Raw genomic sequence first — 144,179 nt, forward strand, 5'->3', positions numbered from 1 at the left:
AATGCCCGCACCACCTACGCCGCGGGTCGACCCGGCATTGCACTAGCTTCGGGATCGGCCCACGTCTGGGGACTGCTTAATGCCTGCACCACCTACGCCACAGGTCGGCCCGGAATTGCACTATCTTCTGGATGAGTGCACGTATAGGCTGAGCTTAACGCCTGCTTCGCCTCCACCGGCGGTCGACCCGGCATTGCACTAGCTTCGGGATCGGCCCACGTCTGTGGACTGCTTAAAGCCCGCACCATCTACGCCGCGGGTCGACCCGGCATTGCACTAGCTTCGGGATCGGCCCACGTCTGGGGACTGCTTAATGCCTGCACCACCTACGCCACAGGTCGGCCCGGAATTGCACTATCTTCTGGATGAGTGCACGTATAGGCTGAGCTTAACGCCTGCTTCGCCTCCACCGGCGGTCGACCCGGCATTGCACTAGCTTCGGGATCGGCCCACGTCTGGGGACTGCTTAATGCCTGCACCACCTACGCCACAGGTCGGCCCGGAATTGCACTATCTTCTGGATGAGTGCACGTATAGGCTGAGCTTAACGCCTGCTTCGCCTCCACCGGCGGTCGACCCGGCATTGCACTAGCTTCGGGATCGGCCCACGTCTGGGGACTGCTTAATGCCTGCACCACCTACGCCACAGGTCGGCCCGGAATTGCACTATCTTCTGGATGAGTGCACGTATAGGCTGAGCTTAACGCCTGCTTCGCCTCCACCGGCGGTCGACCCGGCATTGCACTATCTTCGGGATCGGCCCACGTCTGGGGACTGCTTAATGCCTGCACCACCTACGCCACAGGTCGGCCCGGAATTGCACTATCTTCTGGATGAGTGCACGTATAGGCTGAGCTTAACGCCTGCTTCGCCTCCACCGGCGGTCGACCCGGCATTGCACTAGCTTCGGGATCGGCCCACGTCTGTGGACTGCTTAATGCCCGCACCACCTACGCCGCGGGTCGACCCGGCATTGCACTAGCTTCGGGATCGGCCCACGTCTGGGGACTGCTTAATGCCTGCACCACCTACGCCACAGGTCGGCCCGGAATTGCACTATCTTCTGGATGAGTGCACGTATAGGCTGAGCTTAACGCCTGCTTCGCCTCCACCGGCGGTCGACCCGGCATTGCACAATCTTCGGGATCGGACCACGTCTGGGGACTGCTTAATGCCTGCACCACCTACGCCACAGGTCGGCCCGGAATTGCACTATCTTCTGGATGAGTGCACGTATAGGCTGAGCTTAACGCCTGCTTCGCCTCCACCGGCGGTCGACCCGGCATTGCACAATCTTCGGGATCGGCCCACGTCTGGGGACTGCTTAATGCCTGCACCACCTAGGCCGCGGGTCGGCCCGGTATTGCACAATCTTCGGGATAGGCCAACGTCTGGGGACTGCTTAATGCCTGCACCACCTATACCGAGGGTCGGCCCGGGATCGCACTATCTTCCGGATGAGCCCACGTATAGGCAGTGCCTAACGCCTGCTTCGCCTCCACCGGGGGTCGACCCGGCATTGCACCATCTTCGGGTTCGGCCCGCTTCTGAGGCCGAACCCGAAGATGGTGCAATAGCCCAACTCCAACGCGGCCTATTCAAATACATGTAAAGACGCAAAAACGTTTTTCTGAGATAACCCCTGGACCAATTTTAATTAAATTTGTTGCATTTGAGAGAGAAAGTTAAATTATAGTGACGGTTGGAAGCGGAATTTCGATTTAGGGCTTGAATTTTGGTAAAAAGATTTTCAAATATTCAGAAGTTTGAAAAAAACAGAAGCACGAAGTTTACAAACTAATAGTTGTGCATCAAGAACAGATATCGCACTTCATTAAATGGCATCCATTTTCATATCTCATTTTACATCTTACGTGAGTTTACGTTGTTTACGAGGGTTTTGGAAAAGTTGTAAATACATATTAATAAATTTTTTGAGATTCATGTGCAAGATGTCAAATTTGTCCGCTTTAAATCTGCTATTAGGTAAAATTCACAGTTTTGCGATATCGTGTTTTCTTTCCGAGTTACGGAGTTGTAAACTTGATAGTTTCGTTTTCTGAAAATTTGCAATTTTTGCCAGTTGTTAAGTAAGAATTGACGACTTAAGTCGAAAATTCGAAACCAACAGTCACTAGAGTTTAAGTTTTTCTCTTAAATACAACAAACCCCGTCAAATTTGGTGCAGTGGTTGCAGAGAAAAACGAATTCTCCTTTTACATGTATTTAGATAGGAGCACCCGAGCTAAAGCTTCCTCTTAAATGACCTCACTCAACAAATTTACAAATGTTACTCAACGAATTGCTTTACTAAATTGCAGGGCTACGTTACACAAATATCGACTGGAAGGTACCGTACCTTGCTCTTCGAAAGTGTAGCCTGTTGTGAAAACATTTTTAAGACGGCTACAAAAGGTCTCGCAAAATTTCTTACAGCCGTTTTCAAAACATCTATAAGACGTTTTGCATGACATCTCAGTCGTTTCTAAAACGGCTACAAAACGCCTCATGGTCGTTTTTAAAACGTCTACAAGATGTCTTGCAAAACGTCTTGTCTCTTATTTGGCGGTTTATTAGACGGTCATCACGACGGCTACAAGAAGTTTTGAGACACAGGACAAAGTTTTGGTAAAACGTCTTTAAGTAGTCTCAATATCTTGGGAAAACATCTTGAAGATATCTTGTAAACGTTTGTAATGATTTTCAAGACGTCTTGTAGACGGCTGACCAGTGTGTGTTCACTAGGGTTGAGGATTGGGCGAGTTGCCAATAACGAGTTGCCTTGCCAATAAACCAGTTGGATGTCGGCGCTCCGTTCCTCTATCTGACCGGCTCGGCTTGTTTCATCCTTTCTACGTTGCGCTGTACGTTTTATTTTGACAATGTGTGTTCAGTGGGTCTGCAGGTACGTCGGACAGACTTTCTCGCGCCTGCGCCGCTGGGTCAGTCATCGTCACCGGCAGTCTTTCAGCCACTTGCGTTCAACCACGGTTGCTAAGGCACTCTGCCTTAGTCCGGGCCGCCTATATATTCAATATAGGCGGCCCGGGCTCCACTACGATCGCCACTGCTCCCACAGAAACATCTGTGATATTATTTACAAGGTACATCGCCGTAAGGCGCGAGAAAGCTATGATCCGCCACGACCGACTTAGCACGAGTGCCGCAGGTGTGAGACAGTCTGTCCAACACAGCGGTCGCCAAATAGGGCATCAGTGGCGGCTGCTTCACCTATTTTACCGCGCCAGCGTCCGAGCGTAAACTCGGCCCCACTCCGCACTGCCGACACGCCTAGAGACAAACGCCTACAACGCGCGCTAAGAAACCTCCTTCATACACTCTAAGAACAGTTCACACCCTTTGGCTTGCCCCTTCTGCCACACAAAAATAATCGTCATCTGCCTTGATGCGTTTCCTTTCTTTATCGCTGCAAGCCCGGAACTTTCCAGTGACGAACGGCACGTGCGTTATCAGAAGAGGCCCTCCAAAGGGTGTAAACTGTTCTATGCTGATAACGCGCGTGCCGTTCGTTACTGGAAAGTTCCGGGCTCGCAGCGATAAAGAAAGGAAACGCATCAAGGCAGATGACGATTATTTTTGTGTGGCAGAAGGGGAAAGCTAAAGGGTGTAAACTGTTCTTAGTGTAGTGCGTAGGCAGAGTCATATATTCAAGGAGCAAAAGCCCCCAGATTTTCTCTCTCACGCCCGCTCTAAGTCGCGCCTGCGCACAAACGGCTGGCGATATCTCAAATGAACGGCTCGTCGGTGGCTAGAAGGGGGAAGTGAGAGCAACGGCGGAGCGTTGCAAGCAATAGACAGTTTTAGTTTAGCGTACGCAACTATAGCGTACGCTATACGCTATAAAATAGCGTACGCTAAGCAGCGCACGTTTTCTACAATTTTAGTTGGCCGACGATATCTTCGGATCTCTGAGGCCATATTCCGTCGTTGCGGCTATTTCGCCCCTGTAGCGATAGGTGGCGCTAACATCTCAAACGTTTCTTTCGTTAGGCTTCGGCTCGTTGGAAACGAGAAGCGATCTCGAAAACACCCCGAAGTTATCCATAATACTCTGTCGTCGAAGCGGCCTGAGACTAAGCGAAAGCCGTTTACACAGTCATTTGCTACAAACGAAGTGCATTTTACAAAAGCAACGCCAAATTCAATTCGAAGCGGGCAGCCGGGATCGCCGCCATGTTTCCCGCAAACCCCGCAAAAACGCGCTAACTCGTTTGCGTTGCGTACGCCCGCTATACCCGCTATTTCGTTTAGCGTTCAGCGCATGCGCAGTGACGACCCGCTATTTTTTAGCGTACGCTATACTAAAACTGTCTACTGACTGAAGCCCCTTAAACTTCGTAAAGTAGCGACACTCTCCTCCTCCGCCTTCACTCCTCCTCGTTTCTCCTCTCTTTCACGCTCCCTCCTCGACCGTGGCGCCGCCTACACCGCTCGAGCGTAGCAACGGCGCCAACATGCGCTCCTCGCCACTCGCCACTCCGTAGACGCTTCTCGAGCAAAAATGGCGCTGTAGCAAGGCGCGAGGGCCCACGTGATGCTATTAGGCCAATAGCGACGCGGCCTCGGCCAGAGCGCGCGAGGCGGCATTCTTCAAAGCGTGGCGCTACTTAACGCGTTTAAGGAGCTTTAATCCACACGACCTCTGCCTGTACAGTAGGTCGTGCTTTAATCACAACTGCGGCGGCGCTGCAGTCGCCAGCAAGATCGCGCCCCGGGAGCGGAGGCACGGCGGCGGGTGTCGAAGCGGGCACTTTTCTTCGCAATTAGCGGTCGCATATTTGACATAACTAGCGGTAAGCCAATGCGTATAGTACCTTGTTATTCTTTAAAACTTCTTTCAGGGCGAGTCGGTGCATACTTGACTTAAAAATTGTAACAGCGCAAACACACGCATCCACAAAGTAATTCGTATATTGTGTCTCGTCATTGTTACTTTGTGGATGCATGTGTTTGCGCTGTTACAATTCTTAAGTCGCTTACCTTGTTAGTAGAGTAGACAGCGACTATTTTAGCTATCCTCTGACGAGTGGTGAAGAAGCTTTAGAGCGGGTGCCCTTATCTAAATACACACAAGAATTTTTTTCTCGGCAACCGCTGCACCAAACTTGACGAGGTTTGTTGCATTTAAGAGAAAAACTTAATATCTAACGACTGTTGGTCTCGAATTTTTTATTTTGGCCGTCAACCTTTTCTTTCCTAAAAATTGCCAAAAATTACAAATATTCGGAAAACGAAACTATGAAGTTCGCAACTTCGTAACTCGGCAATGAAAAATGCTATCACAATTCTGTGAATTGCATCTCATTGTTCATCTAAAGCGGACAAAATTGATTTGTTACACATGAATCTCAAGAAATTTTAGTAATGTGTGAACACAGTTTTTGCAGAAGCCTATTACACAATGTAACAAATTCACATAATGTATAAATTGACATCGAATTTGTCTGCTTTGAATGATCTAATGGATGCCATTTACAAAACCGCGATATGTGTTCTTGATTGAGAGCTATTAATTTGCAAACTTCGTGCTTCTATTTTTTCGTACTTTCGTATTATTGATATCTTATTCAACAAAATTCAGGCCCTAAATCTAAATTCAGCTTCCAAGAGTCACTAAAACATAACTTTCTCTCTCAAATGCAACAAATTTCACTAAAATCAGTCCAGGGGTTATCTCAAAAAAGCGTTCTTGCATTTTGTGTGTATTTGAACGATGCCCAGATGTTGTCGTCGACGTGCCTGGACAATGGCTCTGGCTTTTGGCTCAAGGTCACTTGGAGGTAGCCGACAACTGGATCTAAAAGCATTTCACGCTAAAGAAAAATCGCTTTCACAGCAGCATTTCAAATAATTTGACACATTTATTGTTGCAATATTAAAGTATAACAATTCAAGATACAAAAATAACTTGACAGCCAAAACCTGAAGCATTCCTCACAACTGCTCTCAAGGTAGGCGTTCCCCCTCTCAGAAAAAAAATCAGTTAAAAAAGCCCCAAAGTTCTTGTTCAAAGGCGTCCACATCAGAAGTGCGGCATTGCTAGACGCATGAGCCACGTTAATTCGTTCCGTTGTATACGACAAGAGACCGCAGCTTTCTTTTTTTTTTGTACAAGAACGAACATTGTCACACAGTTGTGCAACATGTTTTTTCCCCCCAACTGGCGACGATCCCCCACACTTGGGGGCGACGTCACCGCACGAAGAGGGGGCGATTGCAGCAATGCAAACAAAGGGAGACGTAGTCAGTCGCTTGTCTACTGGATCTCCCTTGTCCGCGACAGAGCACCAAAAGAAAAAAACGGGACTTCACCGTTTCCTTCAAAAAACGACCTTGCAGGAACATGTCTCGCCCAAAGAAACATGCACCATCCTCTCTGACACCACACGTACACAGTCTTGCATGCACACACAATCACACACTGGGATTCGCCTTTTTTCTTCCCCCTTTTTTTTTCGACGCCACCTCTCTGAGAGGCGAGGAATAAAGGCGGTGTTAAACTCCTTGCAAGAAACCCTTCTTTCTCTATGTGCTGTCGTGAAGTACATAAACGCGCATGTCACAGTCCCCAAATGCATCGAACGATGCAACAAATGGTTCAACAGAGAGAAAAAAAATTACAATTACACGCACACACATACACGCAAAAAAAAATTTAGATAACATCGTTAAGAGGTCACTTCACACCTCCTCGCATGACTGTGTCGGCGTGTTAAACCAAGTGGACCATGGCAAAACCGACTGGCACAACCAGAAACAAAATGCGGCAACGGAGAAGGATTGCGTCATTTCACTAGTGCCCCCTTCATAATAATAATAATATAATGTAAGCACGCCAAGATGAGGCAGGACAACAGATAATGTCCACGTTCAAGTCTAGATGGTGACGCTAAATATTAGAGCTATTAGAAAAAGAAAATGCCACAGTTTTCGTACATTATTAGCATGAGAGAAAAATGAAGCACGTCACAAATGGCCAGACGGACAATGAAGCGTGGCAGCCCAGTGTTGCTGTGCTGCGATTGTCTAATTCACAGCAGGCCAGATTTGGCAGGGAATGTTGCTCCTGTAGTTTTTCCCAGGCCCCGGAGACAATTTCACAGTGCTAGACACACAAAAGAGAGGACCCCAAAGAAATCGCGAGGCCACGTCAGTGCGACAACGCTGGCAAGATCTACCTATCAAGCATCGTCAAAAACAGAGCAATTAAAAAAAAAAAGGCACGATTTCATCCACTGCCTCGGCATTGTGCATAGTGTGAAGAAGAATCGTGGGGTCACGAAGGGCGATAGCACTGGGCCATGTGGTGTTTCTTCAGAAACAGTTTGGCAAGGGGCGGCTAACCAGCGGGCTATATTGCGATCGCTTTTGTCCACGCTAGGGCTGTCCGTCTTCCGTCAACGATTCCTCGGGCAGGGAAATTGGGCTGTCGTCGCCAGCAGCGCCTGGCACGGATCCCCGCTTGAACATTCGGCTTGTTGATCCACCGGTCGTAGCACCAGTCCGCCTGCACGAAGATGCAAAGTCTGTCGTTCCACTTTGGAAAAAGAGGTACAGAGGCGTACAATGAGACAGGCATTGCAAACGTCACGCTTTGCACGTCGAGCACTTGCGATCCGTTTTTGAAATTTAGGTTCAAGGACTCTCTGCCAATTGTGATCGCCCATTCATTGGTGGAATACCTTGCATCATGGACACTTTCACAGCAGCTGTATAAACACCGCTGCACCTTGACTTATCCGCAGTCAAATCTTGATGTAAGAAATCACATGGGACCGCTGAAAATCGTTTGTTATTCTGACTGGCTGTTATAGTGAAAGCCCCAAAATGAACCATTCTGGCCATCAGCCCATCAGTTCCACAAGTTGTCACCGTTTGAGCTATCCACGAAAACGTCACTGTTGGTTCTCGGCCTGCGGTCTTGCCGTTTTCCAGTTTTCGCTGCCACGTGACATCTGCTTTCTGTGCTTTGTCTACTAGCCTACTGTCTGGCTGCTGTGAAGGATCCACGGAAATCTAATAATCCACACATTTCAGAATATTAGTTCATAGCACTGAGGTTTGTTAACACGAAACGAAAACTGAACGATGATCGTTATCTGAAAAGTTCAGTATTCTGAAGTTTGTAGTACTGAAATATTTTTACCTTGATACCATAAGAAGTCAGCACGAGATTTCAGAAAAGTGTGTTAATCTGAGAAGTTTGTTAAAGTAGTGTTTGTTGAAACGTCGTTTTACTGTATATCTTCAATGTAATACAAAAAAAAATTGGTACAGACGCCAACCGATTTTTCGGATCTCGCAGGCACCGAAGAAAAACTCGTTCAGCCAGAAAAACAAAATATATTATGTTTAGAGTGGCTTAAAAAAACCTCTAATAACCCCCTGCCTGAAGCTATACTTGGAGGCGATCAGGTTTGCTTGGATTTGTGCATGAGTGACGTTGTCTCCATTTACATTCTGACAAGAGCATCACTGTCCTGGCGATCTGCCATGGAGATCGAAGAAGCAAGTAACGCTTCTTCACACCACTTGGCTCTCGCAAAGGCACACGAGGCGGTGCCGACCACACTAATTCGAAGCTGCACAAACGCAAACAAAGACGCGACGTCATCTTTGAGAACACCCCTGCTTTGTGGACACACCACGTGCAAATAGCAACCCAAATTTCAAAATAAATAAATGAATAAAAATTGATTCAGCATTAAGTGGTTATGACGATAGTGCTGACCAATAAGAGAGATCAACAAGAAAAGTGCCGTCTCCTAGAGCATTTTGTCGGCCAAGAAAGAGTGGGCATGGCTGCGAGACGGGAGGATGTGTGCGCTCTCACTATAAAAACAGTTGCATTGCACCCATTTGGGTTGTGTCTTGCCGCACAACAATAATCGTCACCTGCCTCGCCCGCATTTCACATTTTTTAACGCTGGGAGCCCAGCACTCCCAAGTCATGAACGGCATGCACATTATCAGCATGACAGAGCATTCTTGACAGGAAAATAGGGAGCACAGCGTTTTCAAGAAAGGAAATGCAAGCAAGACAGATGACTACTATTGTTGTGTGGCAAACATACACCCCAAAGGGTACAACTGTATTTAGAGTTGCTCTACTGAAAGCAGGCGCATCCTGATCTTGGAGGCTGTAGAGCAGTCCATTGGAAGTCAAACCTGACCAAGAATCGGGTAGTGCGGCTCGGAACGAACAATTCAATCCGAGAAATCGAGCTCTGGGGCCTAAATTTGTCCGAAAAATCTATAGCGAGAATGCATTAGCTCTATGGGAACCCTGACGGCACATTTATGAAATCCAGAAAATCCACTGAGTCCGAATTTTCGGAGTCCGAAAAATTTGTTGGCGACTGTAGGTCTAACATAAGAAAGCAACCATTGAAACACCCAACGCACTAAGGTTAATCTACGACGAGGCCAGGCGACCCATGCGAACATTACCAGCGTAGGGAGCTTTCCTGCATTCTGAATTTAGTAACAATTGTGCAGGGAGTGTGGCCATCGCAAGTTGACGTAAGCGTGGCAGACATGAGCCTACAAGCACAGTCGTGGTTGATCAAATCACCTCAACTTGCTGCGGGCGGCATTCAGGTCGCTCTGGAGCTTCTCGTTGGCCTCCAGCACTTCCTCCAGCTCTCGCTGGAGCTTGCGTCGCTGCGCCTTCTCCCGCGAGCATTCCTCCTCGACTTCGTCGAGCTGCCGCTTGAGGTTCTTCATCCTGTTGTTCGTCTTCTCTCCCTGAAGGAAAATGTAGAGAGAAGGCTAATATAAATTGCACCGCTCAGAATTCCTTGGCCGCACTACAATTAAGTTTGCACCGGTTGAACCGACACTGAACAACAGATGAACACAGACCACTAGAGACCCAACGCTCTTCCACTAAACTGGCATACTGAGTGCTATGCCGACAGACTGACAATACTGGCCAGCAGGTTTGCACAACGACCGACTGGGTTCAAATGTTCCATGGCAATGCAGGGGCTACGCGAACAGCATTACGCAGGGCCCTGCATTAACTTTTGACCACCTGGATTTCTTTAGGTGAATGTAAAAGCATGGCATACGCAGGTTTTGGGTGCTGGCTGCCATGCGAGCCGAGCATAGAGTTTCAGTCACTGAGCATTGCACTGCGGAATCGCGAGTGCTAATGAAAACAGCCAAAACTATGTTGCCTGCATCTTGAGCAGAAGCTTTTAAAAGCTTGGGGCCAAATTTGAGAATAGCCCCTTCCGAATACATGCAGCAAGCAGAAGTGCTCTGCTTGGGGCAACTTCTGAACTGATTTGATTGAAATGTGTCGAACTCAAGTGTGGGGACTAAATTGCACCGTCTCCCGAGAACGGACTTGAATTGTTGGCAGTGCTGGCATATGATGACCAAATGAGCGATAAAAAGAGCCTGCGCACCTGTTCCTTGAACTGGTCGGCATGCCTCCGCTCGTCTTCAACCTGCATCATGGACTCCTTGAGGCGCTTCTCCAACTTCCGGATTGTCCGCATGGCTGCCTGCTTCTCTCTGAAAACAGCAGCGACGTTAGCGCACTTCCAGTCCGAGCAGAGTTCCACTACAAGAGAAATGTAGTGGTTAATCAGTCTGGACTGGTAACATTCCTGGCCAAAAAAAAAACTACTGGCACTTCATTCACGAAAATGAAATTAGCAAGTAAGCGAGAGAAAAAAGTACAATCTTCACTGGAGATAAACTTCAAGCTTCACTTTTTGAATTTCGTGTTTATACTCTGGCAATGAGGATGTCAGCAGGGCTACGCAGTGTTTTTCATTCCTGGAAATCTAAAAGAATTGCCATTTCGTTTCCTTGCTTTTCTTTTTAATCAAATGTCAATATGAGATGACAGTAGATATTAAAAGCAGATGCTTCGAATATCTGCTGTCACTAGGAAGCTGCTGCGAAAATTTTGCAGAGGCATTGCTGCCTGTCTTGCCTCATCTTATGCAGAATTGAGCAATGTTGGGCTAGTTTGTTCAGCTTGAAAAAAAATATGTACGAACAGCGAGAAACTCCATTATTTTTGTGCCTTTGCTGGTAAATCGAGCTTCTGCCATTGGCTGAGCCATTTGCAATCCTAGAAGCGTAATAAACCTATGTAGCCCAACAACATCTGTAGCAAAGGCTACAAATGTCAAAACAACTGCAAAAGAGCCAGTATAATTTTAAGACACCACTTTTGATTTCAGATGTTATAATGGCTTCTGCACCACCTGCAATGGAAACCACCACATATCCGCTTCAGTACAATGTTGTCTTGGCTCGTGAAAGCTAGTACTGTAGTTCCAATGAATAGCCTTATGTTAAAAGATGCACTGTATAGTACTTTTAATACAACTACATAAGAAACATCAAATGGGCCTACTAACTTATCCATCGATGTCACCACCAATTCCAAGTTACACTTTGCTTTCCCACGTAGCATCGGACTGCCAGAGAGGCATACAGCAAAGTTCACTCAATTCGAGGGACACTGAATTCGCCTGTGTGACAGGAGTAGTATACCCAAGACATCCAAGGTGAGTGTTGGGAAAAGAGCGAGAAAGTTGTTAACTATGGCGAGTTTTTTTAGTAAAGTTACTCAAGGGACTTTGGCCAAGTTCAATGTCACACCCCGTTTTATCCAAAGAGGGATATACGTGCCTCCATTTGTCGCCACTTCTAAAGGCATACCGAAGAGCTTACTAATGAGCCATCTGAAATTAAAGCCATTTTTTCTAGGCAACACACAGTCCTGAGATCTGATACCGTTTTCGATAACAGGGGTGGCTGTCCCGTTTCACATCCTGACCGTCTACTCGCCGATAAAGGAGGTAATTTCAAGCTACAGTTTAAAAAATAACAAGAATTCTAGAAGCAAGTCATTATTATCATCATCACTTAGCGACTTCCAAATAAAGATGAGAGCGTCTTGGGCCACAGCCTGGAGACTTCGTCCGAAACAGAAAGGTTACCGATCCTACCTCAAGTGTTCCACAACGGAATGGGAGTCACCATGGCTTGGCACTCCCAGGCACACTTTCCTTCAAGTTACCAAGCCTATGGCTGTTCCCAATTTTTTTTTGCCATTCTAACAAGAGAGCCGGCACATCCAATTCAGCTTTGTTCAACGTATGTCAAATGTTTGGAGCATGGACAAAAAAGCCTGAAAAGGCTTGACTGCAGGATCCGCGGACCAGAGCACGGCAGACAGTGGTGTCAACTCCACGCACGTAGTACATGAGAAAAATCAACCGAGCGATGCGACAACTCACTGCTCGGCCTGGTCGAGCTGCTCCTCGACCTGGGAGAGGCGGCCCTCCAGCTGGCTGGTGGCCGTGCGAAGCTTCGACTTGCAGGCCGTCTCCACTTCCTGCAGCTTGGCGCGCAGCTCCTTGGTCTGCCTCTCCTGCACTAGCGCGTTGTTTTCCAGCCGCTGCGAGGTGGCACGCTCTGCCGCCAGCTCAGCCGCCAGCTGGTCCACCTGTCAACGAAATAAATAAGGGGGGGATCACTGCGTGCAGTACCTAAACCCAGTTCGTTGAAATGAGAGTTCTACGATGGGCTAGTTGTTTTACACTGAACACGGTGAACAGCGAAGACGGTGATACAGCACATCAGTCCCGTTTACATGCATATCTTGTCGTAGTGTTCCCACCACATAGAGCGCAGTGCAAGAAATTGTGCAGTAGAAAAACTTTTGCAATTTCGATTGCAACGTTGGTTGAAACTTGTGGTTTCTTAAATTTTTAGGCATTTAAGCCTCACAACTTCCACTAAAAGATAGGCAAAAGAAGAAAGTAATCTTTTGGGGATGTGTAGTGTACGGAACAAAAATGAAAACTAATGATCTCCAAAACTGGGGCGCTATGATGGTACCCATGTTGCATTTATTAGCCAGTGGCAGTCTAGTTTTCCAACAAAATCCCTGCACCATCTCGAAGAATGTGGGATCTCTGGCAAAAAAAAAAAGAAAAAAAAAGTGCATGTGTGCATGCGTGTATGTAATTAAAGGACGGCAGTTTTTGGATTGCTGCCATTTTAAATTTCCAAACACTGCACAATAGCAAGGTTTTATTCAAACTCATTCTGCAGTAGAGCAGCAGTGGACTTCATCCAAGGTTGCTACAACTGCAACACAAAATGCTGATGTACAATTAGGAAAAAAAGCTGTAGCTAGTCAGAGCGACGGTTTGCGCGAGCTGGTTATACATTGCGAAACAGGCTTTTGCACTGACAGACACTGTCATAGACCCCAAGTCCTGTACCTCCTTTCTACGTCCGTGTCTGTCAGTGCAAAATCCACTTTGCCGTAGCTAAAGCCACTCAAGATGCTCGTGCTGCAGACTTGGAAGGGATGACTCACCTGCGCCTGGGCCTTGCGAATCTTGTCGCTGAGGATTTCGCCATTGCTCTGTTCTTCCTCGAGCTCTTCCTCCATGGCGTGCATCTTGGCCTCCAGTTTCCTCTTGTCTTCCAGAAGCAGCGACCTGCATCGACGCAATATGGTCAGCCGAATAAACACAAACAGCGAGTCACGTGTGCAAGACTTGAGAACAATGAATCAAGTTTCTTACTGCTTCCTCTAAGAATGTCTGTCCTCCTTAAAAAAAAAAGAAAGACAGCACAAACTCCTGTCACTTGTTATGGCCACCCATTTAACACTTTGTTGGCAAAAGTTGAAGGATGCTTTAAAAGCTACCTCGGGAGATCCTCTCTACACGCCTAGGAATGAACAAAGTGCTCTGCCTGGCATTCCCTGAACCAACAGCGACTAGGTTTGTACATCGCAGACAAGCTGCCACAAGTGAGGAAGCTCTGATGAGAAAACGCCAGCTCATTTGCCCTCACCAAGTCATATTTTGGCGTAAGAAATCGTCGACCGAAGCTGGTCCACTGTAGTGACCGAGGAATCCGTAATGCCCCGAAATGCACCTTAATTTTACGCCTTCACTTGGCCGGTGACCTCAATAATTTCTAATGACACGTGATCAGACAAAACTTTCGTTATTATACATGGTACTGTAGGCTACACTGTATAAATGAGATTCTAATATTGACACAAAAGAAAAATGTAACGTAGATTGGAGACGGATTGTTACAAAATAGACATTTCTCTTTAATGGCGGGCCAGAAGAAGAGCGTGCAGCTTACGCACTTCGTCGTCTTTCATGGCACCGACCTTTGCGCATGCCGTCCTGAGGTGCGGGAGCCCCACATCTTTATGTCAATACTTAACCGCACCGCTCTTCCAAAGCGGCGATGCGCCGTGCATGAAGTTACTGAACAGACAGGGGGCCGGACGGAGTCTGCCACCCACCCTTTGGCAGCCGCGCCGGCGATCTCGTCCTGCAGCTCGTCCCGCTCCCCCTCGGCGGCACGCCGCGACCGCTCTGCTGCAGCCAGGTCCTCCTGGAGCTGAGCAAGCTCGGCCTCCAAAAGCTTGGCCCGCTTCTCGGCCTCCTTGGCCTGCGCCTGCAGCTCCTCGCGCGAACCTCGGGCCTCCTCGGCCTCCCGCTGCCAGTCCTTGGCTTGCACCTGCAATTTTGCAAAAGTGCCGTTGCGGTGTCGCTACTGACAGAGCTATGCAATGCGGCGTACAGTGCACAACTGTGACTACTGTGACTACTGTGACAACTGTGACTACTGTGACTACTGTGACAACTGTGACAACTGTGACAACTGTGACTACTGTGACTACTGTGACAACTGTGACAACTGTGACAACTGTGACTACTGACTACTGTGACTACTGACTACTGTGACAACTGTGAATATACTAGTACAGATTGTACTAGTTTATTGTATTTAGAAGGCCAAACACGGGAACAAAAAGCCGTGGGCATCATAACTGTCCTGCTTTTCAGTGGACACCAGAACTGGCCCACGGCCGTGGGGAAGACACAGGGTAAGAGAACAGATAGCGGAGGAAATGGCCACAGCAGCGAGTATCTCGCAGAGCATGGCTCAATGAGTCTTTCTCACCTGTAGCCTCTTCAGCTGACGCACAGCCTCTTCCTTGGCCTTGTTCACTGTGTCCAACTGCCGGTCAGCCTCCTGGACATCAGCCTCCAGCTTCTTGCGAAGTGTCAGAGCCGCCGATCGCTGCTTCCTCTCCTCGTCCAGCTCCGCCTCCAAATCTCGGACCTTGGAAACAAGGAAACGGGTTCGTCCAGCAACCGCACAACACCACATGTGTACCCTCAGTTGCAAAGGCTAAGCCTAATTTTCTCACCTTTCCTTTTATAACCTTTTTGCCTGGAAATGCAGGTCAAAAAGCAAACGCAACGCGAGTGACCGTTATGCCGCAGTCGCAACTGCAGCAAGTACCCCAAAGTTATGAAATGTCGAACTTGTACGGGAGCACATGGTCTAATCTGACTATATTTAGACCTGGACAAACGAGACAGAGGTTCACAGGAAGAAGGAGGCTTGAAGCTTCAACAGTAGTCCAACAACAGATGTTCCCAAGGTAACATTTCGGCATAGACAAGTTGCTGCATCGAATGGTTGGCTTCCAGAGACATACCTTGTCAAACTGCTGCTGATCACTTGACCTACACAAGAACTTCAGCACAAAGCTTACAGTGTTGAAGACCTGCCACAAACTGTTTGCCTACAGATGTTCAGCGTCCTAAGGTTAAGGTGCTTCATCAACCCTTCTCCCAACACCTCTTGCAATAGTCAACCACATACTATTCAACTGTGCCTACGGCACAGCTGAATAGCACGAGCACTGAACTAATAGTACTAGTGCTATTAGTACTCAATACTATTACTCAATACTAGCACTACAGTGCCAGCACATTAGTACTATTGGGACGCTTACTACTAATAGAATTCGGCAGGCTAAGCACAGGTAACCTGATTACACTCCTCAATTCATCTTGAAGAAACGAAAATCGCGGCTGGAAGTCGGAGCATGAGCGCTGCGGTCATCGGTCAACGACCAGCACTGCAGCAACGCCGTGCAACACCACTGACACTGCAGACAAATCCAGCGATCGGTGAGCAAGGGGCACGCACCTGTTTGGCCAGGGCGCGCCGCTTCTCTTCGGCCTGCTCGTCCCGGGCCTGGAGGTCCCTCTCGTGCTGGGCCTTGAGCGCCTGCAAGGTCACGTCCAGCCGCAGCTTGGCGTCCTCGGCCAGCTGCAGCTCGTCCTCCAGCTCCTCCAGCCGAGTCTTCTGTGCCGCTAGTTGGTTCTCCAGGGAGCGCTTGGCCTTCTCCAGATCGTGAACCTGCACGAAGGAGTTGCGTCACGCCGAGAGGTGCCGGGTCATTGAAATGCGTGATGGGTGCCACGGGCAATCAGCTATTGCTCGCTTAAAGATATCGTGCAGGGGTGCTTGAATAGCAAGATTTTCAATGCAGACATTAGAGAAAAGTTGCCTTCAAATATCTACAGATATCTATAGACTCCCACGTGCGTATGATAAGAGCAACGAGCCTGCAGCCTCAGGAAACTTGTCTCATGCCTTATCAGTCCACTACGCCAGAACAATAAAGTGTGTTTCCAAGTTGTTTCGACATACGAAAAGTCTCTTTATGCTTTCAGATAAAAGGAAGGGGCACCTCAAGACTAGCATTCAGAATTTTTCAAATTGCAACTTGCGGCAGATTGGACCAGTAAAACTGCGGTTATGTACAGGGAGAAAAAGTGCAGAAAATCTGCAGGCTCCTGTTTCAATGCATTCTTGCTACTCGCCCTTGTCCTTTCTGCGTGCTAAATTTAGCGGGATATGTCAGCAGGCAAATCCAGAAGCCGTCCAGGACCCACGTTTGTAAACTGCGAAAGGGTGTACACATCTACACCACCTGAAAACAGGCTCTCTCACGTGGTCCAAAATCTCGTCGCGGTTGGCATTTAGTTAAAACTGCGAGTCGCCTCCAGCGGCCACGGAGACTCGGTGAGATACCACAAAAGGAAGACGAGCGAAAGTGCCGGCAAGCTCACGTTTCTGTCGGCCGTGCCCTGCGAGTTGACGAGGTCGTCCAGCTCCAGCTGGAGCTGCTTGCGCGACCGCTCCAGTTCCTCCAGGTTGTCGTTGCGCTCCTCGAGCTCCCGCGTCAGGGCCAGGATTCGCGTCTCCTTCTCGCGCCACTCGCGCTCGGCCGTGTCCCGCTCGGCCGCCAGCCGCTCGGACACCGCCTTCTCCTCGGCCAGAAGCTGGTCGAACTTACGCTGCTTCTTCTCCAGCTCCGACACCTGCGGTCAAGAAACGAGCGGGGGCAACCTGCAGACCTTGCGGCACCAACGGCGCCAACGCTTGCAACTCGCGAACGGTTTCCCCATAAGAGAAATGAGCATGATCTTAAAGGGGTCCCGAACCACCCCTCAGCCTCGGTGAAATGACACAGTCCGCAGGTAGCATGTGTTGCTGCGAACATCTCAGCCAAGTTTTGCTGTCGTATGTAGTGCATAGAGCTGGAAAGTGAAACGCGAAGTTGCCTTTCTCTCAAACGCTCTCTTTTCATACAGAAGCCTGCTCCTTACTCTATTCTGGACGCTTTGTTTCATAATAGAGCGGATACCTATGCGCGGCTGCTAATGGTAGCTGCGGTCGGCTACGCAGCGTAGATAACGTGGCCACTGCGGAGTGCCGCCATGAGTCCACTGGCTAAGTGCACTGTGGTTCGTCGAGGACAACTTTTGGCTTACTTTTAGCGCGTCGTATGCACCAAAATTGGAAGTCGTGGCATATACGTTAACATCCAAAATGAAACTTGAACTGTGTGCCATGGCAACATTTAGAAAGTGGAGCGCTGTGGGCACGCCCCACTCCGCTGTAGCCTTCCCAATGCAAGGCATTGAAGAAGGAACGCGAGCACAGTGGAGGCCATGTTTGATTGCCAATAACTCCGCTTCTGCTGAACGTATTGAAGTACTTCTTGCTGCAAAGCATTTATAAAATAGCCTATTTTCACTTCAAATGCCTTTCTCCACTTCAATAAGTGGTTTAGGGCCCCTTTAAGAAAACAAGCATCTGGCTGGGCTATACTTCATAGAGTTACCTACTAAAATTACTAGAAGGAGCTCTTGGCACTGCGACTGTTCAGCTACCGTGGGAATGATGCCTAGCACGTGCTTTATAATCTGATCACGGTGCTCGTGGCTTCAGATGTTCTTGTGGCTTCACAGTAGAACCTCGTTCATATGTTATGGAAAAAATGCAAGAAATAACGTACCAACTGGGAAAACATATGACGCGAAGTCACTAAAAAATTTGGTAGACTGAACTGCAGTTAACATCTGCGTAATGCAAAGCACTGCACTAATCATTGCAGCACGGGACGCCAATGCGTGCCAGGCTGATGGGCACGCATTGATGGGCACGCAAGGAAAAGCTCGGCGCAGGGCCACTGACCTTGGCCCTCTGGTTCTCCAGTTCGACGGTGACGTCCTCGACCTCGGCCTGGAGCTTGCGCTTGGACTTGTCCAGCTTGTCGTTGAGCGCCTGCAGCTCCTGGATCTGGCGCTGCTGGGCCTCCAGGTCCTTCTGGAGCCGCTTGCGCGCGTCCTCGGCCTGGGCCGCCACCTCGCTCTCCTCGTCGGCCTTCTTCTTGAGGTCGGCCACCTGCTGGGTGAGCGAGGCAATCTGCTTCTCCAGGTTGCGCTTGGACTCCTCCTCCTCGTCCAGCTGCTCCTGCAGCGTGGTGCTCTCGCTCTCCAGCTGGCGCAGCCGCGAGCTCAGTGCCAGCTTCTGCTTCGTCTCTTCCTGGAGCAGCTCCTGCGTGCCGGAAAAAGAAAGACAACGAGCAGATTGGTGTATTGATAAGCTTTGACAGCCAGACACAAATGGATTGGTTGAATTATTGAATGAATGGGTTAGAAATACCAAAGAATTACAGCCAGACTTGGCTACAAGAAAGTGTCTTCGATTGCCTGTCGGGATCACCGACTGTAGCATATCGAAATTCCCTCCAGAATTAACACTCTTCCAACTCAATGAAATCTAGCTGAGACACGAGCCACTTAATCTACAAGAAAGCACAGAAACTAGTTCTTAACAACAGTGGTTAGGAAGTTAAATCGTTTCCTGGTTCCTGACGTCTCAAATGGCCAAAATGTAGCAAAACCACAAGCACTACGAATTATAAAACCATTATATACTATGCTCGGCTACTGTCTTGACAAGCATACTTTTATGTGGTGTTTGTGTTTGCTGGAATGCTGCTGCATTACTGCTTCACTACTCCGTTTGATCCGCTTTTATAACTTTTTCTTGCCTCTGTAGTGAGTGAGAAAGGCAGGACCGCCCAGTAAGAGAAAAATTTTTTAACAGTGCAGAAGGCTCAAATAAATGCCACAGCTACAATTGGAAGCAATAAAACGGAGCACGGCTGAGGAATTTGGCATCTCGACAAGCCCCCCGTTGACCTAACCGAAATCTGAAGCCAACGTCTCAAAGGCAGTAAGCATTGGGTACATTTGTGCAGCGAGAGAAAAGCACCTAGCCAACGCGCGACGACCTTGACAAGGCAGTTTGAATCTGTTCTTTTTTTAAACGAGGATGAAGATCCCGATCAGGGGAAGCACGATCAACAAAACGCACTCAACTAAACCAGCAGCTTGAGCTCGACGATGCCTTTAAGTGCCAAGTGGCTGAACCAGTTCAACGAGCACCATCAGATCGCCAGCTAAGTGCTGGGTGGGGAGTCCAGGCGGAAATATTTATGCGCAAGAGCGCTTCAAAGTTGTTTTATTTTGTTGCAACAAGAATGATGGCACAATCTGTCGCAGCTATGGCAGAAACACAATGTTCACTGTAGCTGTAACAGGTCGCGCCACCGTTCTGTCGCAGTGAAAAAAGAACATGTTTTGATCGGCACCTCAGCAGACCGCACCCACTTTGCATTTAAGGGGAAGAAATCTGGCAAGTAATGCTCGCAAACATGGTATTGAACCAAACTCGCCGCTAAATGTCACCTCTGTGCAAAAATTGAGCATGAACGATCCAATGGTTCAGCAGAAAGAATCTTGTATGGCTGGTGCTTTTATTTACACAACATCCGGTACAGGGCATGCCAGTACGAAATCAGCCACCTAATCAGTAGTGAAGCAACAATTACTGCACATTTGTGGCTTTGGAACCTCACTCACTAAGTATTTGACACAAAGCTCTCCTGCTGCAAAACCCAAACCATTGCTCTGTCTTCATTTTTGTGCAAAAAAAAACAAGGACAACCGATCGTTTTGATTCGGCAGATCCGTCGTTCCCTTTCATTTAGCCCCCCACGGAACAACGCACCTGTATTTCGGCATTCTGCATCTCAAAGGCCTGGGCGCTCTTGATCGCCTGCGTGGCGCGCGACTCGAGTTCCTCGAGGGCCCCGTTCGCCTGGTCAAGGTCGGACTGCAGGCGCTGGCAGCGCTCCGTGCTGTCGCTGCGCGCCCGCTCCAGGTCGGCAAGCTTCACCGACAGCTCCTGCAGCTGGAACTCCAGGCCCTTGCGACGCCGGTCCGACTCCTGGCGGGCGGCGCTGAGGGCCTTGATCTCGTTGGCCATGTCCACGTTCTCGGCCTCCAGGTTGGCCTTTTGCTTCTCGAGCGTCGCCTTGGCCTGCACGTTTTTTTGGGAGAGGGCAAGGTCGGTCAGAGCGACGGACGTGTGCAAATCGACAATGGATCCCACCTCACCACAAGTTTTACTACGGACGACTGCTGCAAAGGGTGACGGCAACTGAAGTCCATTTCATTTTATTATTATTATTATCATCATCATCATCATCATCATTACTATTATTATTATTATTACTACAGCGACAAATCGACGCTCTCTAGATCAGAAGACAGGGATGTAAGGATAAAAGAATTCTACGATAGAAGTAGGGCCGAGGATGCACTCACACCCTTTAATATCTTCCTATGCTAATTGCATTATGACATCATTACATTAATTACTTAGGTTACATCAACAAGCATTTTTATCACAATTCCATTAAGTATAATTAGATGCCTGAAGTGGTATGATGCCATTGCATCAATTAGGTTGACTTGAAATTCGCTGGATAAATCTAAGACCGCTCAAAACAACGGCGATGATGAGTGCAATCTTTACCGCAGGCCTGGCGCCAGCACGATGAAGTGAGATGACACGGTGACATGGTGGAATTAATAATTAATAATGGGGTTTTACGTGCCAAAACCACTTTGATTATGAGGCACGCCGTAGTGGAGGACTCCAGAAATTTTGACCACCTGGGTTTCTTTAACGTGCACCTAAATCTAGGTGACATGGTGGAAATAGTGCAGCTTCAACACACACAGACAGAAGAAAACACAAGGACGAGTGCTGTCAAAGTTACACAACACGCAAAAGAGCCCACTGTCCTAGAAATTAACTGTAGCGAGGCAGAAAGTTCAGTGATTTCATTCAGATTCCTGGTGTGAAAACTGAACCTAAGCCAACTCGTCCGGCTCCCTGCCCTGCTACGCAGAGAAGCCTCCCTGCTGCTCACCTTCTTGAGGTTGTCCAGGTTGTCGTTGAGCTCCTCGAGCGCCTGGGCGTGCTTCTGCCTGATCTCGCCCACCTGCAGCTCGTGGCTCTGGGCCTCCTCCTCGAGTGACCGCTTGAGGCCCACCACTTCCTGCTCGCGCTGCTTCTGCAGCTCCCGCTGGGCCGCCGTCGTGTCCAGGGAGTCCAGCAGCTCGTTCTTCAGTGCCTCCAGTTCCTGCACAACAAGACGAAGTGCTTTCCTCGATCGAAGCAAATAGCAAGCGAAACGCCACTTTCACGTGCACTGCGACTTGCCACAATTGAACTGACAAAAAGGAGGGGGGAGGCGTGCCATCGACTGCCGGCACCTCAGTACCTCAGTGCAGGCAGCAGACCTGGGGGGCTATTCTGCAAGCGTCCACTTCGTCTGCTGCATGGAGTTCTGACTGACTGGGCTGGGGTACGTGTCTGAAGGAGACAGGCACTCCCAGCAAATTAGCACTTCAGCAGCAGACGAAGTGGACGTGCCCATTAGGTGGATGCTCACAGAATAGACTCCCCGACTAAACACTGGAAACTCACGACACAGAAGAAGGCAAGGAGGAGAAAGGAAACAAAGGGCTTTGTTAATCGCGACCAGTGGCGTAGCCAGGGGGTGACAAATAAGGCACACTAGCTAAGATGATGCAAGCTTGCCAAGATGATGATGAAGCACAATGTCTATTGTACAGTGCCCAGCGACTGAAACGCGATACTTGAACTGCATGGTGGCCAGCCATTTATGCACCACCGGTGAACGCTGGGTGAACATTGACGGAGCCAAATGCAGTCACCAAGCAATCTATCAGAAAGGCACTCGCTTTTATTAGATACAAAAATGCATCAGATCAGTGTCCCCAGCACCTGCCGGTAGCAAAAAAGTTCCGACTGCCACGTGCCCAGAGTATCGAGTTTCAATCACTGAGCACTGTACGTTGCACTGTGTAGACTACAATATCCAGCAAGTGTTACCTTAACAACTTCAAGCTTCACTACAAGCTTTGCAGACTGACAAGGAGCTACAGAATTAAAAATAAAGCACAGCATTTGACATAGTACCTCGTTGAGGTCCCGCAAGCAGTGATGACCCGACTACAATATCCAGCAGGCGTGGTTTTCCCGACCACAAACTTCACGAGCTGGCCAAGGCGACAAAGCCCAGGGTCCGACGTACCTCGTTCAGGTCCCGCTTGAGCTTCTCGGACTTGGCACGGGCCACCTTCTCAGAGTCCAGGTCCTCCTGCAGCTCGGCGAGCTGGGCCTCGAGCTCGCGGAAGGCCTTCTGGGCCTGTCCCTTGGCGGCCGACTCCTCGTCGCAGCGCAGCAGGGCCTGCGCCAGCTCCTCGTCCCGCTTTAGCAACTGCTGCTGCAGCTCCTCCACCTGAGCCTTCTTCTCGCCCAGCTGTTCGCGCGTGTCGTTCAGCTCCGTCTCCAGCCGACGCTTGGCCCGCTCCAGCTCCTGACGCATCTGCGAGTGTTGTTTGCCAAAGGAGGAAAAAAAAAAGCAATGGCATGCAGTGAGAAACGTACTCCCTCTCCACCCCGAAGTTGGGTTTTCTTCAGTGAGAACCGCTGAAGTGGAGACTACGGGTCATAGAAGATAGAAAATCTAAGAATTGTGCTCGCACGGTGGAATGCAACAGTGAAACTTCAAAGCAGAATACCCCTTGCGAATAATTACCGTGAGCGCTATCTTGCACCACTGTGCACCTGGTTGTTAAAGGTGGCATGGACACCGGTAGCAGTGCCAGAGAAAAATTATGCTGTTCTCGCACAAAATGAAGAAGATGAAAACAACAGTGTTCGTATGAACCTTAAATTGACGAATTTCATTCCGTAAGCACAGTACAAGAATACCTACTTTCAAGATTCATGCACAAGTCCAGCCAAACAATTTAATTCATTTGCTACCCTTGGGTAAAGAGGAACTGACTAATTTGGCACTAAGTACCGAACAGCATGTTACGACACTTGTTACACAGTCCTGCTGAACGTCTACATCGACTGTCGCCCAGTTGTGTCATTGATTTCCCATGTCACTGAGCTTCTGTGACACTTGAGAAAACGCCGATAAGAATAGCACCTACACCCTATAGAGTCTATATATTTCAAGGCCTATATGCTTTGGCTGAATCTGTAACTACTGCTAGCAAAGTCCGACAGATGTTAACAGCCATGGCATACATGATACCTTAGATGGGGCCACATGCTGCAAAGCACGAAACAGGGTCATAATTTTATGTTTAAGAAAGTCCTTTTTCGCTAAGATTCTAGCAAACTATCAATATAAATATCAAGATCAAGTACCTGACTCTTGCCCTGCAAGCAGTCTTCTAGGCTTGAGACGGCAGCCCAACGATGAGCCTAACACCGAGTCAGTTCTCTGCTACTGCTCATTCTAGCAGTCCTATCAAGCTAGATCTACACAGACTAGAATTTGTACGTGCACCACGAGTGCCCAACTAGGCACACCGGTCATGACATTGCAGCTGTTCTAGGAACCATAAACAGACACCCAAGAAGCATTAATTCGGATTACCTGCCAAGTGTACTACTGTAAACCCCCAACACACATTATTGACTATGGGCACAACCACGCAATTGACAGGAAAGCCAGCAGTACTGAGCTAACTACTACTCAGTGTTCCGTTACCAGTGTCTATCGGTTTTCACAGCTACATATGCCAGGTATGGTGGCAGTGGGAGGGGTTGGGGGACATGCCAAATTAAGAAACTAGTAGGCTAGAAATTACAGTGCAATTATGCAGCCTTCCCCAAAAGTATTCAGGCCTGAGGCATGCGCCCAACCAGAAGCTCGCTCTAGCATTTTAGTCTGGCCATCGTTCTCTAGTTCCCAGTTTCGCAAAGCTTTTGGAGGCTAACAACTTCGGTCCTGTCTAGAGAGTTGGAACCCCTACCCTACTTTTTTCCCCAAAAGTTTTAAAGTAACAGGAATTTCACTAACCCTGGTCAGCACATTCCTTAAGCAAAATAAAGCAAAGATGGCATGCATGAGAAGAGGTAAGGGCACGTTATACTCCAGCGTTTTTGGCTCGCTGAATTATGCCGACCAAAGCTAGCTACGTCGCATCTGCAGCACCAAGCTCGACAAAAATTTTGCGCTTTAAACTAGAAGCGGCTGCAACTGCACTGACGGCGCTGTTGTCATGGCAACAGTCACACACCTGCAGCAAGCGACCCCCCTTATGCGCAAGCTCCCGCTGGGTCATTCTTTTCAGCTCTGTGCAAGGAATGCGGGGCATCGGGCCGACACGACCCGGCAAAAAAGTAGGAGAGGAGTGACACTGTCTGCATCGTGTCACTGGAGTACATAGAAGTAAATTTTTCGCCGTGAAATTGCAGAGTCTGAAGTGCGTGTGCGAGTGTCTTATTGCTCGAGTACAACTTGCCCTTTAGCGTTAGCTCACCACTTCTCGAGAAGAGCTCAAGAAAACAGTGCACCTCTGCACAATCTGAAGAGCACATCTACAACGTGCCCTCAAGCATGCCCTTGGACTGCCACTCCGGGCAAACATTTTTTTTCGCCGTCACGAAAAGCATGCACGTGTGTTTTTCTACACCGGATTAACAATGTCTAAGAGGCCTAAAGCAAAACCCAGAATGTGAAAGCATTTTTTTTTTCTTTGGTCCATCGTGCCTGTGTAGTACTTAGGTGAGCGTGCAAGTGCACCTTTCGAACCCCTCTCATTTGCATTACTGAGTGCACTGCTTTTCAACAATACTTCCATGCAAATTGACTGACAGAGTGCGGTGATCCATTCAAGGGCCATTCATAACATTTTTGGTTTTTCGTGTGTACTTCTAGGACGAAGGACAAGTTTCCTTGAAAACCAGTGCGAGTCCCCATGCAAGTAAATCCCGGCTAACTAAAGCTTCTCACCTTTGGAGCTTATCTTGTTCCCAAACAATAATCGCCATGTATCATGCGTGTACCATCCCTTTTTTTTTTTTTCAATGCCTTGCACCTGGTTCTTACAGGTCACGAACGCCACGCGCATTATCAGCATGACATGGCATTCTTGAAAGGAGATTAGTGAGTGCAGAGTTTTCGTGAAAGGAAACGCAAGGCTGACAGAAGACTATTGTTTGGGACCAAGATATGCTCCTAAGGATGTAAACTTCTTTTAGAGCGTGTTCCATAGAAGAGGAGAAAATGCTCAACACCAAACTGGCCTATAGAGACACGCACTTCTTTTACTCCCCTTTGATTCTGCCATCATCAAGCTTGTCGCATCAAGATGCATAAAGTGCCTTTTCTTTTTTTTTTAGGACTGAACTTTCCTTTATATGCACAAACCTACTTAATTTCCCTTAGATGCCCCTGTCACCATGCTCCCATGACATAACAATTATAGAAGCATCACTAACACTAAGCTACCTTTTACGTGCATAATGCCTCCTTTACTCCACTTTGAATCCCACCCTCGCCACGGCCAATGCTCCCTCCCGGTAAGCTCACCTGCTGCTCACGCCGTAGCCTCTCCTCGAGATCGGCGATGGCGGCCTCCTGCTTGGACTTGAGCTTGCCCAGGTGCTTGGCCTTCTCCTCTTCCTCGGCCAGGGCCTGCGCCAGCTCGGCCTGGCGCTCCTCCAGCGCCTTCTTCTCCTTGGCCGCCTTGCTGCTGCCGTCCTCCATCACCGCGTACGCCTCCTCCAGCTTCTTCAGCCGGCCCTCAAGGGTGTACTTCTCAATCTGGAGCTTTTGCCGCGCACCTTCCTCCTCTTCCAGCCTGGGATGAAGCGGGGAAACCTCGCATGTCACAGAGTGCCACCGTGCGCCGCAGCTTGCGCCAAAGTCCACCGATATGCTCCCCTGCCATTTTCTTAAGTGCCCACGACATCTGCGCAGCCTTCGTAAGCTCTGAACTTTCAGATTTCGCGCTATTTATTCATTTCACTTTCTCATTATCAACACTCTCGAGGCCCGTTGGCCATTACAGAGAGGAACGGGATGACAAGGTTGGTGCTGTCGGTGAAAGCAGCAAAGGAGGCGGGAGGCGGTTCCATTCTGTACGGGCAGCACAGATTGAAGGAGTTGACGTAAGCACTCAAGCGGCAAATCGGCACTCCAACCCCACAACGATGGTCAACGCGTGACAAAATAGACGGGCAAAGTACAAGCTGCTCCTCCCGAGGGTCATCAACCCCACATCGACGACATCAGCTAAGCATGTTCCAACTAGTGACAGTTCTTCGCTTGTTTGGGACACCAAAAAGCTTTGCCTATAATTTTTCAGTCCACTGCTCGCTGCGCCGTCCTTATCTTCCCAAAGTTTCTGCATTACCCTCAAACTGCCAACCCCATGAGTTAGTAGTGGCGTGAACATACTTATGTGCATTTCTATTCAGTGACACTGGCAAGTTCCTGTTTATGACTTGAGGCCTCCGCCCTGCAGCCAACATAAGATAGCCTCGCACGCAGCTGATGATGACTTCTCACATGGCGGCTCTACTAAGATGACTGTTCTGGAACTTCTGCCTCCCCGACGTGCCTCCCCGATTCATTCCCTCCTCACCCAACTTAACCTAACCGAAACATAGCGGGCCTGGCCAAGGTAGGGCCAACAGCAGGGCACTCAACTGTTCCTTACCTAACCAAACCTAACCCCAACAGCATCGGAAGCAGGATCAACGTGGGGCCAACGGCCGTGCACACTCAACTGTTCCTCCAAGTCCTGGATGGTGACCTGGAGCTTCTTCTTGTCCTGGAGGAGTTGCTGGCAGCGCTCTTCCTCTTCTTCCACGCGCCCTTCCAGGTCGTGCAGGACCTCCTCCAGCTCCTGCTTGCGCGTCGCCAGGCGCATCCGCATCTCTTCCGCCTCCGCGCACAGCTCCGTCTCCGCCTGGAGCTGCTCCTGGAGCGTCACCTTCTCATCCGTCGCCTGCATGTAAGGGTCCCAGAGACAGTGAGCTCGAGACAAAGGCACCAGCTGTCAACCTTGTGTTATTTGTGCCACGTTTCTGGTTGGCCACCTGGGCTAAAAGCTTCGTGCAAGAGCGTGACGATAGGGGCGCAGGTAAGCCTATACAAGGCCCATACAGTGAGACACGTAAAAAATAATAATAATGATAATAAAAATAATAATAATATAATGAGAGAGAACATTTCAAATAGACAAACCAAATCTAAACAATTTCAGCTAATGTTTTGCAGGTCCGCTGCTTTTGCGTACAAGTGCATACTGGAGCTAGTCTCGGTATTTGCCTTTTACCATACTGAAGTCCATGTTAAGTTCCCAATGAACAGTGTTCTTTGATGTAATGCTTCAGAAGTTCCTGCCTGTGCCTTTCAGGCACGGTGCGCACATTTGCACAACCCAAGGTAGCACACCAAAAGCAATAACACCGATGAAGATCATGATATTTAAAATGTGTCGCAGGCATCTTGAAACACTTCTGACTAGACCTGTGCTGCAAGTTTGAATAATACGCGTTAAGAGTTTTAGCAAAACAAGTTGGAAGGAAACCGGCTGGGTGCTTGCGCTTGGAATCGGTGTGCCACCATGTATATGGTTCACTTCTTTCACTGTTTCCCACTACGTTTCACATCCAGCATATACTTCCAAGGAGTTGGGTGGGTGGGCGCTTGCCAAGTATGCTAGACATGAAATGGTCAATGTTTTTATATCCGACGTTTCCGTAGAGTTCACATATTGTAAACTCGACAGAATTCGCCAAAGAGTTCAAAATTCTTAATCCGTTCCACAGCTGGACACTTTTTATGATTCTGAGGATGAAAAAAAAAAAGATGAGCTAAGTTTTCAATGGCAGAGTTAATTGATGCCTCAAGGGGTTACCCGTAAAAACTTTTCTGCAAGGATAAGAAACATGGCAGCGTTCTGATCAGTGGCGCGCACCCACCTGCTGCAAGCACCGCTCGGCATCCTTGAGCTCAGACTGCATCTTTTCCATGCGGTCGCGCATGGCCTTCAGCTCATCCTCCTTGGCATTCAGCTTCTCCTCCTGCTTCGTCACCTGCAGCAGGGGCTTCACCTGCGGGCACACACAGAGACGGCAGACGTGAATGATAGTCATCGTCATTATCATTTACTGACCCTTAAAGACCCCTTGTGGGGCATTGCATACAGCAAAGATGTCAATTAAACACCAATTCTCACAAACAGGTATATAAACAAAAATAACATGGAAGTAAAAAACAATCACGACAATCAGAGTCGATCGAATTGGTATACATGTTTCAAATAATCAAAAACAAATTCTCTGGTTTTACATGCTAGAGCAACAATTCCATTATGAAGCACGTTATGTTGGGGGTTTCCGGATTAATTTGGACCACGTGGAGTTTCTTGAACGTGCACCTAAATACAAGTACACAAACATTTTTCACATTTCACCCTCCCACCATAATGCGGCCAGCACAGCCGGGATCAAAACCGCAACACCGAGCTCGGCAGAGCAATGCCATAACCGTGGCGGGTTTCAAGCAAGCAAATGAAAAGAACATACAAAAGCTAAGCTAAACAAAGCGAGAACTGTACAATGAGTTATCACAAATCAGTTAATGATAACAGTGTGGAGAAAACAAGTTACCATAATGAACATATCGAAACATCCAAATGAGAAACTGTCAATGAAAGAGACAAGTGCAGCTCCAGAACATGGTTGCTGGCACAAAGTGCAAGTCCACCGAGAATATAAATTCATGCAAGCTTGTTTTGGAAAGACCTGAAGACTCCCACAGCTACCCTGTAGTTCAGCCATTTTCGAGCTAATTTCCGCCGCCTCCTTATCTCGGTTTAGCAGACTCATCTTTTGCCAGTGTAATAGAAGAAACGTACAAATGGATGCACGCACAAGCAGAGAAAGACAAAGGAAAAAGACCAGCTTGCCTTAGTGTAGAGTCGCCACCAAGCCCAGTTGCGAAGCTTGAGGTAAGAGGCACAATTCCTCTGGATGATGCGGATGGCGTTGAGCTGCTGCATCCTCTTCTGGTAGTTGCTGCGCGGGAGAACGGGACGAATGGAACCGCGTTGGAACACACCGCCTTAAAAGTTGAGCATGCCGAACATATTAAACACCACCATGGCTTCTAAATATAATGTCCACCACACATCGTTGGCATCATCCCATGTCATGCAGAATTCCTTTTGCCAATGAAAGATGCCTTTTGCCAGTTTTGGCTGCTTAGGTCACACTGCTCAGGTGACAGTCTTGACAATCAAATCAAGACTCTACAAATCTAGAACATCGAAACACGTCGTACCAACTACACCCTATCAAAAGACTACGTTTTTCTATCTGCGCACCAGCATGCTAGTACAGTCAACGGCACTCTTGTATAGTAACACGAAAGGTGCCTTACAAAGTCCTAAACTACAAGTACTGTTGCGAGGGCACACTGTGATGTGCGGCGGACACAGGGGTTGATGGGAAAATTGGGTTAGGTTAGACGGGGAGATGACGGTCGGCGGGATATGAGCGGTGTCGTGCGTATGTTGCTGAGGGTGTAGTTAGCTGCGCAGAAGCGCGATTGTTGAACGACGGGACTGCAAAGGCTGGACTTGGCAGCTCATTTTCCTCCACCAGGGAGCGACAAACGATGGCTTGAGGCAAATGAACCTAACACTGTAGTTGCACCAGCTAGGTGAGGCAGGTTTAAAAAAAAAAGAGAGAGAGAGAGAGAGAAAGCAAAGCTCACCGGCGTGCCAGGTTCCCTCGGCAGTATGCCTGGAACTGAATGATGAGGTCGGAGATCTTCATGTCCCTCTCCTCTTCCAGCTGGGCCAGCACCCCAGCCCGGAAGAATATCTTGCTCTGCCCAACTCGGTACAGGTTCGGGTCCAAGTCTAATGCTATGATCTGAAATGCAACAAAAAGCATTGGGGGGCACCCCACCGCGCTTTGTCACTTGACTGGCCACAAAGAGCTGAGCTATGCGCACAGCTTTCCATATCACTGCAGCGAGTTCCTCCATAAATGTCAGGGTTTCTCAGTGAGTCGCACTATGGTACACTGCATACGAAAGCACTGCGTTCACCCTGTTATTTTCAGCAAGCCTATCACACCTGTGCCATACAGACGAGGGTAATGTCATTAAGATCTAGGATCTCAAGTCTGCTAACGCTATTTACGTACATCTAAAGGTGCGACTACAAAAGCATCTTTATTTACATTAAAAGTTGGGATGACAGCAGTTGCAGTGAATAATGAAAGTGTGAGCCAATTGTACTATGATTCATGAAAGAAAAAAAGTAAGGACGAAAGCTCGAGAGGTGCAACTAAGCAAACATTATTATTAACATTTCATGCAGAATTATTTCAGATTGATTTAGGAATCTGTTAAACCATATGCATTCGTAACCGCTAACATTGGGAGTGAGAGCGCACATTTGTTGGCTGAAAGAGTAGCGAGATCACACTTTAAATTTTAATGCTATTAAATATGTCTGTACGGCACCGTGTCACTGAAACGAAATTTAAGGCATCAAGCAGTTATTGAAATTTGTTCGTGCCCATGTGGCGTAGGTATTAAATTCAGCAATTCTGCAATCATAAAAGCTGAATGCCCAATTAGAAAGAAGAAGTACCTTTTTAAACTATGTGGTACAGCAGAGGCCATATCTTCCAAGTTTGTTGGGCAAAAGTAAGTCAAACAAAGGCCTGTTTAAAGCAGACTTCATCAACCATACCAAGTGTTTAAGATAACGAAACACTGCATTAAAGACAAGAAACATAACGTCCTAATATTTGTGCTGTTTGGAATTCTACTAGCATCAAGCCATTGACAGAGAAGCAGGGCCAACTAGCCCAAAATGATTGACTGAATGGGAATAGGTCAGAGCAAGCAGATGAATGTGATGTTAAGGTCGTTGTCCTCAGCACCTGATGTCTTCCAACGTCTCCCTCCCACACAACATACCACAGCTAGCAATTTTCAAGTGCCTTGGAAAAATTTGGTTATTCTGAACTGGACAGCGTAGGAAGCCACCAACAGAAATTAAATTACGTATAAAAAATTACAAAAGATAGTTTTATCCTTCCAAACTACAGCTTGACCAGAGGTTGCACCGAGTTCAGGATGTCGTCAGAACTGTTGCAGCAACATGCTAAACTGACGCTGCTACACAGTGAAAGAGCTCACCATCTTTTCGCAAGCCAGCTTGCCATCCATGAAGCCCTTTGGAATAGTGTTTGGCGTAAGTAGCTCGTACCTGCGGCAAAAAAAAAAAAGCTACTCAAGCATTCCACCAATGAGCGTAGCTGCCACAAAAATCACAAACTGTAGTTATACATGAACTTGCACAGCCAAGCTACCGCTATACCCCCGACACTAAAAGGACTTGCAATTTTGTCCATGCAATCAACAGATCGTCTTGCACAGCAAATAGAAGCAAGTCTAAAACGCTGATGTTGCTGCTTTAAAGGGAGAAGCGATTCTGCTGACTCACAAGACTCGCAAGGCTTGCAAGGCTCGCAGCATCCTACGCAAGTGCGAAGTGACAAGAACTGCAGTTACTCACGAAGTGTCCATGCAGAAGCACTGGGCTTAAATTCACTCACTTAATGTTGGCAATTAACAGCGACAATGTTAACCCCAGAACAATGAAAGTGTTTTTGATACACTGAGTTTATTACCTGAAAAAGCTGATTAGGGTGCAGGAGAGAACGCAACAACCATAGCCGCGTTTCTGACACGCTGAAGTGAAGTTTCGTTTCACGACAGCTCAGCAGACTAATCACTAATTTACGTATCTTTTATTTCAAATAATATTCTATGGTTTTATGTACAAATGCGCTCCCCACAGTCAGAAACAAACGAAAATAAATTGTTTTAATTTTCTTAGACGTGGAATGGCGTTGAAGATTTGTGGAGTGAAGGAAAAAAACGCTAAAAGATAAGTATACATGGCACATCGCACCAGTACAGTATAGATGCACAAACACACACACGACACTAGTACAGAGCATCATTGGACACATGGTTCAGTAAGCTCAAAGCTTAAGTGGTAGAAACAGCAGTGGCATCATCACCTTTGCCGGAACTCTTGGAAAGGGATTCGATTCGGGAAGCCTTGTCGACAGATTCGTATGCCCTCAAGGACACCGTTGCACCGAAGCTGGTCGAGGACAAGAGGGGCGTCAATCTTGCCAGCCTGAAGAAGAAATGGCGTACAAGTCAGTGCCGTCGGCAAATGCTTATTCCTTTCGAAAAGCTGAAACAACTATCAACATTCGACCCATATTGCGCACAAATTCAAGCGCACATCACATGAAACCCACATCACCCATATCGCTGTTAGTCTGCAACACAATTTTGAACAGCAATGAGAATTGTGCTGCATTGAAGGGAGCACTTACTAAAATTGCAGATGCAGATGCATGGTGGCACATGGTGCATTATAACCACATTGGTGCAAGTATGTTTAGATGCAGTGCATAGCTGCATCTAAACATGCATAGCTGCTTCTTGTTGTAGCGATTTTGAACATCAGAAGCGTATGAGGTTCCACAGCTGTTATTTGGTGCAGAATACCCTTAGCCAAGTTTCAGTTATCAGTACTCACACAAGATCGACCATAAGAACTGTTGCAGTTTGGTGCCTGCTAGACTTACTAGCCCACTTCTTTAGCAAATGATTAACTATGCTAATTACCCCCAACCTGCAACTTTGCTAGTCTCCCCTTCGGCTCGGATTTCTCTGTGCCAAATCTTGTCTGTCTTAGCCTGCTCGTGAGAACGATTTAAATTGTGCAGTCTGGGCGGCGCACCCCACGCAATGCCACGGCTGTACAAACTTTTCCAGGCCATTACTGGTTTGTGCAGTGAAAAGTGACAAGTGCTAGAAAAAAAAAAGAAAGAAAAGAATTGCATGAGAGAGAGAGCTGCCCGTATTCACCGCTCACCTTCTTCTCGTGGTTGGGGATAATGCAGCGAACGAAGTTGGGGTTGGTGTTGCGCAGGGTCACCATGAGCCGCGCCAGCTGGTCCTTGTAGAGCTGGCTGACGGTGCGGAACATGCCCTTGCGGGTGCGGGCGCCGAACTGGGTGTCGCCCATGGTGGCGGTGCCCATGCCTACGATTTCCGCTGCTCTCACCGACCGACACGCACAACAACGACAGGGGACACACCGAGGCATGCGTGCATGGCGAAGGTGTTGGTGGTGGTGGCGACGAAGGTATTGGCATGCCAGGCAGCGAAACACGGGGAGGGCAAAAAGAAGTGCAGTTAGAGACTGTACTTTGTACGGGTGTCGCACGGTGCGGTTCCGGTCCCGATCGGGCTCGACCGCGATTGAATTTCTCGGTCGCAATTGGCCCCTTTGCACAAGCTACGGGAGGGAGCCAATCACGGTCAAGCACTTCATTCTGGATCGAACTCGATCCCGACCAAAAGTGGCCATGTGACACCGGTATTAGTCATGAATATAAGAAGCGAGACAATGCACTGCGGCAGCTGTTAGGCCCTAATTTTTTTTTTTCCCGTGATGCATCACACATGGTTTTGTGCAAGAAAATGGGTGCATATAGTTGAAAAACTGTGGGTGCAAAATTTTTTGTTAGACACAAAAAGCATCTTTTGCTTCTGCTTTTTTTTTCTTGTGCATACATGCAAGAAAGAACTAAAGGCTCCATGGGTGAATGCAAAACATTAGCCCCTTAACTGCCATGAAAAATTTTGAGAAATTGATGGAAAATTAGGATTCCTTTAGATTTTCGTATTTTCGGCCATATATAGCTAAAAAAAATTTGATTTAAGTAATGTCTATAGTATTTTCACAGCTCTTGTCAAAAAAGAAATAGCAAGAGACATGGTGTATTACCTATTTACTGGGTCAAAATTACGAGACTGTGCAACCTTTACTGCAGATATATGGGGGAAAAAAAGAAAGAAAGAAGGAAAGAAAGAAAGAGAAAGAAACCAGAAGTTGCAGAAACATATGTTGGCCACACAGCATACATGCAATCCAGTGGATGTGAACCTTAGAGGTGCAGGAGAGATTGTTTTGGTGAAGAGAAACCCAGTTCAGGGTTCTGGCCCTTTGGTGACTTATCTGTGATACTACTGCTTGACGATTCTTTAAGATCCAGATCATTGCAATGGTCGTCTAACAACCATAGTCACTGCTAAACAAAAATGAACAGCTTGTTTCACAACGGCATGTGCAGCCGGTGACATTGGTGTCACTTTTAAACCCAGTTTTCTTGGTTGCAACTGCAGATGGGTAGTTTTTGGCTGCCTAATAAAAAAAATACAACATGAATGCTTTAAAAAACTGTTAATGTGTTTTTTTTGTGTGTGACATTAAAGTTTTAATAATTGGAGATAGCTCGCTACATTTAACTCGTCATTGGCACCAGGGGACGCACAATGTCATGACGCATTGACCTGTCATTGGCAATTAAGAGCAAATTGACAAAAAAAAAAATCGTTACATAAAACTGGGAACTATAAAACAAACACTAGTTTTGTGTGTGCGCTCGGCGGTCCCCATACGTGCCTTCATTACAGTTCAACACTTAGAATTTAAAAGCAACGACCTATTAATACTGTAGGTGCGTCACTCTGCCTCTGAATAGAGGTTTGTTGAAGCCCTTTTTGGCATTCGCAGTTAAAATGGTTCAGCGGTTCTTCAGCAAGCACAGTTGTGCGGTAGCCCACAGAACAATAAAAGGGGGAGGGCGTGACTCCGCAAGGAAAGGTGCGTGTTAGGCTCTCACAAAGCTGATTTGCCAGAGTACTTTCCGAAACCGGTCCACAGCCAAAGTTCCTGAAAAGTTTGTTCCCATGAAGCTGTTCTGTGCAGACGGTATTAATTGACTTGCTTGCACAAAGGAGAGCAGTCCAACCCCTTACACTGAATATAGGGGAAACGTCAGGCCAAAGCTCCAGCCAGCACATATAGCATGATTCTGCATTTCACCGGATAAGTTTTAGGGAACACTACCCCTAAGCACAAACCAACAAAGGCTGAAAGCACAAAAGCCTCTGTGACTACTGCTGTAAATGAAGTCGATGCCACAATATGACAACTCGCTGGGCAACCTTACATATTCCAGTAAACACCAGCACTAACTTAGACGAGCTGCTGCGTCACTTTGTACTTCAAGGATTCAGTGCAAATTTACCATACTGCGTGCCCCACTTCTCTATGTCTAATCTTCCAAGTAAAACGACCACTAAACCAATTTTGGTTCGAGCAATGTGACGTGTCTGGCAACACGTACAATTTACATGCTTCATGGAAAGACTAGCATGAGCTCCCATTACAAACACACCAATGCCATTCTGTCCAGGACCCCTTCACGTCGACCGTCAGAAATTGCTATGCAAGAAGCGTTGGCAAAGGACGTGGCCAGGAAAGGTCCAGTGTAACTCATACACCACTCCTGTCCCCGTCTTTCTGGTGCACGATCCTACACGCAGCAGTTTACATCAGCCAGATGCGACGCTGCAGCACAATCTAGACAAATGGCATTCGTAAACAGTGCCTACCGTCCTTCCAGATCTGTACAATGAAAGGATCCTGCGCGCTCTGCAGCAAGGAGACAACGTTCTCGTTGAGTGGATCCATGTTCTTCATCAGCCACTGGTTTGCCAGGTAGTCCACCTGCAATGGCAATGCACCATCTCAGACGCGCTGCCCTTCGCAGTTCACGGACGACTGTGCCGCCACCCTTCAAACTGGGATTTCGCGGAGAAGCTATAACTGCAAGTCTGGGATATGTCCCGTAGTATGGGACAGTAGCAGCAGGCATCCTTTTCTGTTCTCGTTTCATGTCAAAGGAATTGTGCATAGTTCAAGTCCTAAAGGTTGTCAAAAAAGGAGTACACAAATCCTAGCATTCTGAAGGGTTGAACCACAGAGATGTCAGACTATGGTCCGAAATAGTACACAAAGTAGGAGATTGAAAAGAGTTGCGAAAGTGGTGGAGACGCAATGTTTGCAAATCCAAGAGAACACGACGAGCTGGTTCGGGAACTTCAAGGTGGCCGTCGCCACTAGTCTTTAGTTTTTGCGTCTCTTCCAGCGTACCGAGCCTCCTCTCTAGGTAAGAGCAGCTTTGCTTAGCACTGCAGAAGGTTAATCGACTTATACAGCTCAACATACTTTTTTCTTTGCATAGGTTTAACAAACATGCACTTACAAAAGATAACAAGAAGCGCAATTCCTCTCTTCCCGGGGCGGTATTCTCGAGTGATCACTTTCTGAAGTACGATCACTTTCGGGAAATTTCACGTGGCTTGGCAATGGACAAGTCAAAGTATGCGACTGACAGCATTTCTGGCCCTGCAAGAAGATAGGAAGCTTCGTACGGTGCCAGGAATGCTGCACGGCCATATACACCGATGCGTCCAGTGTCAATTCCCAAAAGTGAATTGGCACTGGACGTGTCCCCGAAAGCGATTTCATCCCCGAAAAGCAATCGCACTAGTAATGCCGCCCCTGGAGCGCAAAACAATCTGCCCACCTTGCCCGCGTAGTGGAGTATGCTAAAGTCGGCCGTGCCGCGGAAGTCCGACTTGATGAACTTGGGGTGCTGGTTGTGGGAGGTGACCAGCTTCTCGGTGAAGGTTTTGTCCGTCGCCTTGGGGAACATGCACTCCTCGTCCAGCAGGGCCAGGATGCCCATGGGCTTCTCGATCAGGTCGATGGTGGGCTGCAGGTCGAGCCCGAAGTCGATGAACTTCCACTCGATGCCCTCGCGCCGGTACTCCTCTTGCTCCAGCACAAACATGGTGTGGTTGAACAACTGCTGCAGCTTCTCGTTGGTGTAGTTGATGCAGAGCTGCTCGAACGAGTTGAGCTCAAAGATCTCGAAACCAGCAATGTCGAGGATGCCAATAAAGGAGGCGCCCTGGCGCTTGGTGCGGTCCAGTGATCGGTTGATGCGGTTGACCAGCCAGCGGAACATGCGCTCGTAGCACGCCTTGGCAATCGCCTCGACGGCAAACTCCACCTGCGGGAAACGAAATGGATGTAGGTTCAATTAAAGTGTGAAATGGAAGATCAGCCACGGCGCATGTACAAACCAGTTAGTTCACTGCTGAGTAGACTGCATGAGTTACACAGTCTACTCGGCTGTGGTGTTCATGGACTTAAATGAGAGACTGCACACACTGCTTTTTGATAGCAGGAATGCTCTATCACTGTAACTATATAGGCATAGTCAGCTACTAGTAAGCTGTACAAGCTCAAGACTAGCTTACAGCAGAGGAAGGTTCTCACGAATTCAACGCACAAATTTTCCTTCAGCATTGCTCCTGCGAAAAACTCGACTTTTTTCTCATTTGCTGGCTTGCATTTCACTTATCAATTTACGAAGATGGGTAGAATTTTTGTCGCCAAACTGTACTAGACATACCTGCTAACATCAAAATTCATAAACAAGTCGCGGTAATAACAAAGGCAAGGGGGGAAGAGGGTTGGGGGGGGGGGGGCTAGCATGTATTTTGTTTTTACAGTTTTTTCTAAGCACACATTTTTTTTATGGGATACGTAAGCACTTTATTTAGCCAGAAGCTAGAAACAGCAGAGAACGAAAAGCAATGCATCATATTTAGAGAACTGTGGCTTTTTTCGGCAATATCGCTGTTGCCAATTTTGCCACTTTCAGGAATGTCGGAAGAAACTTGCTCAAAGCACAAGCGCTCAATCTCAAAGTCCATGAGAACAGCACATGTATTACATGCATTATGCGCCACCACCTTATTCAACACCTTTTAAACTTTCCTCTTTTTTTTTGCAGACACAATGTATTTTTTGTAACACTTGAAGCATTCGTAAAATCTTAGAACAGGCCCTATTCATACACATTACGAAAAATTCGGGAGAGTTGTCAAGCAACTCGGGCAATGAGACGGCTGCATTGAAAGGCTCCAGATTCATTCCAAACAGCTGCAGGTTATCGATCTTCGTTACACAGTTATCATTTTCGCCCCAACAGTATGTGGCAGTTGCGGTCATGACTCGCACACGCAAAACCATGCGCTCGGCAGCACGAGGTCCGAGGTCGTAGCACTAAGCCACCGTGATTGCTTATAAGGTTCACAAAGAGCATTTGTGTCAGCAGGCGGGTTTTTTTTTTTTTTTTTCTGCCCGTGATACAAAGGTGGTAGTCCACGAACTGCCACCTGCCATGGCGACAAAATGGCTACGATGTACGAGCAGGTCGTTGACAGCAGCCGTTGACAGCAGCCGTTGACAGCAGCCGTTGACAGCAGCCGTTGACAACAGCCGTTGACAACAGCCGTTGACAACAGTTGCATTGCGACGAAGCCCAACAGCAAAGGCGATTGTTTACCAGGCTTTGGGTGTACTTTAAGTGAACCTCACATAACCAAAATTAATCCTGAGCCCTCCATGTCGAGTCCACGTGTTGCTCTAAGATGCCAAACCTTGCCAATCAACCTAGACTGCTCCAGGTGCAACTGCGCACCCTACACACTCACCTGCTCCTTGGTCTGTGCCTTAGTGACGTGGTCGCGGCCCACCTTGAGCCTGGGCCGCAGGAAGGCCTTGGTCATCTCGGTCACGTTGAGGCCCAGCAGGTGGCTCACTTTCTGCGCCACCGTGTTGTCCGGCAATGTCGCCTGGTCCGAGTTGCGCTCCTGCCGAAACTCCATGTTGCCGAAGAGAAGCACCGCCGACACCACCCGGAATATGCCTGCAGCAGCATGACAACACACAACAGTCCAGTAACAGCCACAAGAAACCCATCACCTTTCAACTGCAGGCAATTTTCTGCATCCACGGCTGCATAGAGAATCAGCATGAGAGATAGCATCGAACCAGGCAAGACGGAGAAAGTGTACTGGAAAATGCCAGAAGTACTAGTATATCCTGTAGCGGCACTCTCACTTGCACTCTTCCTTTTGGGAGTGTTCTTGCTGGTGTTAACCCGGCAAACATAAATGTGCACTCCATCTCCCCAATTCCATGCAGTATAACGGAAACTCGCAGGCCATATCAGTCAACCAGAAAAGAACAGAAGATTTCCTCCACAATATTGTAGACCGATTCTTTAACAGTACCGCACGAGCGTCGATTGGCTATCTGGTAAATGCCTTTCAACAGCATGAAATGACACAATCGGCAAAAGCAAGAGAGACCAGCAAGAGATGAACAAGTTCCCGCTTATCTGGTCGCTTTGCACCATTAGGAGGCGCTCACCGGCGGGTTAGTCGACGCTCATGCGGTGCTGTTAAAGAATTGGTTGACTATACACCACTGATGGCCCTCTGCACGACGTCGACTGCATGAATGCTTCATCATGGAAGGATTAGTGGAGCACAATGGTTGAACTCCTCCTCCTCCTTTCTCTTGAACACGCCGCTGGCTCTTGAGACTGATTAGCTGATGCAAGCCTTAGCCTTCAATGTGTTGGTACTCTGGGCTCAGGAACCCGGAGCAGCACTCCACTTCAAGGAAGCGCATCCCAGAATTAGCCGAACTAAGAATATCCTTCATTTGTTACTGGCCGAAATTTATGCAGATGAGGGGCCGTATAGGGTGCCATCTAACAAATGCAACATAAATACAACACACTGCACTGCAGAGAGTAGGTGAGACAGAGCATAGCTGACAAGTTTCTTGACAAGTCCAATATTGAAGTTTCACACTGACATCAGCTTGAGCACAAACTGGTAGACATGACAGGTCACAAATGCCCTTGGTTGGACTGTACACTCGCCAAGACCCAGTGAACATCCTTCGATGCATATACGAGCTCAATCATTGGGTGCTTGAGGCAATACTCAGCACTATGAGTGTGCAAGCGCAAGCCTCAGGAAACCCAGAAGGTGGCATAAAAACTGTGTCACAGAAACTTAGTACCTCCTCTCTGGTATAAGACAAGGCATGACAAGTACAACATAAAAAGATAATCGCTATAGAGACATGAATTTGCAGCACTCCTTAGGGGGGGGGGGGGGGGCTGTAGCGGCCATCTTTTGCGGAGGACTGCAAGACCTGGCAGAAAGAACGAAAGAATGGTCACACAGTCACAATAACGTTCGGCCTGTTCTTACTGAGTGCTTTACTGCATGCTATTCTTACTGCGTGCTGAGCCCAGTCATCAAATTGGAAGCCCAGCACAAGTTGTGTTGACAGCCGGTGACTGGGGTTGTTATTAAGTGTGCTTGCTATATATAAACAGGTGCGCAAAGGCAACTGGTTCTGGTCTATAGGAGAGTGCTCACTGAAGCCGAGAATCGGCAAACCCTGGGCCAATGAAGGGAGCAGGTCACTGCAACAATGATAATAGCACTCACAGTTGAGGTCCTCCTGGTTGAGTCCCATGATTGTCATGGCTTTGACTGTATTGCGGAATTCTTGAGCGTCGTCCACTCCGGGAACAGGCACGTGACCGTGGGTCAGGAACGTGTAGCTCTTGGCGTCCTCCAGCAGGTATTCCTCTGTACACAAGAGCCAGAAAAGGCAGAGCATGACAACAACGAAGCCTCCCTCACGTTGCCGCTCGTGTCACTTACTCATTTTTAAGGTTTGCACGAATGAAAAATTTCAGTACCGAGCACAGTCCAGCTGCATCTTCAAATTTCCCAGGCTTAGTCAACACACTGACAGTAATGACAACTGGAACCAGCGCAGCTTTCAGAGAAACTGCGATCGCACAGTGCCCACTAAGTTTACATGCAAGATAATGCTGGAACACGCTTGAAACTCATTAGCAGCAGGACTCACTAGTGCCCCGAGTCGACAGAAGCTTCTTCAAGCAGCTAAGTCTGTAACACACAGCTGTTGATGCACAGCTAGAGTAAAAAAAAAGCCTGACTATTTCTGCACCCTGGAATTTATAGATATGCAACGTGAGCTAGCATGTGCAGCCAACAAAGTGCTGCACCATTTCACTGGCCCCGGGTTAGAAATAAGCAGAAGTACAGCTTTCTTCGCTAAATCCACACCCCGAAAAGTTTTGGGCACTGACTACAACTTCTGTACAGCTTTGAAAGTCTTGTTCAGCGGACTGTACACAGGAGGAAGGTGCAGAAGATGTGGAACTCACTCTTTTGCTCGGGCGTCGCTCCGTGCAGAAGCTGATAGAACACATGGAAACACCGCTCGTCTCTTGCTTGCCGGATGGCACGCGACTTTTCCAGCAGGTCTGAGGGTTGCGAGTGTCAAGAACGAAACCGTGTGCCAAGCAAGCTGGCAGCCCATCACAACAACAATTCAAGATGAGGAACTACGAGCAACGTATTCAAATGGATGAGTAGAAGTAAGCATGACCTTGTATCTCGCACCACATGGTTTGCAAATGAACTTCAGCACGATGATCACTCGACAATTCCAGGCATGCCTATATTCAAGTTTGTTCAGACTTTGCAGGATGCTTCTGATAATTAACGTTTGACAACCTTCGGATCAGAACGTGAAAAGGAATCTTGTTACAGTAAAATGTGTTACTATGAGCATTGATATTACAGAAGGCTTGGGCACATATCCTAGAGAGACACAGGCCCAAACAAAATCTGTTCATAGCCTAGAAATTGAGTACAGCTCGCATTAAAATGGGAAACAAGGACACATCAATGCATCAGTTTTCTCTAGTTCAAGAAAAGGATACAGGTCTCAATGTTGGCACCAGCAATGAATCCAGATGCATCAAAGTTTATCCTAATAAACTTGCCCTGCAAAAGTAAAAGATGCCAGTGTTATAAAATAAAATTAGCAGACGTACAAACAAAGGATTGCAGTTACTTTGAGAAAAACTCGAACTCGTGAAAAAATCCTCACAATGCAGAACTAGAAAGGAACGAGAAGCAGAGCGGCGCATGGCCGTGTACCAGCACATCGACAAATAGCCTTGTCTTTATCAGAAAAGAATGAGAGAAAACAAATTGTGGGAAGAAAAGTGACATGTGAAGGCAAGTCACACGTGAAGGTAAGCTCACTAATGGTGATGCTTGCCTTTTTTGTTCACTTATAGCTTTTGTATATTTCAACAGTTACAGTCAAAGTCAACGGTTAAAGTCAATGGTCAGTACACCACATAAGCGACATTGTTTACAGCCTAAAAGAAACTTACGGCACATTCAACTAACAATTTTTTTAATGTACTCCCAAGCTTCAAAGGTAGCATAAGACAGCAGCTAAGCCTTACTACCAGCACAAGTGGGCTCAAATGGTTATAAAGTAAGATTCATGCTAATGACCCCCTCGCCCTCAAAAAGCAGCTTTAAAACAGTCTTTTGCACGACCTTAGTAACATCCCCACCGAAGTCGAATACATCACTAATCGAAACGTTTCACAACCTTCGCACTTCCAGGCACTTTCAGCACCTTCACCTAGTCATGCGGCACAAACTCTGGGCAAGTTCCAGGCATTTTCAGCACCTGTCACTTAGGCATATGATGCAAATTCGGGGCAAGTTTTCACTATCCTTAAAAAGTGCACATTTATTTAATCATCCTTATCAGAATAACAATGTCTACTGCAGGACTAAGGATCAACTCTTCCAGTGATCTCCAATTACCCCTGCCTTGCACCAGCCGATTCCATCCTATGCCTGCAAACTTCCTATTTTCATCACAACACCTACTTCTCTGCCATCCTTGGCTACACTTCCCTTCTCTTAGCACCCATTCTGTAAATAACAGACCGCCAGTTATCTGCACTATGCATAACATGGCCTGCTCGACTCAATTTTTTACCTCTAAACATAAACTAGGATATCAACTACCCCCATTTGCTCTTGCAATTTAGTGAATTGTGCTACACAATAGTACAATGGTATGGATGAGCATTGCACAAGGTATAAACATAGTAGATTATACAGTGCGCTATGTAGCAACTGTTAATGTACATGTCGGCTATTAGTAAGACATTGTCTCCATTTTTTTTTTCTCTTTTCTAGCTATCCCTATTTATAGAGCAATTTAACATGAAGTAATGTTTAGTTATGCTGCATTCGCGAGGCAGTGGATTGCATTGCCAAAAAAATTTGTTTAAACATTTTTTTTCTTAGCAGCAAGTTCGTACTGCCAAACGTGCCTGTCACCCTTCGAAGGCAACAGCTTCTTACAGAACTAATCTTGAACTTCAACTTCAGCTACTTGAGTCTCCTGCGAAAATCTGTTTTCAAATACAACCTGTGGCTATTTTGCACCTCCTTAAGTTTAAATAGCCTCACTATACTTAGCCACCAGTTACGAGTCCACAGACTGCCAGAGTACTATAGATTTCTGTGCTCACGTATCTATAAATATAAATGAAAACAACAACAAATCCCTGCTTGTTTTCTGGGATAGTCGTTTCATGCTTTTATCAAAGTTGAGGATGCAAATTATAAAGGAGAACAAACTGACAGTCAATTTCTGTCAGTCTTTTTCTCCTTTATCGCCCACATTCTCAACGTCAATAGAAGCAACAACAACAACAAAAATTAGGGAACAGGAAAGCACTCACGAATCTGGAAGAGTTGTCATTCTTGACTGTCTTGGCATTTCCGAAGGCCTCGAGGATTGGGTTTGCTTGAAGCAGCTGCTGCTCGAGTTCGCCCTGCAAGATTGCAGACGACGCAAAAACATCACCCTGATGACGGGAGCAGTGATCGTGCCTCTGGTATGACAAGCAGCACAACGGGAATGCATTTCGCAAGCTGGGACAGCGCAAGGACCCAACAATCGTCAGCACCTGCCCATTTACCAAATGCACCAGATACCACAGGCAGCAGGACAGGTAACACTTCACAAACACACTGAGCACCAAAGATGAAAGAATAAACGCAACAAACAGGCACTAAGATCCGAAGATTGACTACATATGCCCGAGAAGGGACTGCAGTCATTAAATATGTTAGTACCAATTGGCAGTACAGTATTAAGAAAAAGAATGCCAGACAGTGGACAGATTTGCTGAAGGAACAATAATCCTGTGCACAGTATTCTACCAAGCGATGTATATCATGCCTGAACTTAACAAAGCCTACAAGTGTCACCTTTGCACATGAACTCTATAAAAATACAAGATATGCAGTACGACATGTGAAATAACCTCAGAGGTCACCACAAGCTAACTTTGCAGAAAGAAATTTTATGAAATACAAATAAATTAACAAAAGCAAACACGTGGACAAAAGCTACACAAGCTTACCAATAGAGAAAATGGCCTCCGGGCGTAAAAAACACAGTGTACACACAAGCAGGAAATGTGATAAGTGGAAACGGAATTGGTAAGCGACTACAGCCAAACCATCAATTATGTAGACGTCCTGGTCACATCCCTTAAACATCTTGTCAACAAGACTGCAGCTCACCTAAGCTTGTCTGTGCAAGTCCTCGCTTAGAACGGAAATGCTTCCGTTGCAGCTGCACGCTCCATATAAACTGTTTATCCTGCCGCACAAACTGTTTACAAGGAGCAGGCAGCAGGCAACGGATGTGCTCTTAGACAGACCGTCAAGTGATCCGCCACTAACTACTTTATACAATCGCATATACCAGTGGAACGCAACAGCAACACCGGATGCGCACTATGTTAACAGTAGCCCAGTAGTAAACGAGTACGGAGGCACTGCATAAAGAGTGGCTGAGCCTGTTATGTCTGGAGCAGCTTGCAATATATCGTGTCAGATCATGTGGGCTCTAAAAGCCAAGCCATTCATTTCTGTTAATGCCAATTTAAGCCATCAAGAGCCCAAGGTGCTTAAGAACCTCAAACAAATAAAAAAAGAAGGTGCCACAGTATTTTATGTCAACTCTATTGCATAATTCATGCATTTTCCTTCTTGCAAGACATTACCAAACTTGTAGTGCAAAATAAAGAGAGGAAAGAAAAACAGACACAGGAGAAGACAAACATTAACTTTCAGTAGATATTTATTATAGAACACATTCTATTACCATCAACGGCTATTTTATGTCCACTGCAGGACCTCTCGCAGTGATCTTTCTTTGTGTCAGCTGACTATCCTATGCCTGGAAATTTCATCACAACCCCTAATTCTCCGCTGTCCTCGACTGCAATTCCCTTCCCTTGGCACCAATTCCGCAGCTCTAAAGACGAACGGTTATCTATTCTATGCATTACATGGCCTGCACAGCTCAATTTTTTCCTCACGACCTTAATAGAATAGTGGCTGCCACCACCATTTGCTCTCTAGTCCACAGCACGATCGTCTAGTCTTAACATTGCAATGCCATAACTATCAGATACAATATCATTTTTGTGCACTTTTGACATGTTTGTCACCTTCTGTTCGTTTTGTCTGTTGTGTTTCTTTTTGATACTGCATCAATGAATGAGCAGAACGTACAGTGCACTCAACTGTTAAAGGGAATACCCGGCCGGTGTAAAGCCAACAAACCTGAAACACATCTAGAGAGAAAAGAAAAACTGCTGACAGTATGCATATAAACAAGGGACTGATATCTTTGGATTAATGTATAGTGTGCATGACATCGTGCTATAATTCAACCATAATTGGTGGCCAAATACTATATGAGTGCACCCTTAAATGGTGGACTCAGTTTGAAGTTACATTTTCTGCATCTGTATTTTTTGTCGGGTGCTGAAATTTCATTAGTATAATGGAATACCAACCAGCTCCAAATTGCACTTTGCTGAGCTTGCAAGGGAATTTTAACTTAGTAATGTTTTCAAACTGGTTTCAGAAAGGGCTTGTCCTGGTTTATGCTCACACAGTCCACAAACAAAATAACATGCGCACCTGCTGCCTGAGAAAGATGTACAGGTAGCAGGAGCTCATTCAGTTCCACCTACTTTGCAGCAGTCGTATGATACTGCCACAGCGACAGTTTTTTTTTAATAGTACGTGGACATACAAGCACAGCACAGTGACAACAGACAACCATGCCAACTCTGTGACAGGCACCACACACACACATGTACACACACATATAGAAAGTATACAAGGACGTCAAGACGAACGTCGCACACCATGCCAGCCTTTTTTGTTTCTTCAAAAGGCCTTCAGACAGTGGAGCTTGAAACACAAGACAGCAAGCTGCAAGTATGTATACCCACCGCCAGACAGTCCTCGTGTTCGCAAGGCGACAAAGAGAAAAACAGCGACAATAAAAGCCTCCAAAACGGAAGCAACGCACAAAGCCAAGGCAGCTGCAAAAAACGCGGAGGCGCTGCAACGGCAGTACGAGAGCGAAACATCTTGCTCTAGTTCACCCGTTCAGCCTTCTCTGTCTATTTTACAGCGAAGCTGTACCGGGGAGTTCTACAACGGTTTTCGCGCACCACCATGGTTGCTACTGAGGAGGGCACAGATATGTTTGTACAGGGCAGAGCCGACACTGTAGAGCCGGCGGAGTGCGCAGAAACATGCGTAGGATATATCAGAGGGTACAGCATTACTACATACTCAATTTCATGCTTGGCAGGCAACGCCACACAAGCAGTTCGGTTATAGCAGTCTTACTCGGCACATTTTGCAGTGAAGCTGCGTTTGACTGCAACACTTTCTACTGAATAAATTTTTGTATATTACAACTGCAAAGTGTCCCTATCAGGTTACTCAAATCACGCATCACTTGTCCCCATTTGTTCAAATTTGGGTACCGTGTTTGGGTCACGAGCGCCGCAAACGGTCTGTTGTGGCAGCTGGTCGCAGAAACGTGTCGCACTCTGCTTGTTCGGTGTTGAATAGGTTCAGATCTACCACGCCTCCTTCCTCGTAATAAATTCCATGTCATATTTTGCAACGTGAGATATGAGAATACTACATCGAATTACATGACGCACTTCTTGTTTTGTTGTGAATGCGAATTGTGAAAGAAGTCTGTTCAGCCTTCGTAGAACCGCATTAAACATAGTAGAAGGTCGAATATAGCTTATAATAGCATGGTACAACAAAGAATTTGCATTGGATATAGTGAAGCATTTATGCAATCTTGGATAGATTACAGGTGGTGGTAAACAAGACCCCTAGGACTTTAGAAGACTGTGAGAACTCCCTCATACAGCTTTGCTGCATTTATGTGCGAGTTACTCAATTTGGCACATACACGGCAATGTGTTTCTTTTTTCTTTGCATTTCCCAGCACTATACAATTTCTACAGAGCACCTATGACAATGGGTAGCTCCTCTACCAAACTCACGGGCAATAAGCCAAACATTTACTGTGCTACCTTCACATCCTTCTTTTGAACAGGGTCTCGAGGCAACACTTCTGCCACGTGACGGCGATTTCTAGCATTTAAATAGGGAATGTGGAGAAGACAATGCATTAAAGAGAATGGCCAGGAAAAACTCTAAAAAGAGCCAATTTAATCTTAAGCTAGCAAAGTGATGTTTGCAACTAGCAGTTCACCTCTTGCTTAGTCACTGAAAATTGCCACCAGTCAACTCTTTGTGCAAGTCAATTCACTGCTTCAGTGAATTCATGGCTTCAGGGAATTCTGCAGAATACCAATAAGCTGAATGAGAAAGTCACACGCTTCCACGGAGGGTCTAACACTTTCCAATCGCAGTCATGGTGAACGTGACCAACAATGTAATGGAATAATAAAAAGAAAAAGAATGCCATTCTGCTATTGCTAGACAGACTGGCAGCACCATGTTCTAAAGGGCACAAGCAGAAGACGTGTGTGCAAAAATACAAAATGCGCCATCAACCGCGCAACTTACCATGTTGAACACTGGTGGTTGATAGTTCTGCGGAAGAGACGAGCAAGAGAGACGTGGTTAGCAAGGAAAGAGGAGAGGATTACAACAGGGGCGTTTTGGGCTGAGGGCATGCCATGTCAAGAAAGGTTAGATTCCCCAAACAGCACACCGATGCACATAAGCGCCAAAACCGAAGAAAGTGACTCTTCCAATGCAATGCACGAGCTTCCTTTCTCTATAACAATGAGCACAGGCAACTGTCTTTACATACGCAGACAATAACAAGAACAGCGTGCATAGATGCACTGCGTTCAACTTTCAAGCAAACGCCACTGCTACGGTTTTCTAGTCATACCGAGATTTAGTCCGAAACCTTGCCTCTCAATGAACCACAGCAACATGCGGCGGCCAATTGATTGTAGATGAAGGATTATGGATCTATTACAAATAGCAACAGTTTCATCAGTTTCATTTGATGCTCCCTAGACGCTCGAAGCAACAAGCTGCGATTCTGTGGCTTCTGTTGTGCTATCCTTGACTTTACCATTCAACAACTCTGTCAAGTTTAAACACTGTCAATAGATTAAAGAAGTATGTAAGCACAACACGGATGAAACTCTACTGCAGCTGCTGCATGTCTGCAGTTGCCACTTTCGTCAAGAAAACAAGTGCCACGCCTACATGGAACAAGAACCAACGTGGAAGTTGAGCATCATCGTTAACAAGCGCTTGCATGGTACATTCAAAGTGCAGTCAGTCTATTTTCCCTAGCACTTCATTTACTTCTTGTAGAGCATTATCATTAACAAGTGCTTGCTTGGCACATTCAAAGTCCAGCCAGTGTGCTTTTACTAACGCTTCATTTACTTCTTGCAGAATAGCTGTGCGCATTTTCAATTTGTCAGAGTACCTTTGAATACGATGAGCAGTTACAAAGGAATATGTAATCCAGTAATGAATTGTCCCAAGACTAGTCTCGCCTGGTGTTATGAGTTGCTTCTCTTACGAGTTGTGTGCTGCTACCTCGGCCATAGCTGTGAAATTTAAGTTACTCGGCTCTCAGCAACGGAGACATTGATAAGGTTTCCAGCAGGCAAGACATACGATGCCACAGTCTTACACAGACACCGAGTCATGCTGAAACAACCCAGAAAATTCCAGACGGGTACCAGTGCAATCAAGTTTGCCATCGTGGGTGACATGCATATGGAAACTACCTGTGACACACACATACAGGGCCATTGCATTATTTGGGGAAAACCCTCACTCTTACTGCCATTTCCTTCAATATTGGATACACAGATGAAAAATTTTACTGCTTAATATATACATGTGTTCATTTTTTCACACATCATGTAGCTTTGTTGCTTTCTTTTCTTTCTCATAGCCATGAATGTTATGACTCCTGAATTTCAGAGATGCTGTATCTCTTGTGACTGACACCACTGTTAACTATGGGGGTCTATTGCATATAAAAAATATCTTAAAATTAATCATTTTTTAAGTGTGAGAGAGAAATATTGCTTCCAAAAGTTTGCTGCAATGCACATTCAGTCAAACTTGGCCTAAAGCTTTCATTTTTGCATAACTGCATGTTCAAAAAATTGCCGTTTGTTCTAGCATACCAACTATTTTTCACACTGTTTTCAGTTTTGCCAGCCAAGTGCCCTCCAAACTACAAATGTGAAATAATTTTCAATGCCACAAGAACCCCGCAATTTAAAAGAAACGTAGGTGCCTACTTAAATTTAGCCCACCAAAACACGCAATAACCAGAGTAGTCTCACCAGCACATTCAAAAATCAAGAAAAAAGAAAAAGCCCCAAAAGCAGGTTTCCCCACTGGGCACAGTGGTTTCGTAAGAATAGGTGTGTGCAAGATACCCCCTGCATCTTGTCTAAATAAATGAGGAGACAAGAAAAAGCTTTGTGCACTCTGAGAATGACATAAATTTTGGATTGAGCAACACTACGCACTTACGTACTAAACATACACATACCATTAACTCAAGGAATGAACCATGAGCAAATGTGGTTCCATTGGAGTAGGGTCAGTCTTTTTTTTATTGCTTTTTTTATTGTCAAACAAAAATGGCAGTAGGCACCAGTGATTCCCAATGCATAATTGTTCACATATAAGCTGCAAATAATCAGTATGAGGTTACTGTTATTTGCACTTGTTGCAGTGACTTTTCTACTTTCTCCAGTGTAAGCATTAAGAGTGGAAGTATTGCACCAGTTAGCTTATATGTAGAGGTTGTTCTTGAACATCTTAGTTGCGAGTTCAATGGCTGTGGTCTCTTCTATGTCTCACGTGCAGGCGTCTAAAAGTACGCTAAAGGACAGAAATTCAGTTTAGACTGATAAATAATTCTCCATAACTATTTTAATTAATCTTGTGGTAAGAGCTTAGTTACTACAAGAAACTATAAAGGCCCAGCTTGCAGTTACTTTTGTTTATTTTGCACAGAAACCACAGCGCCGGCATCTCTGCGCAACGTCAGGGATTTCAAAGTATTTTCTCGTACTTCAGCCGTTGTAGCACAGTAAAAGTTATCATAACCTGATAAGTTTAGTCTTTGGCTGTCTTAGACTACAATGTAGTCCATCTTTACTGATTAAAAAATAAGATCAACTAGTGCTGAGCCGATGCCGTCAAAACTCATGACCTCATGACGAGCTGATGCAGGAACTTTAAGGTGTCACCACCCACATTTAGTTTAACTTTTTTTTTTTTGGCTTATCAAGCATCCTTTCGTGGCAAGTGTAGTTTTTTGGTATTGCAGTAGCTTAATGCACCGATGCAGCTCAAATTCATTTTATTTTTAGCGTCCCTTTAATGCTGCTTCTCATTTTTCCCTAAATGACATAATGCCACTGGAATAACTTGCTCATTTTTCCACGCCTTTTAATAGCAAACGCATCGCTCAGTGCCTCCTCTATGTACTCTGCAGACAAGGTTTTATTTTTTGTGTGTGTGCAAAAAGGAAAGAAAGAAAGACAAGTTCATTCAATGAGTGTTGCCGCTGTGGGGGAAATGCCACACAATGCTGGAGTGGCAGTTATCAGCCACTTGAGACAGATCACTCAAACGACAGTGGAGGTTGGCTCCAGTTTTATGACAGGTATGCTAAGTTCCTCGTTCTGAGTGTTGAGAGGCTATTGCACGTCTTGGTGGCAAGACAAATGACTTCCTCGCAAGAAACTTGTACACAGCTCCGGGCTTTGGCTCGTGGCCTGCCATCAAGCAAACTTTTAGAACAAAGTGAGCCGACAATTGGTGCTCCCGTACCCTGGTTCCTACATCAGCCTACAAAAGTTTGAAGCGGGTGCTTGGGCTTTTAAGTTGTAGGAAGCAAAAACAGGTTGGAAGGTGACTTAAATTAGCCAATCAGTGATGAGCTCTCAGCTCAGAGCAAGCAGCAGATTCCCATTTCCTCTTAATAATCAACACAACCAACTTAAGAGAGAATCAGTAATGCAAAAGTGACAAATTTCTGTTGCACAAGTTGGTCGTATGTATGTAATGTCAATGCTGGTAAAAGCAAGTTGAGCATAAACTCTACTAATGCTTTTGCTTCTCTATCGTATATTTTTTGCATAACTTCATCTCGATGACGCCTCTTGAGCCAAATTCTGAATTAAAGAATTTGCTGCCCAAACAATGGCATGTGCTACAAGTTTGTTCACTCATGTTCCGGGTGAGCTCAATGTAAGATCACATTATCGTGCGACAGAACGTTAAGATTACCATCTCAAGCAAACCAATGTTTTCTCCAACCATGATGCATAATGTAGGATGGACTGAATTGCAATAATTTCATGAGAGGGTTGAATAATTAATGATTTGTTGTACACTGAAGGGTTTGAGACCTCGCACCATGTTTTAATGGGTCTGAAGCCATTGCAACAGGAAATGCTCACATCCTCTTACAAATAAAGCTGGGCGACTGTAGTGCACCAGCATTGTTATGATCGGTCTGCTCTAACTTTTGAATACAATTCCTCCAGTGTCGGCCTTCTTTATTTCATATCAAATGCAAGAATGAAGATCACTGTGTCCTGCATAATGCCATCGCATATTAAGAAATGACGGGGGAGGGGGGAACGTCTCTGCTCCAAGGCACCGATTGACTTGACGTTTTTCATTTCTTTTTTCAAACCTAGAGTACCGGCGTGAACAGGAACCCGTGAAGAGGGCAGACATGCTACCCAAGCCAAGAACCGCAGGGAAAGGGAACTGGTGACGTTTCGCAACAACTCCGGGATGCACTACGCCATGCACCAGGCACCACCACAGTCGTGCACCGCAGCACACCATTCACCACGCACAACCACACCACCAGCCGCCACCAGCCGAGTCACGAGACTTACGTGAGGCACGGTGCCGGACTCCTTGAGAGCGTGTGAACACACATGGTCAACACTGTAGTCGAGGCACTCGCAACGTTACGATCTTGCGTACAAGTAAGACAAACACCCGGTACTACTTTTCACCAGCATTTGTAGCATGGAAGCACATTTAGACAGTATTGATACCTACCCAATCTGCTCGGCAGAAAAAGAGGAACCATGTATTTTGTACGACGCGAGACCTAAACTTAACACAGCAAACAATGTTTCCCAGTTGATAGTACACAGGGATTTCTATGCATTTCCTGAATTTTCTTTTTTATGGCATCTAGTAAGAACTATTACAGCACTAAGGATGAACAGAGCGAAAGCGGGGCATTTCAAATGCAGAACGAGTGAACAGCAGCTATTGCAAAATTGACAGTTTGAATTGGCTATATGACTAGTAAACCTCCATAGACGACAGTATCCGAGATAGTGACATCTTAACATTGTTATTCGGCTAGGTCTCACATGTCTCACGTTACAGTACATGTTGACTAGGCACCAGCCTGCGAATACCTGTCACATGTGCCCAATTACAAATTTTATGCTTTCTTGGGGGACAAATAGACAAGAGATAAAAAAAAAAAAGAAGAGCTGACAACTCATTCTCAGTCAAATTATTCAAAGGAGTACAGGAAACTGACAATATTGCCAGTAGAAGTTAGTCACAGGTACTCGCACAGTGCCTGTTGAAGACTGACACAAACTCCGTGCAATTAAGGTGTCGCACTTGGTGCCACACCCTTCCTTCAAGACAGTAATTTGTAGTAGTAGCCTTTACAAATTTTCAGCCAGACATCCAGAAAAAGTATAGGAAGGGCTTTCAAAAACATCTCTCCAACACTAGAGCCTTTTAGTACCAACAGAGTTGCATAACTGCCTCACCGAGTGGATGGCGGATGACGTCGATGACCGCGGCTTGGAAGACGCAACGTATGCCAGGTACTGGATGACTTTCTTCGTGTTCTCAGTCTTGCCAGCGCCGGACTCGCCCCTGAAGACAGAACAAGCACAGCTCAGCTCCAGTACTACTGAGCGCTATTATTACATCACAAATGTGTGCCGTCTGCTGTGATGGCAAAGCGAAAAAAGGCGCCTTTTTCTCTAGTTCAAATGGTCGCGGTAGATGGTGCCACTGCTGTATCAAGTATTCATGGTGGTGTTTTGCACCATGAATCACCTTTAAGAGGTCCTTCCCCCCGTCCCCCACTACACATTGCAGCTTCGCACAACAGGTGGGGTGTCTTGTAGACGCTGGCTACCCAAACAACTTGCTTACTGTGGAGGCTGAAAAGTTGCTAAAGGTCGTCAAATGAGGGGACAAGCCTGAAAAGTGTGGTATCTCTGTAAAGAGCCGGGTAGTCATTCTACCCTACGTACACAACATTTCATGCAGGCTAAAGAATACTGGTCAGAGCGCCATTGTGAATGTTTCAAATGTTCCCACACCTCTAGTCTTTTGCTTAACAGCTTGCTTTACAATTTTGCAAGGTTCACTTAATTTCCTCAGCAACTTATAAAAAAATTTTAGAAACTGTTTTGCTGTCAATGATGAGTAAGTTTTACACTTTCCATGTATGACAAGAGTGGAGCCTTAAACATACATGACCTTTTACAAGAGGTCATCACAAGCTCACAAACAAGCCTCAAGTTATGTGAAAAAGAGAAAAAAAAAAGATGTGCACACACACCATAGGTCGGCATAATAATTAGAACTCCCTCAGACTAGCTCACAAAATTAATTTTTTGCTTAAGTCTTACTCAGACTAAGACTCACTAAAATTATATCAAGCTGTACTCACTCAGATTCAGACTCACTGAAATTCTACTAAGCTGGGCTTACTCAGACCCATGGGTCACTGTGATTTGACTCATGAGTAAGTTTGCCGACTTATGACACACACCCACATGCACACACACACACATGCACACACACACACCCACAACCACAACACACATGCACCCAAATGCACATATGTGCAACACATGCACACATGCGCAATACACATGTACCCACACACAACACACATGCGTGCACACATACACCTAATGCACATGACTGCACCTGCACGCACGTGCACCCACAAGACATGCACCTACACATACATATGCACATGCACACACAAACGCACACACACACACAGCAATGTTAAGAAAAATGCATTCAGACTCACGTGCATAGGATGGACTGGTCCTCTCGATCTGCACAGAAAGAAATGTACATTGCAATTATCATAGCGCTTTGGTGACACATCACAACGCATTTCCAATTGGGACCACAACAATTAAATCATCTTCCGTATTTTTTATAATCTATGCAGAGAAAACATACAATGAAATCCAAGGGCTTTTTCAAGAAGGAAAAATTGATTTTCTCAAGCAGTTCACTTGCAAGAAGGCTTAATGACATCCCTAAATGAAGCACCATTGTACCGAACATCACATTTCTTACAACAGCAGCATACACATGCAAATTACTAGTTGGTAACTTATGGAAGAGAGACAGCACAAACAGAGGACATACCCTAAGGATGCAGGAAACAGTGGTAACTACTGCAAGATAGCACTGTGACCAGTGCCCCGTCTATGTGATTTCTTCGCCATGATCCCTCATATTCTTCATATATTAGAGCTAATTAATACCCTATTCATTGGGGACTGTTCCTTTCGGGACCATTGTCCTGCTTTGGAAACGAAGCACAAAAGCTTGCATAGTGAACACCCTTGCAGATAAGATTGAATGAACCATGGCAATTCACTGATCTTAATCAGAAGTTCTTTTGGCCAATGCAGTGGTTCACTGCACGTGGCATTCTGCAGCCGAGGGCATGGCCGCCGCTATCCACGATAGCTGCATTCCAATGAAGGCACAATGCAAAAATGCGTGCATATCAAGCTTTGGGTACAAGTTAACAATAAGTAAGTGGTCGAAAGAAATTCCCCCCCAGCCCCTCCACTGCGATGTACACAACAGCGCTTATGCTCTTTGGATTATTGAACCCCCTACATTAGAAGTTCTGCTTAGAAGAAAGCCACTGCAGCTGCTGCACCTTACTCATATGTGTTGCTTGAGAAAGTTACGGGTCTTAAACACGGTCTACCTCCTGCTCTTCACAAAAATGAATCGTTTAGTGCTGAGAAGAATAATGCATAATACACGTGTGGTGAACGATTGTTAATGTAGTTTGCAGCCATAATGCCAACATTCTATTCATGTGGTGTCATGAATAATGTATCTAAATGGTTCTGAGGTTTATGAGCTAAACTAAAATGAAATTGTAGGGTTTTACGTCGAAAACCACAATCTCATCGTGATGCAAGCCACAGTGGGATTGCAGCTGCAGCTGCACTCTTTAACATGCACTTAAATATAAGTATGCGGGTGTTTTTGCATTTCAACCCCATCGAAATGCAGCTGCCATTACCAGGATTGAAAGCACGATCTCGAGATCGGCAGCGCAATGCCATTTGTCACTGGGCTACCGATAGGAAAAACCACTTTTACGTAGCATGTATTGAGCAACAGAAAGCTGTATCGAGAATTTTCCATGTTGCCCTACTATTTTTTCACTGCCACTTTGCATCAAATTATAATATTTGAAAAGTTGATTAATTAATAAAGACTAATTATGTAGATAGGCGAAATGCAAAAAGAAATCTGAGTATCTCCATGTGATACCAAACAACAATACCTTGGTTCTGTCCAGCTTCATGGCATTTACATATTTTTGATGTTTGGCTAAAGTTACGTAGGACACCCAGTATAGATAAGTTGCTGAGTAGACACTGTCCAAATCTTACAGTGTCACGGGGAACTAGTGTGGAAACATCAAGCCTACCTTTCATTTTTTGCATCTTTCTTTTATAGCCTACCCAGACTCCACTCACGGTAGGGCTGGAACTTCGGGCTCTCAAAAGTGACAGTTTACAAATCCAGGTTAATATCTCTATTTTATTATCATCATCATAAGCAGCAGCAGCAGTAGCCTATTTTATATTCACTGGAGGACTAAGGACTTGCAGTGATCTCCATTTACCCCATCCTACACTCTAAAAAAATGTATTCCCTTTAGGGTGTACCTTGTCCCCAAACAATAATTGCCATCTGTCTAGCTTGCATTTCATTTCCAGAAAAAAACTGCTCGCCAATTTACTGTCATAAATGCCGTGCTATGCTGATAACTCGCATACCGTTTATGACCTAAAAGTATCAGGCACACTGCGTTAAAGAAAACAAAGGCACACAAGACAGCTGACAATTACTGTTCGGGAATGAGATAAGCCCTGAAGGGTGCAGACTTTTCTTAGAGTGTGTGCCTGCAAACTTCCTAACATCTTCCCATCCTCTGCCACCCTCAACTAAATGTGCCTTACCCATTGGTGCCCACTCTAGTAACCCACTAGTTTACCTGCTCTAAACATTACACAAAGTGGCAAGACCCATTCAGTCGTCTTTAACTTGACTCGAATATCCAAAACACCTGTTCATTCTCTAATCGACACCACCCTCTTCCAGTCTCTTCATGTTACACCCACGATTCTTCATTTCGTTTGTTGCACAGCCTTTTCAGTGCCACTCTAACATTTTGCACACAAACGCAAAAGCGAACGAGAGCCAGAAGGACATTGTAATGCTGTTTTACAGTTCGCTGCAGCAGTGCACACGCAAAGGGACGCTGAAGCAAGAGGAACAGCGGCGAGGACAATGAACGCTTGACACACAATGCACGGGTTACCCCGATGGTACGCATTCCACAAGTCACCGAAGCGTGCAGCAAGCACGTCCCGTTGACGTGACTGCTCAACCAAAACGGCAAATCGCCCAAATGAGTGCACAAAGCTAGCACGGGCACAAATGATGTGCAGTAGAGAATTGCGAACACGCCTTACAAAAAACATGACGAGGTGGATGCGCATCACAGCCAAAGCCTTCTCTCAATGAAACAGGCAATGGTCTTAGGCACTGGACTTATGCTACAAATTACATGCTGCAGCGTGTGTGTGAAACCGTCTATAACTGCGATGTGGCTACAATAAGTCGCAATTCCACTGGTCGGGATTTGGTCATTTGCTTAGAGCAGAACGCCATACGAATACAGTAAGTAGGCAATGGCCTCTTTGGGTACGTGTACATGAAAGACGCCAAAACATAAATCTGAAGGAAAGATGCTCCTGCCTCTCAAGACATTTTATTGCTAAGGACAGTCCACGTAGGAACCATATCAGATTTTAGGAGGTGTAATTCAATAACTATGATTATAGTCTGCCGACTATTTCTAAATCACACACTGGAAGTTTGCAGAAAAATGAAGAAAAAAAGGGGGGGGGGAGACGGGATTATACTTATGTCATCGTTAAAAAGTCAGCATGACAGTATGACAGTGGCTAAGACATATACCGTGCATGACAACTAAAGCCAAACGCATTTAAAGGTGCGAGAAATAAAGAACTTTCAAGAGGTGTGCTGAATGAAGTCTACTGCAAAAACCTCTACAAAAGCAGGTTGTCTGCAAGATACTTATAAGGTACAATGACATGCCTGCCAACCTCTTGATGTTAACTTTTGTGAAAATCATGAAGTGTGTGTGTGCGTGTGTGTGTCCGTCCTGATCACACACTGTGGGATATATAGGGTATAATTTTTAAGTTTCCTGGAATTTTTAAAAATTGCCTGTCACGGACAAGGTAGTTGTAGTCCTTAAGCTGGATTATTCAGATTGGCAGACATCACATTAACGAAAAAAATCTAAACATATTCAATTGATTAAAAATTCACTGATTAACTTTGTAATTAATTTCTTTACAGCACATAATGCAATTTAGGAATTGTAGCCGGCGAGTCTGCAAGGCTTATCTATTTGGAATATATTTTCATAATGACACGCCATTTTGGAGATACGCGCCATTAAACTCACCATAAATATATTGTTGTCCCAATTTTTAACAAAGCCATCTTTTATGCACTGAAGCCCAAAAGTAATTTGTATGACCATGTATTTCATCCCACACAATGAGAAATTATATGTCGAAACTGACGTGTTCCTGGGAATTCATTTCACGTGTACACGTCTTGAAAACTCACTGGCTACAATTTGTAAATTGCAATATGTGCCATAAAGTCATTAATCAGGAAATTAGTGATTCTGTGTTAATTGGATGAATATGTTCTTTGATTTTGTGTGCTAGTAACGTTTTCTTCTTCAAGCAATCCAGCTCAAGGACAGGAATTATGCTACCTGCCAGAGGCAGTTTTAAGACATTCTTGAAAACTTAATTATCAGCCATAACATATAATATATGCGCATAATATATGTGCTTTATTAACGATTGTTCACCTCTAGATGCAGCCCACAAGCAGTAGCCAACTAGGAACAGCTGACACTCACAAGTAACACCATGTTTTCAGATCACAGCAACTCTTTCAAGGACTGCACTGTAGTCAATTTACCGGTTTCAGGAACTTGCAACAATAAACCTGACCGAAGTCAAGTACCCCCTCAGTATCTCATGCTGCCACAAGAGGGTAACACAAGGTACCATCCCCATTTCTTTCTTGCATGCATTTTTTTTTCCATCTCGTACCACCTCATCTGTCAACTGCCTTAAAATTTTTTTGTAAATGGCATTCCGTTTATATGAAACTTCACTCAACATTCATTAAAATCATAGAACAAGGTGAAGTCTGGAAACTTTACTAAACATTCGGGAGAGTTGGCAGACATGCAATGACCAACACCCGGCTTTTCACATGTACTTCGCACGCACTGCACGTGCACTCAATGGCTGCACTTTTTTTCTTTTTCGTATTTAATGTACTTGCAGGAAAATGTATCTGCTTCGCACACACTGAGCGCAACGAGTCCACCCCACTCGCTCCCTGCCTCACTACGCGATCATTGTCACATCCTTCTGCAGTGAGCGACACGAGGACTGCGCCCTTTCCAACTTCCTTCCACCGCTGCTCGCACCTCAACGCAAGCCCAGTTTCCAGATTACATGCGGGCTGCGACAGAAAGTTTATCAAAATGCCTGCACAGCAGGAACAACAAAAAGAGACAAAAGCCCATCCGGGAAGTCAACTTCCTTCCTGTACTTCACGCAGACCTCCTGAACGGAAGGCTGTGTAAGGAAGGCTTTCCTGCAGGCCTCCTGCTGCAGGCACAAAAACGTCTTATATGCCTGCTGACGGAGGTTGGTCGTGACACTGCTCGTATTACCAGTGTTAATTAGCCCTGCAAGTGAATATGCTTGGTGCTCACTAGACTAGTAAGAATGCTACAAGGAAAACCATGGTTTGTTTTTGCAGGCTTCCATGGATACATAAAATGTATCCTAGTCAGACGAATACTCGAATTGTGTACAGCTTAGGAATTCTAGGTCATGCTGCACCGTGATGCAACTCTCGTCGAAAAGTCACCAGGTCCAAGTTATAGGACTTACTTGTACAGGTTGCTAAATTTGGGCTCTATTAAGAGCCATAAAATTTTCCCAAAGTGCTTCTATTTTTTCTTTTCTTTTAATGGCAGCAGTTTTAATAAAGCGCATAAAGATTAAATTGCATAGGCTGCAATTCCTCGCAGATGTGTATGCCACCCAAAACGCAGGATGTTACTTCAATGCAATCGCAACTTGCCACAACTTAACCAGTGATGTGCTTTGGAGAAGGCTCAAGAGGGATCATAATTCCACAGCACTTCATGCTCAATTATTAGAGAAAAATCTGGCACCAGTATTTATGTCCATTGTCTGCACAGCACATTACACTGCATGGGAGTGACAAGTAACCGTATGGATTTGTCTGAACTTCATCCCTTTCGGCTTCAAACAATGTTATGGTTACTTCTTTTAAACACTGTCATCTCAAATAGGTGATGTCTAAAACGTGGTGGCTATGACGCGTCTCTGGCTCTAACTTCTGGCACGTACAGTCCTCCAAAGCACAGCCTTAGAGATCTGCATCTGTTACTGCTAGAAAACGGTCATTATTTTCTGTGTCGCAGTGATTGGCCTCATTTACACTCCAAGTACTATCACTGCATTGTTTCGTATTGTTTTTTTGAACATTAGAAATTAGGACAATGCTTTAACGCATTTGAAGTAACTCATCCATGGCTTAATCATATAAGAAGCCAACAAACAAAGACACCAAGGTCAACACAGGGGAAATTACTTGTGCTTACTAATTGAAGTAAAGAAATTATAAATTAGTGGGATTGCAAGTGGATGAAGAAACAACTTGCTGCAGGTGGGGAATGATCCCACGTCTTTGCAATACGCGTGCGATGCTCTGCCAATTGAGCTACGATGGCACCATTTTTCTATCCAGTTTCTGAGGCATTTATGTGTTACTACTAGAACTAACCCTGGGAGTGTTAGCAAGCACCACCACTCGCAAACCTTGGCAGCGGATGTGGAATATCCTTTCTGCCGCAGGCGTCACGAGTACATGATCTTTTTGGGTGAAGGCAACTGGTCAATAAACCCACATTTGCTACCTGAAGGCACCAGTGTTTCTGGATTCGAGACTCTCATTATGTAATGAACAAGAAAAATGGTAAACCCCCTTTCTTCTCGTTCATCCAATTGGCTTGTGTCACTGCCCAAAACGCATCGATAACTTGTGACACGCATACTGAGAAAAGTCTAAACTTATTAATGCAATAAACATGTAACACTCCACTAATTCCGAAAAAAATATATATATTGTCCTACTACAGTGAACAACACAGCGAAACTGCAAAGCACAACAAAAGAATGTGTAATTAATTGAGCAAACAAAGCCATGCCCCATCGTAGTTAAATACATGTACAGTCAAACCTCATTATGCCCAAGTCTCATGCAACACAAAAATACCTTCATTACATCTGGTATCCGTTACAAGAATATATTCACTGCATGATGCTATCGGCAATAAGCATTTTGTACTGGCTTCGTTTTACCCGATAATTCATTATATCCCTGACTGTTTCATCAACACCCAACTGTACTATCTATGAGGCTGCCAGCACCAGATGCCGCCTGCAGTAATCGTAACACGACAATGTACGAACGGCAAAATACCACCCAACGCAAGACGTTCTAAGGAGAGAAGTCACACTCACCTTGCAACATGCTACGGTAGGAACCATCAGTGACGGCAAAAATGTGGGGAGGCACTTCATGGCGTTTCTTGCCCTTAAATAACTCTATTACTTTCTCGGTGTAAATAGGCAGCTTCTTGTATGGGTTGACGACTACGCAGAACAGGCCGGAGTAGGTCTGAAATAAAAAAATGAGGTAATTAAGTTTTTTTTAGATAATCAGCCAACTTAAGACAATAAAAATTTTAAAGACGGCGCGTATGATACTTGCAGGACCAGGCATCCCCAGCAAATGCAACTCACTTTGTTGAATGATTAAAAGAGTAATAAATAGCTGGTATTCTTTAAAAATAAACTATTCATTGCATGAGCTGAAACACGATTACCACTGGAAAAAAATAAAACCTTTTCATTTTTTGTTTTCACACCAAAACGTAAGAAGTAGTACATCAGCGCGACGTTGCAAGTTTCAATGTATCTGAATATTTTCAGATCATTTTGGTGCACGGAAGTTTATTGAAACTTGCTTGTCTGAGTCTGGTCTTTTATAGTGCAATGTAGTCCCTACTTCTTCACAGATCATAAAAATTTCACTAGACACAAGCAGGGGTCGTCAATATGCCCGTAATGGTGAGCTCGTGTGAGAAATTGTGGCATCGCCACCTGTTTCCTCTCCTGGTAAAAGCGGCTGTTTTGAGAGAGCAGGGGCAGGATCGGAGACTGTACTTCAAAACGCGCGTTCAGTTTGCATTCAGTTTAGCCTCACGCAATTGGCCTAGACCGCGCCAACGTCATCAGCTGCACCCGTCAGCGTGGTCTAGGCCAATCGCACGAGGAAAAACTGAACTTCCATTTAGAACAATAAGATTGCATCCCAGAAGCATAATTTACTGATACAGTTAAAGTTCCTTGTTAGTGCTCTTTTGACTGATTTGATATGCCAAAGGATGCCTTATGAAATATTTTACTCGTCAGCTAAGAACGCTCTAGTAGTGCATCAAAGGTCGTTAAAGGAGAGTCGTGCAAAGCAGAAATGTGTATAGGGCAAAGTTCAGTCAACCAGAGCCACAGAAATTTTCACCGCCAACACTCTTGGATAAATTTCCCAATATTGACGTACACCCGTGAGCAAAAGTATACGGACCAGGGATCGAGCGATGTAACGGATTTTCTCCTTTGTCTGTGAATGTCACTTGAAAGTAAAGATTGCAGTCGAAACTTGGCATTACCAATATTCTAGTGCAATCGTCAGTTTTCGTTTATGCGCGTTAATTACGAAGAAATGCTGTTTTTTTGGCGACCCTGTGGCCAAAATCGCACCATTAATGTGCCCCACAGGCCTTTGAGCAGCGAGAAATACTTTGTCCACATGTTAGTGTGGGGCACGATCCCTCCGAGGATGCGCTTGTCCACGTGATATCTAGTGTTGCACGTGGTGGCCTACTACGCGCACCGGCGGGCACTGCCGAGACAACGTAAGGGCCATTTCAGCTTCCCGCAAGACCTTCTGACGCTGGCCACTTGGGGCTACGACTGAAACGAGGCACTAATCTCAACAGCAAAAGACATACATCTGTTCCACGGCTCTCTAAGTAGCCGAGAGGCAAAGCACTGCCTAATCCATGGCAGCATTCGAACGCATATGGACGCACACGACATGCAGAGTTCAACCAGAATTCTTTTCACATTTTGGTTGCGCTGTTATATATGTATGCAAAACGTGGAAGCGCTTGCCTAGAGATGAACCCTGGCTACAGGGCATTCTATGGGGGAACGGGCAACACTGCCCAGGAGACATTCCTCCACTCACTAGGCTATGTGATGCCGCGTGGAAAGCTTGAACCCGGTCGGTGGGCAGGAACCGCCAGAGGCATGTACTGGGGTCGATTTATGCACAACAAACAACACCTCGTTGGCAGGTCGCCCTTCATTCTTCACCTCCCCGTGGCAATAAAGACAGCCGAGGAGTCGTCGGCAAAGAAGAACGGGTCCCGCGACGCGAGCCTCCCCCCAGCGCGCGCGGCCCAAGCCAGCGAAAACAACAAAGGGGGTCTCTCACACGGGAGGCAATAAAAACAGGCCACAAAGACGGGGAGGGGGGGGGTCCGCGACGATGCCCCCCCCCCAACCCCTTCAGTCAGTCAAAGGCATCGGCAGGTTAGCGCGCGCGTGCCGCGAACCGTTTTTCTTCCTCCTCGACGCACGTGACCACCCCCCTCTTTCCTCGACACCCCCTTCTCCCCCCCCCCGCGTTAATGTACGCTACCAATGACGTCACAGTGCCGAGTGTTATTCTCTCCGAGCGAAGACGTGCAAATGCACGACGGCGACGCAATGTGCGAACAGGCGAAGAAGAGGGCGAGAAAGGAAGAGATGGATAGAGAGAAAGAGAAAGCAAAACGCATATCTCGGAACCCCCAACCTTACGGGAGCGCTTTTCTCTTTCTTTCCTCTCTTCTTTTTTTCATTTTTCGTTGGGGTTGGTGGGGGAGCCCTTTCTACCTTGCAGTCACGTCAACACACCGACGGCCTCGCCTGCATTCTCTCGCCTCCAACCTGGTCCTCCTCCCCCTCTCTCTCCCTCCTTCCCCCTCTCTCCTCCGGGGCGCCGCTTCTCGGCCCTCTCCTCGCTGTTTCTGGTGCTCTTTCTCTCCCCCTACTTTCATTCCCCACCCCCTGTGCAGCGCGGTCGAGGTGTCCTCTGCTGAGAGACAGTTACTGCGCTGCACTTTACCCCAACCTTTCCTTCCCATCATCAAGAATCTCCTTCTCTCTCTCTCTCTCTCTCTCCTCCGCGGCCGTCAAGCGACGCGGGTGGCGAAGGTCCAGGCAGCGGTGAACGCCCACGAGAAGACGCACGTGGAAGTCCGACGGTCAAAGACGCAGCAGAAACGGGCAGCACCGGGCGGGAAAGCAGTCGCGAGAATTACCGCTGGCTGCGCATTGCCGAAGGCCGTGCATTAAATACGGCTGCCACTGGAAGGTTGGGGCGAGGGTGTGGAGAGAGGGTACTGCACTTGGCGGCGGTGCTTACAAAACCTGTCCGGAAAAGTTCCTACATTCGCTATTCCGCTTAAAGATGGGAGCAGTGTACTTTCGCGGCATGATGCTGACTGGCCGATCCAAAAATGAAGGTCAATTATATATAAATTTCGCGCCACAACACCAGCGGTGGTACGTTGGCGTGACGTCACTGAACACCAAGTAACTTTTCGCATTTGGGCCGTTGTGGCTCGCAAGAAGTTCAGTCTGCGGCTCCTTTAGAATAATATATGTAGTACATCATTACGGATAATTAATAAAGGGAAAATCAGACATGCACCAGTTCGTAGCAATTGCTACAAAGGAAACCCATACAGAACGGATAAGTGGAACCAGATCCTAGCAGGCAGCGTTCAAGCCCGTGACTTCCCGGCGGGCTGGTTACGGGAACTTCCAAGGCGTCGTCGCCAACCGTCTCGTTCCTTCAGTCTTTTCTGGCCCATTCACACCTGCTCTAGTAATTTACCAACACGGCTCGATTTCTTTCTCTCTATAGTAAGGGACGCCAAAGAGAAAAAATTTTTCAGCTCTACAGGTCACTCATTAATTCGACCTCGGTTAATTCGAGTTTTCGCTTAATTCCAACCCACTGTTCCCGGCAAAAAACAGGAACACGTATTGCTACGAAAGACAAAATCGTTTAGTTCGAACGCGAAAGCACGCTGCTTCGGTCGATTCGACCCCCGCGGGCATCCCCTCATGAACGCAGCGGTTACTAAGACTGGAATGGAAAAATCCAGAAGTACGGCTCTACTGTTTCCGTGTGGGCTTCAGGCTGTTTCTTTAGTTTACTTTTCGGAACATTGCTTTTCCTTTCAGTCCAACTGAGGCAGCGTTCAAACATGTCGGTGTTCGTCGCCGCATGCAAGTTGAGTAGCACTTCAAGAGCAAGAAGCACTAAGACATTGTGAATGACTTCGAGCAATAAAAAAAAAGAACACGAATCGATTCATTTCGCTTCCGTTTATTAAGTCGACCGTTCGGGTAAATCGACCAAATCGTGCGGTTCTCCAAGGGTCGAGGTAACGGGAGTCGATTAAATTAGTGAATTATGTCCCTAGCACAATGCCAGAAAAATGTCATTCTTACCGTGAAAAGAGGCTTATTCCGGAAAAAGAAAATGTTTCTTTCGTGGCCCGTGCTAGGAACTACGTCTATAGCATCCCCTTTATTTTGCCAAACAATATGGAGGTCACACAGGACGCTGCATAAATGACGTATTAAGAGAGAACAATAACAAATTCAAGAAAGATGCGCGCTATGGTTGTCTTGCTCTCCGCCGCAATTCGTATGACTACGAACCGCTTTCTACTCGGCATAGCTCTCTCTCTCTCTGTGTGTGTGTGTGTGTGCGCGTGTCATAGAGATACATTAGATTAGATAGATAAATTGGATAGATAAATTGAATAAATTAATAAGATAGATAAATTGAATAGATAAATTAATAAGATAGATAGATAGACAGACAGATGACGGGGCTTGGTTACGAGAGAAGGAAACCCCCGTGCGTGCTCCCCCCCTCCCCTTTTAACCTTCCTAAGAAAATGAGTTGCGCATGTGCGATGGTGACGAGTTTTCAGTGTACACCCGGATGGTTCAAAATGATCATTTTACTGGCAGTTAGCGCTCCGTCTGTAGTCTTCTTTCTTCTCTCTATCCTTCCGGGTTGGTTTTTTTTTTTTATGCGAAGCATATTACGAGAGCTCAACCCAGCTCCTCAGGCGCGGCGGTGTCGCCTTGAATACCACGTGACACCGTGACGTCACGACAGAGGAGAAGTGGCTTTGGCTCAACTCTTGCAAGATGGGCTGGGTGGGAATCGAACCAGGGTCTCCGGAGTGTGAGACGGAGACGCTACCACTGAGCCACGAGTACGATGCTTCAAAGCGGTACAAAAGCGCCTCTAGTGAATGCGGTGTTGCCTTAGAAACGAGCTGTTTCTAACGCTCAGGCGCACATTTCGTTGCCGCGCCGAACGCTGCGTTGCTCGACGCTCACCGCGTCCAATGCGGGGCGCGTTGTCGCTGCGCCGTAGCCCACTGTCTTACACCCCTTGGCGAGTAGACGGGAACGCTGTCGCGTTCCACTCTTGAAGGCGAAGCAGAGTAACGCATGAGTTGTTTCTTCGTCTAGCCGAACCAAATATAGCCGAGCAACAGCAGTTCACCAGGCTAAACAGTGGTTCAACAACTAAAATAAAGGCTAGTATGCTTCGCATCCTGGGCTTAACCTTACCTAAGCCACAGCCATTTTTTTTCCTGAGCTTCGATTTGTCGCGATGTCGAACCAACAAGCCCCAAATAGCCACAATTTCTGCAGACTGCAGCCTAACACACTACGTGTCGCTCGCGTCTCCGGACACCGACTGCGCATGCGCAGTCGATTCCGTGACAGCACGACAACAGCGGCGGCCGTTTATTTTTAAAAGTGCTCGAACTGTACACGCAGACACTTTCCGGAACCAAACAAAGATAAATGGTCGCCTCGAATGCCCATGTAATTTGCTATGGCAATAAAACGCAGGCTCAGAAGAAAAAAAAAGGGTGGGGGGAGTTGCCGACTGTATGCGTACCATTTCGAAATAATTTTGCCCTAAATTGGATGCAAACCAAATACCGTAAAACTACTGTTGTCGTTATAAGATCCAAAAAAAAAATCGGGCATTTTTACGATAAAAATCGTGAAAGTTGACAGTTGTGTAATCGGAACGACCGCGTTTTTCTCCAGAACAACAACACTATATGGCGCAATGCACGAAAGTGCGTAAAGATAGCTCTGTAGTTAGCGGAAAGAGGTATACAGTACATCTTCCCGCTGACCATGGTTAAGTTATAGGTGCGTTATGTTAGGTTAGGTTAAGCGCTTCGCGTTGCATTCGAGTCATAAACCCCGACCACCTCGACCAAATAACCATCGTAAATAGGGTGTCCCAGCTAACGTTAGCCAAGCTGTTAAACGATATATATATATATATATATATATATATATATATATATATATATATATATATATATATATATATATTTACGTGAAGCTGAAGCCGAATACTGTTTACAATTTATTTACAGGTAAACTCACGGAGGCCAAAATGGCGACGCTATATCAAACCGGCACACACGTCGTCTTCGTCCTCCTCAGTGCAGCCACACTGTGGCGGCTGTTCCGTAGCATTATATATATATATATATATATATATATATATATATATATATATATATATATATATATATATATATATATATATATATATATATAAACATGCTGCGAGATACGATTTTAAGACCTACCGTGTCAGGTCGTCAGAATTATGACGACCGGATGCCGCAGGTCTTAAGATCTCGCACCATCTCTTCTCATTTTTTTTTTCTCCGCTTAACAGCTCGGCAAACGTTGGCTGGGACACGCGAATAACAACGTACTACATAGCGCGGCGGTCTTGGGAGAAAGCAGACGACATAGCGTCACCGCTACTTCCGGAACCAGGGCGGAAGTCGGCGTCAACAGACGCTCTCAGCCAAGGCCCGCTCCTCTTCCTCTTGGAAGCGTAACCACAATAAACCGCGCCGCCAGAGAGGCCGGCCCGTGCTGACGGCATGCCGAGGCCGGTCACTCCGAGAGTGAGGCACGCACGGCCGAAGAGGGGGATGACGAAAAAACAAAGAGAAAGAAAGAATCGTCGAAGTGGGTCAAGACGCAGCGGCGCTGCAGGCGAGGCCGAAACGGACTCGAAAGGGACCCCCCCCCCCTCCACCCGCCGCGCGCATATGATGATGACCACCACGGGTGCGAGCATTAGCAGCGGGAGAAAGCGGCCGCCCTGCCGGCCTCCGCATATTTGCCGCCGTTGAAGAAAGACAGCGCGGAATCGAGAAAGACTGAGACAGAAACAAAACGAAACCGAAAACTGGGGGAAGCAGAGGCAAAAAACGAAAGATTAGCGTCGACGCTAAAGAAGACAAGGCCGACGTGCAACGACGGTTGAAATGATTCGACGACTGAATGTCGATTATATTTATCTATTCTGCCTCTCTTTCGCGACCAGGTGGGGGCTTGGGCGAGTTGGCGATTCAATATCGACACGTTTACACAACGCAAAAGACGAGGACTGAAGGAAGAACACGACACAGGCGCTACGTTGCTTTGTTCTTCCTTCAGTCCTCGTCTTTCGCGCTGTGCAAACATGTCGCTCTTTTTTTTCATGTTCGTCATTTATTGTTTCGTATCTTATTTCAATCGAATTTCGCGCGCAATTGCGTGAACCTTGTCTTCTTTAGCGTCGGCACTTGGTCGACCCACTCTCCTTTTTTTTTTCGTGAGGCGGTTACAAGATACCCCCAAATCCCAGATACGCCAAACCCGTGTCAAGTCAGCAAAGGCGGCCTTGTATTCTAAAGAGAACAAAACAAAATTTTCGCACATGCACGCCAATCCGAGCAGCTCGTACATCAAAGACGTCGAACCTGTATAAGTGAGTTCTCGCACACTTCGTAAGTGCTAGAGGTCTCGGCAAACGGTCCGCTATTTTTCCGGCGTCAATTCCTTCGCCATATCCGAGCTTTGCGCGATACATACAAAATGTTTGCCGACCTGGGCCCCTCGTATCTGCACCTCCAACGTGGAGCCGGGGAAACACGATGTGCGAAACAAGAAACAAGGATTACCGGCTAAGATAAACCGCGCTGTGAAGTTGTCCGATTAATTTCTATAGCAAACGTCATTTACAGCGCGTACATAGACAGGGACGAAAGGAACGACGAAGGCAAGCGCTGTCTTCGTCGTTCCTTTGCATGGTCCCTGTCTATGAACGCGCTGTGTGTGATGTTTGCAATGGTATACCAACTAGCCCGTACCCAAACCCTGCTTCAGTAAGTTCTATAACTCATAGGGGGGGGGGGGGAGGGGTCGAATATTCCAAACTTGTGAATAACGAAGCGAATAGTGTCCGATTCGATTCGGTCTTCGAATCGTAGGCAGACTAATCGTAAGTGCGAATATTTTTTGAATACTTCTCGGATACTTCGAAACGTCAACTGCATCCAATTAAGCATCAAAGTGGAGCAAAATTATGGTATTCACCCAGGCGGGCATAGATAGCACAGACATAAAACACGAAAACTTGCGTAGTGGAGCAGCCTACGTCGCTTAGGTAGCCACAATTTGCAGGCTATACAGCGATCATTCGCATTCTGAAGAGCCCTGTGTATGTGAAGAAAACCTAGTTGTTTTGCTTTTAATGCTACATTTGTGCTTTTGATGAGCAACACTTCATAATGTACCTATAATGACAGGAACTGGTTAACTTTAGGAATACCAGGGTGTGAAAATCGTTTTATGTTAATTGTGATAACGGCTGTTCACTATTCGAAAACTACTCGATTCGATTCGCTTTTGGCACTATTCGACGCGTATTCGATTCAGTCTCAAAAATCGCTATTCGCACACCCCCGATAACTCAATAATTGTTTGAAAGCAAATTTGGGACTCCGACGCAACCCTGTGTTGCAGGCTGCTCATTCGATACAAACAACGCCGCTGCCACGAGTAAAATCCCATTAACAGCTTCACAGTAAAAATTGAATGCCGTTGGTCATCCCGATAACGCGTAACGAGCAAGTCAACAGCTTGAAGACAAAGGGATATTAAAGAGCAACACCAAGCTTAAAGTATCGTAAAAGCTATACAAGACCCGGTTTGCATTTACTTGGCGAAGAAAGGTTAATGAACAAAGAAAAGCTAAGAGTACAAAGTTTTCCCCACCCCCTCCCCCGCTCCCCACCATCTCCTAGTTTTTTTCTCCTTAGTTTCGTGCCCTAATCGCGGCGGGTACGTTTTACTATCACGTCAGGAATTTCAAAGATTTCTTGGAATGGTTTCAGACCCCCCTTCCACCTCCCGGTACTTTTTTTTTTCCAGATAAGTTTTTCAATACTCGCCAGCTTTATACCCCGGTTACACGGGGCACTTTCAATCGCTATCAAAAAAATGCCCCGCCGTAGTGCAACTGGGCTACTAGGCCGATCATGATGATGATCATTAATTAATGAACGGTCGGCAAGTGGGAACGAAGAAAGCACGTCCCCCTAGCTACGCCCGGGGGGTGCAAACGCTCATGCCCAACAGCCTCCTCCCCCGCCACACTCCTTTTCCCCGCTCCGGACCGCATCCACCACTACCGTGCATCGAGGGAGGGAGGGAGGGGGAGCGCACAGCTACAGCCTTGATCTCAAACGCTCGTCGGTCGCGCTTCCATCCCGCCTCAATGCCGGCTCCTCGACACGCCGCATACACCACAGTGTCGCCGCCGAGAGGAAAGGGGGGGTGAGGAGAAGGGGAGGGGCGGGCTACGCGGGCCATGCAATGCGCGTGACTGCATGCAGTGTGAGTGTGCGCGCGAAGTATATGAAATCGCGTGTCGAAACGGCTGCTGGCGCGCCCCCCGCAAGGCGTCTCTCGGGGGTGGGGGGGGGGGGGGGGGCTCCTTTTTATTCTCGGTATGTTTTTTTTTGTTTATTATTGTTAGTATTCACTTCTGGGCGCTCGTGCCAGCTCTCGCACTTCGTCGTCGCATATCGTCACTTCACGCCTGTGCCGGCGGCATAACGGCACTCCTCTCTCTCTCTCTCTCTCTCTCTCTCTCTCTCTTGCGAAACGTCTTTTTCGCACACAGCCCCTCCTCGTCCCGCGTCACCCTTCTTACGTCGCGCACCGCACACTGAAAAGGAAGAGAGAGAGAGAGATGGACGTGTTAAACAAAAGGAAAGAGAGAGAACACAGAAATCAAAGGAAGCAGAGAACAATGCACACGTCGTCGTCGTCGCCGCTGTTCGGCAGCACCGGAGAATAAACACCAGGGCGGGGCCCCGCTGTGCCTATACGCTTATACGAGCCAATAAACCGCGCGTCTTTGAGGTCGACGGGACAGTTCTGCACGTGCTCGGGTGACGACGCGGGCCGCCATTCAAATCAATCGCAACGTGCGGCGCACGCCTCTTACGTTGCACACGTGTGTGTCACGTAACACAGCTTCGCCTCGTTTTTGCGATTTCTCGTTGTTACGAACTGCTCGAATGTGGAGACGCGTACCACGTATTATGCATTGTCATCTCGTACAGAAGAACATGCATAGTATACCGATATGCTCGCGTTGAAATGGAAGGAGCCGTATCGATGTTGATATAGGGCACCTGTCCGTTCCCTTTCTGCACATGTAATTAAGCACAGAAGAACGCACGGACGAAAGAACAAAGAGAGGCCCGCGCAATCAATACTCGCGTGGCAGACAGGCGGAGACCGCGATAAGTGCAATCGCAGGTGCCGCACGGCGAAGCGAGCGTACAGGCTCCCCCCCCCCCAGGTTGACCCCGTGACATTTACGCCGGCCGATATACGTATGCCAACGAAAGGATTACGCGAGCGCGTGCTCAGCTCCGATAAGGGGTCGCGCGGGCCCTTTGATCCGCGAGTTCTCCCCCACTCGGATTCGCGCAGTATTATTAAAGGCCCCGACCTCGAGGAAGAAGTGTTGAGAAGGATTTACGGCGTCGGCCGGCTTTCGTGCCTCGATAAGCCGCCTCAAGAGGGGTCAGTGCGGCGTTGTGCTCCGATGTTGTCGGGTTGACCAGGCAGCGTAGCAATAGGTGGCCGAAGAGCAGTCAGCGCTGTGATCTGACATGAGGGCAGACTCGGGCCGAAACCGAGCGAGGTGTCGCCCGCAACCCCACGGAGAGCGGCATCGATTGTTCTCGACGACGATGGAAATCTGTCGGAAACTTGTTCCTCGTGGTTCGGGCTTCGTGTATACATATAGCCAGGTGGTTGTTGCTTTATCGCGCAACCCCGACGTATACGACGTATCGCGGCGAAACCAAGTAACGCTTTCACCGAACTGATTCCTGAGGACTGTGTCACCTACCCGTACGGAAACCTAAAGCATAATCGCCGTTTAGTTTACTTTTGTGCTATAGGGCCGCGAATTTTTTTTATTTTTTTTTTTACCTTTGGTTTGAGAAACAACTTAATCCTCTACGCAAGCTATAGCTACCGAAGAGCAGGGAAAGCGGAATGAAAATTCTAAGATCCTTCGCCGGGCCCATCGTGACGGAAAAGGCTGGCTGGCTGGCTGGCTGGCTGGCTATCTATCTATCTATCTATCTATCTATCTATCTATCTATCTATCTATCTATCTATCTATCTATCTATCTATCTATCTATCTATCTATCTATCTATCTATCTATCTATCTATCTATCTATCTATCTATCTATCTATCTATCTATCTATCTATCTATCTATCTATCTATCTATCTATCTATCTATCTATCTATCTATCTATCTATCTATCTATCTATCTATCTATCTATCTATCTATCTATCTATCTATCTATCTATCTATCTATCTATCTATCTATCTATCTATCTATCTATCTATCTATCTATCTATCTATCTATCTATCTATCTATCTATCTATCTATCTATCTATCTATCTATCTATCTATCTATCTATCTATCTATCTATCTATCTATCTATCTATCTATCTATCTATCTATCTATCTATCTATCTATCTATCTATCTATCTATCTATCTATCTATCTATCTATCTATCTATCTATCTATCTATCTATCTATCTATCTATCTATCTATCTATCTATCTATCTATCTATCTATCTATCTATCTATCTATCTATCTATCTATCTATCTATCTATCTATCTATCTATCTATCTATCTATCTATCTATCTATCTATCTATCTATCTATCTATCTATCTATCTATCTATCTATCTATCTATCTATCTATCTATCTATCTATCTATCTATCTATCTATCTATCTGTTTACCTGCCTGTCTGTTTATCTGTCTGTCGACACACCTGACAGCCAAACACAGCCACAGAAGACGGGTTTCGTGTCACCAGACCGGGGATCGGTAACACTCAAGTGTCGCGCGCAAAGGAACACGAGAGCAGCTTCCGCGCTGTTACGACTTTGCACCGGTGCCGCCACTGTTACGGACTTTGTGGTCCCGTAGCGCTCGTCACCCGTTTCGTGACAGAGCGTTGGTAGCGAAGACTCCGAGCCTGGCGTCGATGAGAATAACAAAAGGGACTTTATACATTATATACAGGTTATCATACAGGACATGAACGGGGTCGGCACTGGGGCCGAGTGCTCACAACAAACGCGACTGTTCTCGCACGACGACGTCCGGCGAAAACGCGTGACACATCTCACCCCAGTCGGGAGCGACACTCTCTCCCGGTGGGTCGGCGGATCCTGTTTTTCAGGCAGCGCGTTGCTGCTTTTATAATCCCCGAGGAACCATTGTCACTCAAACGGCCCAATACAAAGTCAGCGCACGACGGTCGTCCGAGGGGTCCAACCAGCGACCGCGCTGGCCACCCGGTTCAAAGTTCGCGCGCGCGGAGACCTCCATGCAAAAGGAGGTGCGGCGCCGGGCTGTCTGGCACACGCCGACACGTCCGAACACGCTGCTCGCCGAGGCTTCTCCCGCAGGACACCGCTGCCTGACGGCTCAGCATCTTGCCTTGTGAAGGGAGAATTAGGGCGCTCGCAGGATAGATTCTGCATCTTGCAGATTCGGAATCCGGGCTTGTGGTAATGGCACAACAGCGCACGCGATCCGCTGGCTCCCCAATTTCATTTCAAAGTCCACGCGTACGGCAGGCAGCGTTGCATATACGCGCGCGTATGCGCTGCGCGAGACATCCACTTCGCCATTGTTCGGCGGACGGCCAAGTTGCATGTGTACGGTCGCGGCGACATCCGGGTACGCGCAGGAACGATGCGGAATCACTGCACATCGTCGTTGTATTGCCCTGACTAGAGAGCTTAGATTTATTTATCTTTATTTCTTTATTCATATTGCCCACAGCGCCTAAATGTCATTACAGTAGGGGCGGGGGAGGGGGGGGGGATGTACATGCATATATTCGTATTATAACGAACATGGAAGCAGGACAAGAAATGTTTGAGCATGGCATATAGGTAAAAGAGGGCAGTATTAGTCTTCAATGCAAAACAAGCGGGCGTGCAAATTCAAAGCGCCGCAGCGAAGCTGGCTTTCTTGAATGTGATTCTTTTCCTTCTGAAGGACACAAGCGCATACAGAACGCATGCGTGAAAACCATCGAACCAATCGTACGACTATCACACCTGCAAATACCTGCGAATTTGAAATTCGTAACGATATTCACGCGCACCCAAGAAGAAGAAAATGGGGAAAAGGGGGGGTGCACTTTTTTCGTTTGTAGTTTGCCCTGAGCCGATGCACACATCTTGTGGGATATATGCGCACTTTATTAACGACGATTTCCTTTAAACGCGGCATTACGAGCAGAAGCATACTTGGAATAGCACGAACTGTAAAAAAAAAAAGGAATCGCATTTCTTCACTTTCGGCAGTACCACCACCCGCCACCCAACAGACTTGCCAACATATTCCTTTTTTTTTTTTGACACACGAGCTGCAACACGGGCATAGAGCCGTCAATTCTTTCAATAATAAAAATGACAAGTGCCATCTTTCTTTTAAACAGTGTGGTACTCATAATCGGAACGGTCTTCAAGATTTTTTTCATATCGTAGGCGCTGTCATGATGTCATTCACACACACACAAACACACACACACACCGTATTCTCGTGTTGCAACTCATATTGAGCGCGATGGTTATGCAGAAAGCCTGCGACTCATCGTATACGTACCAGCCACGTATCCGACAAACTTTTTCAACAGGTTCAAGAAGGTTGACAACTAGCCGGAATACGTTGGAAACCCGTTTGGTGGCCCGTATAACGTACGTCTACACTCGTATAAAAACATTTTTGTTTTCCCTAGACAAAACAGTTCCCAAGAAAGATTATAGCAGAAGTACGTACGCTGCAGATGGAATTCCGTAAAATAACGCGAATTCCTCGTGTCAAGGCTGCCTATATCAAGGGCGCTGCAGATAGCAGAGTGCCAATTCCGAAAGCCGTCGATTGACTACACGGCTGCGAATTTCACAAGAATGACGCTATTTCTTCTTTTTTTTGGCTTTCTATTCTTTTACCGCTAGAAAACCAACGTATACGAGGTCACCCGACGCCGTTACTCAAGGCCGTACAGCTGCCTCTGCGCGCCGCGGTCTCTGACACACACAGCGCGCCTACACAAAATTATCGTACGTATTATTGGGGGGGGGAGGGGGGCACGTCAGAACAGGAAAGTAGACGTAGTTCCAAGCTGCGAGCGCATCTCTCTCTCTCACGCACACACACACACACACACACACACACACACACACACACACACACACACACAGCAAAAACGATCTCGTAAGGCCGAGCAAAAGAGAAACAGCGGCCGCAGTTCATTACCTACATTGCGGAGAGCGTAGCGAGTTCCCCACCTGTGAAGTACACGCAAATACATATACGTGTATACTATATCCGGCCTATAGCAAACAACAAAAAAAAGGAAAAGAAAAAATCCAACCGAAAGAACAGACGCCGTTTCTAAATGGAGAAAGCAGAGGGCTTCTCTCGCCGACTTCCGGCATGCTGACACGCACGCCGCACATTTGCATGTGACGCGCCAAGTGCACGTGCGAACACCATAGGTGTTCATTACTTGACACACACACACACGCGCGCACGCAGACAAGGCAAGGCGCACGCGCTCTCCAAATCCACAGGACCCGAAAGTATGTTGTTGGACAGCGTGCCCGAGCTTCCATTTGCGGCAGGGCGGGTGCCACGCAAGTTCCGAGAGATGATGATGATGATGAAAAAACTTTATCCCTTTTTAAAGGGAAGGGGGCAATGGAATAGAGGGTGGGGGGAGGAACTACGAGAAGTAGGCCTCCTGTATCCTCTCAGCCCACTCCAGGATGGCCTCCTGAAGATCGGGCCTGGAGCTGCGCAAGGCAGCCTCCCACAGCTCCTCACTAGATATTAATTGCTTGAGGAAAGGGGGGAAGGGGGTGCTTAGGGCACCCCCACATGCTGTGGTTTAAGTCTGCTTTGGGAGAGACACAGAATTTACAAGAGGGAGAAAGGTAAATGGCGGGATGAATGCGGTGGAGGAGGTAAGGAGACGGAAAGGTGCGAGTCTGCAGCTGTCGCCACAGAACTTCACACCTACGCGGGGATTTGCCCATGAGTGGCGAATGGATCGAGAATTTAGGCAAGTAACAGCCATACAGTTTATACAAAGGACGGGTGTACAAAAAAGCACACGCGGTATGTATAGGGAAAGACGGGAAAGCGTTTGTCGGATTACATGCCGTGTACGAGTCGCTCCAAACTGACGTACCCGAGACGCGGTGGAGAGTTTTAGAGTCTGACATGCGCACGCCCGACCGTTACCGCGCGAATCACACAGCGTGACAAAATGTCCATGCCATCGTGTAACCCGTACACACACACACACACACCTATACATGCAACCGCCTCCCACGAGTTTCCATCAAGCTTAGAACTAGGACAGACGCGCTCTCGAAGCAGCTGCACATTTATGACAGCGTCATACCGCGGATATCGCACGGTTTTGGCGCACGCGCGTTTACCACTTTAATAATAACAATGATAAAAAGAAAGTGGCACACATACGTGCGTCGTAGTCGGCCAGTCCTTCAGCTAGACGACGCGTCAGGGTAAGCGGATGCTTCGAAGCAGGATGTTAGAAGTTGAAACATGAAGAGAATCTAAAGTTTGGAACGATTCTTTTTTTTTTTTACTTCACGTGGGGTTTGGGCGTATCTGGGATCTGGCTATCTTGTAACCACTACCAGAAAAAAAATAAAAAGAAAAGGGCAACCAAGTATCGACGCTAAAGAAGACGAGGTCGACGTACAATAGCGCGTGAAATGCGACACGAATAAGGTACGAAATGAGTGGATAATGAACAGGAATAACTGAGAATACAGATATAATGAACATTTAATCACCGGATCGCTTGAACCAGTTTGTAAGTCGACCTCGTCTTTGACGCCGACACTTAAATGACCCTCTCCTTTTTTCTTTATTGCGATGACGACTTGTACGCGGTGATGTGTCTGGCGCCTTACCGTCGTACCCAGAGACGGTGTACGAGCACTTCCTGTAGCAGCGTGTGACGTCGTAGGTTGCAGACTCGAACAAGTAGAACTCGCTTCAGCGACTGTCGGCGTTCTGTATATCTAGTAACTTAAACATGTAGTCTTCGATAACGATGTACATGAATGCAACCTTTGGGTTTATTCGTCGAAAAAGCCACGATATATACAAGAACGCTTTTAACGTGTTATATCGGTGGACACAGTGTCGCGCGTCGTGAGGAAACTTATAGCGACTACAGGCCAGTTTCCGAAAGAATTGAATTTATTCGTGATTCAGACGCACAAACGGAAATTGACGAGTGCATTGAAAAGTTCGCAATGGCGAGTTTGGACTGAATACCTATTTCAAGCCAGATTCGGAGCAGAAAGAAAAAGTCGGCTTTATCGATCCCGGTGTCTGCTCCGTATACTTTTGCTCAGGTGAGTATGTACGTGCACGCATACACATATACATACATACCACGTATCCCAGGGAACTCGTCCCATAAAAATTTAGATTAGCAAGTACCACGTAGCTGGAAAGAACCAACGTAATGTTTACCGCGTCGCTCGGAGCAATTGAGTCAATACTGTTTTTGTTTAGCCTAACTAGGTACATTATTCGCGATCAATTAATGAACTTCTCAGATGTTATCTTCAGAGCAAAAGTGTAAATGACAAGATGTAAACCCATCCTGACAAAAAAAAATGCGATTCAGCTTTCTGTTCCGCAGTACGCGCTACATAACAGTTCTTTCCAAGTTGAATCGGGAATTTCATTTTCAGGATGGTCTGCAATTTTCTCAGTGGTGCACACACGCACGCACACCACGTAATGGTAAGGCGGCAACCTCAAACGAACAGCGCCGAGCGCGGCGTTGCCCCGCCCCTCCCCCCCCCCCCCCACCACCATCCTCGTCAAACGCTCTCCTCACTAGGGCAAGCTCGTCTGCGCTATTACTACACACGCCGATCGCTCATTCGAGATGAAGTGCGTACGCAGCGGAGCCGTACATACCAGCAGGTGCGACACAACCGCAGTGATATTATAACTACGCGCATTCCAGTTCACGCGTCGTCCGGCATTCCGCGGTTCTCCCTTTCCCTTTTTGTCCCCACGCGTCCTCACTCGATCCAGATCGTTCGGCGAAGCTTGGAACTCCCCTTGGGGGTTTGCGAAACGCTAAATACGCAGAGGTGAAACCCCTAACCAAAAGCGTTTCTACAAAATCCCGTCTCTTTTTGTGCGTGTGAGTGAATGAGTGAGTGGCTGAGTGACTGAGCGAGTTACTGACTGTCTGGCTGAGTGACTGACTGGCTGTGGCTGACTGACTGAGTGGGTGACTGACTGACTGACTGAATGGGTGACTGACTGACTGCTTGAGTGATTGACCGAGTGACTGGGTGGCTGAGTGACTGACTAAGCGAGTTACTGACTGATTAGCCGAGTGGCTGACTGGCTGTGGCTGACTGGCTGAGTGGCTGACTGAGTGGCTGTGGCTGACTGACTGCCTGAGTGAGCGAGTGACTAGGTGACTGATTGACTGACTGCCTGAGTGATTGACCGAGTGACTGGGTGGCTGAGTGACTGACTGAGCGAGTTACTGACTGATTGGCCGAGTGGCTGACTGGCTGTGGCTTACTGAGTGGCTGACTGCCTGAGTGAGTGACTGCCTGAGTGAGTGACTGCCTGAGTGAGTGACTGACTGAGTGAGCGAGTGACTAGGTGGCTGAGTGACTGGGTGGCTGAGTGACTGAGCGAGTGCTACTGATTGGCCGAGTGGCTGACTGAGTGGCTGTGGCTGACTGACTGACTGACTGACTGACTGCCTGAGTGAGTGATTGACTGAGCGAGTGACTAGGTGGCTGAGTGACTGGGTGGCTGAGTGACTGAGCGAGTGCTACTGATTGGCCGAGTGACTGACTGGCTGTGGCTGACTGGCTGAGTGAGTGGCTGTGGCTGACTGACTGACTACCTGAGTGAGTGACTGACTGAGTGAGCGAGTGACTAGGTGGCTGAGTGACTGAGCGAGTGCGTGACTAAGCGAGTGAGTGACTTAGTGGCTGAGTGGGTGACAGAGTGAGTGAGTGACTGACCGACTGAGAGAGCGAGTGAGCAACCGAGCGAGCGAGCGTGTCTAGTTCGCGACAGTGTACTATATACGTGACGTTTCCCCATCGCTCGCAGCGCGCGTTGTTACACGCGAGAGGACAGGACGGTCGCACATGCGCACAAAAAGCGCTCGTCACATCGTTGGCCCGCGCGGCGTCCTGCATGCCTGTCAACTCACGCGCGAAGTGCGTTCTCCGCTCGCCGAACGCGAACACGCCACATATGATGCGTAGCTCACTAAAGACCAACCATGTCGCTAAAAATAAAAGAAAGCAACTCCGACATCAAACAATCCCATATGAACATATGGGTACACCATATAACAACTGGTATGTTCTCATATATAATATGTAGCTTGCCAAGCCTTGTATCCAATTATCTCGCATGAACCACGTGGGCGTCCGTATTTCGTGTCTCCCACGTAACTTGTTCAAAAAAAAAATTAAGAAATATGCGAGTGCCACGTGGCTGGACAGATCAGAGGTAATGTTTGCCGTCGCTCGGAGCAGGTCACGCTATTTCTTGTATTTAGCCGAGTTACACTAGTTAAGTAATGAACTCCATTACATATTATATTCCGAGCGAAAAAGTGTCAATGGAAAAATCGTAGACATGCTGAAATATTTTCGATCCAGCTTTCTGTTGAACAATATGCGCTTTACATTAAAAACTTCGAAGCCTGAAAATACAGCCCGCGAGAGGTTGCGTATATAGCTGTTTTTTTTTTTGAGCAGGCAAAATTTATGACGTCAGGGCTAGCCGCTTCGGCTACCCGACGTTGACGTCACCACGCATCAGTCCTATCCGCGCTTTTTTTTTTTTCGGCTCCTTTGTCCTCCCGGTAAGTGCGGTGGTATTGCTGAAGGCGTAATTTACTAATTACAGCTCAGATTTTTTCTTTCTTAGCGTAACTTTAAAGAGACAGCGGTCTTTCTGGCGTGCATACGTTTATGGTGCAACGTCCGACCCGGCCATTCATCACCCACCACGTACAGCAAAGTCTACGCCCGCCTGATTCACGAACACATTGCTACTGACGCGCAGGTTTTTCCCTTACTTAGAAATCATCCTTCTCTCCCCACCAGTCGTCCCGGAGAGCGAGTGTAGCTCCACGTTTGCGCTCTTTCTCTCTCCAATTCCCTTCCCACCGCAGAGTAGCCGGTCAGTGATGTCTATACGCCGGCTAAAATCTCTTCCTTTCATTGAAGTTAGTTAATCCTAGTTTAATGGCGCAAAAGCGACTGAGGCCGAGCTGCGCCAGTAACAGGACAGTACAAGGTCCAATCAATGTTAAGGCAGCAATAGCTGCGTTACCTTAAAGTCGATGTAAATACGCAATATCTTTGTTTCTATCCTTATCTTCTGTAACCCCCCCCCCTTATGTAATACCCCGACAGGGGTCCTTAAGGAAAAATACGTGATGATGATGATGATGAATTTCATCTAAAAAAAAACCTGGACACGTTACTGAACGGCACTAGCGGCTCGTCGCCCAATATTGAGGCAGGGTGTAAAGGTATGCATACGCGAGTGATACAAATTGTCGAAATGTTTCCGCTTCTGCGTGTCTCAGTATGTGGACACGACGTAACGACGTGGTTTATAGTGCAAGCGATTCATTGCCTTTCTCGCTCGCAGGTTGGTGGGGGTTTTCTTTTCGAAATAGAAAATTTCTTTCATTAAGGGTCTATCTATCTATCTATCTATCTATCTATCTATCTATCTATCTATCTATCTATCTATCTATCTATCTATCTATCTATATATCTATCTATCTCTCTATCTATCTCTCTATCTATCTCTCTATCTATCTATCTATCTATCTATCTATCTCTCTATCCATCTATCCATCTATCTCTCTATCCATCTATCTATCCATCCATCTATCCATCTATCTATCCATCTATCTATCCATCTATCTCTATCTCTCTCTATCTATATCTCTCTATCTCTCTATCTATCTATCTATCTATCTATCTATCTATCTATCTATCTATCTATCTATCTATCGTGCCAATTGCAGAGCGCATGCGCGCGCACACATACACATCCTGGCGACGGCGACCGACGCCACGGTCTGGCGCCAGCCAGCGCTGCAGCGAGGCACCACGGAGACCGACCGACCGACTGACTCACCCGCTTGCGAGCCTCGAGCGAGTCCGACCCCAACGGCGCGGCGCCGGAGCGTCGGCTACGGCGGCAGCGCACGTGCATGCATGCATGCATACACGCATACACGCGGGAGGTGGGTTCCGTGCGCAGAGAACGCTCCCCCGCTGCGGAGAGGGACGAGTTCCGCGTGTGTGTGTGTGTCTATATGCATATATGTATGTATATAGACGCATAAACCCGTAGACTCGACTCGCGCACCACGTGACCACGTGAGCGTACGCCGATGGAGACCGGCGCTGGCGGCATGGGTAGCAGAGCTTGCTTTATATTTTTTTAATGCTTCAGGGTTAATAAGAGTGCCAAAGTGAAAAAAAAAAGTGAGGAGGCGATCACGGGGTAGAGGTACGGAGGAGATCAGAGAGCTTATAATAGCGTGTATGTATGTATGTATGTATGTATGTATGTATGTATGTATGTATGTATGTATGTATGTATGTATGTATGTATGTATGTATGTATGTATGTATGTATGTATGTATGTATGTATGTATGTATGAATGAATTTACGTGCCAAAACCACGTTCTGATTATGAGGTACGCCGTAGCGGAGGGACTCCGGCAATTCCGACCGCCTGGGGTTCTCTAACGTGCACCTAAATCTACGTATGTATGTATGTATGTATGTATGTATGTATGTATGTATGTATGTATGTATGTATGTATGTATGTATGTATGTATGTATGTATGTATGTATGTATGTATGTATGTATGTATGTATGCGTGCATGTGTGCATGTATCTTTCGACTGACGGTAGCCCACTCCGGACAACCGTCAGTTGCACGCTTCTGTTCCTCGAAGAGGCAGGACGTGCATGTCGAGTGCGCTCCCGAACGACACCTCGCAATGCTGTGAACGCGGTTTCAATCGTGGATCCGGTACCTCAAATGTACTTAAAGAAGGGAATTGCGCTAAAAAAGACACGGACGAGTAAGGACATGGACGGGCGCCCGTCCATGTCCTTACTCGTCCGTGTCTTTTTTAGCGCAATTCCCTTCTTTAAGTATGTACGACCGACTCGCCCAACAACGTGCTCTCCTACCTCAAATGTAGGTGCGACGTAATGCTAACGCATTTCTTTTTCTCACGTTTACCGCTAAATCGCCATTGATACGTTTTTTTTTTAATGTACCGTTTTCGCCAAAAGTATATAGGGGCTACGTCGCTCGCAATCGCCACACTATTAGGCTCTTAAAGGGACTTCATTTGGTACGTCGTAAGTTCCCAACGCCACCGGGAACGCAAAGAACTGTCGTCAGCGCCATCCAAGGAGCGTCTAGGGAACCGCACCCCCCGCAACCAAACAGCATACATACATAATAAAGGCGCGGAGCAGCTCACATATTTTTGCGAAAGATTGTATACCTTTCTTTTCCGTGGCCCTTTAGAGGGACACTCAAGCAAAGAATATCTTATTTTGTTTTAGCGCAAGCTGAACAAGTACAACAGAAAGGCACATGTGACACACACGCAGATGTGCCTTTCTCATGTCCTTGTTCAGCTAGCGCTACAACGAAATAAGATATGCCGTACCAACAAGCCCCTATAGCTATCCTATAAGGGAAGAATAACACGAATTGTGTTAGTAAACTACACTTCTACAATGTGAAAAAGAAGGAAATGCCGCTCTTAATACTGTGAGAGGGAGGGGTCCGCTAAGCCCGCAAAGGCGCTAAAAACGAAATACGGTTGGCGATGCGTCGCCTTCGAAGTTATCGCTCCCCTCTCACCGTGACGTCACTCACTGCGGCGTCTGGTCGGACATATACGTTAATCGTTCATCGCCAAATGTGGACCACATTGTATATTCTAGAGGAATCGAAGGGAGCTAAATAAGCGAGTTTCGAAAATTATACACTGTAAACGAAAATAAACCCAGCTGGGAGTTCTTAAGAGGTAATGTGCCCTAAAACCTCCCCTCGTCAAATATTTACTCCGATGTATGGGAGCAAAACAGCGCCATTCCCTCGTTTCACTCCGCTGGCTAGCTGCGGGAGTATTAAGGCGACATGACGCGATTTTACTCCGCTTAAAAATCTTGTTCTCCCGTGAAACTCCGACAGGGAGTTTTAAAAAACTCCCCTCCGCCGAAAAAGTTGGTCACGTGGCGCTTCCCATGAGGCTGTGCGCCTCGCCAGCGACCGGGCGCGTTCGGCGGAGCCGGCAGTGCTCATGGCTGACGGTTTGTTTACGTCTGTGAAGTGTCGTTCCGTGACAGCGTTTCGTCAATTTGTTTCCCGTATTTCCTTCCAGAAAGTGTTACGGCATGCCTGAAGCTCACTGTATCTCAGCTTCAAGTACATTAGCTGTGATCACTTTGCTGACAACGTTGATTGCAAGAGCAACGTTTTTCAGTGCGAAAAAAGGCTTAGGTATACCTCGAAGCTGCTCACTGGCTCGTGATGTTGGTTCAGGTTCTGACTGTGTTTTCGTGCTGCGCGACCCTGGCGTGTGTTCTACAGTGCGTGAAATGCGACTTCTATGTCCTTTTGGGTACATGCTGGCAACGTCCAGTGTAGTGTTTGAAAGGACCGCGTAGCAATGGCAACAGCAGCCACTGTTCGAGCGACGACATCCGTTCTAGTCGCGTATGAATGGCGTACCCCAAGTTCGTTGCGGTGCTGTGTTGCCAGTGAGAAAGACCGGAGTGCAAGCAACTGTTTTTATGTATCTGTGAACGGATATCCTCGCCCGAAGAAAAAACGGTAGGACATAAGTATGCGTACTGAAAATAAAGCTTCTTATTGAGCAATGTGAATCGAATTGTTATCGCGCATATAGGTTTTGGTCACGTCGTTGTTTCCGATATTGCATTAACATTACGCTCTATCCGAGACACTGATTTAGACATGCCTGCTGGCTCCGAGTTTAAGGATTCGCTCGACAGATCAGCGACGTAGCTCCTTTTCACAACCGAGAGAGATTGTTTGGACGCGGAGCAAGTAGTGCGGTGTATAAAGTGTATGACTGTGCATTTTTCGGTGTTGCGTCGGCTGCTGCGGGTCATGCTCACGCGTAATAATTTTTTGCTACGCTACCACTATATCGCAAAAATTTAATTTTGCTATGTAGCACACTCATTTACATTTTTCTTGCTTTCTGTAACTAACGCACTACTTTTTGGCCGCGAACGCCGGCAGTGTGCGAAGTCGCTTCAGCACTCACAGAATGACATGATTTTGAAAAATTACGTCATTAACTTTTTTTCTCTCACTATTCTGAATTAACAGTTTTGTGTTGATTAAGGTATTCGGTTAATTTGAGAGAGGCAGATCTCGTATGAACGAGCATGTGAGTCGTAATTCTGAAAACAGCACAGCTGCTCCCTAGGCGGTTTCGAGGCACACAATATCGTGGCTATATATACTGACACCGTTGCTTCTAGAGTATCGCGTGTACGTGGTATGTCTTCCAAATTTCTGCATTGGGCGTTTCTGGAATGTTTATGTATGTCATGATATATGTGCTTTCATTGACTTGTTTCGTCGAATTTGACGCGGTCTCCTGTGCATATTTCGAAATTTGACCAGCAGCCTCTGCATGTAAACATGTTCGCGCAAACTCACGCGATGGCTCTTTTTATACTCCCGTTGCACCTCGAAAAAACTCCGCCAATAGCAAAGCAAAAAATAAAGAAAAGACAGAAACTCCCATAATTCCACGCAAAAATTCCGCTCGTACGGAGTAAAAATTCTACTCCGATCATACGGAGCAAAAAAAACTCCGAACCGGGGGGTCGCTAGAGGACAAGCAGTATAGTCCCACCTCGGAGTTATTTCCGTTTACAGTGTATTTACTCCCTCGCCCGGCGCAGCTCAAATACGGGTGGCGAAGTGCTTCGACATCAGTTACGTCACGCTGACGTTGCCGGCGCAGCAGTTTTGGCGCGAAATTCAAGCGGCGGAACCTTTTTTCTGTCGTTTTTTTTTCTTTGACTAGAAATATTTTCTCCCTTTGCGGTATAGGCGGAAATTCGTTATGCGAGACGGCGGGGGCTCGCAACCGAACGCGGCCACTTCAATGGGAATCAGTTGCACGAGTGTACGGCGGTCATGGTGACGTAGGAGGACGAAATGGAAAAGTAATTGCAGGTGGCACCCGCGCAGGCATCGTGCGTTCAATCACGAAACATGAATCTAATCAGGCCTTTGCGGGGGCCTGAAAAAAAAATAGACAAAAAAGAGACAGAGATACAAGGCGGTTTGTAATTACACACCGCATAGTAAGGCGGTAGCAAAGCGTGCGACGCGAAATGAGACGAGCGGAGCCGACAACGCAGCGGAACCTCGGTATAGCGAAGACATTCGTTATAGCGAATCGCGGCGCAGTTCGGCTCCGGAAACTGCGTACACCGAGCGGTGAACTCAACGTGGGTGCCGGCGAAACAATTGGCCCTTGCTGAATGGGAAAAGCATCGCACTTCTACACTTTTATCTCGAACGCTATTCCACGTTACCACTTAAGTACTGTTAGACGATAGCTGAACGACGACTTGTGCGAGACAAAAAAACAATAAAAACCACTCTTCAATCAAACGTCACTGCCAAAAAGAAATAGACACGCGGATAGAGACACCGCCGATCCTGCAGCCGTTCCATCAAACCAGCTTCGACACACCAATGCCACGGAAGAACACGAAGGCAATAAAAAAGAAACGCAAGGCGATTCGAACCGTCGTCTGCCGTAGCCGGACGTCTCAATCACACCTCCCGGAAGACAGCTCATAAGTTACCAAAAAGATGATGCAGTTCGACAAGCATTTGCGGCCCACACACACACACACTCAGTGGTATTCGCGATAGCTGGGAAAGGCCGTAGACCTGCAGTGGACATAAATTCGGATGCTGGCATTCACAGACAGAGACAGGACAGGCAGAGATAGACGGACAGATGCAGAACAAACAGAGACAGACAAAAACACAGAGGCAACGCCGCAGGGAAGAGCTCGCGACAACAGCATGTACAGCCCCACAGGCAGATTCGAACGCGCCAGCGCGATATGCAAGTAGTACAGGCACATAGAATAAGAACGGCATCGGTGAGGAGGAGAGAGAGATGTCCGAGGAGGAGGGCACGAGCGAGGAGACAAGACAAGGAACGAGCGAAAGTCCTTCCAGCTGGCGCAATCCGTCATCCGCCCACATTTTTTACACGCGCAGCTCTTTCTCTCCACTCCTTCTCGGGGAGCTCCGAAAACAACAACCACGCAAGCAAGGCCCACGACTGAGGAAGGCGAAGCGAGAAAGAAAGCAATAAAATATCAGCAACAATCAATAATGAGGAAAAAAGAATAAAACGAAGGTGAAAACAAAACGCAGGAGTGCCGCTTCCGGGAATAGCTCTCTCTCTCATGCCACCCTCACCCAGTGTGCGTGTGAGGACACGCGCGTGCGTGGTTATGTACCCCCTTCGAAGACTGGGGGGGATCCAGATGTGGTCCTGTCGACGCTCTCGGCCTCCCCCTCTCCTTTCCCTAAGCTGTTTAAAAACGAGGCTCCCGTCATCGCCGCCTTGAAAGAGAGCCGTCCAAAAAGGCGAGAGAGAAGGACTGCCGTAAACAATGAGAACGGCCGACTGAACGCGCGAATCACGAACCGTGGCGCGCTGCGTCGGATTATCGGCTGAGGAGAAAGTATAAGTTGAATAGTAGGAGACTACGAAGTAGTAGTAGTAGTAGTAGTAGTAGTAGTAGTAGTAGTAGTAGTAGGAATTGCTGCAGTACCCCGGTAGAAGAGTTGGCAGTGCTTGTGAAGAGAAATGGGATACGAAAGGTGGGGAGGTGAACCGGTACGTAAACATCCAGGTTATCTCTTCCCCTGCACTGAGGAATAGATAAAAATGGACGACAAGGTAGTAGCAGCAGTATAGTAATAGTAGTAGTACAAGGAAGAAGAGACTGTGTAGTATGACAGTAGCAGTATTAGTAGCAGCAGCAGTAGTACAAGGAGGAAGAAACAATGTAGTGTATCAGTAGTTGTAGTAGCAGTCGGAGGACAGGGAGTCGTAGTAGTGGACGGGGGAGGAGAAGTAGTAGCAGTAGCGGCGGCCGTAGCAGTAGTTTTCAGACCCAAGAATACACTCCACGCAAAGTTTGCCGTTGAGACGCTTATATTGTTCATGTTCGCGACTAGAGCATAGACATTACACGCGATTCGTAACCCACCTCACTGGATACACAGTTGTATGCTAACGAACGTCATGAATGATACCTTAATTTATACTTCGAACGAAGGAAAGGGGACCGAAGGTGAAAAGCGACAGCGTTGTAGCTTGAGTGTGCCTGTGACCAAGTACATGAACTTGCAATCAAACACGAGGTTTCACAGATTCAATAAAAAAAAAAGAGGGGGGGGGGGGGGGGGCGAACACGCTTACAATAAAACAAAGCGACAAGGTTCAACAATCTGCACACTAACGCTTACAAAGTGCTTCTTGAACTAGGCAAGTATTAATGCTAGCAGACTGCCTTTAATTGAGCAGTATTCATTACAGCAGGCATAAGAAACTGTAAAGTATGCTCGCCATAATTGGCACGGTTACGAGGAACTGCCCATTCTTGAACAGTCCTTGTTAAAACAGGTTTTTCTTTGTGCTCAAGTCTATAGCAACAGGTTTGAGGTAACTGGACACTTCAGTTGGTGAAAGCCTAACGTGATATAGCAATCGGTATTCAAGCACGTTAAAAGCAGATAATCTGAATGCCTTTGAATTCATACTCGCATTTGTGCCAACGGTTCCTGCTGCTCAGCTGCCCTAATCTTTTTGTAAATCTTAGTCTTCATTGCTAATTCCCATCAAAGTGGCTTAAATTCGCTTTAATTGCACTTTCAGCGTTCATCTGCGATTAGACAGCGCTAAATCATTTATTCAACCGGTCAGTCGATCAATCAATCAGCCGACCGGACAACCAAACAGTCAGTCAGTCAGAAGTCGAGCAGCCAACCACTGAACCAGTCAGCCAATCGATCAGTCAGCCAACCAGTCGGTCAATGAACTAGTCAGCTAACCAGTCAGCTAACCAGTTCGATCAACCACCAGTCAGTCAATCGCCTAGTCTTTCTGCAATCTCAGTACGCCGGTCGATCAAAGGAAACACCAAACAAGTCGAACATGTGCGTCAAGTATGCCAATGCGGTCCAAGTCCACACACGCGCGCGCACGCATACGCACATCACAATTCGAGGAAAGCGGCAACAAACATGGCGTGTGGACGGCAATACACACGCCCAACAGATCGAGTCAACCGAGGACTCTCCTTCGAGGCAAGACAGAACGAAACGGGGGCGTCGAATCGGGAGGGGGGCGGGGGGTTGGGGGGGAGTTTTGCGAGGGAGAAAAACCACGACGAGACGGACTTAAAAAAACGCGTCGTCCCAGCAGCTCCAGCAGCTGGGAGCGCCGCTTTGACAGCAGCTGCTCGCCGTGTTCTGTCAAACAAGTCGCTCGCGGCGACCCACATTAGGGCCGGGGCGCTCGAAGCTACAGAGACAAGACAGTCGCTTCGCGCAGGTACACACTGGCTGCCACGGTGTGTGTTTTACGGAGGGAGGGTGTATACAGGGGGTGGGGGGGGGAGGAAACCCAACAAAAGAAAAGAAAGAAAACTGCCGCGTGAAACGCGCTGACGGCATCTGCGGTGAGTCACCCGAAACGACAACGACGACGACCATGCAAGGCGCGCCGTCGTGCATATCCACGCACAATGAATCCGTGACCGCGTCCACTGCTCATTCATCGACCCGGCGGTCACTTCGAGGCCTAAGTGGGACAAGCAAGTTTCACCGGCGTGGCCACATCGAATAGGGGACAACAGGTGACGTCGGTTACGCCGAGTTACCACTATACCAAGGAAAGCTCGGCGCCGTATGGAGTTTCTGACAAGAAGCTTGCCAGACGTTTCTGAAGTAGCGATCGTTCAGCTATCGTAGGAATTATCGATGCCTAAGCGGATTTGTCTAATCTTAGTGCTTGCTGCTCCCCCCCCCCCAAAAAAAAAGAATGTGCTTGTAAAGCTACAGCCGGGTGAGTTGAAATTGATGCATTCTAGCATGCATCGATGTATGGCACAGCCGCTCGATCGTCCTGTGTCCCCGAATTATTTGTTGCGTCGCCGTCGCTTTCCAAGCCGATTCGAAAAACTGCGAAGTTACTTCGACTCGTCCTTCGAGATCGCTGAGCACTGGTCCACCTTTATATATAAGCACAGCAGGGAAATCCATGACGCCATATCGCGCTGAAACTGACCAAGTTGTAAAGTCGCAAAGCCTTTTTTTGAGAAGCCTGAAGAACGAAGTTTAGGCAAATATTTGAACGTCGCCGTAAGGCTTCATTCTAGCCACCATCCCTGCACTCGGTGGAGCGGGTTAAGCCAGCGCGCGGCGACCGATCTCGGAGCCCATGCTCCGAAGAAAGCCACAAGTGTTCAACAGGAAAACTTATCAAGCTATCATACCCATGTTCAAACCCATGCGCCTCAAGAGTTATCGTCGTTTTAAATAAAAATACATGTATTCGCTGTTCCCTTTCACACTGATTACGACTAAACATGGTATTGAGAACGGAAACAGCGCTTTCTTCTTCCTAACGTGACTGTTTGGGCGTGTCGGTAAGACATGACTAAAAACTTTTAAGCGCACAACCAGACGCTGACGATTGCTTCTCCCGTCTTTCACCGTCCTCGTCCGCTTGTGGGCTTAAAAAAAAAGTTTCTTGCCATTTCCTTTCCCGTTGCTTGCGCGTGTTTCCGCGTCGCAAACTCTACACTCGGCGCGGTAGGACGCATAGCCTCCGAGATCGGGATCTCTGAGGCCACGTCGGACGTGTCACGGGGGAAGGGAAAAACCCGCTTGGCCAGAGTGCCCAGTCCTGTGCTGCGCGTAAGCGTTGAATGACACAGGAACCACGACAGGAAAGACCTACGGCGAGTGACTGGCCCTCTCCGATGACGGGGAAACATTATCGAACGAATGAGGCAATGACTAAACCCATCGCGGCGGCGTCCCAGTTTCGGTGACCCGCGACGCTTGCGAAGAGTCCGTCCGTCCCGTGCGCGGTCGAAACCGGTAACTACGCGAAACCAAGGTTGCTTAATAGCGGTTTTTCTTTTTAATAGTTAACGACCACCTCTATGACCTCACGCGCGATTAGCGGCCAAACCTGGGTGAGTCGTTGCCGTTTACTGTATACCGGAGAGCTCGACAGGAAAAGCGAACGGAACGACTGTTTAACCCTAATGGCGAACTTCTCATATCCCGGGCGTTTTAGCGCACACTCAAAATTTTTTATAAAAGTTACCTGCGGAAGATTGCACAATCCTAGTCCATGCGACTCTTTAATACTGTAATGGCGAGCTTATCATATTCCGGGCGTTTTAGCGCACACTCAAAATTTTTTATAACGGTTACCTGCCGAAGATGGCACAATTCTAGTTCATGAGCTGGTCTACTCGAAAGGACGGACACTGCTTGCACAAAAAATTGAAATGCATAACCGACTAATTAACAAAGAGTCACCAATTAAGTTTCTAACTAATTGCTTTTGGACCTTATTGCAATTTTCAAATGCTAACCGTGGAGTTCACAAGGCGGATCCACATGGAAATAATTCTCAGCATGACACCAGTTTCGAGATATCAATTCCCGAACTTTGCGGAGAAATGCAGTGGCGTTCGAGTTACTTAACAAAAAACGTCGTCTGACACCCAGAAGCACAAAAATGTAACTGGAACGCCAAAGCGTTTCTCAGCATTCGCGTTCTCCGCAATTTCTCCGCAGTTCGCGAAGAAAGAAAACCGTCCGAAGCCAGACGGTCGAAGATTAGGCAAATCAATGTACCGTGTCCAACAACAACGGCCATCTGGCAACGCTGACCGGTACGCGGTGTGTACCGATCATCTCCGGGCAGGCTAAACCACCCCATGCGCAGCTCCCGCGTACGCCGTAGTGCCAGAGGTCCCTCTACAGTAATTTCCTCGCCTCTTAAGCCGCGCCATGCATCGCGTAGAAAGAGAAGGGGGGGGGCCCACAAACGGACCCGACGGCGTTCAAAATCAGAAGGCCACACAGCTATAAAGAGGGGAGCCCCGTTATTTTGTCGGTGAAGGTCTCGTCGCGCAACCACTGCACAGCCGGGCCACGAAAGAGCAGCAGCAGCAGCAGCAGCAGCAGCAGCAGCAGCAGCTCGGCCGTCCGAACCGGCAGCCTTGACCCATCAGACGGACCGCGCGCATATAATACGCTACGGCTATACAGAGCGCGTGCGTTCACGCGAGCCTATTTGCTTGCTCGCTTATACGCGTGCACGCTCGCGAATTGGTAGCAGCGTATCGCCGACGCTTCTCGATGCGAGGGGAAGGGGGGCACGGCGTCGTCTGCTTCGCGTCAAAAAAAGTGAGAGAAGACCGCGTCGCGTCTCGATCAAGCCGGAAACGAGGCGGCACGAGCAGCAAGCACGCCAGACGCTGCGACGGCGGCAGTGACGGGTGCGACATACCGCACGCGTACGTGTGTACACAAAACGCGGGCGTGCAAGCACGGACACAAAAGAAGGTTGCGGCGAGACCGCAGTACCCGTTTTGTAACGAGCAGACGTCAGTTTGCGTGCGTGCTCGCCAATACAAAGTGGCTAACAGACGATGCGCATCGCTGTGCACAGTTGCGCGCTCGCGCGCAAGTACACAGAGGCGTGGCCTCCGAGATCCGAGGACACGCGCGCGGCGACAACCCGCGCGCACCGCCCGATCTCGGAGGTAATATGAACGAGCCATAGAGTTTCCCCTACAAGAGTTCCCTTCTAGAAGACTTCCTGCAAGAGTTCGCTTTTCGGGCAGGGTCCGCGTGGGTGCTGGACAGCGCCATTCGTCCTTCCGGCTTCAAATAGGGATTTGTGACACGAGTCGCAAAATTGATCAGTTTCGACGAAACGTTGCGTCATAAATGCGACAATTCGCAACGCCTTATGCGTGTGCGCAGAGACTAAATGACCTCGTGGGTTCAGAGACCATAAGATTTCTCGGAAATTTAGGCCAACAAAGGTCGCATATTAAGCCTAACAAAGCCACAAAAAGACAAACGCACCGCCACTCATTCCCGTATAGTAGCTGGACGATCGCAGCTCCAGAGTTTCCTCTAGCGAGGTTAAGTAATAAACTCAAATGTTTAATCCGACATAGCCCCTCATACATTACTGTATTATATATAGCTACTATATAGCCTACGACTTCGACAGCGCAACATAACCCAAAGAGTTCCTGCTAGGGCGACACCTGTCGTCTGTTCGCTACTATATGAGCGAGCAGACGATCACCTGTGTCCGGGTCTCGCGTTATATCGTCACAGCACGAGAATCGTAGCCACCCACCTAGCCCACGGCAGCCAGTTTGCTGCGCAAGCACACATATCTTTAGATCTTACTCCGCGAACGGCCACCGGGCAGGTGCAGTTAAGGCAAGACGAATGACCGCGGGCGCCTTGAGGCGGTGCTTATTTTAGCGTATGTATACCGCGTCTTCTGCAATGCCACTCGGTCATCAAAAATTCCCCCGAGCGTAGGCGTCGCGCGCGGAAGGGACGGGACAGTGACACATTGCCCTTCCCCCCGCCCTCCCTCCCTCTCTCCCTTCCCACGAGTTGCGCATGTTCCAGAATTTTTGCGGCCCGCACCACGAATGCATGCGGCGCGATGCATTATGTAGTAGTTGCGTGCACTCCGGCGGCATGCAACTAGCGAATATCTAGATACACGCGTTCGTTTGTGTCAAGAGAATCCGCGGACTTGCACAGCCTGTCCGGAGATACGCTTTCGGAGGACATTTTAATGCGTCAGCATTAGAAGTGTCAAAGTGGAAAAGAAATGGATGTATGTGACGTTTGCGAAGCCGGTCACGTGGTAGAGGTGTCTGTCTGTATGTATGCATGTATGTATGTATGTATGTATGTATGTATGTATGTATGTATGTATGTATGCATGCATGCCTGTCTCTGTCTGTATGTCTGTCTCTGTATATCTGTCTGTCTCTGTATATCTGTCTGTCTCTGTATATCTGTCTGTCTCTGTATATCTGTCTGTCTCTGTATATCTGTCTGTCTCTGTATATCTGTCTGTCTCTGTATATCTGTCTGTCTGTCTGCCTCTGTATGTCTGTCTGTTTGTATGCCTGTCTGTGTGTGTGTGCGTGCGTGTGTGAGAACACATAAAACAGCGTTTTCGTCAAAAAAGTAACTGGAACGCCCATGCATTTCGTCGAACACTTTGAACACGAATATCTCGAAACTGGCGCAGTCCTGAGAACTCGCTGCAACTGGATGTGCCTCGCGAACTCCCGGGCTATAATTCACATAGTTAAATATGTGCCGTAAAGTAATTAATTTGAAAGTAATTTAGCGCAATTTTACGAATGTTTCAATTAAGCATCTTGATTTATCCTAGTAACAATGGCCGCCTCATCGAGTAACGTCGATCATTCCTTTCTTTTTCTTTCTTTACGGCGAAGGTGGTAAATGGGAATTCCACAACCGTTCTTGCGCGGCGGCGTTGAGTTCCTCTATCAAATATCAAACGACAGCAACGCAACTTGTATCGGAGTCCCGTTTTTCTCATTTTTTCCCCTTAGTTTTGAAACGTAATCAGATCAGTGATTATATAATTAATGTTGCCTCCCATATACCTCCGTCGAATATGCAAGAACTTCTTCGCGCGGTTTAATCCGTAAAACGCAATCGCAAATCTATAAACCGTAAGCCAGTAATCCTTCTTTTTTTTTGTTTTCCCTCAGGTATGGCAATTGCTCCGGAGACCCTGTCGTCGAGGTGGGCCGCCGCTCTGCGCAGCTCAGACCTCGGAATCCAGACGTGGGCAGTCCATCAAGCCCGTGAGGCGGCGTTGAGGCAGGGCCCTGACGTTCCCCCGTGGGAGACCTGAGCCCGGGTCGCGTTAAACCTTGCCGGATGTACAGTAAAGTTTTTATCCATATCCATCCATCCATATCCATCCATCCATGTCGCGTTTCAGCGGCTCAACGTTGGAGGGTCACCAGGCGTTCAAACGGGCTGCTATACATCGGTTTCTCAGATCGGCAGACATAAGCGAAAGCGTTTCTTCCTTTTTTTTTTTTTCCAGGGTTGTCACGCGGCATAATGTGGAGATTGGAATTGCGTGTGATCGTGCAGACCCGTTTCAATGCAGACGTTGCGGAGGGCAACGACACCACATCAAATATTGTTGCGCAAGAGCCACCGCGGTTCGTGCAGACGACTTCAGGTTGGACCGCTTCTCGTTTTCGCGCCCATTTAAAAAAATAAAAATAAAAAATAAAAAGCACACTTTCGCGAACTGTCTTTGACCCAGGGGACGTCCTCGTCGTCGAAAGCAGACGGCAAGCACGGCCGCTGCATGACGCAGGAGCAGAGCACTTCGAATACGGGACATGTTGTCTTCGTACAATAATTACACCGAAGGCGCGAAATAAAACAACGGACGAAGGAAGACGACACGGGACCACCACGTAGGCGCCCACCAGAACGTGCTCAGTTCGTACCATAGCAACCCGGTGGGTACAAGTGAAGCACATAAGGGTAACGGCGCAAACAGACGACCACAGGAAGCGAGACACGTACACACAAGTGTGTATGTCTGTTTGCGTGCACGTCTTGTGGTCGTCTGTTTGCGCCGTCACCCACATGTTTCAAGATGAACCAACTCGCCCAAAAAGAAGTATTGCTGAGGTATACAAGTGACGGCTGGTGTAAGCGCCGCCAATCGTTTGTGGATTTATCCACAATCTTAATAGTGTCTTGTATATAACAGTAGTGTATAATGTAGTAATTAATGAAGGGAAAATTACTTCTCTCCACGTTGCGGGTTTCCGCAGACATATTACGTCGGAGCCTTAGTAAGCGAGAAATTGAGGTAAATTCAGGACACGATTAGAGACTCCCTCCCCCCCGGACATTCAAGTACTTAGCCGATGACGAAAGCACTCATTTAAATTCAGCCACTAGTACTGAACCACTTCTTTACAGAAACATCATTGTATTGCATTATAACCGGAAAGAAAATGCTATTTGTCCAGTTCTATTTCAGCTTCAGAAAGAGAACTTCATTGACATTATTACCCTTGACAACGATGCCAACGGTCGAAAGGTTGCCTTTGCGCTCGACTCTGCGCCGCCCGCGCTTTCGTGTTTCAGTATAGTTTCGCTATCGCGTAGTGCTGCGCTGGTTTTGCTGGCTCGCGAAACTCCCACAAAGTGCAAGTAGCAGATATTTCCACGCACATGTGAAGTCTAGGGATGCCCGAACGGTCCACGCCACTTGAACAAACGCAGTTGCAGCGGCGAATTTTTTTCTGGTTTTCTGGGCTACCCCAGTGTAGAGTCTGGTTAACATCTGGTTAACATTGTCTGGTTAACATCCCTGCCTTCCTGTATGCTCTCTCTCTCGCAGCGGCGAATCCACCGCTCTGCCCTGTCTCGGTAGAAAGAAAGAAAGAAAGAACGAACGAGGAGAAAAAAGAAAGAAAGAGAGAGAAAGAAAGAAAGAAAGAAAGAAAGAAAGAAAGAAAGAAAGAAAGAAAGAAAGAAAGAAAGAAAGAAAGAAAGAAAGAAAGAAAGAAAGAAAGAAAGAAAGGGAAGAAAGAAAGGAGAGAAAGAAAGGAAAGAAAGAAAGGAAGAAAATGTACTGTCGTCTGTGGGGCGCCGTCTTACTAACCGACGGCAGCAAATGGCGGCGATGGCGTGTGCAACGTCACCACTCCCCGGTTGCGTAGCGGGAGATTTGAATTGCAATGAAGGCATTCGGAACACCTCGGGTGAAATTTTCTCGTGAACTAAGCAAGCGCTGCGAAGTTTCTGGAATGCTATTCAAACGCTTCATTTCGACTTCGTATTTGCCTTTAGTGTCACTTTGACAGTCAGTCGGTTTCGTGGCTACAGACTAATGCGAGATGACGCAGACGTACAGAATCACTCTCGCACAACCTGAACGCGAATCGGTTGCACTCTCTTCCCGTATAAGGCTCGGCGCGGTGCACATCCTATACATCCTGCATTACGGATATACTACAACATCCCGCACCGTTATGTATTTCTATAACGCCAATTCCCGACCGATGACGTTCTGTTTCCTCCTCTCGACGCAGACGACCGACAGACGGCACGCTGTTTACGAAACGCCGCGGCGACGGCTCGATCAGCTCGCGTATATAGATATATAATAGTAACAGACGGATATACGTTCGCGACCGCTTCCTCTGACTATAGATCGATCCGTCACGGTGCCCGCAACTCTCAAAAGCAGAGATGGAATCCGCGGTGACGTCACGTCCGGCGTTCTCTTTTAAAACCCGACTGGGTTGCACACGCACGCATACCAGCCACACGAGTCACGCGTGTGGTATACACCCGAGCACTCGAGAAGAGGACGTCGTGTCTGGAGCGCGTAATCTTGAGTGTGGACGGAGTGACCGATTGCCGGCGCGTTGCAAGCGATTCTGGCCGGCCTTTGTGGAAGGCGGTCTACGTACTTCAACTGCCAAGACGTACTTCGAGCCCAAGTCGACGGAACGCATTCGGAAGACGTCTCGGCGACCTGACGCCAACCTGGCGTCGACAAGAAAGCCAGGAAGCACACACATCGTCGCTGTAATGCGAGCACGCTGCGCGAGCGAGCCTACGAACACACACACACACACACACACACACACACACACACACACACACACACACACACACACACACACACACACACACAACGTAGCTTACATTAGGCGCATAAGCGTGAATACGTTTTCTCGTGCACAGGCGACCTTTCAGTCGTGTTTTCGAGCATTCTATGTATTAAGCCGCCACCTTGTTTGGACAGCAAAGTAACGTCCATCTTTCCCTCTCTTTTTTTTTTCGTTTACTTCGATGTCTTCGCGAAGCTTTTTTTTTAGCGGCTTTGTCAGAACTGGGACGAGACTTAAGATGACCGCTGTCGGCTTAAGCTGTCTGTATGAAACTGCAGTATGCGACGAGTATTATAGAACACAGCCTGAAAAGGCTCGTAGACGGCTGATTCCCAAGACAAATACTGGTCTTCTTTGGCAGTATCCCTTAAGAGGGAGAGAGAGAGGGGGGGGAAGGGGGAGGTCAAGGAGTGTCGGAACGGGGATGCAATCGAGTATACGGGTCGATGAACAAACACCTCGCCTTCCTCGTACAAGGATATCCCTTAACCAATTGACCGGGGGCGACCCCTCCCCCTTCCCGCATTTAACGACCGCGAGGAGATAACTGGGCGCGCCGCCTTATCACTGACAGTTCCAGCAGAGACACTTATGCGGCGATCTTGGCTATGAGCCGAGAGTCGTACAGGTTGAAGAAGTGATCGCCTGATCCCTTTTGCCTCGCTGAAAGACGCCGACGGCTTCAAAAACGAATCAGCGCGTTCTGACGCATCGGCTGAGAGAGAGAGAGAGAGAATGTTTCAGACTGCGCACACGTAGTCACTGGACGCGCCCACTGCAATGCAGTGAAGCGTTCTTCGCAGTGTGCCGAATTAGTCACACGGAGACCCAGATCGCGAGACGGAAATTTCAGGAACAACAACAACAAAAAAAAATAGATTGGAGCGGATGTACGACAGATCGACACACTCGAGTCACGATCGCGAGCTATACACAGCGTTCTGCTTATATATATATATATATATATATATATATATATATATATATATATATATATATATATATATATATATATATATATATATATATATAAAGGTCAGTAATAATTGCGTTCTAACGGTGTCAACCTACAAGGGAAAGAAACTTGGAGGTTAACGAGGAAGTTCGAGAAGAAGATATACGTATAAGGACCGCGCAAAGAGCGACGGTGTAAAGTGGAGGGCGAGCGGAGGTATACAGCCGACGCTCTGGTTGGTGTAAGGGTGTGCAGTAACAGACAGATTTACAACTTATTTCACATTTAAGGGTGAAAATTATTTCACTGTGTAGCCGGCGCTCTCGTTGAGATTAGCAAGAGAAATGGGGTTGGGCAGGTCACGTATTGCTTCGGGGACGAATCCTGCGGTCTATTTAGGAGTTACGGATTGGTTGCCGAAGGGCAGGGAAGCCAGGTCGGGGAATTTAAGAGTTACGGATTGGTTGCCCAAGGGCAGGGAAGCCAAGTCGGGGAATTTAAGAGTTACGGATTGGTTGCCGAAGGGCAGGGAAGCCAGGTCGGGGAATTTAAGAGTTACGGATTGGTTGCCCAAGGGCAGGGAAGCCAAGTCGGGGAATTTAAGAGTTACGGATTGGTTGCCGAAGGGCAGGGAAGCCAGGTCGGGGAATTTAAGAGTTACGGATTGGTTGCCCAAGGGCAGGGAAGCCAAGTCGGGGAATTTAAGAGTTACGGATTGGTTGCCGAAGGGCAGGGAAGCCAGGTCGGGGAATTTAAGAGTTACGGATTGGTTGCCCAAGGGCAGGGAAGCCAGGTCGGGGAATTTAAGAGTTACGGATTGGTTGCCCAAGGGCAGGGAAGCCAAGTCGGGGAATTTAAGAGTTACGGATTGGTTGCCCAGGGGCAGGGAAGCCAGGTCGGGGACGGCAAGCGGGGTGATCAAATTGCGAAATCTGCAGCCGCACGGTGGGGTCAGCTGGTTTAACACCAAGGCGGGAGGGGGGGTGAGGGGGATCGGAGATTGCCGCAGAATTGTGGCTGTTTGGGCTTGTCGGTTTCAACGAATTGTAGCGCAGAAAAAAAAGACGAGAAACGAGACGACTGCAGTTGGTTGGTATAGTTGGCGCTCGCCTGTCATCTCATTTTTGTTGTTGTTGTTGTTTCATCTTTCTGCGCGACAATGTGTCGTTATGGAGATCACAAACAGAGGCTTTCCTGCTGCGCCCGTGAACATGAAATTAGGCTGGACGTGTTCATTCCCAAGGAAGAGCCAATATCGCGTCGCCGCAGAAGCGTAATGCATGGGTCGTCTCACCGGGAGTCGCGTATATCGTGCGCTCTGTCACAACGAGTACGCGAGTACTCTAATTACAGCGCACATATCTTCGCATCGCGCCTCGATTATATGTCCTTCACACGCTGCCCTATCTGCTGGGCAGTTTCTTTGGTTTTTTTTTTTCTTTTTTTTTCGTGCGACATCCTCTTCGTGAGTGTAAGCCACGATGCGGCCAGCAGAATTTTTTCTTTACCGCTATAGCAGACCAGCTCTGGGCCGTCCGGCAAGCCGAAGATGCCGCCCGAGTCCAAGGACTTCGAGCCGCCACCTGAGGCTACCAGAACAAAAAACTGCCGGACCATTCATTAATAAGGTTTCTTCTTCTTCTGCTACCGCTATAGCGACAAAATTACAATGGACGCGCCAATGTAACCCTTCACTGCACGTAACACCCTAACGACCCCACTGCACAAAATATTTCGTGATTGATTGATTGATTGATTGATTGATTGATTGATTGATTGATTGATTGATTGATTGATTGATTGATTGATTGATGTCTCAAAGATGAGACGTCGTAGTTAACGCGTGACCACCCACCCACCGCATCGAAATTCAGCCGGCGGGGTCGGAACTCGAACGCTCGACCTCGTGCACCGCAACAGAACGCCTTGGTTTGACCGCGCCGATCGAGTTGGCTTTGACGCCCTCAAAAACATCGCAGTAGCCGCGCGAGACGCCCGCAAGAACGCCTCTGCGGGCAAGTGGGCGTGTCTAGAGCCCAGTTGTGACCACCAATGACCTCCGAGATCCGCGCCTCCGATCTCGGAGGCCACGCACCTTCACACTTGAGCTTCCTTACGACATGCCCTTAAAAGCACTGAGCACGAGCATTCTTCTTTTTCCTTTCTCTCCCTTAGAAGGGTGTCTAATAAGTTTTAAGCGCGAGCAAAGACCAGGACGAGAAGAAACACAGTCGCCTCCCATTCTGCGCCCGCCATCGATATATATATATATATATATATATATATATATATATATATATATATATATATATATATATATATATATATATATATATATATATATATATATATACACACGGCAACCGCCCTCGATCGGTAGTCGAACCAGCGACCGCGCGCTCAGTAGCAGCAGAACGTTACGGCCCAGCGATCCACTGGCCGCAGTTTCACCGCCATAACCGAGTTGCCACTCCACCAAGCAAGACAGAGGGAGAGAGAGAGAGAGAGAGAGAGAGAGAGAGAGAAAACGCATATTATACATCTCCGACGTCAAAAATCGCAATGCATGTGGATTTCTTTCCTTCCAACCTCAGCCCCACAGCAGCCAAAGCGTTTCCCGCGATACGTCCCGGTTACGTAGTATTCATTGTCCGTGCGCCGTCACACACCCGCACATAAAAAAAAGGAAGGAAAAAAAAGAAAAGAAAAGAAAAGAAAAGGTGCAAGGCCATGGTCGGGATAAGATATAGGCGGCCTTAAACGCGGATGCCCGCTTTCTATTCCTTCGCGCGTGCTTTACATTGTCTCCTTCCAGCCAGCACGTACGCTAAAACGGGGGCAGTCGGGCGTCATTGCACGCGGAGAGATACGACGGCCACGTCGGTCGGCATAGAAGGAAGGCACATTTTATCGGCGAAACACGCGCTCACGTCACTGCACGACGCGGCCGCAGGAGAACAATGGAACGAAAGCGTCGCCTTCCGAGTATATTTCCCCCCCCTTTTCTCTACCCCCCCCCCCCCAATTATGAGCTTTATCGTTTGCTAAAGTGCACAGAGTGGAGAACAGCAATTTACAATAGGCAGCGAGGCACTGGAAGTAGTAAGGGAATACACCTACTTAGGGCAGGTAGTGACGGCAGATCCGGATCATGAGACAGAAATAATCAGAAGAATAAGAATGGGCTGGGGTGCGTTTGGCAGGCATTCTCAGATCATGAACAGCAGGTTGCCATTATCCCTCAAGAGGAAAGTGTATAATAGCTGCGTCTTACCAGTACTCACCTACGGGGCACAAACCTGGAAGCTTACGAAAAGGGTTCTACTCAAACTGAGGACGACGCAACGAGCTATGGAAAGAAGAATGATGGGTGTAACGTTAATGGATAAGAAAAGAGCAGATTGGGTGAGGGAACAAACGCGAGTTAATGACATCTTAGTTGAAATCAAGAAAAAGAAATGGGGGCATGGGAAGGACATGTAATGAGGAGGGAAGATAACCGATGGTCATTAAGGGTTACGGACTGGATTCCAAGGGAAGGGAAGCGCAGCAGGGGGCGGCAGAAAGTTAGGTGGGCGGATGAGATTAAGAAGTTTGCAGGGACAACATGGCCACAATTAGCACATGACAGGGGTAGTTGGAGAAGTATGGGAGAGGCCTTTGCCCTGCAGTGGGCGTAGACAGGCTGATGATGATGAAAATAAAGATGGGGTGGGGGGGTGGCACTCCGGATTAATTGCGCTACCATCTGAAAGGAAAGAAATACATAATCTGAAGCTTTCACGCGCCAATCCTATGGGATTTGATTATGAGGCACGCCGTACGTGGGGCACACTTAGGTGTGAAAGGTGGGGGATCTTTAAAGGGACACTAAAGCGAAACAATAAATCAGCTTAGACTAACGAAGCATTGATTGAGAACCCTGCAGACAGTCATTTCGAAAAAAAAATGTAGTTTGGTTATTAGATGAGAATATGAAGGTCCAAGTATCGGTACTTGAATTTCGCGCCGAAACCCCAGCGCCGGTACGTCAGCGTGACGTCAGGGATGCCAAAGTATGTTTTCGCATTTGGGCCGCGTTGGCTGAATAAGGGTTCCCGAAACTTGCCATGTTTAATATTTGGTTCCTTTAGAACACAATGTAGTCAATCTGTACCGGTATACATAATTAGTAGGCCCTAGAAGATGCCATCAAAATCCAAGACGCCACAGCCACCAGGTGCGGGAACTTAAGGAGGCGTCGCCACCCGTATTTCGTTCTTGCGCTTTTTCTGGCTTACCAAACGTCTTATCGATGTAGGAGTGGTGTTTTTGGTGTTGTAGAACGGTAATTTACTGATGCTGAAGAAATCATATTTCCCTTTAGTGTCCCTTTAACGTGCACTTGAATCTAAGTACACGAGAAGTACACGACGAAAGCGCTGGTCAGCGGCAAAACCGAAAATGTCTGTTGCCAGCTGAACAGGAGACAACAACAAAAAAAGGAAAGACGTAGCGCGATCTGGACACCTGACAAAGACGCAATTACAACGCGGACGCGGTAGCCGAATGCCAAACGCTGCAGTTCATCGTGGAAGAAACGAAAAAAGAGGGGGGGGGGGATGACAAGTCGTTAGGAGTGCCGCGATAACGGAACAGCAATAACCAGCAGTAACTAACGCCGTACACCCACGGATTGCTAGCAGACGACACCAGGGGGAATCCACGCTACAATTAAGTGCGGTAACGACGGTGACTCATCTCAATTTCGAGGGGAATATTCTACCGGAACATTCCATACATCATCACCATCATCGTCCTATCTTTATGTCCATCGCCCAGGATGAAGGCCTCTTCCTGAAATCACACCTGTCCTCCGCCAACCGATTCCAACTGACGCCTGCGAGTTTCCCAAATTCATCGCTCCACCTAGTTTTCTCCCGTCCTCGATTGCGCTTCCCTTCTCTTGGCACCCGTTCTGTAACCCTAATGGTCCACCGGTTATCTGCCCTACGCATTACGTGACCTGCCCAGCTTCATTTCTTTCTCTTAATGTCAATTAGAATATCGGCTATCCCCGTTTGCGCTCTTATCCACACTGCTTTCTTCCTGCCTCCTAGCGTTACGCCTAGCATTTTTCGTTCTATCGCTTTTTGTACGCGGACCTTCACTTGTTTTCGAGCTTCTTTGTCAGTCTCCAAGTCTCTGCCCCATATATGTCAGCACCGGTAGAATGCACTGATCGTACATCTTGATTTTACTTATAATGTTAAGCTCTCAGGATCTGGCAATGCCTGCCGTACGCACTCCAAACCATTTTTTTATTCTTCCGTAAATTTGCTTCTCGTGATCAGGGTCCCCTGTGAGTAATTGACCTAGGTAAAGGTATACTGCTTCACAGACTCCAGAGGCTGACTGGAGACCTTGAACTCTTTTTTCCCTTGCCAGACTATACTGCAAAATAATTTACACCCTAAAAAGTGAAAAAGGGTGTAAACGTGTCTATAACTCACACCGTTAGGGTGTTATCTATATAACGGACACCCCAAGAGCGTGAGTTATAGACACATTTACACCCTTTTTCACTTTTTAGGGTGTAAATTAATTTACAGAATTCTAAGATAATGTTCAGTATACTGAACATTATCTTAGTATTCTGCATATTAATCTTCCGTACATACTGTTCTACGAACTTGCAAAGTCGCGTTTAAAAATATATCGAGCAGCAGGGGCAGCCCGGCCGACACGCGCCAAGTTGCCTCCACGCCGCGAGCGACCACGCATGCGCGGTCGTGGCAGCGCATTAAACAATCAGGCGCTGCCTGCTGCGCCGGAAATCACTAACCAACCAACCAACTTTTCTTTTACCTTGCCTTTTCTCGCGCACGCGCAGTGGTGTATGTCGGGTGTGTATTTATATGTGTACCTCGTGGAATAAACTTTAGTTGCAAGTCTGCGCCCGTCCTTGTCCCTCGTTGTCTTTGTGGTTCGTTTGCTCGCGCAGTTAAACAATGTTCGCTAATATCTACCAACTCGCCCAACAACAAGTTCTACTGAACAACCAACCAACCGGCAATTCCGTATCGCAGAGTATGCGTCTGCGACAAAGGATATCGCCAAGTGAGGCGAGCAAATCAAAACGAGTTTGTGTAACCCCCTGCGTCATCTGAAAAAAAAAAAGAAAAGAAAAGACAGAGTCGGCTACCTGTGTAGCCCGCCCACAAGGAAGTCTCCCGTGCCAACCCCGCTCGGAGAGCGGTCGCGTCGTTTAATATCTTTATGTCATTCTTTTTTTTTTTTAACGGCGCCTTTCGATCTCATAACGCCCGTCGCAGACTACAAACGGCGCGTGGGTGGAGGAGTCTCTCGAACGGAAGGGGGAAAAAAAAAGAAACTTTCGAAATGGAGAAGTGGGGCGGGGGCGCATACAAGGCGTGCTATAGGCTATATACCGACGTGTAACTCAGCATCGCAATGAACAGTGCCACCTCGCGTGGGTTTTTTTTCGTCGGACCGTAGGCACGGACGCCTAATGATGACGCAACAAAACTCCCCCTGGCCAAGATGTCAAAGAACAAAAGAAGAAAAATTGACAGTCGCTTAAGTATCCTCACGTGATTTGAATGCGAAATCATGGTTATAGGTCTGTGATACGCGACGTCGTCATACATTGTCACGTGTCCTTGACAACCCTACAGCTTCATCCACCTTGCTCTAACTTATACCAAGCTTAATCCACCTAAATCGAGTTTGCTCTAAAATGTGTGCCAACTTAAATCCACTTTAATTCACCTTCATTCACTTTACTCCACCTTAAGTCACCTCACTCTATCTAACCTTGTTCAAACTTTAATTCTGTTTTACTAATGCCGTCATACAAGACATTGATGACATCACTGATGCTGGTTTTTTTTTTTTTTTGCCACTCGCACTGCGGACAATTCCATCTTTAATGCCTGATGGGACATTTAATGCTTTCGCATTAAAAATAGGGCAGAAACCTATCTCGCAAATGACTGTAGACGTTCACAGCATTAGCACCGAGGCAACGTAGCCACACCCTATCGCCACGTTATCCACTTCTGTGCATAGCCGAATTCTTTAATTATTCTTACCGACATCTTTCTTTCACTTCTATATAGCTCAACCCTCTTCGCTCAATGTACGCTGAGCTCCGATACTGTTCGCTTTTTTCTCCACACTAGGCTGCTTTTGATGCCGACTTTCTCATTTCCCTGTAGCATGACATTTACCTGTCTATTCGGGCGCCTATATATATATATATATATATATACTCATTGGCACATACCCAATCTGGAGGATTATCCAAGAATGTTTCACGTATACGCCACGTACCCAACGACACAAGTTGCCTATCCGGACATGCCAAATGGCACATAACCAGTCACCCGAGTTATAAAAAAAAATTATGGGTTCTTACGTGCCAAAACCACTTTCTGATTATGAGGCACGCCGTAGTGGAGGACTCCGGAAATTTCGACCCCCTGGGGTTCTTTAACGTGTACCTAAAATCTAAGCACACGGGTGTTCTCGCATTTCGTCCCCATCGGAATGCCGCCGCCGTGGCCGGGATTCGATCCCGCGAACTCGTGCTCAGCACGCCAACACCATAGCCACTGAGCAGCCACGGCGGGTTCACCCGAGTTGTTGAAAAAGAGGTTAGAGATACCTACGGACACAGCGAATAGTATATGAAGTCAAAAAACACAGACATAATCGCATTTAAAGTAAAAGGAAGAAAAAAATTTGGCGGCGCATCAATCCTTCGGAGACGATGGGCGACGTTCAAGCGACTAGCATTCCATGTTGCGACGGGCGTGTAATCGGCGACCGATATATGTTTCGCGATTATCACGAAAAGAGCGACACGCGTGCCCAGTGACACGTACTGCCGTGGACCCAAGTTGGCGTCAAAGAGGTTTGCTGTAGGGCGCCAAATACCCTGTTGCCACATTACCCGGCGACTCAAGTTGGTGCGACGATTGGTTTTGAACCCAGTTCCCTTCGCACGGCTAGCCTATGCTCCGATCACATCAGACCACGGGCTACCCAGCTACATAAGCTGGCGTGAGAAAGGTCAGATGCACACACACACACACGTGGACACTATATATATACAAGAAAAAAATTATTACAGGTACTAATGTGCAATATTTTTAATAAGACTGAAAGTATAGTTAAATTTGTGAATTATAGTTGTCATGATGCACTACTTGTGACGCGTGTTACTGTGCAATAATAATACATTTACACAATATGTTGTTCATTATTATTCTCTTTGGCTCTGTATGTTTACTTTCATACTTCTTGCCTGTACCATCCTGTGCTCACACACACACACACACACACACACACACACACACACATACATACCGCAAACCTACGACATGGCTACCTCCGCGATCCGCTAACGAAATATGCGACAATATATCCTCGCGACTACCTCACACGGGCGATTTTAATTAAAGCCCGGCGCATATGCGCAAGCGCACTTTCGACGCGGCTTCTAATGCCCCCTGCACGACCGCAAATCACGGGTCGACCGGAACGCTCAATTGCCCCGCCCCCGTACGAAGGCCCCCACGACCCACACGAGGGCGTTAATTAGCGACACCACGCGGCCATGAGCGAAAGACCACCACACCGCATTTTGAGGACGGAGATCTGTCTCTCCATGAAATGTGTTCCGTTTATCTCCTCCTCGTCCTCCTGGGTGTCTTTTTTTTTTTTTTAATAAGCAACGACATCCATCCCATCTGAGCAACATGCACTGTAGCAGAACATGGAAGGACTCTGACTGTAGCCTGTACAAAAAAAAAAGTAAACAACAAAAGTTCTCGTTCCAGTGCCCCGCTGGGACAAAGTCGTTTCCTGCACGTAGGGTTCGTGTACCTACATGGAATCTAAAGCCTTTTTTTCTTTCCTTTCTTCTCATCCTTATCTAAAATTTAAAAAAAAACGTGCGAATCGTTTACCATGAAGCGTACGAAGGCATCTGGCGCACGTATGTCACCGCATTCCACAATTACAAACCGCAATTATTACCTCTCCGCCTGCCCGTCAAAGCAGACGACGGCACAGCCGTCGTCTGCTACCAACGTCGGTCGCCATTTCCTTTCGCACAGTGAGTTATCCCACTCAGGCGCATCAAGAGGACTAATAAAAAGAATACTTAAAATGCCTCACACACATGGCAAAACTTTAATTGCACTTGTGCAGTATAAGGTGCTTCAGCAAAACAAGTCGGAGGGTATACACGTCTGGGTTTTTGCGTTCGGATCAGTATGTCATGATGTAGCGGGTTCTTTTTCACAGAGTTTTACATGCAAGATATATTTCGAGTGGCTGGGTGGGTGCCTTCCAAATATGCTAGACATGAAAGAGTTGATGTTTTCATGTCCCGCGCAGAGTACACATTGCGTAATCTTCACAAAACACACCCATGAATCGAACGTGTTAAAATACGTTCCGCAGCAGTAGACTGTTGAATACTGAGACAACGCAACACACACAAAAAAAAATGTACTCAAACTAAATTTGCAACTGACAGAATTTGCCGGCGCCTGAAGTGGATACACCGTTGCCAGTCCCAGACCTTGACCAAACGTGCCGTCCATAACAAGCACTACGGGGAGAGAAGGTTATACAGGAAGAAATACTTGAGCGACGTCCAAGACACGCGAGGGAGAAATAGCGTTTAAGACATGGCAATGTATAATATATATATCGGCACGGCAAAACGAAATGAAGCGAGCTATACGGCAAGGAAAGAAAAAAGATAAAAATAAAGCGAAAACAAAATGTGCCCTCTAGGCAGCCTGGATGGAATTTGGCGAATGCCACGCTATCGCAATCCACTTCGCGCCGTGAGCAGAGGCGGGCCACCACAGCCTGTTGCTCCAATTTATTCAACGCTGACCCCCCCTCGAGGCAAGCTCCCCCCCACCCCCTCCCGATAACTCTCGTAATCCTTCGCGTCTCCTATCGTTCTTTCACGTCTGCTAATTTAGAGATCAAACTATATCACGTAAAACCACGACCCATACATCGACAGCGCCGAGAGAACCACGCCCACTGCTGCGACAAAAGAAAAACGGCCGCGCAGTTTCGTTTTTTTCGACAAACCAAGTGTTCGCAACACAACGCACCGAGTCTGAAAAGTTGATCGACTCAAACCGTTTCGCTTTTATGACGCTTTGTTTTGTTCTTTTTCTCTCTCTCGGGTCACAAAGCCAACAAACGCCGGGCGAAGCGGCTTGTAAACGCACATGTGGGAGACGTCAGACTATGGAGAGATCCGTTCCCTTTCCATGCCAGCAGAGAGTGAGTCATCGCCTCTATCCCGCTCTTTTCTTTTTTCTTCGAAACACAAGCCTCTTCAACGAACATCAGCGGCCGATGCAATAATAATAAAAAAAAAACACGAATCAATGCTCTATTCCGCCGTCGACTGAACACAATTAGCGAAATTAACCTCGAACAACATCTAGTAGTAATTTCTTTTCCTTGAGAGATGCCCGCTTCGTCTTGTCGCATCGAATGGAACGATAGTTATGCGGGTGTCACACGGCGCACTTCTGATCGCGACCGATCCAAATGGAAATTCTCGACTACGATTGACACTCTCGCCCATATTGTGCAAAGGAGCCAATCGCGACAGAGAAATTCGATCCGGATCGGGCTTGATCGCGATCAGAAGTACGCATTGTGACACCGGTATTAGATCTGACGTCACCAATAACGCTCCGAATTTGCTCCGCCAGTTGCCGAATCACAAACTTGGGGGGAAAACGGCGCAAAGGAGACAGCAAGATTGCAGGCGCACACTTTTTTAGCTGTTTCAAAGGCGATCCTTAAATATCTAGTCGAGACAGAACGCAGGTGCAGCAAAAATGATTGACAGGTGTCACACACAGGGTATGAAGCGAAACAAGCTCGACCGTTATTGGCAAAATAGCACGCGAACCTTACTACCTCCCACCCGCCGGAAGCAAAGAAAATGAAAGTGCGCTCTAGCGATATGAAGCGGTGGCGTGTATTTCGATAACAGTGGTTTTCAAACGCACCCGTTTGAAGCTCGGCTCACGAGAACGACTGGGAAAGATGTTTTTGGAACGAGTCGAGAAGTGGACGTGAGCGTAATATCGCGGCAGAAGTAAGAAAACCGCGACCACAATAAACGCTTTCGAAAGCAGCAGAAGGCAGAGGCTAAAAACGAATAGAAAGGCAGACCACACTACGTCTTTTTTTTTTTTTTCGAACGCGAATCACGGCGCGATGTCGACCGAGCATGAAAAAGCGGTTCGCCGCACCGAAGAATGCGCGCAAGGAACAGGCGAGGGAGGAGGCAGGAACGTAAAGTTAAAAAAAGAAAAGAAGGAAAATAGAGATTATCGCAATGCGGGCATATGCGGCTGGCGGCGGATGTCATGCAACTAGTGGCACCTCCGGTCCTGATCAGGAGAAAAAAAAAAAAACGAGACCGCTGCCGCCGACCCCGGCGTGCGCCAACTAGCAAAACGCCGGTACAACGAACGACACGCGCGACGAAGACGCTTTCATCGCGAAAAAAAACACAGCCGGCATCATCCTGTCACGCAGCTAGCGATGATCGGCGATCACACAAGTGCCCAAGCATCGCAACGCGCGGGCAAAACGTGGGCAAGGTGTCCTGCTAGGCAGCGTCAAAACTTTTCTTTTCCCAAACCTTTTAGCAGACGCCGTAGCCACCACGAACGACTAGGCCTAACAACGGCGGGAGCAGCTACGGTTGTGCAGCGGTGGTTGCGGGGAAGGGCTCGGCGGCGGATAGGTGTGGCGGTTCGCCCCCAACAAAAGGGGCGCTCGATTTTTGTTTTTGTTTTCTTTTTCTTTTACGCTTGATTTCGTTCTTTTCTTTTCGGTTTGGTTTGTTTCGCTCGTCGTAGTAGGCCCGCACCTCGCGGCTTTGCCGTGCGCGACAGGAGCTCGCGTGGACGAGGATTTTTTTAGGGTGACGGGAAGAGAGACTCACGTAAATGAGGCCCGAATAGTAGCGGTCCTTGATGTTGTGCAGGACGGACGCCTCGTTGAGGCAGGTGAGCTCGGCCATGTCCTCCACCTTGTTGAACTTCGGCGGGTTCATCTTTTGCACGTCGTCCTTGCTGACGAGAAAGCGCTTGCCCGTCTCGAGCACCTCGACTTCGAGCTCGTCGCCTCGCTCGCCCTTGACGCTCGCGGCGACGAATCCCTGCGACTCGTGCGGCACCCAGATCAGCTTCTTGGCCGTCCATTCCGCCTGCTTGGTGGGGTCGTACACGTCGCTCTTGTCGACGACCAGGTACTTCAACTCCGGACTGTTGAACGCATCCAGTTCGGCGGGGTCCGCCATGTTGGCTGCCGCTGGCAGGAGACCGGCTAAAAGAGCGGACGCTGCCTTCCCGCAAGGCGGTGTTTGTCGGGGGGGCGAGGTGTGCGTTTCACTCCCGGACCGGCGACATGTAAATCCAGCCGGGTGGGACGCGTCACCGGACCAAGCGCGCACACTTACTGATTTCTCGGTTGCGGGGGTTCAAAACCAACGTGACATGCCCGGCACCGCTAAAGTAGCACGGCTGTCACACGGGCGGCGCGCACACACACTCACTCACACACGCACAGCGAGTCAACCGCCGCCGCCGCTGCTCGCTGGCTGAGAGGAGTTCCTCGGCCAGCGCACAAACGCACGCACGCACGCCACAAGCAGACGAACAAACCACCTCTTAGAGTCACGTGGTGTGTCCCACGTGACGCCATCCACGTGCTGCGCTATCGGCCAATCGAGAGACGCCGCCGGCGCCGACAGCGCGCCGCGCGGTGTCGCCGGCCCGGGAAAAAACGCGGCTGCGAGACTGCGGTTGTGCGCTGACTCACTGGAAGGTATCCGAACCGAGACGCAACAGCGCGGTGCGCGCTAAGGGGAGAAGCATCAAATGCATCCAAGACTTTGAATATGTCAAGGAGAAGCTAACAAGCTTCATCTTTGTTCCACCTCGACCATCGACAAAGCGCGCAAAGAAGGCCCGCATGCCCCTCGGGGGCCAGACGGCGGACGTAGCGATGAAAGCGAGGAGTTTTCGCTTGTGTAATAACCCGTTCTTCGAGGGCGTGTACCTCTAACCGTTGTTTTCGTTTGACAGCAAGAGCCCATCTCTGCGCGACACCAGTGACAAATCACCGAAGGAAGCACCGACGGCTACCACTCAGGCGCTTCTCTTCGTCTGCCTCGAGGCGTTCGCGTCTTCTGCTGCTAAAGTGGCCGTTTTTTTCTCTTTGTCGTCTGCTCTTTAAACGGCTAGCAGACATTTCAGTGTGTCTACACGCGCATCATCGTAAACGCATGTCGCGCATAATTATACGCGTTTTCTTCGGCTTCTGCTTCCTCCCTTGCCCTACCTGGTCTTAATCGCACGATTATAAATCCTCCCCGTGAGTCGCCTCCCACCCCCTCCCAAATTCTTCGAAGGAGAACGGCGCGGTGTTTCAGGCGATAAAAAAACCGGAACGCGCGCGGCGGCTGGGCCGACACCACCGCGCAGCAGCGGTGACGTCAGGGGGGGCTGACGCGGGAGGTTTGCTACGTCGTGTGGCTCTTGCCTGTGCGTTCTTTCTCGCTTCTCCTTCTGCTGCTACTTCCTCTGTGCCTTCCTGTTTCGACAAATACAATAAAAGAGGAGAAAGAGATAGGGCTACAGGTGTCACGTGGCGCGTAGGAATGCTTCGACTGTCCCGGCGTCGACAGCCAGACCTCTCGGTTTCCGCTGTAACCGACCCGCGGTGTACAGGTCGCGGCGAAATCGCGCATTCCAGCTCGGCTTGTATATCCGCGACCGAGCGCGCGCCCGCAACATACGAGACTCGTTCGGCCTCCGCTGACCGCACCGGCTATGAAAAGTAACAGAAAAAGAAAGTGCACGAAAAGAAAAAGACGTAAGAACGCGTTCCTCTTTTACTATTCCGTCCGCGCGCTCATGCAAATGCCGAGAAAGCAAAAGACACACTCACCGATGACTTTCGCACGCGCGTTCTCAGATGCCAGAGGAATTCGTCTGCTACGCAGAAACGTTCTATACCGTCTGCAACTGTTGCAGACGGTGGTGACGACAACTCTGGTGAACAACCATGCAAGAAGGTGTGGTGTTGACCAAGTCACTCAGTTGACGAACAACGAACAAGAACGTTTCTGCCATTATTTATCAAACGCAGTACGGGTCACGGTGCGACAGCGTAGATTTATTTATTTATTTATTTATTTATTTATTTATTTATTTATTTATTTATTTATTTATTTATTTATTTATTTATTCTCTGCTCGGTATACTTGCTGCAACAATATCAAGCCTTGTTACCAAGGCTTCGTGCGGAAGAAATTTTTTCGGTTGTGCCAAGTGAAGTTCAATAGCAAGCGCCACTAATTCCTTCCCGTCAAATCAAGCCCACTACTGTCGCTCCTAATATATAGTTGCGGTTTTTTAAAATCACTACTGATACGTTCTTGAACTGGGGCCGACTGTTTGGTAAATGTACGGTCAGCGTGAAAAATTCACAGCCCGCAGGATTTGATATCAGGCTTACTATTTGCTCAGCCTGGACATTCGGATTTCCAAACCGTGCTATATGTGAACATCGTAGTGCTGAACATGTTTTCATTGGCCACAACCCCAAACTGCGAGGAAATTCAACGTTTTCTAAGATACCGTGATTGGCGAAACTTTCGGAGCCAATACCGCAAACTACTTCTTTTTTATATATCCTACATGACCTGATGGTAGACTTTCCTTTATAAAACCATTCGTAAGCTGATATGCTCGCTGACTCAAATTAAGCAGCGAGGAATTCCAATGATCAACAATTGCAGGTTTTAATTTTTATAACACTGCACTTGTTACGAACCGCACGAAGGACACAGACAATAAAGCCAGAGACAAAGCGTGGGGGAAATGAATTGTGACGTTTAATGGAAATGCGTACATCTACGAGAAATCAAAATGTTCAATTGAATAATTGACGTAAATACTCTAATTAACGTTTTTAAATCAATTACTTCACGCCACATATTTCAATGTGCGAATTTGCTCCAAGTGGATACGCCGTGCGAACTCACCTACTATAATCCGCAGCTTTAAATATGTGGCATAAGATAATTAATTGAACTGTTAATTAGAACAATCACGTTATTTATTCAATTGAACATTTTTATTTCTCGCAGAAGTAGACGGCCGCCTCATTGAGTAATTTAAATCAAGGGTTAGAATTGTGTTATCTGCCATAGACAATCTTTAAAATATTTGGTACAGATAAAAAAACACATACGAGTTTTTTTTTAAGAAAATACAGAATTTTTTTTAAAAATCGCCTGTGGCAGATAGCGTAATCGCAGACTTTGAGCTGGATTTATTTGAACGAGAAATTGAAATGCAAACTCAAACAATTACCAGAGGTTCACCAATTTTCTAGCCATTTACTTAACTTTACCGCATACATTGCAAGTTAGGAATGGTAGCCGCGTTGAGGTGCGAAAATTTGTGCGAAGTCGATACGTCTTGCGCAAACTCACCGGCTACAATTAGCAGATTGAAATGTGTGCCGTAAGGTAGTTAATTAAAATGTAGTGAATTAGTGAACGTTTGCTAATTACTCGATCATGCCATTCGATTTCTCGCCCAGCTAAATAATGTCCGCCTCTTTGAGTAATCCAGCCTAATGACTAGAGTTAGGCTGACACGGACGACATTTAAAAGATGCTGCATGGTCTGAAAAGAAAGGCGCGTACTCATACGTCATACACCCTTTTAACTCCGTTAGACGCGTAAAGAAGTGAATGCAGCAGCCGTCGATCGTTCCCAAGGCACGATCGATGGCTAAATACTGGATTGACCAGGCTTCGCTATATTTACGGTTTTAGAGGAGATGCTGGCGACTTATTCATAATAAAAAAATAATGCTTCAGTTGGTGGCCAAATGAAACGCGGTCGTGCAAAGTCGGTCCAAATTATCGCACGGCTCGTTGTAAGGGGGTCCGAAATTTCAGTATTCCTAATTTTGGACGTCTATATCGAGGCTATAGTGACGGTGCTGCGAAGCTGTCCAGGTCTGTAGGTTCCATGTGTTAAATATTCATGCAACTTTTCTTTTGCCTGCTTGAGCCTTTGACACAGCTTTTTAACGATGCCTTTTCCGGGTAGCTCAGAGCTGTAGAAAAAAACAAGAAAGAAAGAAAAACACATGTGTGAGAAATCTTGCCTCTTCTTTAGAACTTGGCTCTGAGAAAAAAAAAAGTTTAGAGCTTGTTATGTGAAGATTCGTTTACAAGGAGTTGCGAAAATTTTGGTTGCTATTAAGAGAGCTTCTTTTTTTTTACATTACACAAATACAAAAAAAACAAGTTAGAGGCTGTTGCTGTTGTTGCGTTTACGCGGCAGTTACGATTTAGCGAGTTCCGTTTGCTAAGGTTACGCTGCATTTGTGCATGCGTACGCATGTATTTGTGCAGCATGTTGTATTGGCCTCCTACATTTATACTCGATCGTGCGTACGCGTTCTTAATATCGTCCTAATTGAGAAGCGGACCCTCCTTATGGACCATGCGTCACTGTCAGAATCGCTCAACAATTCGCAACAATATTGTTCTGTGTCACACGGGCAGTTCGACCATGGGTTCTTTGAACCGGCAATTAATAATAATAATAATAATAATAATAATAATAATAATAATAATAATAATAATAATAATAATAATAATAATAATAATAATAATAATAACGACCTCACCACTAGCGCACTATCGCTTACATGGCAAGTGCAAACAACTTTGGCGGGATTAACAAAACTGCACGGTGATGCATACGCATCATCGTGGCCTTGAAGAAAAAAAAAAAACCAATTGTCGTAATAAGAGTCGACTTCAATGTACGCGTTTTGTTCGGAAACTCACAAGTAATGTATGTCGTAATTTCTGGACAATATTTTTGACCTCGAAATCATTTTTTCTTTTTTTTTTTCCATATAGTCCGCTTCCGGTGGTGGAGGTCTGTGACATAACAACATGCTGCGGGATGGAGCTCCGTGTACCGATTTGATGACCGACTCTGAAAAATAAAATAAAAAAAGTGTTATAGTTTCGCAACTTATAGGCGCCGCAAAGCTTAGTGGCCCTTGATTCAATCGTTGAGTCAGCGAATGGAAAAAAACTTGTCATCCACTGCTTGAATTACTACGCCCGTTTCAGCTACGATCCGCGATTATTCTTTAAAGAAAAAAGAAAACTAAATTCAGATGAAATTGGCTTCTTCTTTTGTTTGGACGGCCACATTTCATCGCAGAGGCGGACACCAGAACTAGCGTCCCAATCGCTAAAATGGCTGTATTTAACGATTATTGGCATCTAATTGATGTGCTATTTATTTATTCGGAAGGAGGGGGACATTCTCTAGTGTGTCCACTGCTCCTCCATCGCTTCTACGTAGCTCCCCCAACGCTACGTAGTCGCTCAATCCACGTCTGGTCCAATTTGTTTTCGTTCTTTTTTTCTTCCCTTTTTTTTCTCCACACTCGGCTGCTTTTGACGGCGCGAGTTCATCACCTCTTTCTTCTTGTGTTGTGCTTGTCTTATTCGTGCACTTACCCAGTGGCACACGTATGTCTATTCTGGAGCATTGGCCATTAAGAATGTTCACATACACTATATCCAGTGGCACGGGCCGATTACCACGTGTACTTGTACCAGTTGTACCAGCTGTACGTGGTACCAGTTGTCTGTTCGGGCACATACCCACTGACAGATGCCCGGTGACCCAAGCTGGCAGCGGGAGCTAGCAATCCGAAAAAAAAATAAAAAAGAAGAAGAAACGTTGCTGGGCCCATGGCCATAGAAAAAAAGCCCAGCGAAAAGCATTGAACGCACTTGAACATTTTTATGAAGACACAGGCATCCTCAACAAATATTAGGTATTGCACTGAATAATCACACGATGTCACTATAACGTTCTTCTATTATTTGTAATTATTAGTGCTTGTATATTACATGTTATGCATATTTTTCTGTGCGTTAATTATTTTAACATTGTGGTAATTCCTTATCTGTTTATACGCTCATCGAAGTCTACATCACGGCCGTTTGTGTGAGTTTATGACTTTGTTTACGAACTCACTGTGGTGCAACTTGCATTTGACTTTATGCTGTTATGTTCGTGGGCGTATATGACTGTGCTGTGGATTTCTGACCGTATGAAGTGGTTTCTTCTCATTTTCCTACATTTTTTTTATAGTGTTGTTTCCGCTATGAGAAAAGGTATGAGAAAAGGAGTAGCCGGCCCTCACCATTATAAGGTGACCACGTCTCTTTCTTTTATTTTCATTTCAACAAAAAAAAAGTTAGAGAAAAGAGTGGGAGTGGGTGGTGAGAAGGCAAAGAAGGGATGAGGAGGCAAAGAAAGCCCCGCTCTAAAAATCCCCATGGAAGGACGAGAACTCGTATCTCGTCCGAGGCACGCGACAGCTCCCAGTTGCCCGATCTGCGGCGAATCGCTTTGCCGGCCGGGGAGTATAGAATTAAAGAGTCGCATAGGGGGCACAAGCGGACACCCTTGATTGCAAAGATGCGCAAAAAGCGACACTCGATCGCCTAGAGGGGAGAGGGGGTGGCGAGATTTGCCTCGAAGATGCTGCCGTTCGTCTAGCTGCCAGGCATTTCTTTCTTTCTGTTTTTTTTTTTTGGTTCACGTAAGCCTATAGAGTAAGTCGTATACTAGCCTAGAACCCGCATAAATTATCCTGCTCTTTTCTTTGCTTTAGACGCATTTATTTATTTATTTATTTATTTATTTATTTATTTATTTATTTATTTCATTGTTGTGCATTTGAACTCCCTTGCAACGTACATAACGTATCTTTCAAAATTTCGGTATAGATGTTCGTACGTACCATCGTCGTGACACGAATGTTCGCTCTCCACGCCAGCTCTGAGCTTTTAGGTTTGTGCAAATAAAGGAACGATTTGTTATTATTATTACCATTTTTGTCGCTGTATAGTAGGCAATGCGAGCACTGCGAGAACAAACGCATACCACTTGGCTTCCAGCGGAACTGGCGTCATCTGTTGAAGCCCTTACCGATTATTATTATTATTAGCGATAAAAGCGTTAGCTAGGCCCAAGCAGACGGCCTCAAAATTCGTGACGTCACAGAAAGCTGTTGCGGGAACTTCACGGTGGCGTCGCCACTAGGGTTTCGTTCTTGCGACTTCATGACTTTATGAAGCCTCTCCGCACACGTGACAGTGTTTATTTTGTGTGTACGTGCGCGTGTGTGTATTCTAGTTAGAAGGATAATTTACTAGCACAGCTCAAAAATTCTTTTCCCTTCTCTTCGTGGCGTTCCTTTAAAAGCCTGCTACGAGAGACACACGGCGTTCCTGTTAACTTTTTCCTAAAAAAAGAAAGAACGAAAAAACGCACGTCAAAGTGTGTTGCTGGCTTATAGTTGGGTTATAGCGCAATAGTGTTCTGTGTGCGTTGTTTTGTTTCGTCTAAGGCGCACGCTTGTTACAAACACCATACGTTGTTCGCATATAGTAGAACGTACAGGCTGGAAATCCTGACACGGTTGCGCGTCGAGGCTGTGGAAGTACTCAGCTTTTTTTTACTTTTTCTTCTTCTTTTCGTTGTTGTTGTTAGATCATTAATTGGGTCTATAAACTTTTGACGCCAGCTGTATACAAGGCACATAGTTGCGCACATGCTCTTACATGGAATCGGCCACACACACACACACACACACACACACACACACACACACACACACACACACACACACACACACATATATATATATATATATATATATATATATATATATATATATATATATATATATATATATATATATATATATATATATATATATATATATATATATATATATATATATATAAGACGCCCGCATTGTGCCAAGAAAGAAAGCAGCATTATCCACTCGTAATATGAAACTAATTTTAACCTGACCTGGATGACCCGCTGACGCAAAAGTAGGGGTGTTTAGTTTCCGCATGCTAACAAGCATCGCTAGCAATTAATTAACGAGCGCGCGCGTTTTGCACGCTGTTTTTTACCGCTTCCGCTTGTCCGCGTCCACTTTCGAAAGGTCGACGCGGAGCGAAACTCGGCATCGCAAGCTTGTCATCGAGCGCAAATAATACGACCGATGCTCGAGTAACGCGTTCCTGCAAACTCGACAGCGCTCTGCTTTGAGCGCCAGCGGTTTCCGAGAGACGCTACACGGCTTGGGAGTGCGCCAAGGTTTCTTCGGTCAAGCTTGAGCTGCAGCTGCAGCACGTTATCGGTTTCCGAACGGCTTGCAAACAGAAAAGTGACCCCTGCGTTGAGATTAACCATATGATCAACTAGAAAACAGGAAGTCCTTTTTTGTTGTTGTTGTTGTTGATCACTGTCGCTTTTCCTTCTCATGTCTTTTTTTTTTTTTTTTGTAGGGGGCTGGAGGTGGGGTGTTTGGGGCTGCGTCACTCCCAAGATTCTTCAAAAACCAGAGTTCTCTATACAAGAGCATGTAAAGGTCTGCGCAGTTTGCACATGTAATAATGGTTGAACAGCGGCAGCGTGACAGCCATAATCGTTCACTAACTTAATCAGACCGTTTATAGTGTCCCTCTGTACAGTGTCCCTCCCACACGCACTCAGTTTTCCCTCTTTCCATTCCTCTTTCCCCCACCCCCAATGTAGGGTAGCAAACCGGGTGCTCTTCTGGTTGGCCTCTCTGCCTCTCCTGTCCTTGCTTTCTCTCTCTCTCTCTTAATCAGGCGAGTGAGTAAAAAAATATGCCACCCACCACGGTTGCTTATATAGTGGCTATGGTTTTGGGCTGCTAAGCACGAGGTCGAGGTATCGAATCCCGTCCACGGCGGCCGCATTTCGATGGAGTCGCGATGTGCGAAAACACTCGTGTACTTAGATTTAGGTGCACCTTAAAGAACCCCAGGTAGCCAAAATTATTTGGGAGTTCCCCACTAAGGCGTGCCTCATAATAAAATCGTGGTTTATAGGCACGTGAAACCCCACAATTCAATGTTTAATTAAAGAGAAAACGTGCGGTTGAACGTCCCGAAACTGCGAACGAAATTATACGAAAGGGGCCATAGTGGCTAGGGCTCTGGATTATTTACGACCACCTGGGATTCTTTGATGCCTGCACCTAAATGTAAGTACACGAACATTTCTTTCATTCCGCCTCCATGGGAATGCGGTCAGGAATCGAGCCCGTGACCTCGCGCTCAGGAATAGCATGCCAAAGCCACTGAACCACGTGACAGGCGAGACAAGCTCGAGCTTCGTCACCAGTAGCGTCAACGCTGACGATATGGCTGCCGATGTTTTCAGCACACTGACTACAACACCGTTTTGAGAACCAAGGTGACGGGTTTGTAATCGGGCTTGCCTAGTTTAATGAAACGACGCAGCAACTTACTATCATTCCTTAAAAGGAAGTGACCGATTGACAAAATAGCATCGCAGAGCCTTGCTTCAAAACAAACACTCAACAGAAACGGGATGGACAGTGCGTGGCGTTATTGTCCCTGTTTAATGTGTCACTATCGGTGTAATTCGCACCGAGTCTGCGTTGTCAGCACGGACCTGCAGCACCAACTCTGGGTCGTCCAGCGAGCCGAGGAAGCCGCCAAGGGTCAACAACCCTTGGGCGAAACCTAGGCGGGGTTCAGGCCCACCCCATCAAATCGCAGGGCACTCAATAAAGTTATTTGAATGAATGAATTCGGAAATCTTATCAACCGGGCAAATGTGCCGTCTGCTACCGGGAGAAGCAGACGACTCCTCCTACTGCTGAGTAAACAGGCCGCGCCACCCATCGAGAGAAGTGAAAACTATTGAGTAACAAGACCGGTATCCAATTTTTAATACGTAAGCCACACTACCACCATGAAGTTCAAGCGCCACGGCCAAATGGTATAGAAATATTATAAAGAACATTGAAATGGCGTGTTTAAGTTCTGTCCTGGCCTTCGAGAGCACATCTCCATACGACGTGGCGCCGGCAATCTCGGAGGCTACAACAAGCTTTTCTTTATTGCCGTAATGCGGCAGCACTACTTATTCAAAAATTGAATTCAAAACAAATCGACTTGGTGAGACAGGCAGCTGTTGTGAACTGTTCTTTTTTTTCTTATTTTTATTATGTATACTTTCCTCAAGAGTAAGTTTGACAACTGCCACTTACTTTCCAGTGGCGCTTAAGCAGACGACAAACGCTCTGAATGTACACTCGGAGCAAGAAAGTGCACGAAAAAGTGCGAGTCAGAGGGAACAAACGTTCTATATACATAAACTTTTCTATGTGCCATTGAGCTAGTATAACTAAAGCTATGGTAGTCGCGCTGCAGCCGGAGATCGTTAGAAGATTATGCAGTCTAGAATTGTTCGGTACCGAATGACGCGCTGGTTTTCACGCTCGCGTCTCAAAGTGAAACTGTAGCATGTGGGATCGACCCAACTGCTACATATCTTAAACAACGCTAGTCGTCTCATCTAAGCTTAGGTGGGACAGGTTACTTAATGCGGAGAAACTGCAAACGGATTATTAGTTGAGAAAGAAAGAAAAAAGTTGTCAGGGCGGCAACGGATTATTCCGAGTTAGTAAATGTGTGAGTGTGTGGGTTTGTGCGTGCTCGTGCGAGCTAAAGTAGCAGAAAAGTGCGCCACCTTCCAAATACAATCACGAAAGCACTATTATGTATTTCCATCCACACAGCGTACATGCTTCTATCATTTTGCCTTATTCAGCTCATTTTAAAGAGTTTTTTTCAAAAGAAGTTTAGGATAAGATTCAGGATTTAGGAGAGAAGCGAGCAGACGACTAAACATAAAAATTGAAGTCAAAATGAAAAAAAGAGGAAAGAAAAGATACGATCGGGACCCGTTTTGCGACTGTCCTCAACTGAACCATACCCAGCTGGCTCGTCTACTCAAGTTCAAGTTCAAGTTTTATTCTTCTTCTAGTACAGACTAGAAACGCAGTGGCCTCATCGAGCTTTCCCACGAGGCTGCAACATCGCGTACAAGGGGAGCGTTTCGGATAGCAGGTGTAATAAGAGATCAATGCCAGAAATAGGTTCCGCCGACTAGTGCTAAAAAAAAAGAAAAAGAAACTTGCTGTACGCGCTCTCACGTGCTTGTTATACCTCAACGTACCGTTGTAGGAATACGGATGCAGGAGCCTTGAACGCTCGAGCTCAACTAATTTCATGGCTAAAAAGAGGCAGAAAAGGACATCACCCGAGTCATTCTTCTTTTAGTGCAAAAAAAAAAAAATAATGAGTTCGGAATTCAATGTAAGCGTGATTTTTATTTTATTATAAGAACGAGGCACGTACATCGCCGGGATGACCATCCATGGGTCTTAATATATAGGCTCAATTTTCTCACTTAAAATAATATAAACATGCTTTATATAAACATATAAACATATAAACATATAAACATGAACATGCCACATGCTTTTGCAGTACTGCGTTTGGCAGTCCTGGTAGGATATTCTGTAAAATTTTCACAAGTGGCCGTAGGGGGCGCTATATATATATATATATATATATATATATATATATATATATATATATATATATATAGTGTTGTCCAATAAAGGTGTGTGGGGGCATTCGTTCGGTCAACTCGGCTCCCGAAAGTCAGCTACGCTGCAATACAGCAATGTGTGAAGGGGTCACTGTCGTTGAACATAAAATGTGTTCCTTAATTACACGTGCGTGCACCTGCCATTTCCTATCACAGTACGAGCACCGAGATGCCTAATAATTATACTGGCCGGCATTTAAAGCTACCTTGGAGGTGGCTGTGGCAATCATGCATTCTTTCTTTTTTTTCTTTTTTTTCTTTCTTTTTTTTTGTGGACCGCCCGATTTTTCATGTTTTTGCGGTCCTTAAAAAGTGCAAAAAATCGGACGGTCCATAAAAACAAATGCATGCTTTTAACTGCCTTCAAGGGCTCAAATTGCCATAGTCACCTCAAGGTAGCTTTCGGTTTTTGCAGTCCGGTTTTCTCGGCGTGGGTTCACATCCCACTTCTGACACCATGTACGATGTAGGGTGCTAACAGACGCTTGTTTGTCGTTTGTTTGTTTCGGACAATCATGTACAGATATTCCGTGGACGCTGGCGAAAAGGCAAATAAATGCCTGACAAAGCGTCAGCTACCCATAAGCACAAACCCTCTGTGAGAATAAAAAAAAAAAAAAAAGAGAGAACAGTCAAAAAACGGCAACTCATAGTTTAAGAAAGTTAAGAAAGTAGTGGAAACCACATGCAACTGCAAGGATACAGAATATTGTCACGTGGTAGTGACGGTGAACAGAGAACACAGTAGCAGTACTGTGAAAGACAAAACTAGCTTTTATTGGGCGAACCTGTGCCCACAAAACAGGCTACACTTAAAGCACAACGATAGCGGCGAACACAGTCGGCGATCGTCGAAAATCTGATCAGCGGGTCAAGCGCGTCGGCATTTATACAGCAATCATCGAATGTTCCAGATTAAACGTTGGGACCCACATGCCTTCTAAAATGTTCTACACCATTCGTGTCAAGCGATGAAATCAGATAACACAACGTTCGGCGACAACAGACAGCGGGTAGAAGCATCGATAACTTTCCAGAAACATCGGATACATTCAGGCGCGTCCCTCGCTGTGCGATTACAGTTGTCAAGCGGCGAAACGTGGTCGCCCGATAAAGATAAGTACACGTGTCAATACCCCCCTCTTAAAAAGCATCGACCCGATGCTACATACAAGCGAAATAAAAACACCCGTAGCAAAGAAAACAACAACGAAAAATAAAGAATTTCGTCAGCGTCCGTAAAAGGGTTTAAGGCGCACCACGTGGACCACTTCAGATCGTGCGCGGCGCCGCTGTGAATGCGAAATGCCGTCTGGCACGACCTCATAGTCCAGAGCGCCAATACGTCGGATGACCTTGTAGGGTCCGAAATAGCGTCGGAGTAGTTTCTCACTGAGTCCTCGTCGGCGTATCGGTGTCCAAACCCAAACACGGTCGCCGGGCTGGTACTCAATAAAGCGTCGTCGGAGGTTGTAGTGTCGGCTGTCGGTCCTCTGTTGGTTCTTGATCCGTAGGCGGGCGAGCTGTCGGGCTTCTTCGGCGCGCTGGAGGTAGCTAGCGACGTCAACATTCTCTTCGTCAGCGACGTGGGGCAGCATGGCGTCGAGCGTCGTCGTCGGGTTCCTGCCGTAAACCAGCTTAAACGGCGTGATCTGTGTTGTTTCTTGCACCGCCGTGTTGTAAGCAAATGTCACGTACGGCAGGACGGCATCCCAGGTCTTGTGTTCGACGTCGACGTACATCGCTAGCATGTCGGCGAGGGTCTTATTCAGCCGCTCCGTAAGACCATTCGTCTGCGGGTGGTAGGCCGTGGTCCTCCTGTGCCTTGTCTGACTGTATTTCAGAATGGCTTGGGTGAGCTCCGCTGTAAAGGCCGTGCCTCTGTCGGTGATGAGGACTTCTGGGGCGCCATGTCGAAGCAGGATGTTTTCGACAAAAAATTTCGCCACTTCGGCTGCGCTACCTTTGGGCAGTGCTTTAGTTTCAGCGAAGCGGGTGAGGTAGTCTGTCGCCACGACGATCCACTTATTTCCGGTTGTTGACGTCGGAAAGGGTCCCAGCAAGTCCATCCCGATCTGCTGGAATGGTCGGCAAGGAGGCTCGATTGGCTGCAGTAATCCGGCTGGCCTTGTCGGCGGTGTCTTACGTCGCTGACAGTCTCGGCATGTTCTGACATAATGGGCGACGTCGGCGGTCAGGCGCGGCCAATAATACTTTTGTTGTATCCTCGAGAGTGTCCGGGAAAAACCGAGGTGTCCCGCGGTCGGATCGTCATGTAGGGCGTGCAATACTTCTGGACGAAGTCCTGACGGGACAACAAGAAGGTAGTTGGCGCGGACTGGTGAAAAGTTCTTCTTCACGAGGAGACTGTTTTGAAGCGTGAAGGAAGATAGTCCGCGCTTAAATGCCCTGGGGACAACGTCGGTGTGCCCTTCCAAATATTCCACCAGGCCTTTTAGCTCCGGGTCTGCCCGTTGCTGTTCAGCGAAGTCTTCCGCGCTTATCATGCCAAGGAAGGCATCGTCATCTTCGTCATCTTGCGGCGGCGGGTCAATGGGGGCGCGCGATAGGCAATCGGCATCGGAGTGTTTTCGTCCGGACTTGTAGGTTACAGTGATGTCGTATTCTTGTAGTCTGAGGCTCCACCGCGCCAGTCGTCCTGAAGGATCCTTTATATTCGCTAGCCAACACAAAGCGTGATGGTCACTGACGACTTTGAATGGCCTGCCATAAAGATAAGGGCGAAATTTAGCTGTAGCCCAAACGATGGCGAGGCATTCCTTTTCGGTCGTAGAATAGTTGCCTTCCGCTTTTGACAGCGACCGGCTAGCGTAAGATATCACCTGTTCGACTCCGTTTTTCCTCTGGACTAGAACGGCACCGAGGCCTAGGCTACTGGCGTCAGTATGGATTTCTGTATCGGCGTACTCGTCGAAGTGCGCAAGTACCGGCGGCGACTGCATGCGTCGTTTCAGTTCTTCAAATGCGTCGGCCTGCGGCGTTTCCCACTTGAACTCAACATCACATTTAGTTAGACGTGTCAACGGCTCGGCGATGCGTGAAAAGTCATTGACAAAGCGCCTGTAGTAGGCACACATGCCAAGGAATCTACGCACCGCCTTCTTGTCGGTGGGCTGCGGGAACTTTGCGATGGCAGCTGTTTTCTGCGGGTCGGGGCGTACTCCGGATTTACTGATGACGTGGCCTAGGAACAGAAGCTCGTCGTAAGCGAAGCGGCATTTTTCTGGCTTCAGAGTGAGCCCTGATGACTTGATGGCCTCTAGTACTGTGGCAAGCCGCCTAAGGTGATCGTCGAAATTTCCGGCGAAGACGACGACGTCATCCAAGTAAACGAGACAGGTCTGCCACTTCAGTCCTGCTAATATTGTGTCCATGACGCGCTGGAACGTTGCAGGCGCCGAACACAGTCCGAATGGCATAACCTTGAACTCGTAGAGGCCGTCTGGCGTGATGAAGGCGGTCTTTTCGCGATCCCTTTCGTCGACTTCTATTTGCCAGTAGCCAGACTTGAGGTCCATCGATGAGAAGTATTTAGCATTGCAGAGCCGATCCAATGCGTCGTCTATCCGTGGGAGGGGGTATACGTCTTTCTTCGTGATTTTGTTCAATCGACGATAATCGACGCAGAAACGTAGGGTTTCGTCCTTTTTCTTCACTAAAACAACTGGAGACGCCCACGGGCTTTTCGACGGCTGGATGATGTCGTCGCGAAGCATTTCGTCGACTTGGTGTCTTATAGCTTCGCGTTCTCTCGTCGAAACTCGGTAAGGGCTCTGGCGGAGTGGTCGAGCGCACTCTTCGGTTATTATGCGATGCTTTGCGACTGGGGTTTGTCGAATCCTCGATGACGTCGAAAAGCAGTCTTTGTATCGTCGAAGCAGACTTCTGAGCTGCTGTTGCTTAATCACTAGGAGACTTGGATTAATGTCGTAGTCTGGTTCGGGAACCATGGTCGTCGGGGTAGATGCAGCGGAATCCGAGAGGACAAACGCATTACCGGTTTCCAGAATTTCCTCGATGTACGCGATCGTCGTGCCCTTGTTGATGTGCTTGAACTCCGGGCTGAAGTTTGTCAGCAACACTTCAGTTTTCCCTCCATGCAGTCGAGCGATCCCTCTTGCGATGCAAATTTCACGGTCTAGCAGGAGACGTTGGTCGCCTTCGATGACACCTTCTACGTCAGCGGGTATTTCGGTGCCGACCGAAATAACAATGCTGGAGCGGGGCGGGATGCTCACTTGGTCTTCGAGCACACTCAAGGCGTGGTGACTACAAGGGCTCTCTGGCGGTATCGCTTTATCTTCCGACAGCGTTATTGACTTCGACTTCAGGTCGATGACTGCGCCGTGTTGGTTCAGGAAGTCCATACCGAGAATGACGTCTCGAGAACACTGTTGGAGGATAACGAAGGTGGCAGGGTAAGTCCGGTCATGAATGGTAATTCTTGCCGTGCAGACTCCAGACGGCGTGATGAGGTGTCCTCCAGCGGTTCGAATTTGAGGGCCTTCCCACGTAGCCTTAACTTTCTTCAACTGGGCGGCGATGTGTCCACTCATGACGGAGTAATCAGCCCCTGTGTCGACTAAGGCAGTGACTGCGTGGCCGTCGAGAAGCACGTCGAGGTCGGTGGTTCTTTGTCGGGCGTTGCAGTTAGGTCGTGGCGTCGGATCACGGCTGCGTCGTGTTGAACTGAAGTTGGAACGTCGCGTCGTTAAGTCGTCATTCGTCGGTGTAGTCTTGCCTTCCTGACTTCGTCGGGACGGCGGCGTGTCGTTGTTATGTCGTCGAGATCGTTTCGTCGTCGTCTTCGTCGGCGGCGGAGGATCTTCGTCAGTTCGACGAACAGCAACCGCACCTCCATCGGTTGCTGCTTTTAGTTTTCCGGATATGGGCTCGCTGACCGGCCCCGGGCTGGGCCAGTGTATGGTCGGCGCTGCGGCGACAGGTAGCGGCCTGGTGATGGCGAACGGGACGGCCGTCGAGGGCTCCACTGAGTAGCGGCGAGGTAATTGGCGATGTCACGTGGGCGCTCGCCAAGCTGTGGACGCGGCGCGTTGACGGCGAAACCTCGCAGTCCCATCTCCCGGTACGGACATCGTCGGTAGACGTGACCCGCTTCTCCGCAGTGGTAGCAGAGCGGGCGGTGGTCAGGAGCACGCCAGATGTCCGTCTTCCTCGCGTAGGTGCGCTGGGCGACGGGTGGTCGTGCTGGCGGCGGCGGCGGCGGACGACGAAACTGTGGCGTGACAGGGCCCTGGCGCGGTCGCGGAGGGGGTCCTTGACGGCGTGCGACGGCGGCGTAGGTCATCGCTTGCGGCTCACGCTGTGGCGATTCAGGGGCTACTCCAAGTTGTTGTTGGAGTTCCTCACGCACGGCATCGGCAATCGAAGCCACTTGAGGCTGTGATGATGGGAACAGCTTTTGTAGCTCCTCCCGCACGACAGCTCGGATAGTCTCGCGTGGGTCGTCGGCGGCCAGTGATTGAATTCCTCCGTAGTGGGTAGAGCTTGTACGGCGGTTGAATTGCCGGTTCCGCATTTCGAGTGTCTTCTCGATGCTGGCGGCCTCGCGAAGGAACTCTTCTACGGTCTTCGGTGGGCTTCGTATCATTGCGCCGAAAAGTTCTTCCTTCACACCACGCATGAGAAGGCGGACTTTCTTCTCCTCGGGCATATCCGGGTCGGCATGGCGGAACAGACGTTTCATTTCTTCCGTGAAGATGGCAACATTCTCGTTAGGTAGCTGCACTCGGGCGTCGAGCATGGCTTCGGCCCTTTCCTTGCGCACGACGCTCGTAAAGGTGCGCAGGAAGCCGGTACGGAAGAGGTCCCATGTCGTCAAGGTCGACTCCCGGTTCTCAAACCACGTTCTGGCGGCATCTTCCAAGGCAAAGTACACATGCCGCAGCTTGTCGTCGGTGTCCCAGTTGTTAAAAGTCGCGATTCGTTCGTAGGTCTCCAGCCAGGATTCTGGGTCTTCAGTCGCTGCTCCATGGAAGGTCGGTGGGTCCCGAGGTTGTTGTAGGATAACGGGGGACGCTGGGACAGCCATTGGAGTTGTTTTGACTACGATCTTCTTTGTCGACTCAGATAGAAGTCCGTGCTCTGGGGGCAGTCCTTGCAGTCTGCGGCTAGCACGCTGGTCTTCGGCGATGTTAGTTTGGTCCTCGGGCTTCGGGCTTGGATCGCGGCTTTGCGGGGGCGTTCGGTACATGAACGCACTAGCACCTCCACCAGATGTCACGTGGTAGTGACGGTGAACAGAGAACACAGTAGCACTACTGTGAAAGACAAAACTAGCTTTTATTGGGCGAACCTGTGCCCACAAAACATAATAATAATATAATATAATATTTGGGGTTTTACGTGCCAAAACCACTTTCTGATTATGAGGCACGCCGTAGTGGAGGACTCCGGAAATTTTGACCACCTGGGGTTCTTTAACGTGCACCTAAATCTAAGCACACGGGTGTTTTCGCATTTCGCCCCCATCGAAATGCGGCCGCCGTGGCCGGGATTCGATCCCGCGACCTCGTGCTCAGCAGCCCAACACCATAGCCACTGAGCAACCACGGCGGGTGCCCACAAAACAGGCTACACTTAAAGCACAACGATAGCGGCGAACACAGTCGGCGATCGTCGAAAATCTGATCAGCGGGTCAAGCGCGTCGGCATTTATACAGCAATCATCGAATGTTCCAGATTAAACGTTGGGACCCACATGCCTTCTAAAATGTTCTACACCATTCGTGTCAAGCGATGAAATCAGATAACACAACGTTCGGCGACAACAGACAGCGGGTAGAAGCATCGATAACTTTCCAGAAACATCGGATACATTCAGGCGCGTCCCTCGCTGTGCGATTACAGTTGTCAAGCGGCGAAACGTGGTCGCCCGATAAAGATAAGTACACGTGTCAATATATGTAAAATATGATGACTTCAAGAGTAACTACACAATCGCTAGACGATATAATGAACAACATTGAAAACATGACAATTCCCTACAACAAAGGTGATCATTTGCCTAGATAGTCCGTATATATATATATATATATATATATAACGCATGGCGCGTAGCATCCTCTACAGTGTCGATGATTATTTTGTTTAAACGTCTCTAACCTTTTCAAGTTTTCACAATTTTTGCGACCTCGGAATTTTGGGGGATTTTAAAACGAAATAAATACGTGGTGTAGTTGCATACTTTTTTTTTAGTTTGCGGGAAACCTTTTGAAGAATTGTCAGCCATATTTTTCAGCTTCATCGCCTTAGCTAGAATGGCCAGAAAAAAAAAGCGATTTCGGGGTCAGTCAGAGGCAGTTGCTTAAAAACCAAATTTTGGAAATTTTTTTAAGAAACATACTATGAGTGACATAAATTTAACTTCCCGTGTACCAAAGTGCTAGTGGTGTAAATTTACCGAAAAAAATTTTGACCGGGTACAATGTGTAAACTTTAGTGACAGGCCTTCGCATCTGTAAAATCTGCAAGTCGTTAAAACGTTTTCCACCTTTAGCGAAATAAGAATTTCTTTTTTCTTCAAGAAATTCGTGCTAAATTTACGAAGGTTGATTACGTTTTACGGAGTCATTTATACACCTCATATAAATATGTCGCTAAAAACTAAAGATAGTCGTACCCTCCCCCCCCTCCTCCTAGTCTGCCCTTATCTGAACACACTCTGATGTTACACAACAGTCTTTCCTGAAAAAAAAAGACGCATAAATCTTGCAGATTGCGTGAAACGTACTGCCAGGAGAACAAGACATACAGCTGAGCATCCATTGACACCAATTTTAGCAAGAACAAATATCTATAAGCACAGCTTCCCCAGGACAGTGAAAGAGGGAAACAAATTTCCATCCACAGCGTTTAAATCTAACAATTTTCTGGAAGAGCTACAATCTTCTTTATTTAACGGATTAAAAATATAATTTTTTTTTCTGTATTTTACAATATTATCGTATATTTGTGCATAGCTGCGGTTTATCTTGTCAGTACTTTAAGTATTCTGTTGTGTATCGTCCACATTTACGCTAATTTGTGTGACATATTTTATATTTGCATAAGTCAATGTACGCCACTCTTACTAGGGCCGAGGAATTGACCTAAAATAAGTATCACAAACAAACAAACAAAAAAAACGAACGAACGAAAAAAAAAAAGATATCGGAAGTCCCGCAGCAGACGAAAACCGCACCAGACGTCAATCACGCATGGTATAACAGTTCGTGTCTGCTTTCTCACAACCACCTGCAGGCGTAGCTCGTCGCGTGCGGTTTCCTGTAGGTGTCGCAAAAAAACGTTGGCGCCCGTCCAAACCATGCCGCGTACGAGCGCAAGGCACTTAACCTTGCTCTGACGTAGTACCACGTCATCGCGTACACGGCCGTTGTCCTTATAAGGATGCCGGCCGGAACGAGCTCTCTCTCTGCAAACAATCTTCGATGGGGAGCCGATGCGGCCATTGCAGACGACGAGTGTTTGCGGTCCGCGGGAGAGGATTGCGCTGTGTGTAGCTTGCGCCTGCAGGCTCTCTTCGCATCCGGGTATACAACCTCCGTAACAGGGAACTATTGCCTTTTTGCTTTGGAGTTTGTTTTTTAATTTTTTCTTGTGCTGCCGGGTGAGGAATGAAAAGCGGTGACAAAGTGTGTTGCTGTACACCGGTCACTGAATGCGACTGCGTCATTTCCTGCGGGTCCGCGGCGTTTCACGATTTAAAGCAATTCGAAACTGCGCATATATGGTTAATCGACTTGGTATGCACAGTCGTGTCAGCACCCCCCCCCCCCCCTTACTAACAGAAGAAGTACTGAATAGTACTGGATGTAAGGATGGTGCCATTTTCAGCATCTCCTCCGAGATTCGGAGATGATGTAGCTGAAACGTAACTGCCTTAATATTTGATAATATCGAGGTAGGCAACCGTGGAAATCGCTTTTCTGTTCTGTACTTCGGTACTAATTTTTTAACGAAGCTCGCAGCAAGTAGCTTAGGCCAAATGTATGATTGTTATAGGTTGCCTTTGTCTTTTCTGCGCGCCCACTAGAGAATGGTGCAGTGTTTGATAGGTGGGGTGGGTGCGCGGTGTGGAGGAGGAGGGGGGGAGGAGTAGGTCGATAAGCCCAAACCCCTCTCCGATAGCTGCGCTTCGACGTCTTTCACTTGTTAATGCCAGTTCCGCACTAACTAGCGACAAAGTAACCAAGCGTATCAAATGGAGTGTGTCATCCATAGTGCGAATGATGTCACCTTCCAGCTGCGGTATAGTAAGTAATATCTTATCATACCAGTATTCATGTACGGGGCAGAAACCAGGAGGCTTACGAAAAGGGTTCTACTGAAATTGAGGACGACGCAACGAGCTATAGAAAGAAGAATGATGGGTGTAACGTTAAGGGATAAGAGCAGATTGGGTGAGGGAACAAACGCGAGGTAATGACATCTTAGTTGAAATCAAGAAAAAGAAATTGGCATGGGCAGGTCATATAATGAGGAGGGAAGATAACCGATGGTTATTAAGGGTTGCGAACTGGATTACAAGGGAAGGGAAGCGTAGCAGGGGGCGGGGGAAAGTAAGGTGGGCGGATAGATTAAGAAGTTTGCAGGTACAACGTGGCCACAATTAGTACATGACCGGGGTAGTTGGAGAAGTATGGGAGAGGCCTTTGCCCTGCAGTGGGCGTAACCAGGCTGATGATGATGATCTTATCATAAATGAAGGCACAGGAAGCTCCTCTTACTCGTGCGCGCCCTTAACTTTAAGGCACGTCGCGCTGTTGCAAACTACCTTTTGTTTCATGGTTATCTACGGTTTCTACAGGAGAGCAGATGCTATGAGGAAAATCTGGAGCGTTGGGACGGACGCGGTTGGGAGAGTAGGATTACCCACCGTGCTTGCATAGTGAGGTCGCGGGATCAAATCCCGGCCACGGCGGCCAGATTTCGATGTTGGCGCAATGCAAAAACACCCATCTACCTAGAGAGAGAGGGAGAGCTTTATTTGCCACTGCAGGGTTGGCAGTTAGGGCAGGCAGGCCTAGTGGCCCTTGGCCCCATCCGGATCGTGGCCTCATAAGGCAGTATTAGCCCCGAGAACGAACACGAGCGGCGCTGCGAGCGCCGCTCGCGTGACGTCAGGGCACGGACTCGCGCCTGTCGTCTGCTACAGTTCGGGCGTTGTCCGGGCGCTTTCTGCGGTGTATTCGTTTGTTCGACGTCGTTCTCTCTGCTTGTATACTTATGGTGGTCGTCTCAAATATGTTTTTACGACGTCTTCCTTTGCGAACATTTATTCAAAGAGCTAATTTCTTAGACAACAATGCAGCTCTCGAAGGCAACGCTACAGTGCCAGCCGAAGCGACGCAGACCAGCTCATTGCGGGTTTTTCATGCGCGGATAGACAATCGCAAAAGCATAGCCTATAGGAATCCAGTTATGATACCATACCTGCCGCGGTGCAACATGTATGTCACAAAGCTGGCTATATATGACTTCTACAGCAGTTACGTTGATTTTATTCCGCTAAAACAGGTTTGCTCACGACGAGTAGTTCATGGTATAATATCGAATTTTTGCATTTCCTCACAGAAACGCTCGGCAGTAGCACGGGGACTTAACTAATACTGGAGCTTAGATTCTACACACCTCACTTGCTTCTTTAACTGCCTGTCAACATTAGGCGGTTCTTCACGTCTTTATTTTTTTTAAGCGGCGGAAATTTGAAGTAAAGTTAATGAAGGCTTGCAGCTATTTACAGAGTACGAATAGGAATGTACCAATATATATTTCCTTTTCCGTGTTACACGTTCAACTCACCTCTTTAGGGCGCGTTTGTTAACGATTAATAATGTAAGTTATGTTTTTTTTTGTCTATATTACCAAGTGTATATTATTTATTTATTTCAATGCCGCAGTGTGTTTTGCATTGTTATTGTGGAAATATTTCACTGTTCTTTCATATATTGTATAACTGCAATGTTTTATGGCCACTATATAACTGTAATTTATATGGCGCTTGATGTGTTACCCCATGCAGCCATATTGTACCTAAGGGGGTGAGGTTACCTCAAGCCGCATCTGTGCGACTTTTTTTCCTCATCCACCTCCACTTACCACTCCTCTGTACATGTGTGTGTAAACGGAAATTAATAAATCAAATCAAACTCACTCGAGAAATTTACTGGTGCTTGCTGCTTGAGGAATATACATGACGAATCTGTTTGGCGAACTGACACAGGCTGCTCGGCCCTATTTTTTTAGTGAAGTGTGCCTGCTGGACCGCATAGCTGCAGCCAGAAAGAAGTCGAAGCGTCAATGATTAGTAGTATGGGACATATTGAAGATATCGAAATTCCCCCGGTGGAGGGTCAGAAATCAAGTTAAAGTATATGCAAGGCTTGTGGTGCTTTCTTTATGAATATTTGCGATTGGATTGGAGCAAACTTAATTTGCCTGCAAGGTTCTCTTTTATGTACCGACGAAGCGAATAGTTATCCGTTTGTATAATTGAATAACGCTGGATCGAGACATGGTGAGACAGAAGGTGCTTGAATTTTCCTTTTGTATACAGGAAATCTAAGCTGCGGTGTAGTAGCTCGAGAATACTTTAGCCATTCCAGTTTGCGCTGTAAAAAACATGCTTTATGGTTTTAATTCGAAGTTGCAGTGAACTGATGGGTTTCGCGAACATAGCGTGCCTCGCCATACGGACAATCGATTGCTACCGTTACGTGATCAGCGGTGTGCCATATTGTCGATAAAGGCTACTGAGGGCCACTATGAAACATTTCATCACTTTCAATTGAGTGGCTCTCGATCTTAACAGCGAAACTTTTCTCTCAGGTGATTGCTACTATGGTATTTGTGAATTAACTATGTAAATACTCTACGTGACGCGCCGTCGTGTTAGCAGCCATGAGCGATTCGTTTTTTGGAGGCCTGTTTCAGAGAGGGGTGAAACTTGTGGGGATCGCACGCGCATCCCGATATCTCCGGAGCGGCCACGCGGTTATCACGCGATAATCACGTGCTCGCTCGCGGAGGGTAGCGGGGAGAGGGCACCTCCGCCGCTCCCGCTGCTCTTCGCGCCTGGCCGCGAAGCTGCAGCCAAGGCACCCCGTTCCCTCCTTTCCCTTTCTTGGAACCGGGGAGACTTCCTCTCCGCCGCTCGAGGAGAAGCGCTATTCCCCCGACGCATCTTGGTCTCACGGTGGAAGAGCTAGCGAACGGCCGCATCTCAAATCCGCCGCTGAGACCGCCGCACGCCGTCCCCCCTGTTGCGCCCGGCCTTTGTGTGCGACTCACCGCCCCAGGGCCCGAGCGCGGAACCACTTTGGGTGAGCTGAACTCTTATCAGCCTCTTTTGTGGCTCCCACATTGTGCGGTTTGTGTTTCACCCCAGACGTGCGGAATTCTCCGCCGCTGTGGTTGTATTTTGTGTTGTATTTGTGTGTGTTGTGGCTGTTGTTGTCTGTTGGAATCATTGTACACCAAGGTGAATAAACACCTTAGGTCGAGACTCACCCTGTCCCCACTGGCCTGAACCCGCCGTGGTCGCAACTCACTGCGAACCGCGGGTTAGGGGTCACAGCTCTGACTGCTAGGGCTGCTGCGAAAGTGCTAGGGAGCGACTGCCGCTCCGTCGGCGCTGTGCGATCCAGAGAAGGGTCAGGTGCGCACGCGCGAGCCTGAGTAATACCCCTATATTTGGCGCCCAACGTGGGGCCAGAGGTGTGACAGGTTGAGTCTGTTTGTGTAAGTGATTGCCACGACACGAACGAACCATGGCAGCATACGGGGCTGATTTACCGCCGTTGTATACGCTGTCGCAGGTTGCTACCAACAGGCAACAATTCGAAGCGGCGGTAACTGCTACCGCTCAGTCATGCCCTGCGGCGAACATTAGCCCTGGGAATTTGATAAGCTTCGAAGAGGGTAGCGCTACACACGAGGCGCTCTCTCCGGCAGGATGTACCCTTGAAGGCGTGAGGCACATTACGCCGAACCCTTCGCCAGTGTTTGCGGAGAGCATGGAGCCACTGCGGCATACTTGCTCGACGCGTTCTGCTCCTGTGCCAGGCATTACTGGCCAGAGCGAGCCTCGTACCCTTGAAGGCGTGAGGCACATTACGCCGAACCCTTCGCCAGTGTTTGCGGAGAGCATGGAGCCACTGCGGCATACTTGCTCGACGCGTTCTGCTCCTGTGCCAGGCATTACTGGCCAGAGCGAGCCTCAACATGCGCTGTTGCAGGATGCGATGCGCTTGATTGAGAGGCTGACAGGTGCCGTGCAGAACACTCTGCTGACATCTGCCGCCGCTGCTAGACCGAGAGTGAGGGTGGACTTACCCACCTACAGCGGGTATCATGATTCAGTTAGCGTCAACGAATACCTCGATCGCATGCTGACTTACCAGCGCGCAACGGGGCTGTCCGATGGCGAGATACTGGAACGCGTCGTACCAGTGTCGTTAACTGATCACGCTGCCCGCTGGTTCCGGCTTACTGGCTACCGGTCTAGCACGCTGGCTGAGTTCCGAGCGGGATTACGCGAGGAATTCCTGCCCGCAGATTACGAGCGTCGTCTGCGGCGCGAGTTGGAGCTACGTACTCAGCATCCGGACGAATCCTTGCTCGAGTACGTCAGGGCGATGGACGAACTTTATCGTACCGCTGACCCTACCGCTCCGAACTGCGATAAGGTGGAGAGAGTCACACGACAAGCTCATCCCACCTTCGCAGCGTACCTAAGAGGCAGCAAGTTCAGGGATTTGGATGAACTGGCCTCGGAGGCAAAGCGCATACAGGCGGACATACTCGCCTTGCGCTCATACCGACCTCCACCCCCAGCGTCGAGGGCACTTGAGCCGCGATGCGCGTGGAACGGGGACACTTTTCGCACTCGTTCCGGTGGAGATGGTGTGGTTGCTTTCAGTGACGGACAACTGAGAAACGGTTGGGGCTTATCTGACCGGGCTCTCGATCCGTACACTTATGCCATGCGTGCAGCATGCGCTGCCGATGGCCGAGGTATGCAGAATCGTGGTCGATATGCCGGCTCGATGATGCGAGAGCAGAGCGTGCCTGCAAGGGAGCAGTCGATACAGAGGAATAACGGTCAAACGGCGCGAGGCACTGGACGCCAAGCCCGTCAAAGGCCGGCTCTCCTCTGTTATCGGTGCAACCAGCCGGGGCACTACGCCCGGGATTGCAGACAGCCTGCGAACCGAGAGCACGCGCTTTCGGGAAACGAGCGGGGCCGCCGGTGAGCAATGCTGCATGGCCGGCGGCGGTTACAGCGGTGCGAAGTGAGACACACGAACTCCTTGCCCCGCTGGCTTGTCGTTTTGGATTGCCCAGCGACACGCCAGTCCCGCTCATAGAGGTTACAGTCGCCCGGCGCAGGTTTTTTGCGCTGTTAGACACAGGAGCAAGCGCTTCACTATTTGGCGACGAGGTGTGTGAACATCTCCGTCGGAACGCTATCCGACTGAGAGAGAGTAAAGTGACCTTCCGACTGGCCAGCGGCACGGCACACGCGAGCTGTGCTGCTAGGCTTGTGGTGCGGTGGGAGAAGCGGGTGAGGCGACAGCGCCTAGCTCACCTTCCCGGCCTGTCGGTTCCTATAATTCTTGGTAGAGACTTCCTCGCCAAGACGGGCATTGTTATTGACGTCTGCAACGGAGGATATAGGGAGCGAGCATGTGGCACCCTGAAACCTTTCGTTTCATTTCAAAAAGCGTCAGAGACAACTTCGTTCGATGATGCTTCGCGCGCAGACCGACCAAACGATTGCCCGAAAAGGTCCCTCAGAACGGTTGCGGCCGGGTCGAAATGCCGTCCGGCCAACCGCGCTGAGAAAAGAGGCGCGGAGGGGAACTGCTCCCCTCCCGCACAGCCCGTAACCCCCGCTGCGGTGGCAGACTGTGCCGCAGTGAGGGGCGAACGATACCACCCGCTGCTGGACGACTCAAGCAGTTTGTCGGGGGAAGAAAAGGCTCGCCTCTCAGCGCTTCTGACTGAATATGATGCCGTATTCACAGAGCGGCCTGGTTGCACTACGCTATACAGGCACAAAATTGAGACAGGCGACGCCTCTCCGTGGAAGTGTAATCCTCGGCCGGTGAGTTTGGCTAAGAGGAAAGCACTAGACAGCGCTCTGGACGAACTGCTCGATACAGGCGTTGTTGAAAGATCGGACAGCCCATGGGGTTTTCCTGTGGTGTTGGTTCCTAAAAAGGATGGGACGCCCCGCCTTTGTGTTGACTATCGCCGCCTGAACGAGGTGACACGCAAGGACGCATATCCGCTTCCTAGCATTCCCTCGATAGTATCCAACGTTGGCGGAGCAAAGTACTTCACTACGCTCGATGCAAGCAGAGGATACTTTCAGGTGGAGGTAGATCCCTGTGACCGAGAGAAGACTGCCTTCACTTGTCACAGGGGACTTTTCCAGTTTACCCGTATGCCATTCGGACTTGTCGGTGCGCCTGCGACTTACCAGCGCCTGATGGACCGTGTCTTGGGTGACGCAAGGTGGCACCACGCTCTTGCTTACCTGGACGATGTTGTGGTATACTCGCGTACCTTTGATGGGCACTTACGCCATCTCAGGGACGTGTTGGAGCGTCTGAGGTCTGCGGGGATAACGCTAAACCCGACCAAGACCCAGATCGCAGCAACCCGAGTAACGCTACTGGGGTTTAAACTGGATAACGGACGCCTTCTACCGTGTGATGACAAGGTTCAGGCATTATTGAACTACCCGTCACCGGAAGACATAGGCGGACTGAGACGCTTTTTGGGGCTGGCGAATTTCTATCGACAGTTCATCCCAAACTGCGCTGCACTGCAAGCCCCCTTGACAATGCTGTTGAGGAAAGGTGAGCAGTGGCGGTGGGGTCCCGAGCAAGAGGAGGCACTGCGCAACCTCGTAAACGCGCTCGTGGAAACCACCGAGTTAAGGCTACCTGATTTGAACAAAGAATTTGTCATTCATACGGACGCCAGCGACCTTGGCCTAGGAGCGGTTTTGCTCCAACAGCACGAAGGTAGTTTGCGCCCGGTAGCTTTTGCCAGCCGCTCTTTGACTCCCGCAGAGAAAAATTACTCCGTGACAGAAAAAGAATGTCTGGCGATCATTTTCGCTCTCAAAAAGTTTGACTACTATGTTGATGGAGTCCCATTCATAATTGAGACCGATCATATGGCATTAACTTGGCTTAGGCGCTTAGGAGAGCCGAGCGGCCGGCTCGCGCGATGGGCACTTCTCCTGCAGCGATACGATTTTACCGTGCGCTACAGGAGAGGAAAGAACAACGTTGTGGCGGACGCACTTTCGCGCGCGCCCGTTGACTGTGAGAAGAGTGATATTACTACTCAACTCACCTCGCCCGAAACTGAGCTTGTGAGCGGACTAACCGCTGCGACGACTGAGGTTGTCAGGAGGGGTAATATTAATACCCATCGTGACCCCTCAGTGACTCAGCCTAAGAGCAGAGTAACTGCTACAATGCTCGACGGCGCTGGTCCCGAAGGAAGGGCGGATGAACCCCCTTCTCAGGACGAAAGCGTGAACCACTTGGACTGCGTCAGTTCTGTGGGGAGCGTGTTCGGCAGAAAGGAGCTGTTAGAGGCACAGCGGGAGGATCCATTTTGTAAGAAAGTGTTTGAGGGGCTCCGGGAGCCCGGCGGCGCGGCCGCGGCGCACATGGACGCAGCTGGTATTGCTGTGGGTGCGCGGCGCTCTGAAACAGCTGGTAATGCTGTGAGCGCGTTGGATTCCTACCTGCTAGACTCTGACGGCGTCCTGCTGAGATACATTCCCGCGGAGAAGGATACACACGAGTCCTTCAAAGCGGTGATTCCACGCACGCTGAGAGGAGCACTTTTACGCTACCTTCACGATACGTGCCTGGCCGGGCATGCAAGTGGCCCTAAGACTTATCTGAAGTTGTGTCGCTTTGCTACCTGGCCTGGAATGAAGCGGGAGGTGATGCGCTACGCCCGCTCGTGCAACGTGTGCCAACGCGTGAAGCCGCGTGGTGGACGCCCACCCGGGCTCATGCAGCCGATAAATAGCCGAACACCGTGGCAAATTGCGGCATGTGACGTCATGGGGCCTTACCCCAGGACACCGAGCGGGAACCGATTCCTTCTCGTAGTCACAGACCATTTCAGCAAGTGGGTGGAATTGTTCCCCCTACGGAAGCTGACGGCACGCGTAATCATGGGAAAGCTGATCGAGGTGTTTACACGATTCGGCTATCCTGAGCAGCTGATAACGGACAATGCGTCCTACTTCACTGCCAAACTCTTCGTGGACTCTTGTGCAGCTCTCGGCATTAAGCACAGGAGAACAACCACGTACCATGCCCAGGCGAATCCCACTGAGCGTGTGAACCGCAACATCAAGCACATGCTAGTTGCATTTGCGGGGACGCACAATGAGTGGGACGCTTGTCTTCCTGAAATTGGATTTGCAATCAGGTCGACGGTGAATCGATCGACTGGGTATACACCCGCCACCCTCAACCTTGGGAGGGAGCTGTTGAATCCGGTAGAACTTACTCTACAGGAACGAAGCAGCACGGAACTGGTTGTTTCGTCGGCACGCGCCGATTATGCGACTGGGCTGCGCGCGAAGGTAACGGAGGCTTTACGAAAAGCGCGACGGAACCTGAGCACTGCACGTGCCGAGCAGAAAGCGCAGTACGACCGCTCTCATCGGGAAGTTCACTACAGAGTGGGCGACCTGGTGTTGAGACGGAATCACGTCCTGAGCGACGCCAGTAAGAAATTCTCAGCTTCTCTGGCGCCGAAATGGACAGGACCGTACCGGGTGCGAGAGACTGTCTCTTCGCTCGTGTACAGGCTGGCGGACTTGAAGCTAAGACCGATCAGCCGACCGGTGCATGTCTGCGATCTCAAACCCTACTATGACAGAGGGAACGAGTGGCCCGAGGAGAATGCTCTCCCGCGCCCGCAGGCAGCGGCATCGGGTGGCACGGCTCGACGTTCGAGCCCGGTGCGGCATTATAACTTGCGATCTCGGCAGAACTAACTCTGTCCGGTTCGCGGAGGCTATTTTATTGTGCGCGATATCGGACGGAATGCTCCTCCGATGTCTAGCATGCAGGCTTCCAGAGCGAGCACGCGCTTTCTCTTTGGAAGAAGCGAGAGGGGCTAACAGAATTGTCGCAGCAGCAGACCGCCCGTCGGGAGCCGTGAAACAACCACCAAGCAAAAAGGAAAGACCATCTCCACTCCTGGTGGGGACGGGCAGGCCGTAAGCAGTCAGCAGCGCAGTGCAGGCAACAGGCGGCGAGAAAAGATCCTCCGGCGGCTAACAGCGAGGTGAGAGGTGCAGCGGACGACTTCCGGTCCGGAATGGTCGCAGCGGCGCAGAATTCGCCGAACCGCACCGCACAGCTCCGCGACCGAGTTGCAAGCCCCGCAACCAAGCCTCCAGCCTCAAGGCCGAGCGTAGACTTCTCCCGCAAGGACAGAGTGGACCCCCTGCTGCGCAGCGAGGTGCAAGCCATCGTCAGGGGTGGGTCGGCGCGCCTTTGCCGACCTTGCGTGCCGAAACCCGCGAGGGAGGACAACGAACCCCGGGAACACCAAAAGACAGCTGTCCTGCGCCATCTCGAGGCTGGTTCGGGGCTCGCGTCAGCGTAATCGAGGCAGCCAAGAAAAATCCTGGGACCCTTTCGCCACCACGGACCCGGCACGTCCGACTGGGCAGGTGACGCCGCCGAGACGCAAGGTGACCTGGACCCAGCGCCCTTCTTGCCTCCCACTGCATCCCGCTGCTGTCAAGCTGCTCCGTACCATCCTTCAACGTTCCGGCCTGGCTCGCGACCACCTACACGGCGACAACGACGGTCTGCAGCTAGAGCTGCTCCCTCACCAACATGGATGGACTCAAACCGTGTTGCTGTCGGAGTAGCATGTCCCTCTCGCAGGAAAGCCTCAGGTGACGGCGGCCTCTTAGCGGCTAAAGGGTTATTTTAAGGAGGGGGGGATGTGGGGATCGCACGCGCATCCCGATATCTCCGGAGCGGCCACGCGGTTATCACGCGATAATCACGTGCTCGCTCGCGGAGGGTAGCGGGGAGAGGGCACCTCCGCCGCTCCCGCTGCTCTTCGCGCCTGGCCGCGAAGCTGCAGCCAAGGCACCCCGTTCCCTCCTTTCCCTTTCTTGGAACCGGGGAGACTTCCTCTCCGCCGCTCGAGGAGAAGCGCTATTCCCCCGACGCATCTTGGTCTCACGGTGGAAGAGCTAGCGAACGGCCGCATCTCAAATCCGCCGCTGAGACCGCCGCACGCCGTCCCCCCTGTTGCGCCCGGCCTTTGTGTGCGACTCACCGCCCCAGGGCCCGAGCGCGGAACCACTTTGGGTGAGCTGAACTCTTATCAGCCTCTTTTGTGGCTCCCACATTGTGCGGTTTGTGTTTCACCCCAGACGTGCGGAATTCTCCGCCGCTGTGGTTGTATTTTGTGTTGTATTTGTGTGTGTTGTGGCTGTTGTTGTCTGTTGGAATCATTGTACACCAAGGTGAATAAACACCTTAGGTCGAGACTCACCCTGTCCCCACTGGCCTGAACCCGCCGTGGTCGCAACTCACTGCGAACCGCGGGTTAGGGGTCACAGCTCTGACTGCTAGGGCTGCTGCGAAAGTGCTAGGGAGCGACTGCCGCTCCGTCGGCGCTGTGCGATCCAGAGAAGGGTCAGGTGCGCACGCGCGAGCCTGAGTAATACCCCTATAAACTAGCAGCAAACAGTTTCATAAAAAATGGGTGCCTAACTCTTTCTTTTACGCATTAATAAATGGCCATATTTGGCTAGAACAACTCTCCAGAGTAATAAGAATCATGATGACAGCTTCGCTGGGCAATGTCTTTCTAACATGGATAGCATGCTGACGCTAATTACTAAGATTTTTCTTTCATGTAAAATGCAATGTCTCTCATAGCTAAATTCTAAGGGAATGTTAAGTGTTTAGCCAAGCATCGTACACAACTTCGCGTATTGAATTTGCAGACATTCTTTTTACGCAAAATTTATGGACAGACACGGCGCATATATGCTTTGTAAAACCAGTAGCCCCGTTCAACGCTACATAACTTGCGATATCCAAGCCCCAACTTTTATTGACTCGCGTGCTTTATGAGATGGTACTGTGGTTCAGGCATTACAGCAGAAAGAAGCCGACATACCCCTCAATAATTGCGGCTCGAGCCACCCATACCCCAAGCATACACGAAGGGAACGAGCGCGCGCGGCCGCCGAGCGAGACGGAGCGAGCGGCGTCCTGGCCGTGACGTCACACGCGAGAGGGCGCCACTCCTAATTCTCGGGGCTAATAGCAGATCTCTCCGGCTCGACTGCTTCCCTGGACGATATATCCAGAAGTTAAGGGCCTGGTCTCTTCGCCGGTCCTGTTCAGTGTGCATGGCAGAGACGATTGATCACCTGCTCTCCTGCTCCGCCTGCACCAAGGGTAGTGCTTCTCTCTCCGCGTCGTTTACGACGCCCGGAAACTGCTGCGGTTCTCGGCGACACAACTTCTGTTCCCCGGCCGGCGCCATAGCTCCGCCTTTCAAGCACCTGATTATGTTCCCGGAGGTCACGTGGCCATGGTGTCTATTATAAGCTGTAAATGCGCAGCCTGTCTGCAGCTGTCAGTTATGGGTCCCGCTACCACGACAGCCTTAATTGCCTCTTTTCGTTCCTCATTGTGTCACCCTCCCCTTCCCCAAGACGCATCACACGGGCTCCCTAATTTCTCTCCCCTGTGCAACCGCGTATGACGAGCACAAAGAATATAGTGCACTGAAACGTGCAACGTGTACGAGTGAATGGCAGTTCACTAATTAATGCTTTCCCTGCAAATGGTATTTCTGGGTGCTAACTTCACGGCCAACTCTTTTCGTGCAATACTCCGAACACACCATGCGTTTACAGTTAGTATCACCGTGTATATATAACGTCATGCTGACTTTTGAAAATACTTTTTTTTCAAAATTTTTCGAACGACGGTTTCCCTTACACGATGCCTGATTTTGTGTGCGGGCAACGGGCGCGCAAAATAATAATAATAATAATAATATTTGGGGTTTTACGTGCCACTTTCTGATTATGAGGCACGTCGTAGTGGAGGACTCCGGAAATTTTGACCACCTGGGGTTCTTTAACGTGCACCTAAATCTAAGCACACGGGTGTTTTCGCATTTCGCCCCCATCGAAATGCGGCCGCCGTAGCCGGGATTCGATCCCGCGACCTCGTGCTCAGCAGCCCAACACCATAGCCACTGAGCAACCACGGCGGGTGGCGCAAAATGAGCTGATATTTTGTTCGTTAACCCGTACTGCATACCTTTATTTTTATTCACATTTTTAACGCTCTTATGCAATAACGTTTTTTACACAGTTTGAGTAGATTTCGTGTCTCGGCGTACTCTCGTATGAAGTTATAATTTGCACCGATTATTTGCATTTCAGTATTTCAAATTTCTTTCACGCCCCCCTTACTCAATGCTCCGCATGGTGCCTGAACGGTACCTTGAAATAAATAAATAAATAAATAAATAAATAAATAAATAAATAAATAAATAAATAAATAGGCCCGACTCACTGCTACCGCGTAGTAAGGCCTCTATAGCTAGGTGCTATTATATATAGGTACTCACGTATACCCACAAGATCTGTTTATCGTGTCTGCCTTCTTTCCGCTACAGCCTCCTGATACGTACCTTATCTAAGGCGCGCGCCAGCAAACTACGCATATCACTCGGTTCCGGTGTCAGCAACGTTAACAGAGATAACGAATCGTGCTC

General features: G+C 47.9%; 1 protein-coding gene and 1 long non-coding RNA gene across 4 annotated transcripts in view; both read right to left on the reverse strand.

The window, feature by feature from the left end:
• Positions 1 to 5,862: 5,862 nt before the first annotated feature.
• Positions 5,863 to 111,366, reverse strand: zip (myosin heavy chain 10). Of its 3 annotated transcripts, XM_070524217.1 has the most exons (34): positions 110,651 to 111,366; positions 61,576 to 61,732; positions 54,648 to 54,675; positions 53,359 to 53,467; positions 52,450 to 52,470; positions 48,098 to 48,124; positions 43,903 to 43,995; positions 42,061 to 42,124; positions 41,500 to 41,598; positions 40,748 to 40,891; positions 38,927 to 39,141; positions 36,946 to 37,434; positions 35,969 to 36,083; positions 33,378 to 33,559; positions 32,506 to 32,627; positions 31,616 to 31,685; positions 30,173 to 30,333; positions 29,364 to 29,472; positions 28,375 to 28,506; positions 27,175 to 27,395; positions 25,973 to 26,243; positions 22,667 to 22,960; positions 21,476 to 21,688; positions 20,266 to 20,577; positions 18,382 to 18,744; positions 16,971 to 17,222; positions 16,042 to 16,254; positions 15,001 to 15,162; positions 14,336 to 14,553; positions 13,382 to 13,505; positions 12,291 to 12,499; positions 10,437 to 10,545; positions 9,596 to 9,768; positions 5,863 to 7,528 (listed from the first exon to the last, which is right to left on the reverse strand). In XM_070524217.1, exons 1-34 carry the CDS (start codon positions 111,005 to 111,007, stop codon positions 7,399 to 7,401), a joined length of 5,958 nt encoding a protein of 1,985 aa, XP_070380318.1. In that variant the 5' UTR covers positions 111,008 to 111,366; the 3' UTR covers positions 5,863 to 7,398. The 3 variants fall into 3 exon arrangements, with proteins under 3 accessions (XP_070380318.1, XP_070380319.1, XP_070380320.1); XM_070524218.1 differs by lacking the exon at positions 52,450 to 52,470; XM_070524219.1 differs by lacking the exons at positions 48,098 to 48,124; positions 52,450 to 52,470.
• A 3,214-nt stretch (positions 111,367 to 114,580) lies between these two features.
• Positions 114,581 to 144,179, reverse strand: part of LOC139049057 (uncharacterized) — a 57,239-nt gene continuing 27,640 nt past the window's right edge. Inside the window, exons 2-3 of the long non-coding RNA XR_011508085.1 lie at positions 115,589 to 115,742; positions 114,581 to 114,846 (exon numbers count right to left, since the gene is read on the reverse strand). This is a non-coding gene — a long non-coding RNA (uncharacterized lncRNA). The remainder of the gene's footprint in view (positions 114,847 to 115,588; positions 115,743 to 144,179) is intronic.

Source organism: Dermacentor albipictus, chromosome 8 (genome assembly GCF_038994185.2).
Source record: "Dermacentor albipictus isolate Rhodes 1998 colony chromosome 8, USDA_Dalb.pri_finalv2, whole genome shotgun sequence".
In the NCBI taxonomy this organism is placed as follows: Eukaryota; Metazoa; Arthropoda; class Arachnida; order Ixodida; family Ixodidae; genus Dermacentor; species Dermacentor albipictus.

Coding starts and splice junctions, on each gene's coding strand:
- zip (XM_070524217.1), bottom strand. CDS start 111,007: ATGGCGGACCCCGCCGAACTGGATGCGTTCAACAGTCCGGAGTTGAAG. Junction 43,996..48,097: donor AACCACCAGTGTTCAACATG/GTAAGTTGCGCG, acceptor GCAATCTTGCAG/GGCGAACTCGAGCAGCAGCT. Junction 13,506..14,335: donor GCCGGCGCGGCTGCCAAAGG/GTGGGTGGCAGA, acceptor GCGTCGATGCAG/GTCGCTGCTTCTGGAAGACA.